General features: G+C 37.8%; 2 protein-coding genes across 2 annotated transcripts; one reads left to right on the forward strand and one right to left on the reverse strand.

Moving 5' to 3' along the window:
- Positions 1–17,727: 17,727 nt before the first annotated feature.
- LOC145992058 (uncharacterized) lies at positions 17,728–55,193 on the reverse strand. The gene is made up of 8 exons (XM_083128218.1): positions 54,441–55,193; positions 48,578–48,726; positions 46,974–47,118; positions 40,787–40,935; positions 38,200–38,311; positions 35,098–35,254; positions 27,973–28,454; positions 17,728–20,335 (listed from the first exon to the last, which is right to left on the reverse strand). The coding sequence occupies exons 1-8, from the start codon at positions 55,002–55,004 to the stop codon at positions 20,204–20,206; spliced, it is 1,890 nt and encodes a 629-aa protein (XP_082984344.1). The 5' UTR covers positions 55,005–55,193; the 3' UTR covers positions 17,728–20,203.
- Positions 55,194–60,467: 5,274 nt separating this feature from the next.
- Tsen54 (tRNA splicing endonuclease subunit 54) lies at positions 60,468–106,160 on the forward strand. The gene is made up of 6 exons (XM_083128219.1): positions 60,468–60,715; positions 87,768–87,923; positions 89,777–89,924; positions 95,889–98,151; positions 101,464–101,632; positions 105,440–106,160. Exons 1-6 carry the CDS (start codon positions 60,663–60,665, stop codon positions 105,597–105,599), a joined length of 2,949 nt encoding a protein of 982 aa, XP_082984345.1. The 5' UTR covers positions 60,468–60,662; the 3' UTR covers positions 105,600–106,160.
- The last annotated feature ends 2,018 nt before the right edge of the window (positions 106,161–108,178 follow it).

Genomic DNA, 108,178 nt, shown 5'->3' on the forward strand with positions numbered 1-108,178 from the left:
AACAACAGGCTTAGTAGGCTGTATTTAACGAAAACCAATGGAAGGTCAGTTTCATTGAAGAGCGTCAGAGACCTATAATGAGGCACGATCAGAAATGATTGGAAACATAGGTTAAGGTGAACTCTTCGATACAATTTCTAAATAATAATAATAATGAATTACTTATTTCCGTAGACCCATATCCAAGGATGTGGAAAACGTCATACAATACTAAATATTACAAATGGAGTAGGATTACAATGAAAAGAACAAATGCAAACACAAAAATACAAATAAATCATGTGGGTTTAACAGTTTTATAAGTGTCACATACTAATCTTGTAAAGGAGAAAATCCAAATATAAGAGACATACAATATCAAAGTAATTTAGATGCTTCAATTTACTAATCCAGTTTAACTATTGAAATGCATTGAGATTATATGGCAGCTGAAGTAAAAATAAAGTCATGTCACACAATAACAAGAAGAGGTTATTGTTTCTTCTGGATTGGATCTAGTCTATAGTAGGATCTGAACCAATGTGGCGAACCCAGGGTCCCTTAATTGGAAGGCGACAACGCTACCATTTCGGGAGAAAATATCCAATAAGATCTCAACCCAACCGTGCTATTTCATAATATCATAAGGGTTCTAGTTCCGACCTGGGCATGTGTGTTCCTTGTGCATCCCTAACAGCCCTTTCTCTTCCCTTTTTTGTTCCAAGTAAAAGAAGAGTCTTCACACGGGATGAGAAGGGAACTACTACCTCACGTTTCGAAGTGTTATGAACTGGAGAAACTCCAGTTGTACAAAAGTTGTGACTTATTGGTCTTATTCGTTTTATTTTACGTCGCTTTTCAGTTAGTTTTGGCTAATAGCGACTACGAGGTTGAAAGGTGGTTACATGAAAGTGATGAAGGAACAAGATACAAAACACAAACACCACAGAGAGTTGAGTGTGGTCCCATGCGACAGAGCCTTCTCGGGGTTCAAGAATTCAGTTTTCAGAGTAGAAGAGAGGTTGGCATTTAATGCCTTCCAACCGGTTTAGACGATATCATATTTCGTCTAAAATGGCAAGCAGCTATCAGATCTGATTGACAGATCCTGATAAACCATTAGGCGAATAGGGATGTGATCAAATGCCGTATGCGCCTTGTATTTTTTGCTTTTGAATGACAAAATATGATACACACAAGCTTAAACCCAATTCAAATTGATTTCACCAAGATATATTAAGGAAGAAAAAGAAAATGTTAGATGAACGAGAAAATTAGTTAAAAGGAAGATTTGAAGAGTGGAACAAGAGAGAGAGAGAGAGAGAGAGGGATGAAACACAAGCTGAGAAAGAACTATAGAGATAAATAAAAAAAGCATCAAATAATAAAGAGGAGAAGAAAAAAGAGGAGCAGAAAATCTGAAGTGAAAGGAGAGAGAGAGAGAGACAACTCATACAGTGTATACAGACTCTGCCCACCCGGTTGAAAATTTCTGGTGGGGGGTGGGAGGTGCACGCCTGCGTATGACTCGTACTGTCTCTCATTTGCATTTCTCTTCTATTTCCCTTTCTCTCTCTCTCTCTCTCTCTCCCTCCCTCCCCCCTCTCTCTCTCTCTCTCTCTCTCACTCTCTCTCTCTCTACCTCTCCCCTGTTTCTATATTCTCTTCCTCCCTCTCGTTCTTTATCACTTCTTTCATACTTTTCTTAATCTATCTCCTCAAAGTTCGTCTTCTTATTATGACATGTCAATGCCTCCCCGATGGTGCAGTGGTTGCGTCGTTGCCTTGTAATCAAGAGGTCCCGGGTTCGATTCCCGGTGGAGGCACATAGTCTTTCGGATCCCACTTTAAACTGTAGTTCCAGTCCCGATTAGCCTTAATGTGCATAAAGTGGACTTAAAACAACAATTCAATCATTCAATCAACTATGATATGTCAAGAACACAATTTTCGATTTCAAACATCCTTGGAAACTTTCTGCGGCTCCCATACTCTACAGATATCCAAACAATGTGAAGGTATTGTTACTCAATAGATTGCAAGTAGACAATGGTCCATATTATAGCGCAAAGTATTCAGGTATGCAAACTTGAGAATGGTTTAAGTATGTAATAGGAATTAGCAAATCAATCTAAGGGTATTTCCATGTATCTATGGTAGCCAATATCTTTTAAGGGTAAAGTCCAACAACCGGAAATGCAACATAAGTGTAGAAGTATAGAAAAACAAACCACAAAAATACATCTTAACCATGGATTTTGTGTATATCAGAATTTATCTTTAAGTACAGTGTAGGTCTAGAAGCTGAATAGTTTTATCTTTATTACATTTTAAGAATATAATTATATTTATTTTTCTAATGCTGAATGTCTTGGAAGATAAGCTTGAAACAACCCATGATTTCGTTTTAGTGAAACAAAAGCAGCATATCGTATTTTACGCCTGAAGTTCATACACTCTCAAGAGGTGGTGAGACTTAAAGTAGTTCGTGATGTTCTGGATATATTTAGTAAGTTATTGTATGTTATACTTTATATTTTGTAATGTTATAGTAATGATCGAGATTACAAGTGCATAGTGTATTGTGCGTAAAATGTTGACCATGAATTCATAAATGTATTGCACAAATGTCAATTATAGATTATACAGTCACGGACACTTCTGGGTTGTAATGATTCCATTGAAAAGCAAAGGGGTTGTTACAACCCAGAAGTGTCAGAGATTCTACGTGCAGATAATAGCACAATGTCTGTTATATAACCTCGTATATAAAAGTCTGAGCTTACAAGCAGCGGCGATAGTAAGTGACCTGCAAATACCAACGTGCAACGGGGTCTCAAGAAAAGTAGACACTTCAATGATTGATTGTCGATCTTGTTACTGAAAATCTAAAGGCTAGTTTTAAGGGCATGATGTAAATTCTAGGGTGAAAAATAAGTGACATGTAACAGTGTTTCTTTACAAATATTTCAGTAACAGTTAACACAAACTGAAAATATAATATTTTGTTAATGAAAATAGAAGCTATTCGTAATTTGTAGTCACTCACCAGTCGTTTGTCATCCTCCATGGATGAAATACATTTCTGTGTTTGGAATTCCTTATGGTTTGTCTGCCAGAACAAGAACATTCTTACAATTATTCTTGTGAACATGGTTCTTGATATCTAAATATAAAAAAAACAATGTTATGTGCAGACTAAATTCCTTGAAAGGTGGAATATTAAGTAAACTCTAGAAAGTGTTTTGTGCTATCACTTGCAGGTAACGTGAAAATTATGATACCATGTGAATGAGAAAGTGCTGTGTAATTTTTTATTTATTTTACACAAATTAATGTGTATGTAAGTTTATATTTGGCCTCACAATAAATTAATTATATATATCAGAACACAAACCTATCTATACTTTAGCATTCACTATGTTTGCCCAATGTGAAAACTAATGTTGGGCCAACGTTGCCCAATGGTGTGTTCTTATAATTGGCCAACCATCTTTAGTATGACTGGCCCAATGTTGGACTAACCACTTTTGTTTACTTGGAATACTTTTCCTTTAAATCATGCACCGTGTTGTATATCCTCTTACCTTGATAGGTTACACAATCTGTCCATGAAATACTACAAAAAATGCATTTTCCAAAAGGAAAGAAATAGATAGCGTACACCGTGTGCATACATACGTATAGCATAGGAAGAAGGCGGTTTTTTTAGTGTTCATAGCATAGATATGAGATACCAACAATCATGGGTGTATATATAGTTCACGTAAGGGGGGAATTGTTCAACTTTTGGTATGATTAGGGTTGCTAAATTTCAAAAGTGAAAATCCGGCATACAGCTGACCTGAAGTTTGTTGGGAAGCGAAGGGGGGAGAGGGGGGAAGGTGATGGACTCGACAAAGTTGAGTGTATGTACATATCCATTATCATATTCTTTGCACTTCTTAAAAAGAAACAGAAATCTATTTCGAAGTATATCATTGACATAGGTGTGCGCAGGCCCTCTGATTAGGGGGGGGGGATAAAAGCCGTGATGAAAGTTCAGTCTGGAAAGAAAAACTCACTTTATCTCACTCTTTTAGTTTTATTGCATTGAGGGTGTGTGTGTGTGTATATATATATATATATATAATATTATATTATACATATTATTTAAATACATTACATAATCAATTCATCCTCCCCATAACAAATCAACAGCAAAATTGATAAAAATTGTCTCTCAAATGTGCGCGCACCTTTACCTCCGAACAATTGATTGATTGATTTGTTTTATTTTACTTTGCTTTTTGTGCCACTTTTGGCTAATTTGCGAAGATGGGAATGAGTGACGATATGATGGAAAATTTGTGATCCAAATTATTGCAAACTGAAAACAATATTGATTTAATAGGGCAGAAAAAAATCGTGGGGTGCCATGGCATTCTCTTTACATCTTTTTCATTTAGATTGTTTGGCGCCGAGGGCCAACTCCCGATAAAATTTTAAATTGAGTGGGCAATTGCCCCTCTGTGCGCCACTGCAGGTTCTTTTGGCCGTCTGGAAGAAATAATGCAAGAAAGACGTAAAAACTAATTACATCTTGAGTGTTTTGTTCTGCTACTCTTAGATTCGGCTGTCCTTGCTTCCTTTTACTTAAATGTTTGCCCCCTCCCCCAGAATTGATTTCCGTCCACTGCACCCCCTTTCCCCGTAGTTGCTTTGACCTTTCATCAGCTTGAAAATATAATATCGTTTAATAACGATAATAAGATTCCTCTACACTAAATTTGTAGGTGAAAGTATAATACAAGGAAATGGACATCTGGAAGGGGGAGAAGGATGGGCACACTTCCCCTTTAGAAAACGAATGCCAATCTAAAAGTATATATTTCACACGTATAATATGATTTCAGTTACAGTAATTTACATTAATTATTATAATAGGGATGCGGGAATGCGATAATTTCAAATTCGAGGGGTGTTTTTTTTTAGGGAGAAACATTATTATCGGGGTAATATGCCCCATGGAGAGATACGTTACTAGTCCCTCCGTGAAAAAAATCTACGGATTTCCATGATTAGGGTGGGGGGCAATTTTTTTTTTAATATCTCGTTTAGAATTCTGACATGTTCACAGTACCCCTTTTGAGGTGCCCAACCTAATCTTGCACTGCATGAAAACAAATTTGTTAGAACAAGTGAAGATGTTTCAAACTCCCCACAGGTTACATAGTGAAGCTACTTAGTATTGATGCTTTTCTGTTCATCTTGTGTCAATCAACTTGAGAATGTTACGGTGCTTGCCTGGTTTTCTTGCACTGCGTTCTTAAAACCCAAATTCATTTAAGAAAACTCGAAGGAAAAAAATATAACTGATTTGACAGTTCCAATGCAGGAAATTGCAGACATTTGGTCTACAGTCCCATTTAGTGTGTGAAATTACGTAATTTTCTTCCCATCCGTATCCCGATCTATACGTCTCGAATTGAGGAGAATAAAATAAGTCAGAAGAAATTTTAATGAACAAGCGGACAAACAGGTAATTTGGTAATTTTATTGAACCATAAGGGGGGTTGGACCCCTTCAACCCCCCCCCCCCTGAAATATGGTCATGCCAACTATCAAAAGGTTAATCAGTTAATCAGAAACATTGATTGTCTTCAAGTCATTTACACACCATGAAAGTTTGTCTGTTTTGTACGGTGACACTGTATAATTTCTATTTTACTCAAAATATTTTAGAAATCTTTCTAATCGTCATACTAATTATCATTTTCAGTTTCATTAACAGGTCTGGTTGGACTATTTCTTGGAGCCAGTGTTCTTAGCGTAATTGAGCTTCTTCACTTTATGATAATAAAACCGATAATAATTCTGTGTAGAAAATGAAGAAAGTTATAATACGTGTACCTGATCAGAATAAATAATTACGTGTATAGTAAAAGTTTAGACGAACTAATGTATCTCATTAAACATACGCAATTGTATCTTTCTGATATGTTCAAGTACAAAACAGGGAAGAATTATTTTTCTGAAATTGTAGTTCATAATCCAGGTCTATATCATAATATTGTGTGAACATTATTGTCGTAATTTGGAGATATATTGTAGTTATCAGGGATCGTGATGAAACATCATAATTTAAACTGAAGGTTTGTTTTGTTTTTCTAACTAAATTTGTTCGAATTGTTTTGTTATTTTTGTTGTGTAACATTAGTAATGATATTCATCATGTTGTACATAGATGTAAACTCATTTTCCACTTTGAACTGTAGTTTCGGTCCAGATTAGCATATATGTGCAGAAAGTGGGCTTTATATAAACATTGCAACTCATTTTAATCAATTTCACGTGTTGTATTTGATAATGCACATATTTTAATGAATGTAAAATGTTTTCTCAGTAAAAATTTCAAAACAATTATTTGACATTCATATGTCATTGTATCATGTATAATCAATATCTCTTGCCAAAGTAACTAGAAAATTTTGGACCCAATTTTGAAAATAAGATAATTTTGTCTACAATCTGCATATATTTTTCTGCAAAATATTTTGTTTGGTATACATTGTATCTAAATATATATGTTTGGCGGTTACGCGGAGATAGGTAATTTACTCTGATAAGCTTACTTTTCATTTTTTCCGCAAAAATTTTCTTCGCAATCGATTTCGCCACCCATTTGGTGGCTTCGTCAGGCGTGTACTGTCTTGCTGCGGGCGACGTGCTTCCATCTTCTTCCGCTTGTGCTCGCGGCGGCGCTAGTTGACGCGTTCCTTTCAGGCCGTACTAAAGGCAATTTTGTGGTATTTTTTCGATAACAGGTGGCAGCATCGTTTGCCATGCTAACCGACGGCCATGTTGCCAGATCTCCGCGTAATCAAGGTAGATACATACAGGTTGGTCGATTAGGGTACTCCTTGATGGGATATGACGTCAGGTTGGTTAGCAGATTTTATTGAAAATCTAAGTAGATGTGGAGCAACGTAATTGTTTATTATGAGATTTTAGTTGTATGTTCTTATTGAAAAAAAAACAATTTATCAGCAATGGAAGATAGTAATAGTCGTAATAGTAATATAAAATCCCTTATATTTTATTATGTATTTCTTTTAATATTTCGAAAGCACAAGGGAACATACAAAGATAACTGTAGTTAATTCAAACACGAAATGCATATAGTAAGGAGAGTAATTGAAATAATTGATAACATTTTGCAATTACGTTTGAAGCGACTGCTGCGTTGACTGTAGAATTCACTTTATATGGCAGTATTTGAACACATTTATATCTTTTATCGGTGACGTTACCAGATTTTCTTCGTAAATTTGCAGAATTTCAGTGTACATTTTGTAAATATTTATAAATATTAGCGCTCTCTAACGATCCTCAATCCTTTATCCTTGATATGAATAAACATGGAATTCTGCACCATTATTTTTTACTGAGTTTTAATATCGCGATTTTGAAAGAAAAATGTCAGAAGAATCCTGGAGACACAATAGAAGACATATTTGTTATTTGTATAATAGTTAAATATTGAATGCAGTTTTGTAGCGCATCTAATTTATTTCCATGTCTTGTCACCACACAATGTCCTGTTTGATAGTTCTTTACGGATTTGATATATTCAGGTTTTCAGTTCTATAGCTGATGTAGAATCTTTGGAAGTATCAGTAACATTTTCAAGTAACAGTAACTGTAAACTACTTACGTTATGAAATTAGTAATTGTAACTGAGTTATTTTCCCACCTAATTAGTAAGTTGTACAATTACTTTACTGCATGGAAAGAAATAATATCTTGAACCAAATGTTCTCCTCAAAGAATGGGTAAATTGACGATTAAAGCCCGCCCCAGTGGCGGAGTGGTTAGCACATCGCGCTACGACGCCAGGGGTCCCGGGTTCGAATCCCGGCCAGGGCATGGATGTTTGTAAGTTTCCATTCATCAATTTCATCACATCATCACTCATCCCCATCTTCGTAAATTAGCCAAAAGTAGCACAAAAAGCGAAGTAAAAGAAAGCAATTCAATCAATTGATGATTATTAAAATCTTGAGAACAATTTCGTATTTTTTTCGTCAAGAGCCAGGATGTATTCCAAGTTTATTTGTATTGGAACACCTACCATATACCGTATTCTCGCGCCTATAAGCCGCACTTTTTTCCCCCGAAAAGAGGACCAAAAAATGGGGTGCGGCTTATACACACGAATGATAAGAAAAGCATGTGCGGCTTATACACAAGAATGAGAAAACATTTGCGGCTTATACACGCGAATGATAAGAAAAGCATATGCGGCTTATACACAGGAATGAGAAAACATTTGCGGCTTATACACGCGAATGAAAGAAAGTGCAGCTACTGCTAGGATACTAAAATACGTACGTTGATTTGTTATCTTTATCACATAACGGATTCATTAACAGCAAATCCAACAACAATGCATCTGTAGCAGGCTGTGCAACAGTATGATATTTTATCTTTAAACTTCTTTTTGCAACAATATGATAATAACTTATCTTTGAACACGAATCATCCTTACTGTCGTATTGATCTGGAAACCATTCAGTAAAGTGAAGTTGTTAAAGAAGGTTGTGGGCCTGAGGTCAAGGTTGGTACTATCAAAGGTACTATCAAAGGGAGGATGTCTGGCAGAAGAATCAGCTACGATGCTCATTTTAAACTTCAAGCGATACGATATGCTGAAGGAAACGGCAACAGATCTGCAGCACGATATTACGATGTGGACGAGTCTAACATTCGTCGATGGAGAAATCAGAAGCAACAAGTGGCAAGAGAAAGACATTTCGTGGAAAAGGAGCCAAATTTCCACAGGTAGAAGAAGTTTTGGCGTTTGTAAATGAGAGAAGAAGTGCTGGCTATGCTGTAACCGTAGACATGATACGTTTTCAAGCTCGAGAAGTAGCTTCAAAGTTAGACATCAGTCGTCAAGCTTTCCGAGCTAGTGCGGGATGGTGTTCACGTTTTATGCGTAGGAAAAGTTTATCGATTCGCCGTAGGACAACAATTGCGCAACGTTTCCCTGCAGACTTTGATCAGAAAATTGTTAAATTTCATAAATACGTCATTCGAATGCGAAAGTCTAATGATTACAGCTTGTCTCAGATCGGCAACGGGTATGAAACACCTATTTACTGGGACATGCCTATGTCCAGCACAGTTGCACCGAGAGGCTCGCACACCGTATCGATCAAGACTACGGGTGGAGAGAAACAACGATGCACTGTAATGTTGGGTGTTCTCGTGGATGGAAGGAAACTGCCACCGTATGTTGTGCTGAAGCGCAAGAATGTGCCGAAGTAGGCATTTCCGCCGGGCATTATCATACGTGCCCAGCAGAAAGGATGGATGGAAGAAGAACTGCTATTGGACTGGATAGACAAAGTGTGGAATAGAAGGTCTGGTGCATTGCTGAAGCAAAAGAGTTTGCTGGTGTGGGACAGCTCTCGTGGTCACCTAACAGACAGATACAGACAAAATTCCAACAGTTGAAAACGGATGTAGATGTGATTCCTGGGGGTCTAACGTCTGTACTGCAGCCCCTAGACGTTTGTGTAATTCGCTCGTTTAAAGCTGCGTTCCGGCGTCTGTGTAATGACTGGATTAGTGCAGGAAACCACGAGCTTACAGCAACAGGAAAGATCAAACGTCCGACTGTCAAGCAATTGTGTGAATGGATTCTGGCAGCATGGGAAAGTGTAAAGTCGGAGATAATTGTGAAGGGTTTTCTGAAGTGCGGCATATCCAATGCCCTAGATCAGTGTTCCGCAACCGGTGTGCCGTCACAAGGTAAAAGGTGTGACGCGAACTTTTACCTACTATTGTAATATTGTAAGAAATTAATTGTCGATTTTAAGTAAGAAGGTGCTTGTTTATTCTTGCTGATAACTGTTATATTTTCATAGAAATTAAATGTAATTTATTTACTCAATATTGTTATAGTTTGCTCATCTTATATGAATTCTCGCCTGTAATATTGAGCCGGTTTGGTGGGTTACAGGCGGCAAGTTTTGTGTTCACCGCAAAGAAAGCCGCGTAAGACTTTCAGCAAGCCTTTTATTATAGCGGCCCGCACCAATCATACAATAGAGCTATTCAAGCGAGTTCTTTGTTTGTAACGCTGCATCTTTTGTGTACGGCTGGCTGTTTTGTGCCTGTTTGTCGGGCCTTCTTAAACTTTATTGCTCTTTTCCTTCGCCGAAGGACTCGCACATTGTCAGACAACAATTACAGTATTTCAGTTCAGCTCTATCACAGCTGTGCTCTGCAGTAGTGCGAATATTGGATTGCTACACCAGTCTTACTATTTTCTTTTTTCGATATGGATAAGTTCCTTGTACGGAGTGGTCCGTCTTCGAGTGCAAGTTGTGAAACCATCGAGCCCGAAAAAAAGAAACAGAAAGTAGTTCACCGGCAATATAGTGATAACTATTTATCTTAAAGTTTTTTTTGGTGTGGTGACAAAACATGCCCAATCCCTGAGTGTGTTGTGTGTGGTGAAAAACTCAGTAATGCTGAGTTCCCAGTAAATTAAAACCACATTTGTCAACAAAACATTCCTCTCTGTTAAGTAAAGATGTGAATTATTTTCGTCGGTTGTTGGGAACAAAATAAAAAACAAGTGACGCGCATGACTACGTCGGTACGTGTTTCGCAAAAAGTACAGGAAGCTAGCCGAACTTATCGTAAAGGCAAAAAAAACACACACACAATAGCAGAAATTGTTGGCATTTATTAATGCCTGCGTGTAAAGAAATGGTAAAAATAGTCCTGGGTTCAGAAGCTGCTACCGAAATTTCAAAAATTCCTCTCTCTGCTGAGACAATCAGCCGCCGAGTTAGTGACATGTCCAGTGACATCGAAGACATTAATGAAGGAGAAAATAAAGAGCAGTCGAAAGTTCTCACTTCAGATCGACGAGTCCACCGATATTGGCGGTCACACACAACTTCTTTCCTACATAAGGTATGTTGATGGGGATGTAATTGAAAGTAATTTCTTTTTTTGCAAATAACTACCCGAGCGAGCAACCGGTGAAGAAATATTTCGTACGACTAATGAATATGTGGTCCGTAATGAATTAACATGGGAGGACTGCGTTAGTGTTTGTACAGACGGAGCCGCTCCTATGAAAGGATTCGTGGGTAAACTACGCGAAGTAAATCCTAACTTACGAACCGACCATTGTCTCATTCACCGCGAAGCCATTGTTGCTAAGTCTTTGCCATCTCCTCTGAAAATTGTGATGGACGAAGTAGTAAAAGTCGTGAACTTCATCAAATCGCGGCTCCTAAATATGCGGCTTTTTAACGTTTTGTGTCATGAAATGGGATCAGAGCACACTACACTTCTGCTACATACAGAAGTACGATGGTTATCTCGAGGTAAAGTGTTAACGCGAATGTTTGAACTTAAAGAGGAGGTACTTTCTTTTTTGACTATTGAGGGGCACGAGTATGCGGATTTATTTGCAGATGATGAATGGGTATCTAAGTTGGCATATCTTTCCGATATTTTCGTTCACTTGAATGAACTAAACAGAAAAACAAGGTAGAAACGAAAATATTGTGACTAGTATGGATAAGATTCAAGGATTTATTAATAAGTTGAACTTGTGGATACAGACAATTAAAAATGGACCGTGTGAGATTTTCCAAACTGTATGGCCCCTTGCTGACGATAACAAGCTGTTGATGGACTTAATTAAAGAACATTTAGTAGTCTTGCAGCAGACTTTCAAAAAATATTTTGGAGAGAGCGTTGAAGATTTTGACTGGGTTCGTGATCCATTCAGTATGGATTCGAAATATCTTCCGAAAAAATTACGCTTACAAGAGGAACTGGCAGATTTGAAAGCAGACAGAACATTGAAAATAAAATTTTTTAAGTGCCTTTGGATACATTTTGGTTGTCAATAAGCAGTGAATACCCGGCTATCTCCGAGATGGCAGTTAATATGTTATTACCATTTTCAATTACTTATTTGTGTGAACTGGGCTTCTCGACGTTGACTGCAATTAAAACATCAAAGACAGAGAGACTGAAATTCATCGATGAAGAAATGAAGCTTGCTTTGTCAACGATTCCGCCACGAATCAGCCGTCTGTGTGCAGCTAAGCAGGCTCAAGTATCACATTGAAGGTATGAGTATAGTTATTTACTTTAAAATTCGTATTAGAAATGTGTATTTTCTACAGTGAATTAAAGTTATTAAATTTTTAATAAATGCATAATTCTATTAATGTTTTATAATAATAATATTAACAACAACGATAAAAATAATAATTGATTACATAACGACGTAATATTTCGAAATTATATTAAGATTCATATGATTTTGGGGGGGACCGACATTTTGGTGTGCCTTGTTGAGTCTAGGCCCGTCTGGGGTGTGCCGTGAGTAAAAAAAGGTTGCGGAACACTGCCCTAGATGATACCCAGGATGAAATGCTGTGGGATGATGATGCTAGTGATGAAGATGACAATACCTCTTGTGCAGAAAATATTTCAACGACTAGCAGCAACGACAGTGAATATGGGCTTTGAGGACTCAAACTGAATGATGCGGTATTAATATGTAGATCATTGCGCTAAAATAAAGGTTAAAATACTTTTAAATACTTGCTTGAAATTGGCTACCTACGCAAAAAAAAAGTCAATCGTGCGGCTTAAACACGAGAAATTTTATTTTCCTGAAATTCATTCATTCATTGTTTTCTGCCTAATTGGCAGGTTTTTCACTGCAATCTCCAGCTTTCCCTGTTCTCTGCCTTACGCTTCGTAATAGCATACGACCCAGTTAATTTAATATCATCCATAAGCTGATATCTCTTTCTTCCACGGACTTTTCTTCCTTCTAAGGCCAAAACATGTTGTGCGGCTAATAGACCCGAGAATACGGTACCTAATAAGACTACACACATAACCTCCAACAATCCTCATGGACACACAGTAATTTTATAGTTCAACAAAAATTCTAAAAAAACATTTGGTTTGCTCAACAAAATAAAATGAGATGTTAATCGTCATTGATATGTAACAGAAGTTTACTGTGAATTTTATTGCCTCAACGTTAATACATGAAATGTAAGAAATAAGTTATAATTTCATGAAACTTAATGCTAAGCATTTTGTGGTCATCGGTGGTGAAAAGGACATCGCGCTTGCAACTCGTGTTCTGAACAACGTCTTACGAGATGAAACAAATCTAGAGTAAAGTAACTGTAATAATAACTATGTTAGGTACTTTCTAAAGAACAGAAATAACCAGTGGCGTCTCGTGGTCTCAAATTTGGCCGGGGCTTATTTTTTAAAGAATTTAAAATATAATGACAATTCACGTGAATTACAAAAAATAGGTATTTTTCTTCTAGACTACAAAACTGGACTTACTTTTTTGAAAGAATTTAAAATGTAATGACAAATTATATGAATTACAAAAAAACTGGTATTTATCTTCTAAACTACAAAACTGGACTTATTTTTTTAAAGAATTTAAAATATAATGACAATTCACACGATTACAAAAGAAACAGGTGTTGTTGTGAAACATACATTTCTACGAACGTTGACTCCTGTTCTTCTGCTCAGCAAATTTTCTTATTACTTTTTCGTTGAAGCCCTCCATGTATGAAATGTATTCTATCTCTATTGTAAGCAAGTGCCAAGGCATTTAGTCTGTCTTGTCCCATTGCATTTCTTAAGCAGGTTTTAATACGCTTCAATGTGCTGAAACATCGTTCAGATTCAGCTGTTGCCACTGGAGTTATTAAAACTATGTTTGTCATTTTTACTGTTTTTGAAAAGGTGCCCTCTAAATAATTTTATATAAAAAATGAATGCAATCTACTGATAGAGTTTATGTTTTTCAACTCTTCACTACAATAAAGAACACGAAGTTACCTCTTCTATGAAGGGATAATAAATCTGGGAAGATGCCTCTGTTTAAAGATTGTTCTCTTTCATTATGTCCTCGAAGAGCAAGTTCATGTCGACCACAGAATTTTAAGCAATCAATAATTCTATTTAATATATGCCTGTTCTTCCGGACACATTCATTGTGTCTTGTAATTGACAGCCTATGTCCTTCATCAATTTGTGTTCGAACATCAATCCTGCCAAACTCACTCAAACATAGCGAATGAAAGCCACCAAAACACTACAGAACAACACGCGAGATCGAACGCGACGCAACGGAAGTAGCCCCGAATCAGCACTCAAATCCATTGCACTCTCCCCTCCTCTCTCTGCTAGCATGTGACCTTCATTGTAGCGTAGGTGGGTATAAGTTACGCCTTCCTTTGCGACGTGCCCCGGAAAGCGATAATTGACATCAATGCCGCTAGGAGCGCTGTCGTATCCATTACAACAGACGATGAATTTACGTGGGTAAAAATCGCCTTTTAAAAGACTGTGTGATAGTTATGCGTTATGGTGATTGATAATTACGTGAATACGTCCGTTTTTCTTTAGGGGCTAAGCCCCGGAAGCCCCAAGGGACGAGACGCCATTGGAAATAACAGTAATTATATGTGAATTGCTTTCTCAAGTGATTAACTCTGAGTTACTTTTAAAGAGTAACTATTCAAACACTGCTGATATATCATCGAGTTCAGCAACATATTGCTACAAATTGCGAGGGAAGTTGAGCCTCCTCCTTTGCAAAGTGGTAACGTAATCGCCTTGTAATACAGGAGTTCCAGATACGATAGACGGTGGGTGTACAGTGATCGTCAATAAAAATGGGACAACTAGATCCTGAAATTCTACCTTCTCTGCAATGCGTCTTGTGTGTTGTCTAAATCTACGGCGATGACTGAATTGTAATAGCAAATTTTCAATGGCACGTTTTGTCACTGCCGTTGAGTTAGGTAACACACACAACACATTGAATGAAATGCGATGTATATTTCAGAATATAGCCGGTGACTGTATATAGTGTTTTGGATCCCACTTTAAACTGTAGGTCAAGTCCCAATTAGCCTTTCTGTGTATAAAGTAGACTTAAAAAACGTATTTCGAGGGAAGATACAATACAGTAATAAATACCATTAGAATAGAAGTCCAATAGCTTACAAATCATTGTTTACAGAGACTACTAAAACTAGATTTTCGGGATATATAAAATCATATTTACGTTGTTGTTTCAATGCATATTTATTATTTTTTCTTTATCATTTACTGAAAAACATTATTGTGTTTTCTGAGAGCAGTGTTGGCGATTGGGTTCCAAAACTAGGAGGGGGCAAGGCCACTTTAATTTCCCTTGGTAGATAAGGTTTTGTATAGTATTGGGGCAAAAGTGGGGGCCATCTGCCCCTCCCCCTAATTGCCACCACTGTCTGAGAGATATGTTTTTGCAAATCACGCTACACTTCTGTTATGCTTGTTTGTGTGTGTGTGTGTGTGTGGACTTACACGTGTTTTTGCTGGAAGGGTAGCATTAGATAGGCATAGAGGATGAACCTGATTGGTGGACTAATGTAATGGTCGGTGTATCTCCGTATTTATACCGAAGGTCCCGAGCTTCGATTGACAGAAGTGTTTGTTGTGCAGTCATTAACCTAACCTAACTTTTAAATTTGAGTAAATTGGTATGAAAATTGTATCTTGACTTGCTACATTTACTGTTCAAATTATATTTTTTCTTTAATCCTTAAGAGATTTACTATTTTATTTCTAATTTCTCTCTCTCTTCTTGTCTAAAGAAAAAAAACAGTTTTGCGCACAGACTTTAAAGCTATCAAAGTGGCAACGTTCGATTAAAATCTGTGAGCAAAACAGGTTAGAGAGATTTGTGCGCAATTCTGGATCTAAAGTGTGCGAAATTCAGTTGCGGCAGCAAATCATCATCGCATTCAGGAAGCAATGAATGTCCTAAAATTTTGGGAAAATACCTCTCAAAATTTCAACTTGCAAGAATATCAATGAATGCGTGCCAATGCTTGACAGACAAGACAAGTACGTCACACCCCTTGCATTGTTTTTTTTTTCCTGTTTCCCCTTGCTACGAGATATTATTAAGGCTTGAAACATCATTTCTTGAGCATATTTTGGACTCTTGATTTCTAGTAAATCATCACTATTCAATCAAGGGTCTACGCTAGCAAGCAAAAATGCAGTGCGGTGCTACGGAGGGTCACTACTCTTCGGCAGACTTTGGGTGGAACGACCCTTCTAACAGCCACCAACCCTGTCGGTTTTGATCAGCCTTTGCTGCTGCATCCGCTCCTTTGCCCAGGTCCACGCACTCCTTTCTTCCCTGGTTGAGCTTTTGGCCGTCGGTTTTCGAGATAGCCCTCCCTAAAAAGGAGGGGGTGAAATCTCTATCCTCGGTTACACTTGGACACATTTTTCTATTTTCCCGAAGGAACATCGGAGATTTCGGCTTTTTGGTCCTTAAAAGTTCCGTTTTGCCGTTGAGCGACGTGTGCTTTCTGCCCTAAGAAGGACATCCGGCACTTTAAGACAATTTCGATGGACAAATCGTTCTTTCGCTGAGTTTCTAGTTAATTTTGGTAATCCTGAAAAGGAAATACCTCCGTTACAGTGCCTAGAATAACGTAGTGTGGAAAACGGCATGGTTTTGCTCTCTCTCGCTGGTTCCACTCGAAAATGAAATCCGCTAGAGGCGCTGGTGTTGACACCGGGGTACAGCGCTCGACTGCTTATAATGGAAGTAAATGGGTTTTTTTAATGCAACGTCTGATTCTTTTCTTTGTAACATTTCTTTGCATCAGAAAATTGTTATGATATTTGGTACAGTAGTCGCGAAAATATTAAAGAATATTATGAACCGTCTATCATGACCTGTCATCGCCCAATGTATCACCAATATATCTCTCAAGGGTAATATGGGCAGGCATGGTTGAAATTTCGACCATCCGGCTCCAAGGTTAAATGTTTCTGTGCCTTGGATAGTCTGCCAGACTATGTGAGAAGGAATGGAAATGAAATCCATTTGAATTGATCACCTCTGTGGTGTGGGTGTCCAAATTGTGGTTCTGCTCTCGCTCATGTTGACAGCTGGTGCGCACTGTATTCATTATATAGTCCTAGCTTGGTGACCTGTGCCTTTTCATCTTGCAAGTCATATTTCCTGGAACTGTGTATAAATGATCTTCTACAAAAACCATACCCCAGATATTTGTAACAAAGACTAGATTTTGACTTCCATCATTCACTGAAATGTTACTTATTGGTAGGGAAAGGATTTTAAGGTGCCAAATTATGGTAGGGAAAGGAAAAAAAAAAGTGCTGATAAAATGCATTTATTCAATGCTCTTTTTCTGCTCCTTCAGTATATAATGCACATAGAGAACTGTGGTTCTGCCAAATAGGTTTTGTTGAAGTTTGTTTTCTCTCGTGGGTTTTGCTACATTATCTTGGGAACTATTTGGGCTGTAACGATTATATTAAACCATTTTGTAGCTCTCGTTGTGTTCTACAAAATGAGACCACAGGATCTTATACTGCTGCTCAAGAGTGAAAATTATTTATTTGACTGTCCAATTTTTTAACAAAACATGAAAGAAAAGGAAGGAAAAAGATGCTGAAGCATCATAGAGGGGTTAAAAGGGGATAAATGTGCTAATCTCAGTAAAAGATGCAACAAAATTTGTTCATTTTGCTTGATTTGATTAGAATGAAAACAGCTATATCTTTGGAAAGGTGCTACACCTTAAAATCCGTTCCATACTTATTAGAGTAGAAAATAACCGATACAGAAACAATGCAAGACAAGATTCCTTTATTGTTTTATATCGTACTGTGCAGAAACCAGCATTTACATACATACATTCGTACAGACACGTGCACACATGAAATAGATCTAAGTTTTCTTTGTTGGGTTTACATTCCATGTTTACAAATGTTTCAATGCAACACACAAAATTCACTGTAGCAGTTGCAAAACTTTACGGAATCATACGGAATTAACACTGTTGTTTCCACAGTGTCATCCTCGAATTAAACTAATTGCTTCCATGGAACAATATTGTTGTATGGGAGCTATCAAAGGTAATTATGAGAAATGTGTAGACACAGAAACAAGGATTCAGTTTATTAAATGTAATCACTATCATGTTTTGTTCTAGATGTACATTCAAATATCATCTGCATTTACCTCATAACATCAACTGACATGAATGTTGAAATGGGAAATAATATACATACCATTAAATATACACTGATTTAAAAAATACCTACACTTCACAACATTTATCACTTCCTCCTGTGATTCCATATGCAATAATGCTCATGCACTTGAAACTGCTATGCAGCAATTGCCAACAATGCTTGGCATCATTTAAATCTTGTGTTAAAAATACACTCAGGTACCATGAGCATTCTAAGGCAATCTTATTCATTCACAGGAAGCTCAAGAATGAAGAATTTGTGCTATTTGCTCTTTCTCCCATGCCAGCAACATGGAAGACTTAACTCAAAAAAATAGAGTTTGTAAATCCAAAGACAGTTAGTTATACATATGTATAAAATAAAAAAGTTGTTACTACTCTAGACTTTTTAATGAATTCGACAAATGCTGAAATAGAAAAATGGCAATATTTCCATTAGACTATGACTAGTAATACAAAATGTTTGTTACAAATAAATGATCCTCTTATTACATGAAAGTACACTGTTACACACTTTTGCTTTCATTGCATAAAGTGTTCCCTTTTGCCATATCATATTTCTACATCAATCACACTTAACCCCTTCCCTGTGTTCAGCGTAATATTATGCCCTTGGTCACTATAGCTTATTCTGTGTTGGGCATAATATTATGCCCGCGAACATCTCTGACTGAAGTAACCTGTGTTGAACGAAATAATACGTTTTTTGTTGTTGAAACATATGTTTTGCTATTGAAGAAACAACGACCTTTTATTTAGTCACGATTTTCAGTGCCGACGAAGAAGTAGTAGTAGTAGTTCAGATGATAGTAAACTAATTTTGTGTTATGCTGACGAACTGCAAACGTGAGTTCGTTTGTGTGCCACGTTTAGTCAGTTGCTATATGTACATAATTTTTGGTGTTGCGTTATTTGAATTGTTGACGATTTATTTTTGGTTTTTGAGTTCGTGAGTTTCTATTAGTATTGTATTGTCAAACAGGATTGCAAAATATTTTTTTCCCTCATACCTATTGAAGATATTGCAATGAAACTTGGCAGATGCATTACGTATAGACCATAGTATTTTTCAAGGTAGATTATAATCGGGTACCTATATCCAGCGGGCGGTCCAGAGGGCCCCAAAGTTACCAAAATTGATTTTTCGGAGGGAAATTTCCAGAATTATCCCCGATCATACAAGATGTACACATGTGCATGGTACCATTTGAAAGCCTGTTCTATTCTGAAGAGAAAGACGTGCTGAAGCAGTAGCTACTTAAAAATATTAATATGCAAACTCAGAAGAAAAAAATTACACAGAACGGGAAACCATATTGTCAGAAAATTTCAGAGGGAAGGGGTTAAGAAAACTGAACAACAATTCTTCTTTGAAATGCATTTACCACTAACAAAGTTATCTTGAAATGCATTTACCACTAACAAAGTTATCATATTTCTTCAGTACTTATTTATAGTTTGATATGTTAAAAATAATCTCATTAATCCATTAAAATATATTCTAAATATATTTCCAGTACATGTGTCTACTAGACTTTGACAAAAGGCAATTTTACTCCTATCTGCACAGAAATCAGCACATTAAATAAACTCTTTCCTCTTCCATATCATAACACTGCCATTAACAATTCCTCTATTTTTTTTTTGTTATGATTTACTATAATTTGTAACTGTGAAAAGTAATTAGGAAAATACAGTGGGATGCACCAAGTTCAATTTAACTACAGTTTGACCAACAGCTACAGTTTGACCTACAGTGTTGAAATACATTTAAATACATCTATTTGAAACATACTCATCTTCACAGTATAATATACTATCGTTTTCTTATATACAAAAAGAAAAAAGAAAGGCTTCATCTCACACCAACCCAAACAACTACTATTACAGTCTGCTTGCACAATGGCCATCTACACCAACACACAAATGCTTCAGTTCCGACTGTTTACAGATACAACTATTACATCCAGCATGCTGGTCTGCATTGCTTTCCTTGTCATTGCATAAAAAATTATGGCATAGTTTTTACCTTCTGTCCTGTGTTTCTTTCCTTTCTGAATCATCCCTCTTTGTTGTGATTACGTACCAGAAGGGGTCACTGACCATGATCCAGGAGTAGCAGATTTTCCTCCAGATTTGCCTTTGATATTTTCTTTTCCCCTCAACTTCTTTGTCTTGGTTCCACCACCTTTACTTGTTGATTTCCTTTTCTGGAGGGGGGAAAAACAATGATCCTAGTTACCAGACCAACAACTTTGTGGTACTAAATACAAATGTCAACATTTTATCAAAACTCAATATATTTGATGTTCATTCTTTAACCTTTTGGTGCCTGATTGTCTCGATCGAGATGCTCTTAGGTAACCCTCGGGTGCCCGATCATCTCGATCGAGATGCTTTGTTAAGGTCGTAGTCTTTACGTTATAACTTTGCTACTTTTGGCTACAATTCAGATTTTCTTTTTTCATAGTGGTGTTAACACATGTATCTAACAGAAATCATTGTTGCACGTTTCTTTACATGAAAATGACGGGGAAAAAGGAGACTTGTTTTCTTCATCTTTTTTCAAGGGAAAAGCTGGAAGGAAGGCTGGCTTTGTTGTTCTAAAGCAATGCGTTTCCCTCACCCCTGGAAACTGCATTCAAAGGAAGTTTGTTTATCGGTACCCGAGGTCAAAAGGAATGTTTTCCATGCGGGCAAAAGCGGGGGGGGGGAGGAGGGGGGGTAGGGGTTGTTGAAACTGCGTCGTAAGAATGGAAGTTCGAGGCACACTGAAGAAGAGCCTTTGTCCTTGAGCACGCATTGTCTAAATTTATGCCGAATGTGCATAATTTTATATCGTCTGAATCTGTGATTCATTCTGCGTACAACGGTATATCATTCATCTCTCTAGGGCAATTAGCATCTGAGCTATAGTCATTTCAAAGTAACCCTGCATTTAGCTGAAATCCGAAGCTTGAGACAGTGGCACGCAGGCCTTTCGTTTTGGAGGTACAACTTGCGTTACATTGGTCATATGATAATGATGCAAATATTTTTGTTTCTTACATGCCAGCGATAATTTCTATGTGCATGTTGACCTTTTCATGTCCTTTTTTTTTTTCAGGGGAGCATGGGGGGGGGGCAATGTTTTTATTATTTTTTTAAAAAAAATGATTTTGGGGGGGATTCCACCTCTCCCCTCAACATATACGCCGAATGTGCATACATTTTATATCATTTGAATCTGTGATTCATTCTGCGTATAACGGTATATCATTCGTCTCTCTACGGCAATTAGCCTCTGAGCTACAGTCATTTCAAAGTACCGCAGCATTTTCAAGCTTGAATCAGTGGTGGGCTGACCATTCCTTTTGGGGGTACAACTCGGGTTACATTGGTCATACGATAAAAATGCACATATTTTTGTGTTCCTTACATGCCCGCGATAATTTCCATGTGCATGTCGACACTGTCATGTACTTTTTCTTGGGGGAGGGGGGATCCTCATTTTTCCCCGAATTTTTGGAATTTTCGGGGTTCTCCCCTCCCCCCCTGCCACATATACACATAATTTCCATACATTTTATATAGTCTGAATCACTGGTTCATTCCGTATACAACAGTATATCATTCATCTCTCTAGGGCAATTAGCCTCAAATCTACACTCATTTAATTGAAACCCTGCATTTGGTTCAAAATCGGCTCTGGCACCAAGGGGGTGTGAAAATGTGAAAATGGCCTTGGGCTCCAAAAGGTTAAAAATAAGAATTTAGTGCCACTTATTACACAAAATAAATATTTGCACAATGACAAAATCATCTCTGACAGTCTTTCATCACATGAACACAGATAAAATGGGGAATTTATGGAGAAAAGGAAGAAAATTCTAGATGTGTAATAGCAAATAAATAAAACCTTGTTATTTAATGAGAAAATAAATCAAATACATTTTTTTATAGCTGAGGTGATAGTATAGATACCTATACAATGAATGATTTTAAAATTCTTATTACATGAAAACATTGACATTTCATTTTTTTTAAATTACTCTGAACAGTTATTAACCTTTAGTGGACAGGTGAGATATATATATATATATATATATATATATATATAGCATGTTCAGATATTATTCACCCCATAAATATTGTCCATAAAAAACTTTCTATGCGAGTGGAGTGGAGGTAGTTAGTATTAACCAGAACATCTCCAAAAACGTCTTCCATGTACTTGGCAACACTTGGTACCATCATGCATTGCAACAAAACATGAAAATGACAACAGTGCAGAAAAAGAAAATGTGTGTGTGTTGTGGTTATGAGAAACAAAATTTCCTGTCCAGTTACAGGAAAGAATACAAGGAGGATCAGCTCACGAAACAATCACTGGAGCATTGATTAGAACAATTCCAGGAAACTGGTAGCATGTTACACCAAAAGGGGACAAGTACGCCAAGTGTTTCGGATGTAAACGTTGAAAGAGTGCATTTTCAAAATTTCAAGTTTCAAAAATGTTGCATAATTTCAAATTTTTCTAAAAAAAAATTGTGGGATGGCCATTACTTATTCTCAACGAGTCAGTCTTTGTCGTGTTTCTCTGCAAATTTAGTTTGCCTAGCATCCACAGGGCCGATTCTAGAACCAAAATTCCAGAAATTGTTTCCATAAGCTGGAAACACTGCTTTTCTTATACATTGTTCTTATTTTTTCTCAAAAAGTATCAGTCTATTTTCAATGAAACTATGCAATGTTGTAGGAATGTGCAACTGCTACATACTACATTCTTTCATTCATTTTAGTCTATTCTGGTGGCCACAGGGGGCATGATGAAGACATCTTGAAAAAAAATATATTATTTTGCTTCTTTTTGCTTTAACTTTTAGTCGCTGGACCTCTCGTGCACATGTAACCTGTTTGAAGCCAGAGCCTTTTCAAGCGCATGCTTTTCAAACATGCCGCAAAGTGTCAAAAGAATCGTACCTGTACAGCTGATTGTCATAGACAGATGAAATTGGTTTTGTTTTCTTTAAAAAATACAGGGCTTTTAGAAGAGGTTAAATTTATCCCTCGTGCCTCCAAATAATTTATGATAAAGGAAGAAAAAGAAAGTTGAATTTTTAAAAAAAATTGACACTAGGCATGCCCCTGTGCCCTCAACAGACCGAAGTGAACAAAAAAATGTAGTATGTAGCGGTGGTACATTCCTACAGCTATACAAAGTTGAGTTGAAATCAGACTGTTACTTCTCAAGTAAAAAATAACGTTATTATATAAAGTTGCAGTGTTGCCAGCATCGGGATTATGTCCAGGATTTGGCTTCTAGCATCAGCTCGATGGATGCTGGATGGACCAAATTTAGAGGGAAGCAAGACAAAAAACCCTCTATGAGGATATGTAATGCACGTGCCACAACTTTGGAAAATCTCCCTGGATCCTTAATTGTCGGATGTTACTTAATACAGTCAACTCTCGATTCAACGACCTTTCACAGTTCCCGGGAAAAGGGTCGTTATTTCGAAGGGGTCGTTATTGGAATTTGCACCAATTTTCAGCTTAAAGGGAGCTCAAACGGACACAAAGATGCCTACGAGATGCTAACACCATTTATCCTGATAGTTATACAACCTGTTATGCACAGGATGCATGTTTTGAGAAGGAAAATAGAACATGAAAAAGTTTTCACAAAAGAGAATTTAAAATAATGTTACTTTGTTTCAATTGTGCACAGTCGTTGCTTTTCCAGGAAATTCTTACAATTCTAGTTCATGAGAAACCTGTTTCCACTGAGACCTATGGAAAGGAAAACAATCTCTCGCTTATTGCAAGCGAAACTCGAAGAATCTTGACACCAGTCAGACTGGTGCCAGCAAAAGTCAGGAGATAATCGGGCAGAATGAATGTTGGATTTTATATGGGTTTACTGGAGCACTGTCTGTTACAAGATTAACTGGTAAGATTAGATCTCTCGGGAGAAACAACACAACCTTTCTAGGCACCAGACACAAAAAAAAAAAAAGGCGGGGCTGTAATTTTCGTTCTGGTTTGGCTGTGTAAAATACATCGCGCAAAAAAAAAACGTTTTCTTTGCTTCAACCAACTTCATTCACCCTCCCCCCTTCCCCATTCAAGGGAGCAGTCCAAACTCCTTCCTTGACTTGCATTGTAATCCAGTGTGAAAAAGGAAATGCGCAACTTGCGATCTATTTTCACCCAATGCGTATTGTAGGACAGGTCATTAAACAACGTGGCAGTTAATAATCATTCGGGTTTGGAATTGAATTTCACTTTAAACTGTATATTTAGTCCCGATTAGCCCATCAGCATAAAATGAACTGAAAACAAGGTTTATGAAACTGCGCATTTTCACCATATCAAAATGGTAGATCGTTATTTACTCTTACCTTAATCGTGGATTTAATGTTGGATTTAGGAGTATTCTCGATGTCAAACACCCACCCCTCCAAACGTTTTCCCCTTGAATAATGTCTTTTTAATCAGTCTCAGCGACCATTCCTTCATTGAACACACTTTTTTTTCCCCTCCACATGAATGGTTCTGAAGAAAGGTAAATTAAATTTACAGTTGTGCTTATCAGAAACTTAACTCTTGTTTTGCTTTCTGGAGATCGAATTTCCTTATCGTCAAAATCAAAACATCCTTATCGTCAAAATCAAAACAGCTTTGCGAGATTCAAAACAATAACTTTTTCCTTCGTGCTGGATGAGTCATCGCTGTTATCGGCAGACACGCCAGCTGCATCGTAAAAACAATTAGACCAGCTGGAAGTTCGAGCAACAGGTGGCGGAAGAGAAAAGTCCCAGCATTTTAAAGATAACGCAAGAGGAACTTTTAACAGCAGTGTAAAGAAGAAAGAAATGACCCTTGCTTTACGTTTTACCACGCAACAGAAAATAATACGGGCAATATTTCCTATGCAGACAACAGCATTAAAAAAAATATATAAATAAATAAATTTAAAAAAAACAACTGAATTCTGCAATTATCAACATTGCTGTGCACACCAGTGGCGGAGAATGAGCTGGGGAAAGGAAGGGGGTCCCTTTTTGTTTTACTTGTTCTATGGTTTTTGTTCGTTTTCAAGAATATATCCAGAACTGGTTGCCCCATTTTAGACGTCAAAGGAAAGGAGAGGGATGGGTCCTTTTCCACCCTCGCCTGTAATCAGCCCGCATCAGCAAGAAAATCCTGGCTGAAACAATCTGCATCGCACCCCCCCCCCCCCCGGTTTCCTGACAGGAAAAGGGGGAGAAGTCAGTAAGCCAATGGAACACTTTTTTAGCAGATATTACGACATCGACACAATTAGGAAAACATATGAAGTGGGAAACGGGAGTTATGATGCACATAAGATCGAAGTAAACTTTTGTGGAAACCTGGATGACAACGCATTAAGCGGGTTGACGATCTTTAGTTCACCTATGTGGTTTTGATTATCTCTAACAGTTTCGCTTTTTTATGAAGTGTTGCAGGGAACAAAGAACACATTTTGAATTAAAGCGGTTACCGGAAGTTGTCGGCTACAAGGCCGAGAGTTGCTCACTCACGGGAACCTGCTGAACTGGACAGATAGGCCAGACTTCCAGGTGCCACACATCTGTATTTTCGAACATTCCTGCGATCTTATCTCTCAAGGTGGTGTATTTATTGATGAAAGAGTTTGACCTGCCATACACATTGGCAAAGATTGCAAGTCCAGCAGTCATTTCAGGCTGCTCCCACCCTTCCCCGCGAGTTTTCAGCAGCTCTTAGGACAAGGAAACAAAAGGTCGATTTAAAATAACATCCAAGCACATTCGATCTTCTCTTCTCGCGTATCCAAGAGAAAGTGTGGCAAAACAAGCCTGGCACGTTGGGTAGCGGCCGTCGGGTATGGGGTAACATTGGTGCACTTGAGGGAGGGGAGGGCAGAGGTCAAGTGCTATTGGATATCACTCAAGCATGGTGTGGTGGTGTCTATTTTTAGTTCAGACCCAATTGTGAGCGGTAGAGCGCTCGTGAAGGAAATGAGTGGGGGGAAAAAACAACGCATTTTTCGGCCGATTTCCTTCAATTTTTCAACTTTTTTTTTTCAAATTTTTCTAAATTTTTCACGGTTCCCGGAAAAAGGGTCGTTACTTCGAGAGGGTCGTTATACCCGGGGTCATAGAATCGAGAGTTGACTGTATGTTGCTTTTTACTCATTCTTATATTTAGAATTTAAATTGTTCAAAAAGATGCAGTGGTTGAGAAGTTACAGCCTTTTATCTTCAATTTAGCCCATAGTAACAAAAGAGAAAGAAAGGGCATTTCAAATGGCACTTGTTAATAATAGTAACAATGGATGTATTGTTTTGTAATTTGAGTATATAATAGCTTTAGACTTAAACTAATGAACAAAATAGACAGGACTGAAATATAGTGTATAGTATTCAAGAAATGGCAGGTTAATTACTGATGTGTGCTAAGGGGCAAATTTCGACAATTGGGCCTTTGCCCCAACTTCCCACTTCAATCATTAATTGTCGGGCATTGCTTAAAATGTTGCTTTCTACTCATTTTTGCTTGTAGAATTTAAATTTTTCAAGAAGATGCAGTAGTTTTGAAGTTATAGCCACTTTTATAAATCTATATCCCATAATAATATGGTGGTAATGAAGGCAAACAAAGGGAAAATAAGGACTTTTTCAAACTTCGCTTGTTTTGTAATTCGAATAAGCCATACCTTCATATGTATACTAAAGATTAAAAAAGACAGAACAGAAATGTCATGTGTAGTTTTCAAGAAATGGCACATTAATCGCTGCCACATGCTGCTGGTCGAAATATTGACCATCTGTCCATTGTTCGGAATACAATGGAACCTCAATTTTACATTTTTCAGGAGACTAAGGTGAATACCAGTTTAAAACATTAATATTCATTTATGAGAATCATCAGTGTCAGTGATTAAATTCAAACTAATACATTCAGATACTGATACCCTGCATCGGTATTAGCTCAGCTATACCAAAAATACAGTTGAGACTGTTTTATACATAATGCAGTTAGTTCTGCATAATTGTGTTTTACACGTAAATTACTGTAGGTCTCGGCAGAAAAGTGTTAAGTAAATCTTATTTGTATGTAATGCGTTTCTATATAATTCTGAGTTATACATACTACTAATTTTCATAAAATACAGTTCATTTGTATGTAACCACGCTACAAAAGTATACATTTCTTGTGGTTTCAAAAGCACAAGGTGAGTTTCGAATATGGAAAACAATAGGCGGGCATGGGAGCGTCGGTATCCATTTGCAAGATGGGGACAAGAAAGACGAGCACACAGAGAAGGCAAGGAGAGACAGCACGTGGTGTGAAATCAGAGGAGAAAGATTTGCCGCAGTTGTTCAGATCATGAGATGCATTTATTTTGTGCATAATCGCAATACGAACGTACACACGTTAAAAAGAGATGCCGATAACTGACGTTTGCAGTGTTCCATAATAAAAACAGAACAGCGCTTTCTTCAGTGAACGTTTTCAGTTGCTACTGCTCGGCTATGGAAAACAGACAAGAGGAAATGTTACAAGCTTCACCAGAAACTAAAATTTAAATGGGAAGTGGATGCTAATCTCCATAAAACCTAAGAATCTAACTTTAACTTTAGATTTGTTAATTTACCACTTTATGACAGAAGCAGCCTGTATTATCATCTTGTTCCTGAAAATAAATACAATTTCATTATTTTAATAATGATATGGCATGGAATCTAATTCTTATTAAGTAATTCTGAGTTATACGTATTATTTTCTCTTCACCTTGACATACCTATAACTCAGGTTCAACTGTAAACAAAAAAAAAAAAAAAATACATGTACCAACCTTTGCCTCCTGTCCAGAAGTCTTCCAGCCTCCACCTAAGAATTTCAAGTATGATTTCTCTGCTTTCTTCAGAATGTCCTCATCATCACTGTCAGAGTCACTATCCGATGTTCCTTCATTCATGCCATATGCATCTTCATCATCATTGCTGTTGGAAGGTTCTTGCTTAGCACCGTCAGTGAACATCGAATCAAACTTACTATCTGATGTGCTGTTGTCATTATCATCTGTTCTGTCCTCAGAATTTTCTGTTGTTTCAGGATCAACAGTATCGTTTTGAGCTGTTAGCATTTTACCGCCTGCCAACTGGGAGGCTGTGGCCCTTCTCGTCTTCTGTTGTTTTTCAGATTCTTTTGGAAGAACTTTCACAGTTCCATTTGGATACACGATGACTTTTCGATCATTTATTGTTGACAACTCTCCTTCCACTGGTGGTTGACGAGGTTTGAACAGTTTAGGCACTTCAACAGAATTGGCAGACTCTGCAAAAAACAACAATGCTAATAAAGCTTCAGGCTCAAAAGCAGAAATTGCATGGTGATACACAAGGTGAACTAAAATGAAGTTTTTCTGCAAACTAAATGAAATGATCCTGCAATATTTTAATCACAACATATTGTCCCCTAATGCAGAAAGTCTTATAACTTGATAATGAATAATATGAACTATGTGTTGATTTTAGTTGTTTACATTCGTCAGCAGGTAACATGGACTTTTTAGTGTATTTCAATACATATTAAACAATATCTATATTTTGATTCAAAACTATCTCCAAGTCCTTATTGGAAGTGAAAAATTTGCAAGTGATTCTATCCCTTATCTGACCTGAAAAGTATCTTGTAGCTACAATTCTAGCTCAATAGCACATAAAATTTGGTAACCGACTTAACGTTCATGAAATTTCAGAAAACCATAATACGCAATGAAATAGTGACCGAATACACTGGAACCTTCACTTTACGTTTTTCAGGGGACCAAGCTAAAAAAAACTTGAAATGCGCAAAAATTTAAAATCGAGGACAATTTCAATTTGGGACCATCAAGACTGAATGTATAATGTGGGTGAATAATCACATCAAAAGTGCTATATCAAATGACATTTTGGTTTTAAAATTGTGAATATAATCCTAAATCTGACTTAAAAACTGCACTTATTACACAAAATAAACTTATCCCTTCTAATAGCACATTTATGTAGTTACCAGAGTATTAAGTTGATTCCTGTGTAAAGCGGTCCATTTTTACTTCTCAAATATTTACAGCAGAATTTATCAATTTTCCATGAATTGCATAACTCACAGGATACTTCAGACTTCAGAAAGTGTCAGGTCGGTATATAAACGGTAAATTTCGTGTTTAAGAGTCAATTTCGCATTATTTCGTGACAAAACAGGGTAGAAAAATGCACCTCAGACCTTTCAAAAACATGAAAAATGAACATTACAGCATGTTATTTCATATTTCGTGTTTTCATCAAAAACGAAATGTGCATGCCTCTAATGGTCACACATTAGAAGAAAACATCATTAATATGGTATTGTATAATATAATAATAACTCGTGGAACAACAGGACTTGAGGGCCAAAGCCTACCTACGCCTGCCAGCCTCACTCCCACATGCCTCAGCAGAGGTAGGCAATCTTCCAACCAGTTACAGTGTGACATGTGGTCAGCACCGCAAACCCTTAATCATTGTTGTCGGTTTAGACGACCAGCTTACGTTACTCATCTGTAGCTCCCCAATTTCCTCACAACAGTGGATGGCCACCGATCACATACACTGGCCAAAATCTCAGGAGAAAAGCTGTTACATCCCCCCCCCCTTCCCTGCAAATATACATCCAATATCCATAGAGTTAACACTAGAAGCAATTTTCAACAAATCTGTTCCATAAGGTGACTCCACTGCTCTTCTTATATTACTTTGATCTTCCAAGAAGTATCAACTCATTTTCAACATGACTTTGCGAAGTTCAAGGAATATACGACTGATAAATATTACATTTTAAATTCATTTTGGTCTAGTGAAGTGGCCACGGGGGCATGCTGAATACAAAGTTATCTGTAAAATTTTGATATTCTTCCTCCTCTTGTAACTTTTGTTATTTGGAGATAAATTGTATAAATGTTATGCCCGCTAAGAGGCCATTCATTCAGAGAGAGGAAAAAAAAAGGTTTAATCTCTCTTCGACAATTAGTTCTCATGCTATGATTTCTTTGTACATCACGGAAAGATTGAAAAGTGCACACATGAAAAGTTCCCATCCACAGAGGCTCTAGTCCACTAAAGGTTAGCATATTTTATTGTGTTTCACCTTCCTCAAAACATGAAAAGTAGTATCTGAATAAGAAATTCATACTACACTGGTTGACAATTGCTAAGGAACAAACACATATTGACCCATATCTTTTTCATACACAAACTCCGTGTCAGTTTGTTGCCAGAAAGCCAGTAGGGGGCAGCAAGGAATCGTTGCACCCATTCAGAAAGGAATGTGTGCGCTGGGAGCATCATTATCAGGAAAAGACTGCAGTGCTGTGGCAGGAGGTGGTACCCACGGGAGACAGTCAAACACGGTAGAGGCCGTTGGCAGTGTAATACTGGTGTGCAACAGAAGAAGCATGTAGGAAGATATCGAGAAGAGTACATTTAAGTGAATACGAACGGGCAGAGTGGTTGGTCAGCTGGAGTCAGGGCGAAATGTCACTGAAGTGGCACGTGTTATGGAGGTATCGAAAAGTGGCATTTCCCGACTTCAGAAAGCTACTCGTACCAGAGGAACAGCTTTGCGTATGCATGATGGAGGTCGTGGAAGGTGTACAACTGCTCACCAGGATCGGTACATCGTCCAGGTGGCAAAAAGGTATTGATCTGCCACTCCAGTCCAAATTGCTCAAGACCTTGGTGGTGTTTCAGGTTGTCCGTGTGTCCGAGTTGTATGCCCGGAAGCCAGTTAAGTGTGTGCCATTAAAACCAGCTCACTGTCATGCCAGATTACACTGGTGTGTGCAGCATCGTAACTGGGACCAAGCCAGATGGGCAAATGTGATGTTCTATGATGAATCGCGGTACTGTCTGACAAGTGATTCTGGACATCAAATGGTGTGGAGATAACGTGGAACACGATATCATGCACAGCACATCTGTGAACGTTACAGGTATGGGGGACCCGGAGTCATGGTATGGGGGGAAAATGGGAAACACCACTGCACATCTTCGCCGCAGGATCCGTAACTGGAGCACGGTATTCTACCGAGATCCTGGAAGGTTATGATTGTTTTTTTCGGAGTGCAGTGGGCTCTGACATTCCTTACTTGGATGATATTACACGTCCATACAGAACTGTCCAACTGACAGAGACACTGGAAAGAGAAAACATCACCCACATGGACTGGCCTGTATATTCACCGGATCTCAATCCCATCAAACATGCGTGGGATGCTCTCGGAAGGCAGGTTGCACAAAGGAATCCCCCACCCCGGACCCTCCAGGAGCTGAAAACTGCACTTCAGGATGAATTGGACAATATACCCCTCGCGTTCACGAACGCTTTCATCGACAGCATGCCGAACAGGTGCGGAGTTTGCTGTGCAGTCCGTGGTGGCCACACGCCATACTGATTTCCTCTGGACTCACTCTACACATGCCAAATTTTGATTCATGTGCTTTCCTCACTTTGTTTTGCTTATTCTGGTTTTGCTTTATGATGTCCTGTTTCTTTGGTTGTTGGGGAATCCCCATCATCTTTTCTCAATAAATCTTGCACCCTGATCACGTAGTCAAAAGTTATTGGTCAAAACGTGTTTGTTCCTTAGCAATTGTCGACCAGTGTATATTTCTAATAACAGCATGCTTACGAAGAAATAATTTTTATCCAAATTTGTTCAGTTTGGATTGATTCACAAAATTTCACCTTAATAACTTTATTGCCTGGACAGGGTAATGTTAATCTTTGGTGGACAGATGAGATATATATATATATTCAGTGCTGTGCAAAAATTTACCAACATCACATTTTTTTAGAGCTAACTTTTTTTAAACTTCATGGATTCAAGTGAAATTTTTATGTAGGACAGCAAGGTGCATTCATGGCAACAGTTTGAACTATATACAGAATTATGAAAAATCTTTATAAGATTTTTCAACCTTGTACAAAACATGGCACTGAATTCTTATCACCATACTACATGAATCCTTTGAGGAACAACCAGCCAACTAGTCACTGGTGTCAGCACACACTAGTACTTGGTTAAAGACCTTAGTATTGATCACAGCCTGGCAACCGCATGGCATGGAGTCGATCAATGTGTCGGTGACTGACTGGGGAATCTTGCCCTATACTTCCTTCAGGTGTCCCTCAAGATAAATATAAATATAAATAAATCAAAGAAGGTAAAAGGAAACACTCACCAGACAGTAGAAAAATTCAAAACTTTTGCTAATTTCATAGCATCACCGCTCCATAGAATTCTATCTCAATAGCAGACCCAAACCTCACAACCCCAGCACCAACTTCCTGACCCACCTAGCCCACCTTGTCCTCACTTGTAACAACTTCACCTTTGAAAACCAAAATTTCCGAGGTACAGTCATGGGTACCAGAATGGGCCCATCCTATGCAGACCTCTTCATGGGCAAACTTGAGCAAGAGTTTTTGGCTACCCAACCCCTCCTCTGGCTCCGCTTCATTGACGACATCTTCATGCTCTGGACACATGGAGAACCATCCTTGTCAGCTTTCCTGAACCAACTTAACCACTTCCGTTCCCTAAAATTCACCTGGACGCACTCCCCAACCAGATCACCTTCCTGGATATGGACGTGCACATCGAGGACACCTGACTACCTCCATCCACATAAAATCCACCAACCACATGCAATACCTACACTTCTCCAGCTCCCACCCATTCAACACCAAAAAAGCCATTCCATTCTCTCTGGCCCTCAGGGGACAGTGCCTGAACACTTCACCCACCTCCCGCCAGAATTATAACCTCCGCCTACACCAGGCCCTGGTTAACCGTGGATATCCCTCCATCCTGGTCACGAAGCAAATATCGCAAGCTGCCTCACATACCACTACCACCAAGAAACCTGCTGCCACCAACCCACTTGCACTCATCACCCAATATCATCCCCACCTCAACAAAATCAGGCACACACTGCACTCTCTTCTCCCAATTCTCCACAGTGATCCTGAAACCAAGAACATATTTCCCGACAAACCCAGGGTGGTTTTCAAATGCCCCCCAACCTCCAAAACATCCTGGTCCACAACACTCCTTCACCACACATCCAACCCCCCCCGCCATAAATGCAACCTTCAAAGGTGCAAGACCTGCCCCATCCTAATCAATTCTCACACCCTCCAGGTGCACAGGGCCACTGGCAAATTTACCCTCCATCCCAAAGGGACCTGACATGCCTCAAACCTTATCTACATCCTCACCTGCAACATCTGTGGTGATTTTTACCTGGGGGAAACATCAACGGCCCTCAATCTCTGCATCAATAACCACCGCTCCTCCACCCACAACCTGGACTTCACTGTCGCCGTCCACACCAACCACCACAACATCAGTTTCAACGACTGCTTCCGGGTAGCGATTATCCATCTCCTACCCCAACCAGCCAACACCTCTGTTCGCAAAAGATGGGAGAGGGCCTATATATTGGTCATGAGTGCAACCACTCCACCTGGCTTGAACAAGGCCACCCAGTAATGCCCATCCCTCACCCACCATCCCTCCCAAGCCATCCCATCCTACATCCTACGACAAGCCTGGTGACGAAACAGTTTCTTTCGTCCTACGCACCGCTTCTTCTTCGATGGGGACCTGGCAACTCTGCAGTGCCCCCAACTTCCGGTTCCGTCTCTTTCTCCTCACACCGATGATGCTATGAAATTAGCGAAAGTTTTGAATTTTTCTACTGTCCGGTGAGTGTTTCCTTTTACCTTCTTTGATTTTTACTTAGCCCTTTTGGCCCTCCTTGCTTTTATCCATTATATATATATATATATATATATATATATCCTAAGTTTTTACTTCATGGCAAGCAAAAGAATGTGCATGAAAAGGTCCGATCCTCAGAGTTTAATGCAATGTTGAAGGCAAATTACAGCAGATAACTTCAGAAACATGCTTCACAAAGCCAAAAAAAGTAGTGTTTAAATCTTGAAACATTGTACATATTCATACTTCATTATATCAACAAATTAGAGATTCAAAAATGTTGTAAGGCTGCCGGTTGGCTGAGGCAACATGATGAACTATATTGAGAACATGGCCCAGTCCAAGCAACATGCAAGTGACAAGCAGCAGATTTATCTTCATGTGTCTCTTTACTTTGAAAGGTTCAATTGATTACTGAGGGTTCCTTGCCAAGTGACACATGTTGCTTGTAGCTTTGGTGTGAAATCTGACTGAAGGTTAAAAGACAATGGTTGTTGAGTGTTATGGGCAGCCAGGTTGAAGATAACCTATTCATGACATGGCGACAAAAACTGTGTGTTGCGCATTTCATTTGGTTTCAACCTACTAATTTCAATGACATACTCCCATTATTTGTTAGGGTGTTTCGAATGTGAGTTGTACAATGTTCGAGTTTTGCAATCATCTGGCAAGAGTTTGCATTCCTTACACTTGGTAGCGATGGTGGTTTCTACTGGGTTGCAACATCTGCACCCACAGGTGCTTATTTGTATAATTTTATCTGTCACTTTGAATAAATGTGACAATGAAGATAACTGACTGATGATTTGATGAAATTCATGAGGAAACACTCGCAACCATCCACAGAATTGTACTCAACCTAGAGCCTTGAGTGCATAGATCATTAGTTGATTCCTCATTATTCTTGGCCACAAAGATGGATATTTGTTGATTTAAAATTCATGTAATCTGTACCTATTCCAGTTAATAAATATAGTATCAAAGTCTGTGGATAGAAGTAGATAGTAAAAATCAATGAATAATAAAAAAGCAAATTTTGGGTAAAGGAAAATATATATTGAATTAAAAGTTTAAAAAGGTAACTATTTCTATTCATAAATCTACTTTCCAACCCTTTTAGTCATAACATTCTAGTACCTGACAATGATGATCATAAAAATTAAAACTTACTTAAATTCATGTAAATTGGAATTGATACAGATGCATCTGTTTTCAAAAGCAGGCTGCGGATATTTTCAAACCCTCCTGGGTAGTGTTTCTTCAGTCCTTCAATCACAGCTAAAATATTCTCCGCTATATTTTCTGGGGACTGTTTGGTATGTCCAACCTACACATGAAACAAGAAGGAAGGAATTTTCACACTACCTCTTACAAAATTAAGAAAAACCATTGCTCTACAAGTTCATCACTTATAAACAGCATATTGATAATTTTATATTGCACAACATTTCACAAATTGCACAGTCAGATCCAATGTCTTGTTAACCATCTTGGAACTGATGCAACAAACTGTGCTACAAAATACAATTATTTTTACTCCTTCTCCATTGAGTATGGCAATGTAAAGGAGACGTTGTTTAAACATTACCTCTTATAAAATAATTAACAAGCTGTTTATAAATATATAGTAAATAATAAATAATATATTTTCCAGCACAAGGCATTACGACTGTTTCTTCAGTCAAAATACATAAAATATATTTGATGAGGGAGATGGAAATTATATCATTATATTGTAATTCCAAGTACCTTTGAAAAAAAAAAAATTGGCGACTCATTGTCCCCTCACAAGCTATTTTAATAATTTTACAATAGACCTAATATAACGAAGTATATGACTTACTTTGACTATATTTGTGCATATTTCATAAAATTCCAAAGTTCATGTTTCCAGATGAATCAAGCTTTTGTAATGTAAAATATGCTGCACATTTAGACATTTAATTAAAAAGAAAAGCACATAATGGAAAATTATATGTTTATATCCATAAAAACTACAACAAAATGGCACAATATTGCATTTGTGAGTAGGGCCGCATAACGATAATGTCAAAACTCTTTGGGCCGCACATGTAAAACCCCAACCCCTTGAAGTCAAGAACTAAGTGGTTCGACCCTGCCGGGGGGGGGGGGGGATTCCAGTGATTATTATTATTACAGCATCGGTATGTAAATTATATGTAGACCTCACCCCCCACCATAAATTATCAACTGCAGGGTGATGCAAAAACCAGGAGGAATTTGCTTCATCTTCCCTCACATACCACCCTGTATCTGGATGATTACAAGATTACGTGTGTGTGTGTGTAATTCTTGTGAAAATCATTTTATTTAATACCCTTGCATGTTTTATTAAATAGGTTGCAATTGAGCAAACATTTTTACAAGAAACTGTTTGTAAGCAATTATAGTTTCATTTCCCATAGATTTGACACCACTTTTTTTTTTTTTAAAACTAGCTTCTCACAAGTCTGCAATACGTTTTCTGTGAGCATGAAACTCTTAATGCAGACAACAAATGTTTGTCAGTCATTGTTGATCGTTCCGATGTTTTATTAATCTTTATTATGGAAAACAACTTTTCACCATGGCAAGTGCAACCAACATTAATAAAATATCGGCAACAAAATAGCATATTCGAGGATACTGCTATGGGAGTTCTGGGAAAAATCAAGGAAAGCCCATCTCGCGATATTTATCTTTCAATACGAGTTGCACTGTAATTCAATAAGTTCTATTCGAAGGTCAGGACTTGTACAAGCATCATCAAAAGAAAAGGGAGCAGAGCAGTGAACAAGAATGTTGTCCTTCGCACCCTCTGAAACCTGTTTCCAAATTCATCACGTAGTATTTTTACTATGGACAAATATCCCTGAGAAGTTGGGAAGGACAAATTAAAACTTTATAAAAAAAGTTATAAGATAAAGGAAGACTGTTACTTTGCAAAATGGCCTCCAATTCCTTCAAAATATCAGCTCTTGTGCCACGGAGAGGAATCACTCAAGTAGTTTTACTGTCATATCAAGATGAGAATCGCATTCATGAATAAAGTTGTTTATTAGCGTCGCTTTGGCTACTGGTGACGATGAGGATGAATGATGATATGATGAAACTGATGAAGGGACACATACAAAGAACACCCATGCTCAGACCAGGATTCTAACATGCAACCTCTGGTCTCGTAACAGGCTGTGCTAACCACTCCACCACAGGGGTTGGCAAATTTATTTTGTGATAAAGAAATACTTCTGAATGAATGAACTTTATCAGGGTACAAGATTTCTACGCTTTTCACAACAAAAGTACGCATTTCACTTCAAAAATTCTAAATTCCTCTTGTATAGTCCTTTTCTTACTCCCACAAGGCTTGGGCAGCAATATGGTTCTCTGAAACTTTTCCGGAAACTGACTTTTCTTCAAGGTAAACCCTTCAAAATGAAGAAACAGACTCATAGGCGACAGAAAGTATGCATGCTGCCCTCCCCCAGCTGGCAAGATATTTTTGTACTTCAGGAGTAACCTGTCAATCAGCTTGCTTAGTTCACACACCACCTGCACTTTGATGGAATGTATACCTGAGCAGAGAAAATTGGTCAATGTGGTGAAGTTTGGATGAATCTGGTCTTGTTTCATGAAAAAAGGGAAAACGGGTTAACTCCAAATAGGCCAGTCAACAAGGGGTGATTTTGTGAAATTACTCGCTCCTCTAGCACCCTAACGGTGCTTCTTAGAACAAAAAAAAACCTTGTTTGTAGAGAATTTTATGTAGATTAGTTTCATCATAACCTCTTTTGTTGCAAAGTGCTTTCCAAGCGAGATATTTGCAAAAAAATGATTTTGGGCGCCATTTTTCAAAGATGGCGGCCAAATCCGGGGTGGTACAGGGGTGCAAAATTAATATGTTAAGAAGCCTTTTAGAAAAATAATAAAATTTGTTCCAGCTTTCCCCAATTTTCCTCATTATTGGAGCCCCTTATTGACTGGCCTAAAATGCATAGATAGAATTTCAAGCCTGAAGTGAAAGTGGGGGATGGTGGGGGCCACATGCAAACCGGCCGCGAGTTTGACATGGCTGCAATAGAGCACCGATTAATCTGTCCCATTCCTAATTTTTAGCATTTAGAACATTGAATAATTAGATAATTTTTCCCTAAATATATATATTTTTTAATTCCCTGAGATTTCAAGTTTCTCCAGGTTTGTGGGAACCGTGAACTATGTGCAACATGTAATGTAAAGTACAAATAACCAATTAAAAAACCAACAACTTACCTGAACATAGGAAGAGTCCCCCTTACTTTTCAGGCGGAGGAAAGTTTTGGACAAAGCTTTTCGCACTTCTCGCTTCAAATTCTGTTTTGCCAGATCAAGAATAAAAGGAACCCTGGAAAAAATGCAATTGTCTATGTGTGTGATCCAATACTTTCATGCAAAAATGTGTCTTTTAAGCATCACAGCAATTTACAAATATGCAGCCGTTTTCAAGATTAAAGATTGAGTGATTGATTGATTTGCTCTATTTTACTTCAGTTTTTGTGCCACTTTTGGCTAATTTGCGAAGATGGGGATGAATGACGACATTGATGAATGGACAGTGACAAACATCCTAGCCCAGACCGAATTCGAATATGGGACCCCTGGCATTGTAGCACAATGAATTAAGCACTCCGCCAAGGGGGGTGGCTCAAGGTTAGACACACTCCTCACATTGTATTTTCTTGGGCAGCTACACTAGGGGATTCCAAGTAAAATCTGACATAAAAGAATATATTTACCAAATTTTGAAGGTAATAAATAAAATACATACACAAGGGTTCATTATTTTAATAAAAAGTATATATCTTGAGAAAACCTTATGATGACTAAGCTAACTGCAAGGATCTATCTAACCTGTTATTTGTCTGTTGGTATTGGCAAATGATTTGAGATGAGTCAAAGCAATGTATAAAGGGCAGTTAATTGATCGATTTGGTGTTTTAAGTCCACTTTATGCACAGTAAGGCTAATTGGGACTGGACCTACAGTTTAAAGTGGAGTCTGAACCACTATGTGCCTCCACCGGGTATTGAATCTGGGACCCCTTGATTACATGGCGATGCTGCTACCACTGCGGCATCGGGGAGGCCCTAAATAGCAGTTAAACTTGACAAATTCTACTGTTTTTATAAAGCAAGTTAGTAGAAAGAATCCTTTTGTGACCTGTCATGAAAAAGAAGTTTCAGCATATTTCATATCTTATTTCCACATTGCAATTTTTTTTGAAAATTAATTTCCAAGAGCCACTGCCTTCCTTAAAAAAGGTTACAATATCTGGGATTGAGCCATCTGCTGGCAGTAGTTCCAGGTTCCATCATCTGCATTGGATGGTGGTGAATTGGAGGTTGAGGTGTCTGCCGCATTGTGCTGCTTAGCACGAAATGGTTTGCATTCCTTGGGCAAGTGATATAGGGTTGTACGGAAAGTCTGCTTTGGTTCTAGTTACCCAAGTTTTTTTTTAACTACAGTATGCCATGTCAGGTGTGCTTGTCCACCGTCAAGAGTTTAGCATCGATTTCTGCTGGATGAAGGTGTGTTTCCTTGATGATGTTCTCAGTGAGGGAGCCAGTTTGGTGAAGAAGTATGGATGTAGAAGAGATAGAATGGTTTGTGTAGAGACACCCCTGATCTTGGTGAATCTTCTTTATGCTGCATTTAATTGTTCTCCAATCCATTCTTGTACAGTATGTATGATCCTGTAGATGTAGTGGTTGTTGCATCGGTATGAAGTCTTGTAGACACTGGGGGATGAGAGGTTTTGCTAGGTAACATCTCTAAGTTGGTAACGCTCTTCTGAGCAAATACAGAAGTAATTATCACTTTCCACAGTAAATGGAGATCCCACATGATCAGTGATCAGATGCATAAATTGAACCCAATAGGCGGCAATTAGAAGCAATCATCCACGAAAGTGGGTCATGTTAAACTGCCACAGATTTTTACAGTATATCTAGCTTTCTTTTTTCTCCCTTAGGAACTCATAATCATACTTCTTCCAGTAGTTAATTTATTTTTGGTGAAAGTTGATTCTGCAGCTGTTTCTTACTACACTTGTGTTTCACCCCTCCCACTTTTTACATTCCCCGCATTTTAAATATTTTATTTAAGAGCTCCTGAAAAATGTAAAATCGGAGTTTCACTGCACATGTAGTTATTGCATATTCAATAGTCTTGTGAAAGTGGTTTCTTATGGTTAAAACTTAACACACTTATTCCTAGGAAAATATTCCAACTCTTTCCTGAATGAGTTCAATCAAAGAAATATTGCAAAAAAGAAGTTTCAGCAAGAAAAATTCACAAAGAATATGCTACAAATTAGAGACAAAAGGATAAAGTATCAATACAAAATTTACCAATACCAATAACTGATATTCTACCAATCATACACAAAATTCCAATTGGCCCTTCAAGAAACTGAATACTTTACTGCCTTAATAAATGTATGTTACAAGATGACTGCAGTGCAAAAGAAGCTGGATATTTGCACCTTTATTTTTTTAGAAATTAAAGCATTATGTAGTTACATTCATAGAAATTGTAACAAAATGGCATAATATTGCACAAAATTATAAGATATTTATAAATATATCAGATCAGTAAAATTATTGATAATTTTACTGATCCATCGATATGCCTGCATCAGCCGATGCCAATAGAGAACCAATTAATCCCTCAAGTATAAATGACATACATTTATATTTCTAACACTTGAAACTGTTTATAGAAACTTTAAACTTTCTAGTAATTCCAACAGAAAATAATGAAAAGTATCACAGTATAAAATCTAAAAGAATATAAAAATGTTCATCATTGCTGCACTTACTTTCTTCTAGTCCGAAATTCTTTTCCTAAAACTCCATATAATCTTGAAGCAATAAACTTATCAGCAAGAAACACATCAAATTGATTATACAGGTTCCTTTTAGCTTCGGGATGAGAATATTCAGTTTCCAACTGTCTCATAGGAATTATCTGCAAAGAAACAGCATATTCTTCATGAAAACCTAATAACGAGTAATCTGAGTTACACAATTAAACTCAGAATTGTACACACGTAAAATGTACAATTCCTGCATATTGTATCTACCAATTTGAGTTGGCAACCCTGCAAGAATGCATGTGCGTACGTGTGGAGTCAGGCAATTAGTATACCATGGAGCGTTGGCTGGTGCAGATTTGTAATAACAACAAGGTTAAAGAAATGCTACCTCTTGAAGACAGTTGATATTGCCTCTGTCCCTGAACCATGTGGTGACAATTTAACACAATTTCTTGAAAAACAGAGATAATTTATGAACATACAAAGGTGTGGTGGCATATTCAAATTTTAACACAATACAAGCATTGGAAGTTTTTAAAAGTGAGTTTTATTTTTGATTGGCTAAGAATTTTAATTCGGTGTATCTTTAAAACATTTCCATGCATTTGGAAAGTCAGAGCTTTAAAATTATTTAAAAATGGGCAATGAAAGATATAAAATAATTTGCCTACCTTACAACTTATAAGTCATGGGAGAACTGATCACTTTTTGAAGCATTGTCCGCACCACAATTCAAAGATACAAGCAAATCTGGAATACCCCATTATGCTTGAAAGGTCAAGCACCCGAAAATATAAATTTGTGTCTGATGTTTTAAAATTTCTTTAAAAGAATTGCCATGATGATAAAAATGGACGTTGGTTATTTGCAGTAACAATATTAAAGATGATGGAAATATCCTAAGCCTACTTTTCCTAAGCCTATTTGAGATTGATTGCCTCATATTGGGTTATTTTAAGTCCCCTTTCTGTTAATTTTTACTAATCATGGCAAAGAGGGTGAGTGATGATATGAAATCGATGAAGTGACACTCACAGAGAACAATCAATCATCCCCAAACCGGATTTCGAACCTGGGACCCCTGGCATCGTGGATAGCTGTGGTAACCACTCCATCACGAAGGTCCACTCTTAGGCCTACCTGAATTGAAATTATTTTATTCTGGGAATCTTAAGTTATGTGTAACAAGAAAGTTATGTTTTACTTGGTACAATAATACAGAATCGTCTACAAACATACTCTTATTGCAATATAGACCGTGGCGTGCATAAAGGGGGGGTAGGGTGGTGGTGATAATAACCCCCCTTTGGCCCAGTAAAAAGAATGTCAAAGACAGGAAAACATGACAAATAGATGGCTGCCTACTAAAAAATGTATAGCTCCTCCCCCTCTTTCGAAAGTCCTTGGTACAAAACTGTGTGTATATAGCTTTCTTTTTAAGTCCACTTTATTCTAACGAAGCTAATCGGGACTGGAGACTTGCAGTTTAAAGTGGGATCCGAACAACTTGTACCTCAACCTTGCATCAAACCCGGGACCCCTTGATTACAAGGATGCGATGTTACCACTATGCTATCCATCAAAGAAAGAAAAACAAAAACTGTCCCACAACTTGTCAAGACATGGGTTATTCCATTTGGAACAATGAAAAGTAGGAGAAAGATCTGTTCCAATTTCTGATAGGGGAGGAAGTGTGATAACTTACATTGACATTTCCTAATATTTTAAAAATTATTTTCTCGAAAATGGGAGGAGGCCCCGAAGTTTTTTTATTTCCTGGTGTTAGTACATATATTAACCTACAAGTTGGCATACTTAGTGTATTTTTACCTTGATGCTGTTTTGAGATAGGCCTAATTCTAAAGATGCGGATTTCCAAAATTTTGAGTATTCAAAGGGTTATATCTGATAACAGCATCGATATTTAAGCAATGTACTATATCAGGTAGCTTGTCCTAATAGTGAGCTTCAATGCCCAGTTAACAAATCTTTGGGGTACTGTTGGTTAACCAAGATATTAGGGGCTGAAAACAGGAAAAAACTGCATTTTGGACCCTCTTTGTTGCTGTATAACAATGGAAAGCAACAATGCCCCATCAAAACAATTGAATATATATAAGCAACCAGTCTTATAAAGGGTGATCCATAAAGAACGCCGGATTTGAAAAGGACGCCATATTTTTTTTTGTTTGGTTGGCAGCATTGCTGGTGCGATTGTTGTTATTAGTTATCATTAAGGTTTTGTGTTGAGAAGCGTTTCACTTGTTCTACTGTTTGTGTGTGTTGCCATCGCCATGGAAAGGTACAGTAAGAAACAGCGAGTTTTGATTGACAAAACGCACTGCAAGAATGGTGAAAGTTTCGCGGTGACTGTTCGGAAACTCCGTATGATACTTGGTCATCTTCATGCACCGAACGAATCAACTGTTCGTAGGTTGATCGAAATTTGAAGAAACTGGATCAACAGAAGACATCAAAAGCCCTGGATGCCCTCGAAGTCGCCGGAGTGAAGCAAACGTTGCTGTTGTGCGTGATTCTGTTGCTGTGAGTCCTGCATAATCGTATCGCCGTCGTGCTCAAGAACTGCACTTGCACACGTACAAAGAGCAGTTAACGCAGGAACTGAAACCAGCGGATCATGGAAAACGACGGCAATTTGTTGACTGGATCCTTGAAAGGGAACGAGAGAACGAAGGTTTCGCAAAGCGCATCATTCTCAGCGATCAAGCTCATTTCCATTTAAACGGGTTCGTAAACAAGCAGGATTGCCGAATATGGGGATCTGAGAACCCAAGAGTGATTCAGGAAAAGAAAATGCATCCTCAGAGAGTTACGGTTTGGTGTGGCATTTGGAGTGGGGGTTTGGTAGGTCCTTACTTTCTTGAAGACGAAGAAGGAAATGCTCTGACAGTGAATGGAATTCGTTACCGTGCAATGGTAACTGATTTTCTTTGGCTTCATTTGGATCAAATGAACATCGAAAATGTATGGTTCCAACAAGACGGTGCAACTTGCCACACTTCACAAGAAACATTCAATCTGCTGCGTGAAAGTTCCCTGACAGAATAATCTCGTTGCGAGGAGACCAAACCTTCCCACCTCGATCTTGTGACTTGACACCATGTGACTTTTTCTTGTGGGGGTACACCAAGTCACAATTTTACCAGAACAAACCCCGAAATTTGTTTGAACTTAAGCAAGAAATTCGACGTGTCCTCAACACACTTGATGGGGAAATGTGTGATCGGCTCATGGTGAATTTCATGGACCAAGTGATTGTATGTAGGGCTAGTAGAGGGGTCATATGCCTGATATTGTTTTCCATGTTTAAACCTTAATATCTCCTGAAGAGAATGGTATGTGTTTTGTGCTTTTTTTCCAAAAATTAATTTCATTTATAGCAACTTCAAATCCGGCGTTCTTTATGGATCACCCTTTATTAACAGTATATCAAAACAAAAGTTTGGGATGTTGTTGATTTCCAAACATACAGCACTCCGAACTTACCCATGTTTCACTTTTCATGAAAAATGGGCAGTCTGACCTTGAACTTTTGACATATTCTACAGGGGAGGGAAAAGTTTTTCAACATCTCAAAATTGTACAAAATTCATTACTCATGACCTACGTACTTCAACATATAAAAAATGAAGCCAATTAAAAAATACAACTGTCTTACTTTGTTCGAATTTCAAAATAATGGGTCTTAAACATTTTGTGTTTTCGTCAAAAACGAAATATGCATGCCTCTAACCCAGAGGCGTGGCGTGCATGTAACCGCTGTTACCGCAGGTAACACCAAAATATAAAGAATTGAAGAACCAGTCTTAAAATATTATTACGTACATAAACTGGTAATATTGTCGTAAAGTAAACATTGCAGACTGACATTTTTTCTGTCACCGGCAAAAGCGAAGAGGAGGACTGATCCGGTACTCTCCACAGGCAACTTGAGGAAAGGGCCCTGAGCCCACCCAAGGAAGACTTTCCGTCGCAGAAAAGACTGTTTCGGCAGGAGGAGGAGGCGGGTTAATGGCATGACTGTTTAGCCGCCGCAGTTGCCGGTGATACTTACCGGAAACATACCAGTGTTGCCATATCCAATTGACAGAAAAGAGCTAAGTCGCCTAATCGGGTCTATCTCATTCTGAAGGTGTCCAGTCACACTGGGGAACGATGGCGCAGTGGTAGCGTCGCCGCCTTATAATCAAGGGATTCCGGGTTCGATACCCGGTGGAGGCACAAGTGGTTCGGATCCAACTTTAAACTGTCCCGATTAGCATTACTGTTCATGAAGTGGACTTAAATCGCCAAATCAAAATTTAAAAAAATCAAATCACACGCAAAAGCAAACTACCAAGTGATATTTTGTATTTACACTAAATATCAGCCATTATGAAAGTCCTCTTTGTCCTTCTTCGACATCATGGGCGAGAAGGAGAGTAGAGGGATGGGGATGGTCAAGGGGTGAGCTGTCCTTTTAAAAATATCAACCTAAAATTCTATATTTCACACATATAATATTATTTCGGTTACAGGAATTTGTGATAATTGTTGATAATACTGATTGAGATTGACATACGTTGTCGCAGGAATGCAATAATTTCGGATTGAAGCAATGTTTCTGAGGTGGTAGAACTGTTTTTGTGTGAAAACAATACTTACAAGCATAATTTCCCGATTGTTATCTTAGCACGCTCTGAAGTGTCAGGTGTCGCAGGTTCGAATCCTCAGCAAGAAATGGTTATTTCAGTGGTCGTTGTTATTATTTTACTTACGTAATTATAAAAAATAATAATTACATACACAAAGAAATAATAATTTTATTTCAATAATTCACCATTCATCCTCATCGTCACGATTATCCTATAAAGCGAAAGCCTTAAAGGTAGCAAAGGACGTAAAATATACGAAATAGTAGTGGTGTCAGAAATGAGATTTCAGTGGATTTAGCGAAACATGGGAGTGGGAGTAGTTAGGAAACAGATGAAGACTACATCTACTCTACATACATCTTATTTGAAACGAAAAGTTTCGTGATTTGGGCAAATCTGGTTTCAAAAGAACTAAGATGGCAACATTAGTAGAACTGGACTTCTTGCAGGTTCCGAAGGAAATATTGGGGAAGGGCCGATGCTGAGAGGGGAGGGGCAAGGAGGGTGCTTCACATGTTACAAAAGTAAACAACGGTTTGTGGGAGGGACTGTGCAGTGGGAGTTTTGTGACTGGTGTCTTTCGTCTTTATGTTGTTTTCGGGCATTGTCAATTAATTAATGAAGCTTGCTCCGAGTTCCGAGGCGGCGGGTTCATCCTATCTGGACAGTGTGTGTAATCATGCGATAGAAGATATTTTGAAGCAATCTTTTGGTTCGTTATTTTGCAGAAAAAATCGAAATTGTGGCGAAAGGGAGGCCAAAGCCTATTTTGAACGATTTAAAAACCAAGTCGTCTGCTGGATATGACCGACATTTCAATGTTTCGTGGTATAACGACTATCCGTGGTTATGTGGATGTGTGCAGTTGTCGAAACTCTTTTGTTGGCCATGTAGTCTATTTTCGGGTTTAAAAAAAAAACGTGTCGAATTCAGATGTGGATAACATGGACCATGACCATGACGCACCCAAAAATTCAAATTCAAATGAAAAACTTCTCTTTATGACAGCATCATAGAAGTTTTTTGATTTGATTTGATTGATTTTGCTTCGCTTGTGCCGCTTTTGGCTAATTTGCGAAGATGGGGATGAGTGATGATATGATTAAATTGATGAATAGACATCACAAACGCCCATGCCCAAGCTAGGTTTCGAACCTGGGATCCCAGCATCATATAACTATTTTCAAAGTCGGATTGATCTGCTCTATAAGTAGCCTTCAATGTTTCTGTAACTATCAAATTACGTATTATTGTGTCAACAACCAATGTTTGCGATTTCACTTTAGTCCTTATGTCAACATTTTTTTTCCTGATTAATAACTTTATCAAAATCTAGTATTGAATTTCATACGTACCAGATTAATATTATATGAACTACTTGGAAGACATGGGGGGGGGGCATGAGGTGGGGAGGCGCCCAAGTCTCCCTTAAATGTCCTACTGATAACCGGTAACACTTTTAAAAATCCACGCCACGCCACTGCTCTAACCATATGTCTGCAGAATCAAACCACATTTTACAGAAATATATTTACCCGGGTAACTGCAGTAACTCCTCTTCTGCACAAAAGATTTTCGTAATACTGGATAGTTGGTCCAACTTTTCTCCTTCTCCTTGGCAGATCCTTCACAAAAAGGCATACATCACTGGTATCAGACACCAATCTATGAGGAATTTTTCTGGAATGTATGGAAAGAAATTAAAGGATCAAAAATTAATCCAAGAGCTATGCATTGGTATAAAAAAAAAAAAAGAGGATGAGGAGTTTGTCTGGGAAATGGATTGGTCTGATGAAGCTGGTTTGAATTGACGTAATCCACTAAATCCACAAGCTCATGTGGAAAAAGAAATCAATTTACCGGGCCTCAACATCTCGTGTGGACTCTTCTTCATTCAGTGGATGTAATAATCTTGGGATGAAAACTTTCCATTTTGCTTTAAGAATGTATCATATGATTGTTGTGCTAACTTCTATCTCAGGTGCACTTTGCATGGTAGACTTCTGTGGCGAGCATGTAAACTGTTCCAACACCATAGCAGAAGCAGGACATATTGCTGTGCGAATTCCCTTGAGCAAATCACACAGTAGTACCATGCGTCACAAACATATCACGAATGCATGCATATTGCTTAGTGTGTTGAGGAGGTTCTGTTGCATACTCACTCACTCGAATTGCAAATAACACTTCAAAATGGTCTTGCTCTCCTCGAATGATGACCGTGCTTCTGACATTTTGTTCAACTGTCCTGCCTGTCAGATGGTGAAGCTAGCATTCATTTCATAAATGCCAACTTTTGAGCAAACATCATGCTACACACTACTACTATAATTCAATTTAACTTCGAAAAGTAATACATGGATCTTAATGTGTGAATATATTTTGGTAGCCTTGACCCTCTGTACCCCCTGGAGAATGTGAAATACCTTGCATGGTTTATGAAGATTTTGTTGTTCATGAATGTTTTCAGTTGATTTTAGCTCTTCGAAATGTGTTCTTGTGAAGTAAAGTATGTCTGTTACCTTAGCATGTTACTTTACAGCATAGCAGAACAGCCCGAAGGCTTCGTGCAAGTGAATATAGCACCCAAAATGACTTTCCACAACAGCAGCTATAATTTTACGTAGTTAGGTTAGGATTATTAGGTTTGGTACATATAGTTATTTTCGACATGTTCTTTCGCTATTTTAGTGTGCATACAAACAGTTTTTACTAACAAAAAGCATCAAAAATACCCTGAAATTGCAGGTTTTAACTTATGTGGGCCATTCTTTGGGATCAAATATCTACGTTATTTGTGCTTTCTTAAAAGGTGAAACCACTTTTACATTACATAAAACATTGAAATCTGTCGATTAAAAGAAAATTTGATGTAGTTCTCGAGGGTGTACAGTAGATAAACTGCCCCCATTTTTTAAGCACCCTCTGCATATTTTTGGTACTCTCAACTTACTTGAAGAAAAATTAACCTTTCTATTCATCTGGCTGAATCTAATTCAGTGTGGCTGCACAGATATATGCAAACAACTATACAGGGATGTGCACAAACCCAAAACACTTATCATTTTATTGGATTTTTAGTGAGTTAAACTGGTTTGATTGCAAAACCACTATTAAAAAAAATAATAATACTACTTACGTTCGTAAAATAGTCTGTCTTCCCACTGGGATTTTGATGCACACAACCTGCATGGACACAGGCTGTTCTTCATCATCATCAAATATCTCAGACTTCTCATCAATTTCCTTCTTATGAACTTGCAGGAGAGCACACACAGCCTCTTTCACCTGGAAGACAAAGAACACAGTTACAATTAATGATTAGCAATTAACATGCCATGCTTCTTTAATTTATCCTGTCCATATGCATTTCTTGCTGTTGAAAAGACTACGTATGTTGCCTGTTAGGAATATTACTAGGAGAAGAATCAAGTGAAACCCTTGATTAGTATATTTTCTTCTTAATCAAATTACCTTAATATTTTGTGTAATATACGAGGGCAAATCTGAGAGTAAAGGCAGTTTTTAATTTGCACATAACCAGAAGGTGGACACACGGATGAATGTGCTACATGTGCGCAAATGATTGATGGGTAATGAGACAAGTAGTAGCCATGAGAACAGAAACATGACACTACATTGCAGGATTCCGCCATAAAAGAACAATGTGTTCTGGTATGATTTCTTTGGGCAGAGAGAAAAAACCCACAGACATTTACCATTGGATGTTGGCTCAGGCCAGATGTGCAAGAATCGTTACTCAACAAAATGTGCACAAGTGAGAAAAAAAAAGTTTAAAGCAGAAAGAACAAGCATAACATCCATCCTGGTATCCATGAAGGTTTTTGAGGAATCAGTGCATCAGCTGATGGAAGTGTCAGAGACAGAAGGAGTTAGCTGGTGCAGAAAACGTACAAACATGTAATGACTGCAAACGTGGAATTGGAAATTGAAAACAATTCATGGCATTCTTAAAGGTGAAATATCCTTTTCTTGCTTATATGAATCTCGTTACAATAGCCTGTTTCATGATTGGTACAATTACTTGTCAAAGTAGAGAAATAATTGTTTTCTGTTATGAAAATACAAATGGTTATGTGCAATCAAGACAACAAAGGAAAGTAAAAATGTAATTTCCATGTAGATTTTAACTTTTGAATGGAATTATAGATTTCTGTGACTTGGAATTTGATACTTTTTTCGGTTTAGTGTGTCTATTTTCCACATTATAAATGCCTTTTTGTGTGCCTATTTTACCAAAAGTAAATGCCTGAACTTCCAGGCTCATCATACTAGTTTTTTTTTTTTTTTAATTTGTTTTTTTCCCATCGAATCCGATCATAATGGATATTTTATTCCTATCATATGTCTAGAATATTACATTTCATGTATGAATGTTACATACGTAATGCTGGAATGCCCCATGTACTCATATGAACACTATGTCCTTGTTGATGCTCAGACTCTCTGATATTTCATTCCCTCTTGGTAAGTTGTGATGAGGGGAAGAGGGAGATACATGAAGATGTGATATAGTGACATAATGTGTAGTTTTATGAGGCACTATTGGATGTTGAAAGCATTTAAGGAAATGATTGTAATGCTAAGTGTTCCTAAATCTGACCTTCCTAACCTAATCACTCAAGTATTTAGAGACATTATTTGAATACTATAGAGGAGTTACCATAGTAACCGTGTGCAATCACGGGGCAGATAGGTTATTTTGACAAAATCCTGTTTTCCTAATGGCTGCTTTGGGAGAGGGAATTTTACCAGTCAGTTCTTGACCAAGCAGTGGGCGTAATTGGCTGTTTGACTGTGAGTTCCTTTGCAGAAAAGATGGGGATGAGTGATATGATGAAATTAATGAATGGACACTCACAAACATCCATGCCCAGACCAGGATTTGAAACCGGGACCCCTGGTATCGTAGCACGATGTGCTAACCACTCTGCCACAAGGGCCAGCACACAGTAAACAAGCTGATTCAGAAAATCTCATCACACCTCCACACATGTGACCTATACTGTCCTGGTTTTCCATGGAGCAAGGTCACACATAGCTGCAGAGAAGGGGGGAGGGGGGAATTTATTGGGCAGAACAAAGAAGTACAAGCTGCTGTGAAGGCTAGTAACTGCAGTCGCTTCACCCCTACATGCAATCCCATAACCTCTCACATGTTCATTGGTGGAGCAGTCTTGTGTCAGGACTTGCGCAGAGACTTGTTTTCGTTCACTTCTTCCAGAGATAGCTGGGACAGAGTGTAGTAAATGAATGGCTGGTTGCAAGAAAAGTATTATATAGGCGTATACGTGCAGTAATGTAATCATTAAAACTCTAAAAGGATGTGTTAACAGACATAACTAGAAATCGAACCGTGCAAAAAATATGTGCGAAGCATAATGAAATCGCAATTAAACAAAAGGAAATTGAGCCAATTAGCACCCTACTGTTGTCAGCACCTGGTGAAAGTAGGTGTTTACACTATTCCCACGTGAAAGCCGTTGTACCTTTGTATTTCATTTTGAATTGTTGGGCACTTTTTGGTCTACTGATAAATTTTCAATAAATAAATCTCTCCTGGCTGTTTCTACTCATTTAGTATCCTGCACAGATATCTTCTTGGGGATAATATAGACCAGTAAAGGAAGGAACCGAAAATGGAGATATCTTGGTAGATCATCACGCATCGTGCTTGTGTTTTATTGATGTTCATTGGGATGTAGTGTTGCAACCTTCTGTGTTTCCAACCAAAAATTCAAACATGACGTGTCGTGGATGCATGGTGAAATACTGTTGCCCCACAAACCATTCACGAATAGCCCCAGGACCCATTTCCGGCAAGGTTAAGTTAGACAAGCATAGTAAAAATATGTTGTTCGTAAAACAATGCGAAAAAGTTAAGAAAAAATTATAATAATTCAACTTAGTATTTTTTTCGGTTACGAAGGTTGAAACACTGCATAGCAAATGAAAATCGAAAAAACACAAGCACGACGAGGCACGAAGGTGTACGCGTCATATTGTGTTTTCCGCAAGCGAAAAATACAAGAAACAAGAACTCGTAATGTGAAAAATTGTAATTACTTTCATCAAAAAAATGTGAATACACCTTAAACAATGTTCCACGAAGCAGATAGGTAAGTATGAATGTTAAAAATTAAGAAGTTAGGTGTTCGGGGAATAGTAAATTTTGGTATAATTTAACAATACAGGGAATTTCTCCAATTTGTTTGAATTTTCGGTTACTTACTAATTTGGGTCTCCTAATCACGAATCTGCACTTAAAATTTGGCGCTCACGTATAAATTTGGCGCTTATTTGGGGGCAGGTGAATCCGGCCACTTTCTAACATGCCCTTAACAGGGAGTCTATAGATATAGGCGGGAAGCCGGAGCGGAGCGAAGCGGAGCGGAGGCGGGGCCACGATAGCGGTTGGGGGCGGTAGGTCGATTACCCCAGGGGCGGAGCCCGGAACCGGCGGGAAATTCGGAAATCGAGGGTGTGGAAATAAGAACTTAATTTCGATTATTTTGCTATTTCCACGTGTGAGCGCCAAATTTTGACTGCAGATTCGTGATTAGGGGGTCAAAATTAGTGAGTATGCCGAATTTCAAACAAAATGGAGAAATTCCCTGTATTGTAAAATCGCTCCTAAATTTTTACCAAAATTCAAACTATGCTTGCCTAACCTTAACCATTGACGTTAGCCCCCAATGGTTCGTGAGGCTAATGAGGTATCAGCATAATTTCTAATCCGGCCACGAAATTAGGTATTTTTCAGTGACGGAGGTTGGAAACACTGCACACACACTCCAAATCGACAAAACACTGCCACAACGCACGATGAACCAGTACACTATCACCACATTGTGTGTTACATAACCACAAAAAGGAAAAACAGTGAGTACTCATAAATTTAAAAAACATACATTATTTTCGTTAGAAATTCATTATTACAGCTAAAGAAATGTTCTGCAATGTAGAATTGTATGTTAGCAATGTAAAAAAGTGTGAAAGAAATTATTTCTAGGTGTTTCCACTATACGTTAAGAGTCTAGTTTACGTCCTTTTCCTAAGGAATACGTGTCCTATATCGTTGGAAAGGTTATTGTATAAGGAATTCAACAAACTAAATCCCAAGGTGAGGAAAAGTTTCCTGGAGGAGAAAATCGAGAAAAACCGATGTTGTCTGGATATGCATGATTGAACGTACTGAGGACATTTTTGATATGAAGCACATATTTATGGGGTGAAATTAGATTAAAATTTCGGTAACCACCAAACGTCTCTAATTCTCTTATTTTCGTATTTTTCACATTGATACTTACATATTCTGCATTCGTAAGGATTCTTCTATTTCGCGTTTCTTTTTTGCAGGCAAATAATCTCAATTTTCGAAATATCGAGTATTTTTATTTTGTTCGCTTTTGCTTGCATTACACGCAATATGGCGGAGAAATCTTGACTAGCGTAGTCCATGATCAGTGGTTATGCAGTGTTGCACCCTTCTTCATAGAAAAATACCTACTTTCGTGTTACCGATTTTGTATTTTTTCCAGGTTAGAAAACTCCACAAGCCATGCACGGATAGACCCACGAACTATTCATAAATAGCCCCACGAACCATGCACGGCAAGGTTAGGTTAGGAAACATAGTTAAATTTGTTTTTCAAAATTAGAAATTTTTTTTCGGGTTCGAAAACCCCACGAACCATTCATAAATAGCCCCACGAACCATTCACAGATAGCCCCACGAACCATTCATAAATAACCCCATGAACCATTCATGAATAGCCCCACGAACCATCCATAAATAGCCCCACGAACCATTCATAAATAGCCTTAGAGATACTGGGTGAAAGGGGGGGGGGGTTATAACCCCCATCAACCTCACATTGAGCACGCCACTGATCCTGTGCACGTCATGTTGTCGCAAGTTCGTAATCAGAAATGATGAACAGTAACTCACATTTATTTACGTTCTAGAACTGTTACACAGTTACAAAACCGCGTATTTGGAAACACTGACCGGTTGTTACGTCATGAAACGCTCGCAAATATTTGGTTCACGTAGTAGACGGGAACTTTTCTAACGGTGGAAGCGGCCCCGGCACCCACCCAGCATCGAATAACATGGGTACCTGGGGGAAACCCTGGGGGGTAAAGGCGGTCAGGGGCGTGATGCTGATCACATCACCCCCACTCACGACCGGATCAAGAAAGTGTGGGGCATTAACCCCACACCCCCTATACGCCTTCATGGCATGGTGCTATGCTCAGGGGAAGACTTTACTTTTTACTTTACTTTTTAGTAGACGGACATCAAGGGAACAGCTTTCGTGCATCGGAGTGACATTAATGTCGAAAATTACATGATTTACCGGCAAAAAAATTTCAACGAGGTGAAAACAAACTTCCAAGACCTTCCTAAAGTATAAATAAAGCCATTCCGGTAAGTACTTTCTCCTGTAAAATTGAAGAAATACATTTTGGGGATACGAAAATTTTACCGAAATGAGTGCTAATGGAACCTAACCTAACCTCATAGGCATATCTCGTTCCCGTGAATGGTTAGTGACAGAAAGTGTAAAAACAAAAACTTACTTACCCTACGGATGCCGGCTGTCTGCTAGCATGGTTTTGTAAACGGGCAAGAAGGAATGCGCAAGAAGGAGTGGTCAAGAAGGACGTAAACTAGACTCTAGCCCACTATACGGAAGTAGTACCAAAAGCAACAGTGTAACTGATTGCGAAAGTCAATTGTTCATATGAACAAACATGGTTCCCATGATTGCAAAAATTGTGAAGCTTATTTTACAACTTCTAGACGTTACCTCCAGATGTTAACCTCAGATAATTCATTGGGAATACGTATTTCGTGAGAACTAGGATAGAAATTACAGAAGGGTCCGGTATTGTAAATTCTTACCGTCATTTTCTCTATTCTGATCCCTAACCATCAACCACATATATACACATAAATGCATGTAGTCACCTACCTGATCGAGATTTATTTGAGCTTTATTTGATCCTTTCACTATATTCAATCCTTTTTTGTCTTCCTTCGCTAGCTTCTCAAGTGAGGGAAGATTCATTGTTTTAAGTTCAATTTCCTTATTGACATTTGTATCGATTCTTCTCATTTCTAATCCCTTCTGTCTAACGTTAGTTCTTTTACCACCCTTACGCTTTACTCGTCCCGGTTTCTCACCGGACTCGACTGTTTTCTTGTTAAGCTTGCTTTCATTTGTATGCTTTCCTTTCAGGCTTTTCATCATGTTTGTTGTCAGGCGCAGTGAACTTTCATTCGTTCGCGACTTATTACCGGCTTTGGTATCATTGTTTTTACGGGGTGACCTCTTTACATCAGCTGTGAGTCTCCTGTTCCCTGCACCTTTCTTGCCTTTTCCTTTCTTTAATATAGATGGTAAAGCACGAGTTATTTCGACCGTACACAAGTCTTCGTCATCCCTAATATCTGTTATTTTAGGTGCCTTCAATGCATCGCTTATGGTTCTTCGAACACGAAACTTTTTTCCTTCCATAGTGTCTTCATTAAGCATAATACACGATCACTTTATACAACTAAATGTATTTTGAAACACAACTTATCTGAAAATCACTACGAAGGTAAATATAATTAGCTAATGAGAAGTAAACTTATGTTATACACAATCACACGTGCACCTGCGACAAAAGCATCCACGATCAACCATGCAGCAGCGTTGCCAGCATCGAGTTTTCTTCTTTTTCTTCTTCTTCTCTACCTTCAGTACCACAGCGCCTCCAGGATCGCTCAACATGGTAGCAAATGTTGACCTACTACGTCACACAGTTTTATGGCCTTTCCTGGATGCAGAGTTGAAAAGTAGCGACGTTCCAGCCGATGACAATCGAAAATCGCATTGCGTTGCCTTGTGGCGTCTGCAGCGAAAATGGCAGGACGTATTGGGCTGTTGAATACAGTGCCACTATTCACGGATTATGAATGGATGATGACATATATATCGGATGCTATTTTCCCAATGAACGTGTGTGGTTAATCTCGAAGTAAAGCATGAGTAGATCTAGCTCTGTGACTAGAGATACAATTGGGGGGAAATTTGATATTCCTGATTTGAGAACTTTGGTTAGCTACAACAGATTCTACAATTTTCTTTCTCCGACCAAAATAATACGTAATGGCCATGGAGGAGTGACATTGAGTGTAGAAAGGTTGTGGCCAATTTTATTTAAGGATATATAAGTATGTTTAAATTAAAGATTATTTTCGTATAGGAGCGCAAGTTCGACACAATACTCTGCTTTTTTGTGTGCGTGTGACCTTATTGGTTGTAAACCTTTGTTAAAATACTTATAACATACGCTACACTATAAGTGAAATAAAGATTAATTTCGAGAATGTGCTTTGAAATAAGATCATTATTCCTTAAATAGTTTCATACCATTGTTAATAGGGCCCCGTGGTGGGCATGAATGTTTGTGAGTGTCCTTTCATCAATTTCATCATATCATCACTCATTCCCATCTTTGCAAATTAACCAAAACTGGCACGAAAGCGAAGTAAAATAAAACAAATCAATCAATCTGCCATTGTTAATAGGACAATAATAAATATGATTTAAGAACAGTAATTTTGTTTTTTATCGTCGCTTTTCTGCCACTTTTGGCTAATCGCGAAGATGAGGACGAGTGATGATATGATGAAATTGATGAAAGGACACTCACAAAGAAAGCCCAGGCTGGGATTGAAACCTGTGACCCTGCCGTGGTAGCCACGGAGGGCGGCTTACGAACAGAAATGTTAAACAGTGAGTATAAGTTGCAAAATGTGTGCAAAATTGTATAACGATGTTGTGTCCATAAGAAATCACGTTGTTTTCACGCAATAATGTTTGATATAGTTTAAATTATGAATTACTGATTATGCTTTCGTAGCTGCAAAAGAAAATGTAAATTAAATCAATATAAATAAACAGGTACGAACTAGCGTTTATACATGAATATGCCACAATATGTTTAGTTGTCTTGGTGATTAACTTTGCATGATCATCGTTTAAGTCATTGTAATACCACCCTCCTTCCAATGGATTTTCAAATATCACACTTCCTAAACGATGCATTTTTTGAATCACGCTTCCTTAAAAAGTATATATTTCACATAGGAAATAGCCTCGATACTTGTTGCCAATTTTTCTTGCAAAAAGAAGCTGGACACGTACTCGACATTCACAAATAACATCCCGGAGTGATTAACACATCGCACTACGACGCCAGGGGTCCGATTCGAATCCCGGCCTGGGCATGCTGTTCCTTGTGAGTGTTCCTTCACCATATCATCACTCATCCTCATCTTCGCGATTAGCCAAAAGTGGCAAAAATGCAAAGTAAAATGAATTAAATCAATCAAATAACATCCATGTTTATACCCAGGGTTGGCAAAATTTGTGTTTTTTTTTAAAAAGAACAAAACAAACTGTTTTTTTTGTTTTAAACAGGAGTTTAAAAAAACATGTTTTAAACATGTTTTAAACACGTTTTAAACAAAAGAAAGTCAACCTTTTCCCAGTAAATTATAGTTAAAGTCGTTAAAGATAAAATACTCATTTTTATGAGTACAGTGGCGGCAAGGACAGTTTATTTCCCTTTGGAGATAAGGTTTACCATACTGCGGGGCAGAATTTTTTGGGTCGGGGCGGGAAATTCTTTAAATCCCGACATTCGGGACGGGGAAAATTCTCAATTTCACGACAAAGTCGGAACGGGATATGTTCGAAATTTCCCAACGCTCTTGAAATCTCGAATTCTACACGTAATTTCCATCTTTAGTGCTTGTTTTTGCACTTCTGGTACAAATACTAACAATTTCCGATAAGTTCCAGACATTTACAATCCAGAAAACATCGAGAATTGACGACTTTTTAAAATGACCATTCGCATTTCTCCGACTGCTTGGGATCCCGAAAAATCGGGAAGTCATTTTTTTTCCGATCCCGACTTTTCGAGATCCCGCACACCTCTACTGCAGGGACAAAAGTTGTGGGTAATAGCCCCCCTTTTTTCCGCCACTGCTGAAGTAGGTTAGGATTCATATTCATCTAAATTTCAAGAAACTAAATATTATAGAATTACTATCCTCGTCCTGGAAAAATCAGAGTGAAATATTTCTCTCTGCCTGAACAGTTTATATAGCAGAAAACAACCTGCAATGTGATAATAGATTCTCCAGATCAATTTATCTTTCCAAGTACAAAATTATGTTACCAAAAGTAAGCATCTGCGCTTCATTCAGTTATACAAACCAATGAATCGTATCCCAAGAGAAAAAAATTCACGTCATGATCAAAATCACGCATTGTGTATTCAGATATTAGTTTCCAGCTTCCACTAGTCTCAAATTTATAGGACGTTACGAAACAAAGAACTGAGAAGTTTCGAATTCTACAGTAAAGCACGGGTCTTTCTTGTCGCGCAACAGTTTTGCTACCTTGTGCATACATAGCTAGCCTGCCTAACCTAGGGTTACCAGACTTCCGGTTTTTCCCGGACATATCCTACATTGTAGCCTTATGTCCGGTGTCCGGGAGGAATTTGAAAAATATCATAAATGTCCTACATTTTGAGCATCATATAATATTAATTAAATTAGGGAAATACATAACAAAAAAAAAACATGCAAGTTACAAGTCTATGGACTGCGCTTCCAAACTCATTAGTGAAATTTATTTTGATTCAGTCATTGCCCAAAAAGAAAATAAAAGTTTGTCCTGCTAGAAAACAAACGATAAAATGGAAGCAATTAATGAACAAAGTTTTCGGACCACTTTTTGATGATGTTACTATTCAATGCCTAAGCGGAATTTCTTGTCTTTGGGTATATACTGATGAAATAAGGTGCTTCCCATTCTTATTCAATATTTTGATTGTAAAGCAGGGGTATAGAGAACAAAGTTATTCAGGGTGCCTGCCAGTCAAGAGAGTAATGGAAGTCAAGAAAAAGTAAAGAAATCAATAAAACGGCAATAAATTATTCTTGTGGTGAAGAATTTTATCACAATGACTGATTTAGTTTATTTTACTTCACTTTTTCTACCCCTTTGGTTAATCGCGAAGATGAGGATGAACGGTGTTAAGATAAGATGGATGAAGGGACAGTCACAAACATATAGGGACAACAGACACAAACCCCACATAAGATTATACCCGGTGGAGAATCATAATGGTTCGGATCCCACTTGAAACTGTAGGTCCAGTCCCGATTAGCCTTACTGTGCACAAAGTGGACTTAAAACACCAACTCGATCAATCAATCCAGATGCCAAAGCATCGCTAGTCTGCCAAAAACAGTCCAGGATGCATTTATAGATAAAGCAGATCTAATTCTCTTCTTAAATAGTTACAGCTTCAGTTTTCATCTAGGGGGTTTCATTAAATCAATATTTATTTTCTTAATTACGAATTTCCAACTTTACCTAAGTAGGGGTCGAATAAATAAATGTTAAGAAAAACGGGAAAAGTCTAGAAAAGTCCAGAAAATGTCAAGAATTCTGGATGTGTTATTTTGGTAGACACCCTGTTATTGAACTAAAAACTATCCAAGATGAAACTTTTGGAACCATTTCAAATTACGGTAATTGGATGAATATTTTTTGCCATTACAGGTCATAGTGCAAATGTTGAGAGTGTGCTTTCATTACCATCAGCACAACAGACTCACAAGAGAAATGCTTTCTTTCATAAAGTCTGTAAAATGTTTGGTACTGGTCTCTATAATTTCAAGAGTTTGACTGTCCACTCTAACCTAAATATATTTTGACCATGATTTTGACTAAACCTGAAATTTTGAGAAAAATTGGCTCCTCTGAGAAGTATTATTTAAATCTTGTAGTAAGAGGTGCATTGTTTAGTATGATTGCAAGTTTTGAAAATTTGCTTTTAAGAATTCATTTTTTAAAACTGAAGTGTCATTTTTCAATTATTTTCTAACATGTTCTATAGATATATGTATTATTTATTGAAAATATTTTGTGTCACATTTTGGGACAGCATGTCCTACATTTCCCTTATAGCGATCTCCTGCGACGTCAGAACGTAAGGTTGCTCAAGTGTTGTGCGATAAGTGAAACCCGTAAAGCACGGTTTAATTGACACAGATTCAATGAAAATACAGGGTTGCCAAACAAAAAAATTAACACAGACTATGAAATATCAAGTACCAAAATGTGTTTTAAACACTTCTGAATAAAACATGTTTAAAACACATTGTTTTAAACGTTTAAAACAATTGTAAAAAAACAAAGCCCTGTGTTTTAAACGTTTAAAACAAAGTGTTTTAAACACTTTTGTTTTAAACATGCCAACCCTGTTTATACCGGAACTCGAATCCTGAACTTAGGTAGCGATATAAAAGGTGCTCTCGACTTCAAGCTGGACACGTGTTTGCAAGAGCATGCTCACCCGTTTTGCCAAAGAAACTTAATGTTCATTACTTGGTTCATTACTTTTTTTTAACTGCGTTATTCGGTTGGAATTTTTTTAAAATATACCTCAGGTGAAGCCTGTGCATAATTATCCGTTGACAGATGACTCATTCTCCGAGAATATAGTGGCGAAATAGTTATTACTATTTAAATCTATCGATGCGCGACCTAGAGGTGCACTTGGGCTACATAATCAAACTTGCAAGTATATACTTTTCACTCCACGCATCTTGTTCCGCCGCGCCATGTTACAAAGCAGACTACCACCATAGAGGAGTTATGCTACCTCTATGCTACCACAGACTTGCAGACGACAGTTGACCGCAGGCAGCGAGAGAATTTTATGTTGAGTGAAGCCGCGGTCGCTCCTTCTCAACAACCAGGTAGCAAGCGCCTCCAGGGTTCTTGCTACTCAACAATGTTGGGTTGCTGAGTGATCCTGGAGGCGTCCATTGTTACCAAAGATTGATTACTTCTTCTTTGTTCACTCGATTCATCGTTTTGGACTCGAGGGACAGACATGCATAACTGCGCATCAATGATGTAGATATTTATTGCTGCGCATGCACAATCTGTGGGCGCCAGTCTGTGCGCAAGCGCTTTTTATACGGATGCGTGAACACAACCGTGTTTTTTTTTTTGCACCAACTGTATTATACAATGTGTGAAATAAATGCATCGTAAAAGCAGAATATAATATACGTACTAGACATATTTGGAAACGAAGTAAAATTTTTGCTAATGACGGTGGATTCCTCGAGTAAGATGACGACGAAAGTATCGAGGATATTATCGTAAGTTACGTAATACAATATATATGTTTTAAAACTATTGTATGTAATAAAGCTACCGATCGCCGATCACAGTGGGTTCACAATTCTCTTCAAATCTTAAAGTACCTCACTTAAAAATTGTTTGCAAATGGAATGAAAAACTCCATTTTCTGTGGGGAAACTGTTCCGAATGTTTAATGACTTTCTCAAGTTCTATGGGAGTATTGGGAAGTATTTTAGGATGCTCAAAACAATTGTGAATTGAAGGTTGAAGCTTGGCGAAAATGACTAGCACAGTTCAATGCTTAAGCAGTATGGTCCCAACACCTCTCACTCGTTTCTTTCGTCATTTTTAACATTCGTACTTACCTATTCTGGGTACCAGTGCGATTTCCACCGAACACCTCTCACTCGTTTATTTCGTCGTTTCTAACATTCGAACTTACCTATTCTGGGCAAGAATGTAGTTTATGTCCTTTTCCTTAGGAATCCGTGTCATATCTCGTTGGAAAAGTTATTTTATAAGGAATTCAACAAAGTAAATCCCAAGGCGAGGAAAAATTTCCTGGAGGAGAAAATCGAGAAAAACCGATGTTGTCCGGATATGCGTGATTGAACGTACTGAGGACATTTTTCGATGATGAAGCACATATTTAAGGGTGAAATGAGTGCTAATGGAACCTAACCTCGTAGGCATACCTCGTTCCCGTGAATGGTTAGTGACAGAAAGTGTAAAAAGAAAAACTTACTCACCCTACGGATGCCGGAGTGCCGGCTGTCTGCTAGCACGGTTTTGTAAACGGGCAACAGAGACGTAAATGGGCAAGAAGGACGTAAACTAGAATCTAGCCCTATTCTGCATTGTGAAATATTCGGTAAAATTTTCGTTTCCGAAAAACGTATTTCTTCAATTTTACAGGAGAAAGTACTTACCGAAATGAGTTTATTTATACTTTAGGAAGGTCTTGGAAGTGTGTTTTCCCGTCACTTAAATTTTTGGTAACATTATGGTGTGAGGGAAACGGATTCCTTCAAATTTACAGGGGAAAGTACTTACGGAAATCATTTTCTTTAGCGTTGTGGAAGTTCCTGAATGTAGATTTGATCCATTTTAATGTGAATGCATGTTGTTTTCTGCGAAAATCTCTGTCCGACATGCTGTTTCTGCTCCCGCCATTTGCTTTCTGCACAAGAGTGCAATGTTCCGTGTGTTAAGATGATGCAACCCCGTAGCCAGTGTTTCAGCTTCGCCGTGTTTTGACTAGAACATGACGTGTCGAGTATTTTTTTTTTAACTATGCTTGCCTAACCTAACCTAACCTTACGGAAAATGGTTTTTGGGGCTAACGTGAATGGTTTTTGGGGCTAATGTCGATGGTTTGTGGGGCTAACGTCAATGGTTTGTGGGGCTAACGTCAATGGTGTGTGAGGCTAACGTCAATGGTTTGTGACGTATTAGCATAATTTCAAATCCGGGCACGAAAGTAGATATTTTCCGGTGAACGAGGTTGCAACACTGCATAAATCGACAAAACAATCTCAGAACGCCCCCTAAACCAATACGCTATCATGGCCATAATGTGTTACAGATTCGAAACAACAAGTAACAGTAAGTACTCGTAAATCTAAGAAATAGACATTGATATGCATTATTTCACTTTAGGAAATGTTCCACTTTCGAAAATAACACGTTAGCAATGTAAAGAAGTCCGAAATATGTGATTCGTAGGCGTTTCCCTTATACGATAGTAGTACCAAATTTTTTTGCCGGTAAATCATGTAATTTTCTACATTAATTTCACTCCGATGTACGAAAGCTGTTCCCTTGATGCCTGGCTACTACTTGAACCAAATTTTTTTGTGCGTTTAATGACGTAACAACCGGTCAGTGTATCCAAATACGCGGTTTTGTAACTGTGTAACAGTTGTAGAACGTATATAAACGTGCATTACTGTTTCATCATTTCTGATTACGAACTTGCGACAACATGACATTCACAGGATGCATGGTGAAATTGCACCGCGTTGAAGATCCACTAGAATTTGTAATTCACCATGGAATTGTGAAGGAATTGGAATGTCCCATAAAAGGATCTTCAATTTTTCTAATTTTAAAAAAACAATTTGAACTATGTTTGCCTAACCTAACAGTACCTAACCTAAGTTTGCCATGCATAGTTCGTGAGGCTATTTATGAATGGTTTGTGGGGCTATTTATGAATGAATCGTGGCACTATCTGTGCATGGTTCGTGGGGTTTTCGAACCCGAAAAAAATATTTTTCTAATTTAAAAAACAAATTTAACTATGTTTGCCTAATCTAACAGAACCTAACCTAACCTTGCCATGCATGGTTTGTGAGGCTATTTATGAATGGTTCGTGGTGCTATTCATGCATGGTTCGTGGGGTTTTCGAACCAGAAATATATATTTTTTTAATATCAAAAAAAACAATTTTACTATATTTGCCTAACCTAACAGAACCTAACCTAACCTAACTTTGCCGTGCATGGTTTGTGAGGCTATCTGTTCATGGTTCGTGCGTTTTTCGAACCTGGAAAGAAATACAAAATCAGTAACACGAAAGTAGGTATTTTTCTATGAAGAAGGTTGCAACACTGCATAACCACTGATCATGGACAACACTAGTCAAGATTTCTCCGCCATATCCCGTGTAACGCAAGCGAAAGCGAACAAAAAAAAAAAAATACTCTATATGTCTAAAATTAAGATGATTTCCGTGGAAAAAAACGAAATGCCACCTTCAAGAATCCTTAGGAATGCAGAATACATAAGTATCAATGTGAAAAGTAAGGGAATTAGAGACTTTTGTTGGTTACTGAAATTTTACCAAAGATTTTTTAAGGTGGCCTTTTTTCTTTTTTCCCACGAAAATAATTCCAATTTTTCACATTAACAGTAATTGTTGTTCTTAGTTTTTTGCTTCCGTAACACACAATATGGCGGGTACAGCTTGAGTCGCGTCGTGCATTATGTGGGTATGCAGTGTTTCCAACCTTCGTAACCAAAAAATACCTGAATACCCCCACAAAGCATTGACACATAGCACCAAAAATTATTCACACATAGCCCCAAAAACCATTGATGGAACGACTTAAGATGACCGGACCCCTTTCCGGTTTTCCTCATATTTGGCATACTCACTAATTGAGGCCTCCTAATCTGGGTAACACTTTTGTATAGCGGAAATGGATTTTTTACTTTTTACATAAGAAAGTACTTACGCGAATCATTTTCTTTAGGGTTGTTGAAGTTTGGGAATGTAGTTTTGATCCATTTTAATGCAAAATCATGTGTATTTATCTGCAAAAATATCTCTCCGACGCATTATTGCCGCTGCCGCCATTTGCTTTCTGCACTTGAGCACAATGTTCCATGCGTTACATGACATAACCCCCAGTAAGTGTTTTAAACCTCACTGTCTTTTGACTATAACATTACGTGTAGAGTATTTTTAATTTTTGTTTAAAAAAAATTAAACCATGCTTGCCTAACCTAACCTTACAGGAAATGGTTTGTAGGGCTAACGTCAATGGTTTGTGAGGTATTAGCATAATTTCAAATCCGAGCACGAAAGTAGGTATTTTTCTGTGAACAAGGTTGCAACACTGCATAAATTGACAAAAAACACTCACAACATGCGATAAACCATGAACCAGTACCTATCGCCATAGTGTTTGTTACAGAATCGAAATAACTAAGAACAGTAAGTACTTGTAAATGTAAGAAATAGACATTATTTTCATTAGAAATTCATTATTACACATAAAGAAATGTTCAGCAATGCAGAATAGTACGTTAAAAAGTGTGAAATAAATGATTTCTAGGTGTTTCACCTATACGAAAGTAGTACCATCCCTATTCTGTATTACGAAAGATTCTTCAAGGTGGTATTTTTCTTTTTTCACGAAAATAATTTCACTTTGTGTCATGAGGAGTAATTATTGTTGTTCCTTATTCAGCTTCCGTAAGACACAATATAGCGAGACAGCTTGACTAGCGTGGTACATCATCATTGGGTATGTAGTGTTTCCAATCTTGCCAACCGAAAAATTCCCATGAACCATTCACGGATAGCCCCAATTCATGAATAGCCACACGAACCATTCACGGATAGCTCCAATTCATGAATAGCCCCACGAACCATGCACGGATAGCCCCAATTCATGAGTAGCCCCAGAAACCAAAAAATCCCCACGAATCATGCAAACTTAGCCCCACAAACCATTCACGGATATCCCCACGAACCATGCACGGATACCCCCACAAACCATGCATGGCAAGGTTGGGTTTGGTTTGGTTACGTTAGGCAAACATAGTAAAAATTGCATCTTAAAAAAATGGTCTGGTTGAAAACATGACAGGTAGTTATTTCATCAAACATTCACAACATTTGGTTCATGTAGTGCAAGGAAATGAAAGGAACAACAATTGTGCGTCGGAGAGATGTTTCTGTTAAAAAATACATGATTTCCCGGTGAAAGAGATTCCATGATGAAAGAAAATACCTCCACGAACTTCTAAACAGAAACTCATTTCCGTAAGTAGTTTCTTGTGTAAAAATGAAGAATTCCGTTGGGACCGTATCAAATTTTTACCGAAATGATTGTCGAATTTAATGATATACGATTTGACGTCAGCGGCACAGAACATGATGGGAAATCTGGCCAAAACCTCATGTTCCAGCACTCAGTCCGGCAATCCATAGCAAGCGTGAAGCTAAGCAAATGTTACGTGCATGAATATGACCCGATGTTTAACATTTTTAATTGTATTATTGTATATTTTCAAATGAAGCTTCCTTTTGGTAAATTTATGCATTGTTTATGTGTGTGTATTGTGTGTGTGACATTGTTTATGTATTAATTATGAGAGAACACCATACCTTCATACAGTTTCTTCAGTGGTTAAGATGGCGTGATTTCTCCAATGTGGGGTGAAATATGAATCATATTTGAAGGGCAAGTACTGTGTTAAGGGTAGTGTTATATGAGTTTTGTGTTGCTCTTTACATCCACATGCTTTGCATCGCGTGTGGTTGCTGTACCGTCTCTAATAATGTTCACAGAAAATTTGAAATACTGCTTATCAGTCAGCAGATGTGTTGGCACTATGCATATATTTGTATACACTTTTCAGCATATCTTATATGCCTGTCTCAATACACATAAGAAAAGTGACAGTGATATGTTACAGCCTTTAAAAACACAGTACACAATTTTGTTCTTTGGAACATTTCTCTAAATTATCATTTTTACAAGACAAAGTTTGTTTTTAATTCCCTTTTGGCAAGAATTTACAATACTGGACCCTTCTGTAATTTCTATGCTACTGCTTATACTCACGAAATAGTTAATAGTCACTATGGTTTATCTGAGGTTAACATGTTCGGGTGAGGTGTAGAAATTGTTTATTAATGTGTAGAATAAACTTTTATATTCTCCCAATGATTCTCTGTTTACATGTATGGCAGGGCGCGAAATTTCCGGTCGCCAGGTCGCCATTGGCGACCAAAACTTTGGGGCTGGCGACTAAAATTTTGTTGTTTCAAATGTGTGTCAAACATGCCCGAACATCTCATTCCAACGTTCGTACATGGTTTTGGAAAGCGAGCCGATTGAAAACCCCGTGTCCACTCAACGCCGACCCCATCTCACAAATTTATTTAATGTAGCATACTATGTAGCTAAACATGAGAAGCCATTTAAAGACTTTGCAGATCTGCTGTGTTTGGGAGGAAAATTAAGTGTGAGTGTTCTACCTAAGTATGGCAATAAAAAGCAATGCAGAGAATTTATTCATTTCATAGCTGAAACTTTGAAGTTAGATCTAGTGGAGAAAATAAAGAAAAGTACGTACATCAGCCTTCTGATTGATGGATCCACAGATAGATAGTCAGTCGAGCATGCAAATGTGTATGTTCGATACGTGGATGCAATTGATGGTCACATCAAAGAGGACATTTTAGGAGTAATAGAGCTCCCAAACGCTACTTCTGCTGGTCACTTCACAGCCATAACTGATTATTTAGTATTTAGATTGGGCAATAGGTTCAAATAAATACAGAAACAAGTATTACATTGTAGGCTTGGGTACTGATGGTCCAGCAAATATGGTCGGGCACAAATCAGGATTGGGTGTGCAAATGAAAGATATTTGTAATAAAATTATAAATTTTCACTGCCTTGCACACCGTTTGCAGTTAGCTGTGTTGGAGTTAAATATCTTAAGAGCATTTGATTCCGTGATTAGGAATATTTTTCAGTTTTATCATGGCTCTGCTAAAGACTTCACCTCTTGAGAGAAACAGCAGAAGTTATAGGAGAAGAAATTCTAAAACTGAGTGATATCCACACTATTAGGTGGTTAGCCAGCAAAGAAAGTGCTGTAAGAGATCTCTTGCAATCATGAGGCTGTTGTGACCCATGGAAAAGACAATGAAAGTACTAAACCTAAGGGTTTGCTGAAAAGTTTGAAGCAATTTAAATTTGTTAAGTTTGTTTGTTTTGGATTTTTAGAGGAAACTGAACCCTTTAAGCGTGGCACTACAAAATAAGAGTCTTTTGATTTCATCTCTGAAAATAAGAATTGAACACTGTATTTCAGTTTTGGCTGACCTGGAATCTAATGTTGGACCAAGCGAACAAGATTTCTTGGACCATGTATTCATTTCAGGAAAGATCAGGGATGTGCAGCTCACAAACATTCAAAATAGAGAGCAAGAGTTTCAGACTGTTAGAGGAAACTTAATTAACAATGAGAAGGTGTACATCACAGAAAGATTGCAATCTATATCAACAGATGTGATTGCATCTTTGCATGTTTTCGACACCTTGGGTTGGCCTCCCAAAGAAAATATTCTTCAGTTTGGGATAGAAGACATAAAGAAGCTCTACATGTACTTGAACCCGAGTCTTTATAATGAGAAAATGGATGTTCTCTTAGCAGAGTGGACATAATACAAACTTTTGTTTCCTTCTCTGACTTTGAATCAGATGCTGGAGAAGATTCACAGTGAAGAGTGTTCAGCAAGATTCCCCAATTTGCTCCAGATTTTGACATTTTGTGCTGTTTACCAGTGAGCACAGCTTCATGTGTGAGAGGTTTCAGCTGTTACAACAGACTCAAGACTATTTACAGGAACTCTCTAAAGACTGAGACACTGGATGATTTGATCAGAGTTTCCGTAAATGAACCACCCTGTCAGTGTTTGACCCAGCAGTTGCGATTGTTAAGTGGTACTTCAGTGCAGAACGACAGCGCTACATAAACATTAATTCCTAAGGTATGTTCTTTTTAATAATTGCTCATATTTTTATTATTTCTCAATAAAAAATAGTGGCGACCAAATATTTTAGTCCGGCGACTGACTTCAAACTAGAAATTTCATGCCCTGATGTATGGGAACCATATTTGTTGATATGAACAATTGACGTTTGCAATTAGTTACGCTCTCTACAGCATTGCCACACTGTTCATTTCATACTAGGAGAGCATGGATCGTGTAAGAATGGCGGAAGAGAACAGTAAAAAAGTTGTTGATTACAGGAAAGTTTGGCAACAATGCATCGATCGTAAAATTGCAGGATACGAAAATGGCGTCTTCGATGAAGAACGTTTGCTGTTAAAGTGCTACGAAAATAAATTTTTTTATCGGTTCGTTATCACAATCACGGATAGCCCCACTGACCATTCTCGGTAAGGTTATTTAAACATATTTAAGAATTGGGGTCATAAAACCATGCACAGGTAGCCCCATAAACCATTGACGGATAGCCCCACGAACCATTCACTGTAAGGTTAGGTTATGTTAGGTTAGGCAAGCATAGTAAAAATTTGGGGTCGTAGTAATGTCAGGAATGTATATTTTGTTTTTTAAGTATTAGAAACACAAAATCTTCTGGTAAATAATGAGCAATCGTGCATATCTGTTCTGAATCAATTTTGCTTATTTTGCAATTTCTACACATGACCCCCAAATTTTAACTTCAAATTCATTATTAGGAGGCCTCAATTAGTGAGTATGTGAAATATTACAAAAATCGGGGAGGGGTCCGGTATTGTAAATTCGCTCCTCACTTTTTATAAAAATATTTAATTGAAGTAGGCCTATTGATTACTTGCAGAAGCTTGTGTGTGTTTTCATTTGTTTTGTCCAACATTAATACTATATGAAGTTGTGTGTTATTGATTGTGATTTGAAATGCTTCAGGCAATGCAAAGAAACGTGAGTAAATCTGTACATTGCTTGTAAGAAATATAAGTGATTATAAAAGTTTGTCTTACTTTGAAAATCAGGTGTTTTTTCTTTACACAGCTAGCCCTGATGAGTTACAATGAGTCTCATGTTCCCGACACAAGGAGCAGCAGACTAACTTTGTGACTGGTGTCCAACTGGGGAATGTTGCATAGTTATTTGGGTGCACAATTGTGGGAGCTCGAGTGCAAAATTATTTTGGCAAATCAAACATAATGCCTGATTTAGTGAAAGTGTTTGTCCACATAATTCACGAAGGTGATAGTGAAGTGAAGGTATTTACTGAAAAACCATAGATGGTGTATCAGAATGAAGAAAGACACGATGGGAATGAACCTGCAAAGCAGAGGAAGGGTAACAATGTCCACCGAATCCAAGTTTGGATGCTGTGAGAATCTTGGCGATGACAGAAATTTTTTCCAGTGTTGCCAATGTTTGCAGAGTTTTCATTGTAGTTGTGAAGAGCAGGAAGTAATCTCGGCATCAAATATAGTGATGAGATGCACATCATGTTTATCAGCACCAGAACCAGAATCGAGTCTTCCTACCCAGTCCTTGTCAGATCATTGATTACTTGATTGGCTAAAGAAAGATAAAGCAGAAGGAAGACAGAAAGAAAAGGAGGATAAGATACAGAGTAAGATAGAGAGAGCTCGAAGAAAAGAGGAAGAGGAGGAAAACAGAAAAGAAGAATTATGTATTTTCCGTTCTTTGATTGAAAACCAGGAAGAATGGAGACTACAGGAAGATATATAACTAAGGTCAGAGTTACAGGCTCTATTCTCTCAGCACAAACTTGAACATGTAGAGAGTATCCAAGGAGAAATAGAAAAGCTTAGTATTAAAATCACTGAAAAGGTAAAGGACATTGTCCAAGAGTAGCTAGAGTTCTTAACAGTTCAGCAAGGACGGATAGAGAAGGAACAGGAACAATTAAAGAGGAATATGGAAACCTGTCTTGAACTTGTCCAGTCTGGAAGATAATCTGAATCTGACCCTCCAGAGTGAGTTCAAGAATTAAAGATTTCTGTGGAATCTATTAATGGAGCAGTGAAAACCTTAGGTGAACAAACTGAACTCATGGAAAATATGGTGCAAGAACAGAAAGTCGAAATAAAGGCAGTAGGAGAAAAGGTTAATTTTCTCCATGAGAAGGTTAAAAAGATGGAAGTATCTCTTCGCCAAGAAATTCAGGAACAGATAGGCACAATTATGAATGAGCTGCAGGAAAAGATCCATCATTTACAGATTTGACCAGAAACCTCTTTCAGAATTTTACCTGATTCAATTGAGTGGGGAGGAGAACTGAACCCAGAGACCTATGAACCTCCTATGGTACTTCCAAACCCCTTCTTCCCAGGTAAGACCACAACTGCTGATAGATGCAAGAGACCTAGGGAAATGGATAGTAATGACGTTTTTTTTCTCCTCGATGCAGAAAAGAGTTTAAGATGCCCAGAATGGCTGATATCGCAAACATTCCAAAGTTCAAAGGCGATATCAAAGCCCAATGAGCGGAAAGATATCTGCTTGAGTTAAATGTAAGTTTTGACCTAATGCAAGTGCCTGAGCACTATAGATTGGAATTGTTACCTAGGGTTTTCACCTGCAAGGCTGAGCATTGGTTAGCTGGTAATATGGACAGCTTTGTAAATTATGCTGATTTTTTGCACCCACTTTAAGGAGGAATTTGCCTCTGAAAAGGTGAAACAAGGACAAGTAGCGCGGCTGTGAGGAACCGGAGGTACGTCAGTGTTTCGCCTGGAGTATCTATGCATCGTACAGAAACCTAGCTGACGATTTTAATGAGAATGAAGCTCTCAATTTAATCATTCGACAGTTACCGTATCGCATTCGGAACCTCTGTCTAGCACACGCTCCGCGAAATGTGGAGGAGTTGACACATTTTTTAAAGGACTTCGATATTTATGTTGACCCTGCTGCCTGGAAGAATAACAAGACCCCAGAAATAAAAAGGCTGCAGGCAATATAAGTTTTAAGATTCGGAATATCCAGACGAATTCAGAAGGTCGAGGAAGAAATTACTCACGTCCTCTGGGATTATATAGGAGTAGGCAGGAGAAGTTTCAACCAAGATCAAAACCAAAGACAGAGGAATTTCTACAGGACTTGTCCAGAACAAGGACAAAGTTCTCCAGACATATGGCGTTATCAAGAAAAACTTAGACCTAGACCGCCAAGATGGTACTCTCCACAACGTAGAGGCGACAATTGTGGTTCTCTCTCACCAAGACATGATGTTCCGTCAGAGGAGGAAGAAGGAGTGGAGACTACTAGAAAGTTTCTACACAACCAGCAATCCCAATCGTGTCAAACAAACTTTGGCCTATTCTAAGTGCCTCTTTGTTTAGGCAAGTGAACTCGAAGGAACGTAAAATACAAGAATTAGAATTGAATTTTCTCCTGACTGAAAAGTCGTTTTCATGAATTCAAATGCAAAATTTTCCAAATAGAAAAATTATTAGGTTTTCCTGGAAGCCATAAGAAGAGAGTGATAGGTAGTAGACATTGTTACGTACCCGCACATGTAAACCATATGGCCAATGATTGAAATAAGGAATCATATATGGCAGCACACGGAAGAAATATTAGGATCGCAGATTATAGTAACAATGCGCACGCGAATAGAATGAAAGTGTTGGGTGAACTGAAATTAATTGTGCTTACATAAATTTATGAACTGAGATAAACAATGGAGATGGATAAAGGCAAGATAAAGAAATAATCGACACGTGCAGCATATGTGATTGTATGTAAAGATTAATGAAGTTAAAAAGCGATTACAATTTTATATCTTTCTACCGTCTTAGTGGGAAGGAGTTTTCCCACTAGACCTTTTTGGATGTTTCCCCTGGTGTGGCGCCAACTAAGTGGCGGCCCCCCAAGCACTTCCGTTGCGGCGCATCTATTTCTGACCCGGATCGAGATCGATCGTGGGACAGGCGGTGCCCTTCGATTAACCCCTTTTTTCTGCTTATATTAGGCTATTGCGCAACAAAATATTGATTCATTATTGTTGTATCTTTGACAAAAAGAAGGAAATATAGTAGGGAAGATACGGAAATCAGTCCAATGAAGAAATTTGGATATAGGTGCCTTGGTAAATAAGAGATATATTTACTAGAAGAATAAATATATGAAAGGAACATGATCTCATCGATAGAAGAAGTAGTATATTAAATAGAAGAAGAAGTTGATAGAAGAATAAGTATATAAAAGAAGAAGTCTACTAACGAATAGAAGAATATGTATATTGATTAGTAGAAGAAGAAGACTATCAATTAGTATAAGAAGAAGTCTATTAACCAATAGAAATTTTTATATATCAACTAATAGAAAAAGAAGTCTAGTAATTAATGTGAGACTAAATATATTGAAGAAGTATAAGAAGAATTCTATTAATTAATAGAAGAAGAAGCCTATTGACGAAGTAGTTGAGAATAAGTATATTGATCAATAGAAGAAGTAGTTTATAGAAGAATAAGTATATTGATTAATAGAAGAAGAAGTCTACTAACAAATGGAAGAAGAAGTCTATTAACCAATCGATAGAAGAAGAAGTCTATTAACCAATTGATAGAGGAAGAAGCCTCTTAACCAATAGATGAATCAGCGGATTAATTGATAGAAGAAGAGGAAGTATTTCACGTATTCAGAAAGAAGAAGAAGAAGCCTTTCAGGAGATGAAATATGTTTAATAGAGATATATTTGACCAAGAAACAAAGATACAGCTTTAAATACAATCCTGTATATAAATTTAATGTAATATGAAAATTAAGAATATATGGTGCATCATACCTTCCGTAGTAGGTTAAACAAGTTGTTTTCTTTGTTTTTCCTTCCTTCTATAATAAGTTATCAATCAGTTTTAGTTGCCCTGAGAATCTCATGTTTTACCCTGGCCTAAGCCAGACTGGTGTCACCCTGTCAGGGACGTAACATGTAGAACTTGATATTGGTGGCATGAATTTTAGTACCAAAATATTCATTGTAAAAGGTTCTGGTTCTGGCCTTCTTTGACGTACGCCTTTTCTAAAACTGCACCAGGCAGAAATAAGTTTTAGGAAGAATGCAGTTACTGTATTATTTGGTAACACTCCTGATCAAGTGAAAAGAATCCTCTAGATATATAATTAGTGCGGTACATCCGAAAGGTCCAGGATGAGGATAGAGTCGGGATGTATAAAACTGCAGACTTCACAGAGAAGGATGATATAGTAATAAATATTTTGATTGATTCCTACAAGCAGGAGTTATTACATTGCTGGTGTGGAATTTAAAGCCTTTCTTGTAGAAGTTCAGAAGCAAGAAGAGTGTTGAGTTTAAAGTGCTATAGATAAGAACTGATTGAGTTCACCGCTATATCCTACACCGCATAGAATTTCCTAGGAAAAATGTCATATTTTCTAGTAAATATAATCATTTTCATATGTACCTGGAAATTAATGTTAATGAAAGTTTCAACATGTCAATAAAAATGTTTGTTCAAAGTGTATAAACAGAGCATATAATTTGTGTGAAAACAGAAAATCAATCTGTTTCATGCAACATTGTTATTCGTACAGGCAAGAGTTTCAATCTTCCTCGCATACAGCGCCACCGCTATTCGGGCGATTTCGTGCATTTTGCAACTTTGTTACTAGTTTCAACATGCAGTTCTAATACTTTCAGTCTTCCTGAACCTGAACTAAAATGGCAGGGGCAAGTTTCTGTCTCGCGTAAGTGAGCACGGAGTTTTGGTTCAATTTCGGTACGGAGTACCGAAATGTTCAGGTTCAGCTTATAGTTTCAGTCTTCGTGTAATTAAACACTTAAACACAGCACATTTAGTTTGGGTTTTATTGGTGTGCAATGGAATGTAAACCAGTTCAAGAAATCAGTTTTCATGCGTGACAAGGTTGACCGTTTTCATACCTCCCACAAGATCGCTGTTTTGTTTCATGATCTCTGGTTTGTATGTTACTGACGTCATTGCTATCGGCTAGCGGAGTGGTGGTGTGCTGCTTGCAAAAGGGAAGGTGTAGGAAACGGCAGTGGTATGTCTGACAACCGGAAGCAAGGTTCGCTGCGTGGCAATGTGTATTATACTCTATCATGATCTCTCATCTGCACAGGAAAATTGTTGCATTTTCAATCAGATCCAGTGTTGCCAATTGTATTCGAATTATGGTATATCCACTGTGGCTAGGGTATTCATTTTTAAACTTATGCTTGCTGTTCCATTCTTTCTGTCATAACAAGAATACTTTTAAAAAGATGTGTTCTCTTACAGAGATATATCCGTATTGTGCATGTCTGTGCATGAGCTGTGACATATGACAGGGTGGTGACAGACCTGGAAAACCGGGAAAAGTCAAGGAATTTCAGAGGGAAAAAAATGTCAGGGAATTTTGTCTTTATCGACAAATGTTACTTTGAACTGTAGATGCGATGCATTGAACCTTCCAGGCAGGACTGGCACATTTAATGAATCTCTAATTATCACTTTTAAAAATGTACTGAATTATCATTTTCTCTTGTTTGTATGGGAGTAATGAGGTAGTGTAGTTGTCAACCAGAGAAGTTTGGGGGGTGGGAGGTGCACCAACTAAGGCCCCATCCGACAAATGTCCAACTCCAAAGTATGGCATTTTGTCAAACATTCTGAAGGAACATGGAAACCAATGAAGGCTTGTAATGCAACCTATTTTTTCAGATTTCGTGGTACGACATTTTCTCAGGTGAACATTATTAGGCTCCATTGATCGACGCAATTTTTGTCGGATATTGCCATCCAATTAATGTTGAATTGCCACAAAATGTCTCACTATGACATCCAACAGAAAATGAATGCATGGCGCTCCCCTGCATCCGATTTTTTGTTTTGTGTGATATGATATTTTATCGGGCAAACTTTAGGCTCTGTTTATGTGTGCGAATTTTGTTGGACATACCTGTCAACATAAGAAATTGACAACTCGTTTTCTGCTACACTCACTTTGCAAATCACCCTCCTCTTCCCCTCAGGATAGATGTTTTTTAATCTACTAGTGGGGGTAGTTTATGTCCAATGTTATGGAATAAAGTAATAATAAATAGCTAAACAATTTTAATATACTAAAAATCACTTTAATCATTCAATCACTTTCCTCAATAATCAATGTTCCTCTGCAGCTCTACTTGAGTTTCATTTTTTATCTATTTTGATTGAATTTACTAGGCTCGAACTTTATATAAGGGACATTCAGAGAGTAGCCATAAATTAAAACAAGAACATTGGTAGTAATTGACATTTATTTGTATTAGTTATAGCAACCCATAACTTACTTTTTGACTTATTCATCACTGTTGCTCAGGTATTTCTTGTAGCGTGCCACTAAATTTTGTATGCCCATGTCATATTTCTGCCTCCAGAAAGTGGAACCTTCTGTACAACAGTATCACTGTCATAAGTCATAATGTATCTCCTGCCAGAAATCACTTTAGCTGAAGGAAGAGATGGAAGTCGTTACTTGTGAGGTTGGACCTCCCACTTGAAATAATGCAAAAGAGTGCATGTGCACTCAGCTGTGGTCATACATGGTGTGTCAGCCTTTCCATCTAACCATCGTCTTACCATACTCTCTCTTATGAAGTCCAGTCCTTAACAGTTGAGCTGAAAAGTTCGTAGGCTGACTCATAGATGGCGTTACTAGAATTAAATCCATGTGATTTTTACTTAGTACTAACCTTCAAAAGATACGTGTATAAATTTAACAGCTGCCGGATAATTAGTTCGTGAGATATAGCATTGTGAGTGAAGCAGCTTTTGTTATTGTGAAAAAATCGATAAAAAAGAATTTCGTGTGTTAATAAAGCATTGCTTTTTGGCGAAAAAAAATACTGTTGAAGCCAAGGCTTGGCTTGATAAACATTATTCGGACTCTGCACCAGGAAAATCAACCGTTGAGAAGTGGTTTGCTAAATTTAAACGAGGCGAAATGAGCATCGAAGACGATGCACGCAGTGGACGCCCCAAAGAGGCTGTTACCGACGAAAACATCAAAAAAGTCCACAAAATAATTTTAAATGATCGTAAAGTGAAATTGATCGAGATAGCTGAGCCTTTAAAAATATCAAAGGAACGTGTTGGACATATTGTGCATGAATATTTGAACATGCGAAAGCTGTGTGCAAAATGGGTGCCGCGCGTGCTCACAATCGATCAAAAGCAACAACGTTTCGATGATTCGGAGCAATGTTTAGCGATATTCAACCGTAATAAAATTGCTTCCCCATCCACCATATTCTCCAGATCTGGCCCCTAGTGACTTTTTCCTGTTTGCAGACCTTTAAAGAATGCTCGCTGGAAAGAAATTTAGCACTGATGAAGAGGTAATCGCCGAAACTGAGGCCTATTTTGAGGCTAAAGAGAAATCGTACTATAAAAATGGCATCGAAAAATTGTATGACCGCTATAATCGTTGTATCGCCCTCGAAGGCAACTATATTGAATAATAAAATCGAATTTTGTCAAAAAAATATTTTTTACTATGTTAGCCTACGAACTTTTCAGCCCTACTGTTACACCTCACAGGATTGTCGGATGGCCCGTAGCTAGAACTGATCTCCAGGGGGGGCTCACGGGTTATCAGGGGACTTTGTAAAGTCCATTTTTTAAAAATTGAACAGGATTTAATGAAGGTAAATTATGTGTGGGGGGAGTCATTGTTATACAAAATGTATAAATATCATACAATACTAATTCTCCTACGTCTTTTAAAACATCTCTTGAAGTGTTAATTGACTGATCCTGAAATCATCCCTTACACACTCTTACTACTTTAGATGATGCAGACATTTATATCACACAAAAAATGCACAATATTCAATCACAGTACCTACAGTACATTCCACCCCCGGCCAAAGCAATGAAACTCCCTTACGTTCCCAAAACTTGGGAGCTTGATAACATCAAAGTCACAGATTTCTGTCTAAATGGAGGCCACAACAGGGGCAAAGAAGGTACAGATAAAGAAGCTCCCCTACTTACAAAGTCTAGATAATCTTCTAAATACTTGCAGCTACTTAGACTTAAGCTCATAAATAAGATGAGCGAATGTAATAGTAATAGCTGCTGTTCATGTTCTGTGGATTTATCCTTAAAGTTGTGAGCTGTCTACATTTTCACTCTTCACTGCAAACAAATTATACAAAATAGTTTCGCTTAATCAGGGTGGCGACAGACCTGGAAAACCGGGAAAAGTCAGGGAATTTGAGGTGTCAAAAAAGTCAGGGAAATGTCAGGGAATTTCGTCTTTTTTAAATTTTTTTAAAATTTTTTTAATTTTTTTTATCGTTATGGAACTCTGCACGGGAACAGGAAATCTCGTTCTTAAGTTTGAGCCTCAACTTTTAGGCCTCTTTTATGCACACCACGGCGCCAGAAACCAGTGATGGCAGGAGGATAGAGAGAGTGAGAGAGAGATAGATAGATAGATTTCTCACGCCCAGGCTTCTCGGCGGGAATTTTAAATTCAAACACTCTTTGAAGGAAAATTGTTATAACTCGGGCACTATGGGAGCAATCTACTTCGGATAACTTTTGTTTTTCAGCTAAAACATCAGAGCATGCAACCGTGTACAATTCAGAACGCCGAACCGAGGAAGGGGGGTTTGGGGGCGCGATCCCCGAATTTCAATGAAAAAAAACCATAAAAGTCTGGAGTTTCCCCCTCTTCTCCCACTATTTTGGGGAGTAGGCGCGAACTTTAGTATTCTTTTCAAAGAATGGAAATTTCTCAAGAGAGTGAAACATGTTTCATGTTCTTGGGTGCCATACAAGTTGAATAATAAGCCACATTGCCATAATGTTTTTTTTTGTTGTTTTTTTTACGAAAAATAGGTAATTTGCATTTTTGGAGGAAAATTGTTATGGGAGCAATCTACTTCGGATAAATTTTGTTTTGAAGCTAAAACATCATAGCATGCTACCGTGTAAAATTCAGAACGCCGGACCGAGGAAGCAGGTGGGGGGGGCACGACCCCCGAATTTCAATGGATAAAACATAAAACTTTGGAGTTTGCCCCTTCTTCCTGTGCTATTTGGGGGGGGGGCATGAACTTTAGTATTCTTTTCAAAGAATGGACATTTCTCAAGAGAACGTAACATGTTTCATGTTCTTGGGTGCCATACAAGTTGAATAATAAGCCAAAATGTGATTTTGTTTTTACGAAAAATAGGTAATTTGCATTTTTGGAGGTAAATTGTTAAAAATCGGGCACTATGGGAGCAATCTACTTCGGATAAGTTTTGTTTGTCAGATAGAACATCAGAACATGCAACCGTGTATAATTCAGAATGCTGAACCGAGGAAGGGGGTTTGGGGGCCCGACCCCCGAATTTCAATGAAAAAACTATAAAAATCTGGAGTTTGCCCCTTCTTCTCCCGCTATTTGGTGGAGAAGACGCAAACCATAGTATTTCCTTCAAAGAATGAACGTTTCCAAAAAGATTGAAACATTTCATGTTCCTGGGTGCCATAAAAGTTGAATAATGAGCCAAAATGTGATACTCTGTTCGGAAATGTGGCATGGATATGTTGCGGGGAGAGGGGGGAGGTTGGTCATCAGTATGAATTTCCCAGGCTTGCTCCAGACCTGTGTCAGAGTTTCCACCCAAACGTAAGAGTATGAAGTTCGAAAAGCATATTTATTTCGTAATCAGCACCATGATACCATATGGTATCATCGGGCCAGTACGACCTTACTCTGATGATACCATATGGTATCATCGGGGGAGTAAAGGTTAAGCCTCTAAATATTACATGGAAAATGCATTGAATTATCATTTTTTTCTTGTCCGTATAGGAGTAGTAAGGGAACTTGTCAACAGAGCGGGTGGCTCCGTCCGATAGTTGTCGGACGTCGTAGTAAGGCATTTTCTTGGGCAAACTGAAGGAACATTGAAACAAATACGTTCCATTGATACATACGATTTTTGTCGAATATCGCCACCCGACAAAGTATCTCACTACAACATGCGACAGAAACTGCATTGACTGCAACATCCAACAAAATTTGCTTTGACTGCAACATCCAACAAAAATTTCATGCATAAACAAGAAGAGCTTTAGACTGCAAATATGCTGCTGGAATTTATTACTCTTCTGGCTCACTTCACCTTCTTTAATGTAGCAGTGCTTACAAAGGTCTTCTTTCATCATCCTGACGTATTACTGGTTTCGCACAAGTTAACATACGTTTACAATGACATTGCACTATTCTTAGATATCAAGAAGAATTGAATACTATCACGAAAAAGTGAACCATAAATCTGCATTGGTGAACATTATAAAAATTGGCAAGTGCATGCTCCCAACCTCAAATTTACTGCAACACTAGTATTGCAATGAAATTAACGCCACTCTCTGTCCTGTCTGTTAGTAGGGACATTGATTTTTCGCAAACGCCAAAACCGTGAAAAATGGTAATTGCTGTGAAGTTATGTTTAGGAATGTGCAGTGATGTCTGGACACATTTTTCGCCCGTTAGAAATATCGAAATAATGCGTATTTGGCATAAAATGCGAATTGTTGGCGTTTTTAGCGATTTTTTTAAAAGAAATGTCCTAAAACAATGAAAAATTCCATGAAATCCAACATGCTTGTCTTTTCTAGGCCATGTTTGTGTACATAGAACATGCAAGTTTTCCAACATTTTATTCAAGAGTAAACTATAGAGTTATATGTACATGGAATAATTCCGACAGCCACATTAAATCATGTAAAAGTGGCAGGGTTCTAACAGGAGATCGAGTGCGTATCTACCGTCACACTTCAGTATCTGTCGCACGAGATATGTTTTGAATTACCAAGCTAAGTGTGCACCATTGGCATTTGTCGAGCGAGTAATAATGGAGCTCGGTCGTTAGGGCGTCTGACTACTATGCGAGAGACCCGGGGTCGATCCCCTGCCAGGGAGAACCGGGATGTTTTCCACCTATTCAAACTGCTCCGGCACCACCCAGAATCATGTGAAGCTGGTACCTTGAGGAAACTTTGAGGGATAAAGGTAGCCAGGAGCGTGGTGCTGATCACATCACCCCCACCTTCGGCCGTGATCAAGAAAGTGTGGGGCCCTAACTCCAAACCCCTATACACCTTCATGGAAAAGTGATGGGGAGCTATTTACTTTTACTTCCTCAAAAATCTGTTCCAACATATCAAACTGTCTCGAAAATACGTAGACCATGTGACCTACAATTTAAAATAATAGTTTAAAAGCACAATGGAGTATTAAGTTTCAATATATTTGGCAGATAAATGTTCTAAAACAAAAACGCGAATTTTGGGAAACGTAACACTTAACAAGTCAAAAAAATACAATGCCAATTTTTTGGGGCCATAATATATCGGTATTGGTCACATGAGATTGATTGATTTTAATTTTTTGGGTGCGTCGCCACTTATGGTCATTATGCACCCTTTAGTATATACGGGGAAATTTCCATTATCTAAAATCCATACCTTAAAATTAAAAAAATGGATATGGAAAATAACATTCCCAAAATAACTTTCAAGATATCAAACTCTCACGAAGAGGCGTAAGCCATGTGACTTACAATTTGAAACAGTAGTTTTAAAACACCATGAAGGTATAATTTGAGATATTTGCCAGAAAATGTGCTAAAATGAAAATGTTACACATTATACTAAAAAAAAAATACACCAATTTGAAAAAAAAGTAACAAAATTTCAAGGTCCCTACCGATTAGGTATAAATAAAACAAGTTGTAATTTAATGCATTAGTAACAGTGATTCCTAACCTAATTTTCTGCATAATCACCACAGTTGTTTTGGCATTTGTCGTAGCATGGCACTAAATTTTGTATGCCCATGGTATATGCGTCTGACAGCAAAGACTGGAACTATCTCTACCGCAGTGTACCTGTGAAATCCTTGCCCTGCCAGAGACCTCTTCAGTTAAACAAAGAGATGAAAGTCGGCACATTCAAGGCTAGGGCTGTACAGGAAGGGGTCCAAAATCTCTCACCTGAGGTGATGGAACACCCGCGTGTACTCAGCTGTATGGGGTTGTGCACATTCGATTGGCCTTCGTGAATTGTCTGCACCAACGTCTGACCATGCTATCATTCACGACATCTGGTCTGCACACATCACACGATTGCTGGTGGCTCTGTGCCAAATTCTGAGCGTGCAAAAATCTGATTACTGCACGTAGGCTACATCGCAGTCTGTGGGAGACTGTATGAGAGCTGCAATATTTAACCTAGAACTTTCCTAAAACGGCTGCATTGCAACTGTACCAGATTACAGCTACATGCCACTTCTTCCTGCCTGCATATGTGTGTGTCGCTCTCCGACCACTAGTGCTGCGTATAGGGACCATTAGACCTTTTTTCAGGATGCCCCTCGTATATGAACTTTCAGAAGCTTTTATTATTAGAGTGTTCCTGTTTTAATGTGTGGTTAGCTAAGTCAGGTACCTATACAATGAAATTCTATAAATTGCTTGCGTTAAATTTCTAATACCTACATACCCTTTTTGTCAGCATTAATGGTATAACTGCATGTTGTCAGTTTCACAGTACTTCACTTGGAAATACTGTACTGAAGCAGAAATCCCATTGATAATGTAAGGAAATAAGACACTTTATTTTGTTCGATTCAATTGTTTCACTTATATGCAAGAGTTAAGTTGTTTGCTTTACAGAGAAGAGAGAAGTAGCTTTATGCATTGAAAAATGAGTCAGCACTCATAGTTCTTGCAAGTAGAGGGTTCCAAACCTCAGTGGAAATATCAACATATAATCCCGAGAATGTATAAGGAGACTGATAAATTACAAATTGTATTTTTTAATCAATCACTCTTCACTCTTATCTCATTTAGTCGTAACTTTAAAAATAATCAAGTATTTTATTTTAAACTTACTGCGTATGACAACATTCCGTAATCCTTCCCTAGCTTGTGAATTGTAATAGTTTTCCAAATTCACTATTTTGCAGTTTGAATTCAAATCATAGAGAATAGAGAAATGAAGTCAATTTCATAGAAGATAATATTGGTACTTAACAAAACCATACGTGGATCTGTATGACTTTATTATTTCCATTTGCAAAAACATCGATTTAGTTTAGTTTGTAATTGTCAGGGAAAAATTTAAATTTTGTCCTGGAAAACCTGGAAAAGTCAGGGAATTTCATTTCTGCTTGTTTGTAGCCACCCTGTTAATGTAAAGGGGGGGGGGGGGGGGCTGAGATTGTGCTACGGGCCTGATTGTCGGTGGAGCTCTGCCGGCATCTGCTTCTGAGCATGCAGACATCTGATTCCGGCACTTACTTCAGTAGGCAGGAGACTGTATGAGGGCTGCCATCTTTCTCCTAGCGCTGTTATAAATCTATTCCATTTACAGCACTGCGACTGCACCCGATTACAGCCACCACCTCTTCATATCTGTATACGTGTGTTGTGCACCAACCACTAAGGCCAGCAGAACTTACTTTCTGGATGCCTCTCGTATATAAACCAGCGAATGCTGTGATATCCACAAATTTCTGTTTTAATAAGCTAAATCAGATGCCTGTACGATGCAGTAGACTATAAATTGCTTGCGTTATTATTATTATTATTATTTTGCCATTAATTAATGCTAACTGCATGTTGTCAGTTACACAGTACTCGGATATTGTGAATGTTTGTACTGAAGAAGTTCCATTGAAAATGTAAGGAAATATGGCTTTGTTTTGCATGGTTCCATTCCTTCACTTTCAGAACATATACATAGTTCCGAGAAGCCGTTTTATGCAGGACATTTAAAACGCATGACTTTGTTCTTTTTACAGATGTTCAAAGCATTGAAAGCACAATGTTTTAACATTTTTAAAACTTGTTAAAACTTGATATTTGATAGTCTGTGGTTATTTGCATGTTTTGTGACTTAGTTTTTTTATTCAGCCCGTAGGCCTATAGGCCTATACATATCAACATATGTATAAAAACGTGAAAGGCTAAGAAGAATTCAAAATAACTTCCATAAAAATAACTAATTCACTCTAGTCTCATTTAGTCATTAGTCTCATTTAGTCATAAGTCAAAAAATAATCAAATATATTATTTAAACCAGTTTCCATGTGATAAAATCTCTCCTCAGATTATGAATTACAATAAAAATATATTAATAACTTACGTTTTGCGATTATCTATGTTGCTTCTACGATGTTTCGGGATGCAACTGCTCCCATCTTCAGGCTGTTCACTTTTAGGTTATACACAATTCATAACCACGTCGACCTCTTATTAGGTATAGGATATGGGATTGGTTAAGTGTGTGTGGTTAAAAACATTAAAAACATAACACCCATAACAGGTGCACGTCATATTACCATGCTGTTTTCCTGATTAGAAACTGCTCCTTGAAACGTTAAAACTTTAAAACTAAATAGCCACGGCCTGTGTGTGCTACAATTGCAATACTCCAAGGTTTCCTCATAGAGCGTGAGGTCGGGTGCCTCCCCTCTCCTTCCCCTCTATTTCCCCTCCAGTCTTTCCCCCCACACTTCCTCCTTTCTAATTCACGTGAAGTCAAGTGAGAATTCCTCTTCTATTCCGGGTTTATGTTAAAACCTATTTTTACGTATTCCTTCCCATCCCATTTCTTGAACATCTTCCCCCACATCTCGTCGATATTCCCATCGTCTCTGTTTAATTTATTCTCTCTTCCCTTACATATATACAACCCTTCATATACATTCCTTCTTATAGGTTTTCCCTCTTCCCTAAGCACTTTTCGTTTGGCGATAACATGGCCGTCGTCAAGGATATGTTCGGAGAGCCCTGTCTTGGAAACCCCCTGCTTTATATCTTTGTCATGCTCTCCCCACCGAACATTCATGCTTCTTCCTGTTTGACCCACATATTCCTTGCCACATTGGCACACTATTCCATACACCCCCTTCATCCCTCCCTCATTTATTTCTTCCTCTTTTCCATCTTTCTTATACTCGGTGAAATGCTTTTCTAAAGTTTTTGGAGCTCGCATCCCACACCTTACACCATACCCTCTTACAAGTCTTTCAATTTTCTCCAATATTCCGGGAAAGTATGGAATCCCTATATATTTATATTCCCCCTCCTCGTCTCTAACTTCTTATTCTTTTCCTTTTCTGTCTTTCTTCCTTTTATTCCTTTCTAAGCTATGTGACCTTAGCTTTACCTAAATTCCCCTTTAACTCCTCTTCTCTGTATCCGTTCCTATTTTCATTACCCATTCAATCTCTTTACGCAAATCTGCTTGGTTGTTACATAATCTGTGAGCCCGCAAGAAGAAGTTTTGAAATAGGTTATTATTTGTTCTGTTGGCATGGGCCAATTCTTTGTTGATGTATAGATCTCCCGATAATGCCTTATGATGAACCCCTGTATGAATTTTCTTTCCCTCTAAATGAATTGCCAGGTCTAAGAAACTAATTTTACGGTCATCCATCTCCTCTTTAGTAAATTTTATTCTTTCCTCTTGCTCCCCTAAGGTTACGAATAGTTTCTCTACTTCCTCCTCCTCACCAATAACAAGGATATCGTCTACGTATCTGCGATAAAACTTAATTCCCCTGTTTATGAGGCTAAGTGCTGTCTTTTCGATAAAATGCATAAATATACTGGAGACGATTCCTGAGACTGGGTTCCCCATTGCTAGCCCTTCTTTTTGAATGTACATCTTCCCGTTTCCCCAAAAATAGTTAAACCCCGTACACAGGTTAAACCATCTAACATATTCCCATGCCTCGACGACATATATACCCCTACTCATCAACCATCTTTGCAATGCGTCAGCAGCTTTTTCTCTAGGAACACTGGGGCATAAATTTACGACGTCAAAGCTCACCACACGATCAGCGTTATTAATTTCTAGTTTTTCGATCTCTTCTTTGACGTCCATGGAGTTCCTAATACTAAATTCTGTTTTTTACCCCCACTCTTTTAATTCTTTTAACTAGGTTTAAGCAAGCCCATAACCTGGGTGGGTAATTTTTCAAGTTGTTTGTGATGACAAATATTAGTTTTTCATCCTTTTTTAAATGTTAGTGCGATAATAACTGCGTTAAGAGCGAAAATTTTAAGTACTTTCAAATATTATAGTCATGAACACAATGCATCTAGAATGCATACAAAATACATGAATGAAAAAATTCACACTGATCAAGATGTGCGAAGACACTATCAGTGAATAGCACTGAAAATTTGATTTAAATATATTCTCTAGATTGAAAAATATAGAAATTTGTTTCACATAACCTGAAAACACTAAAGCTGAGTGATTTGAATACTGCTTGAGGTTCAGCAGGCAGGAGATTTAAATCCCAGGCAGAGAGGTTAAAGAAAAAAATTACCCCTGCACATTGCAACATGTCATGAAAAAAAATGGGGTGGGGGGATGGCCTCACACAGTTACAGCTTCGGCCTAATGTACCTTCAAGTATCCATTTATGAGAGATTGGGTGAACTCCAGAGCCTGATTCATGCCGGCTCTTTGCTGGGAAATGTTCTATCTGAAGCAGCCTGTTCAGGAATGTATGTGATGAAAATTAATTGGAACCTCCCTCAGGATTCAAATTCCAACCCTTGGACTTTTTGTACTACAGTGAAAACTGCATATCCCGGAACCTCTATAAGAAGGATACCTGTAAATACAGAAAAAGTCCCCAGAACGGACCGATTTTATACCTGAAAAGGACCTTATTAAGGTGGAAACCTCCTTAACGGAACACCATTTAAAGACCAACGAGATGTTTTTATTCTCAGTAAGATGGAAATTTCTTCTTTATTTTTTTCGCTCGCAAGAAAACAATGCAATACTGTAAGTGGAACATGCCTCTGTTGCCACTCGCTTATCGGTAACATTGTCGATATGAAAGAATGCGCTACAATACTCATAGCTGTTACGATTCCGTTTCTTTCTTTCATCTCTTACCCTCTTTCTCCACCTTTCTTTGTCTATTTCTCCTCTGTTCTTTCGTCATCTTTCTATTTTTCTTGTTATCTCTCTTTGTTTCTTTCTTTTTTCTTCACTTTTATCTTAAGCTTTCTTCACCTCTCTTATTCCATCTTTCAATCTTTCTCTTTACCTCTATGCACATCGCTCTACGATGCCAGGGGTCCTGGGTTCGAAAAGATACATAAGTACATACTGTATGTTCTTACACTACTGTAAAAAGTGTACCAACATGTTGTGTAGTTACATAATTGTAATCTCTGCTATGCTTATTGCGACTGTATCACATTTTTATCCATGTACGTACATGCATTAGTACTTTACATTATAAGTAATGGAAATGTGAATCTGTCTTTCCATTATTTCCTGCAGCGCTCTATACTGTATTTAAAGTCAACCCTGTATAAGAAGGAAAACTGTTAAGATGGAAAATTTTGCTCGGAACCATCATGTTCTGGGATAGGCAGGTTTTACTGTATAACATTAGTAGATTTTAGATTTTTGTACCAATTCCGATTTTTTAATTCCTAATTAATCATGTAGTGTAAAAGGTGAGTGGAGTGACCCCTTCATTCTGCATAGTACGCTCTGGGTTGCATTCTTGCCTGGCATCTGGGTCCATAGCCTGTACAATCTTCTGTGGGGCTTCTTTTGTGTCATCCATATATGTTTGTGATTTTTCCTTCATAACTTTCATGTTATCACCATTCATTCTCATCTTTGCGATTAGCCAGAAGTGGCAGAAATGTGAAGTAAAATAAGCAATTCAATAAAAACCAAACTAATCATGGTACACTTATTTTTTTTTTTTTTTTACACGGTCTGATTTTGATTTGTGTTTGTTACACATACTTCAGAGGCATACAGATTTCTAAAGTGCTGATTTTTACCTATTTCCCGTTTTTATTCCTTTTTATGAAGACTTAGGCTTTTAATGTTTTAAGTTTGTTTCATGGTGTTTCTAGTCTGAATATACATTTTTATAGCGTCTATGATGCCTATTTTGCTTATTTGCACTCTGTGGTGGCTCCTGGAGAGCCGATAGATATTCTGTCAACGAGTAACAGACCAAATCACCTAGATTTAATTTTAAACTGTAGGTCCAGTTCTGTCTGGCCTATCTGAGCATAAAATAGGCTTAAAAGTTTACATGCCAGAAATCCGAATAAACAGTTACAATAGGGTAGAATCGGGGTGTAAGGGGCGGTCTTCCACGTAGTACGCCCAATTGTCAACCTCACTTCCACATAAAACATCCTGGTTGCATCTTGCAGACGAACAAGTCTCTGGCGACTGGCCCTGGAAAGTATAATTCTGTGTGTCGTCCTGTGTCTTGTCCTTATGTGTGCTGAGTGCCTCCTTACAGCCTCAGCTTTTAACCAAAGTCAGAATATTTTAGTTACGACACGACATTAGTTATGTTTATTTTAGTTCTGTTAACCTACGTCAGAATATTTTAGTCTTGCAACGTTACATATATGTTATTTTTTACATTTTAGTTCAGGTAAGGGGCTGGACCCCGTATAAAGTGATGGGTGCAAAATACAGCTGATGCACCCAAAATTTTAATTTCAAAATGAAAATAGGGTGGAATCATTTGTTGAACTTCAGAATTCCTGTAGTGTCACACAAATCTCAAAATTTTTGTTTCCTTTTCCTCCGAAATTCATTTTAACTAAAATACCCCTACCCCTCCATACTCAGTAAATACATGGCTTTTGTGATATGATTTCATTTAATTTTTAAATGTTTGTCTTGTGATGTGGCGGCAATTACTTTAGGATTATATTTAAAATTTTTGCAGGGCAAATGAATTGGTGCAGTATAGAGAAAACAAAACCCTCCCGGTGAAGGGATCGAAGGACTTCAAACCGACCAACTCCTGGTTGGAGAAAAAGCAGATTCAAAATGCTTTGGATGAGAGAAAGTCACTACTAGATGAAGAGAGAGTGGAAAAGTGGTAAGTCGAACTGTAATGAATAAATATATGCAAGAATGAAAAGGTGATAACTTACACATTGTTGAAGTTAAGAAAATAAAACCAACTCAGTAATGAAACATCCTGAAACTTCCGTGTTTCATTGGTTTTTCTACATTTTCAGGAACTGGTAGAAACATTTATACAGAGCATTCCCTGACATTCACTACGAGACTCGGCGGCAAGCGGCCCGGCTTCAGCGCTTGTCTTTCCCGGCAAACGGGGTCTGCGACAGTCATTAGGGTGGGCTATTAAAATTACAGTTTTCATATTGTGTACTAACCTTGACTACAGAAGGTGTTGAAAATGATGTCTCATAGCGAATGTCAGGGAATGTTCTGTATGTTTCTGTCAAGTTCAGAAGATATTAATAAGCTGATAGATCACGGGTCTTTCAATTTCCTTTATTACTGGGTTAGAGTTTATTCCCTTTAACAATGTGAATGTCAGATGATGTAGTGCATTTGTTTCTTATTCTATAAACGATCTTTTTCTTGTATGTAACCTCCAAGAAAACAAGCAGTTACTTCAGTACCTAATCCAACACATCTCCTAGTAGTTTTCCAACATAAATCAAGTTCTTAACTAGTGAATTGTCATGTAGTTAAAACACTACATGCCTTTTTCTGTTTGTTTATAATCACAAATTTTTATGTGCTCTGCTTGTTACATTCACAAGATCAATGAAAAATAGCAGCTTCTGTGATATTTAAAAATCTAATAGAAATATTATTTTCGTGTTGGTTCTACTAAACTGACAGGCATAATGAACTGTACCAAATTGTGTCAGTCCAAATGTTTGTGCAAAATATGTGTATGATGCCAGTTATTTAAATAACATACCCCTGTTGTTATTAATATTTTTTTCCACGAATGGTTCCAATTAGGGATGGACGATATTGGTAATTTGATATCGCGATATATCAAGAAAATATCATCACAGACGATACAATATTTTTTGCCGTATCGTGATCTTGGTGATATATTGTCTCCATGATATATATCGCCAAATATCTTGACGGTATATCGCAGACACGATATATATTGCCAAAATATGATGACTATATATCACCGGCACAATATATATCACCAAAATATTGTGACAATATATTGCCGACATGATATATATCGCCAAAATATCATGACTATGTATTGCCAACACGAAATATACTGGGTGTCCAAATTGAAATGCCCTAATTTTAGTACATTTCTACATGTGCTCCACAAGTCTCATGGAGGATGTCCAGCCGATACTCGATTTCCCAGCAGGTTGCCTGTAGCATGTTGGTTGTCCCATGTAATCCTATCACGAAGCAGTACCAGAGTTGTCTCTTTGGTTGAATACACCATGTCCTTGACATGCCCCCACAGGAAAAAAATTGAGTGGGGTAATGTCAGGTGCATGCAGAAATGTACTAAAATCTACCAAATGTTCTAATGTACTAATGTACTAATTACGACTTTGCTCACAGAAACTTAAGGACTATGTATATTAATTAATGCATAATTCATTTGGATGCATAAAATACATGTGGAGTTACAGACATTTGAAATTAGGGCGTTTCAATTTGGACACCCTGTATATTTGATATTGCCTGGACCATATATCACGCAACACTAGTTGCAATTGTGGCTGAGCGTATTGAATTGTCAACTCAAGATCTGTCCATCACAGATTCTGGGTTGAAGTCCTGACTTGTGCATGGATATTGTTTGTAAGCATCCCTTCATTAATTTTCATTGTTTCAATAAAGCAGTATAAAACACGAACCATACAAATAGAAGATAATTATGTAAATGATAGTGTGTAAATTCCAAATGTAACATTTTTGCAGGAATGCTTTGGCTGGTGCTGAGTGGAATCCTCAGAACAAGGTGGCGGAGGTTACTCGCAGAGTAGGTAACCACTGGGAGACTATGGGACGAGAAAAAGCTGGAAAGCTAGTGTTGCTGCCAGAAGAGGCGATGTACTTGTTAGAAATAGTAAGTAAGAATTCTTGTCTCCATCAATATTAATTCTAGGGTGGTCTGCAAAAGGCACATAAGTCAAACTGCAATTTTCTGTTGCTTTTGTTTATGTCCCATGGAATCAATTAAAGAATATATTATCAGTATAATTTTATACTGGGTATGTGTAAAGATTCTAAACAGTCATGATCCAACATGTATATTATATCTGTGATGTTCGCTATTAAAAGAATAAACATAACTGTCTGCTGGAGAACTGCATTTTTTGACTTAAGTACTTTCTCCCGAATAGCCTAGTTCAGTTGAGCTGGTGTTTTAAGTCCACTTTAAGCACAGATAGACTAATCGGGACTGGACCTATGGTTTAAAGTGGAATCCCAAGCACTATGTGCCTCCACCGGGTATCCATCGCTGGACTCCTTGATTACAAGGTGACAACGCTACCACTGCATCATCGGGGAAGCGTGCCAAACAGCCTAGAATTAAGCCTTGACTTTGAGGGATTTGAGGGCAACAAGTGACAATGCACGTTCACTCCAAAGTGACAAGTGACACTGGCTCCTTTAGTCCATAACAAGCATTCATCACGCATGCGAGAACAACTGACTGAGGCAGCACAATGCTTGCAATTGAGCTAATGGCCCAATCTAAGTGACATGTGTTGTTTGTCACTTGTGTGTTACTTGTCACTTCGGTCTGAAAGCTCCCTTGGAGAGGTTTGTTATTGTCAAAATTTCGCCATGTTCTTACACACTGGATTAAAGCACCAATCTGTGCACCCTGAATCTACACCACTTATACTGTAACTCAATGTGGGAGGGGCAGTGCCCCTGAGAAGTCTAGTGCCTAACACTGTTCTTTGTAATCATAGGGCTGTGTCTGATTACTAGTTGCTGTGCTGTCACTCATATCTCATTTTAAACTAGGTGCTATCCTGATTGCCCTGTCTGAGCACAGCTGATCTCCATGGTGAAGTGTTTATCACAGCATGCTATGATGCCAGAAGTCCTGGGTTCGAATCCCGGTCTGGGCATGGATGTTCTTTGTGAGTGTCCCTTCATCATATCACTCCCCTCATCTTCACAATTGGCCAAATGTGATAGATAACCGAAGTACAATAAACCAATCAATACAAGCACAAAGTGGACTTAGAAAAATATTAGGTCTTATCTTTAAATATTACGAGGGTAAGTCAATATATGTCACAAAATGGAATAGAAAGAAAAGTTGAAATAGTTACCTAGTGAAATGCATTCTTATTTTACAACGTAATCTCCATGAACCTTTAGGCACTTGTCCCAGCGTTTCACGAGTCCCTCAAAGCCAGCTGCGAAGAATGTTTGTGTTTGGTGTCGTAGCCAGCTGGTAACCTCCCGATGGACCTCCTCCACCCATGTGATTCTTCAGTGGGCCAAAGAGATGAAAGTCGGATGTTGCCAAATCTGGACTGTAGGCTGGATGTTCCAGTCGTTCCAAACCTAGGGACCGTCTGTGAGCTAGTGTGGTATTGGCACTGTATGGACGAACGGTGTCATTCAACAGAAGAACTCGATCTCTCAAAGCACCTGGACGTTTCCTGCGAATGGCTGACCGTAACTTTGTCAGGGTTCTGCAATACGTGACTGCAGTGACAGTGTGATCCTGGGGCAGAAATTCCACGAGTAGGATGCCTTTACTGCCACAAAACACGGTGACACCACCTTCCGTGCTGACTGGGTGACCTTGAATGTCCCGTTGCTCACCATGCGTACACTTTGCTAACACACCTGTCATCTTACCCACTTGGCAATCAAATCATTCACCACTGCACGAGAACGTGACTACTAGCACCGTATACGATACACGGTGGTGCTGCCACCTCCAATGACACTTGCGAAAAGGATCAGTGCAACAACTGATATTCATAAAACAATTTCACATTGCAGCAATTCGAAGATATTTCATTTTGCGACTTATATATTGACTTTCCCTCGTACATAATAGATTATGCAAAGTTGACCCTCCTAGATGGAAAAAATAATAAAACAAGTAAATGTAAATCTTAAGAAGTAGCTCCAAGTTTAATTTCTGGTGGGAACTATATTTTTGGTGTTGACTCAAGACGGTTGCATAGCTCTTGGGTAATAAAATGTAGTGATCAGTCTTCTAAAAAGATATGTAGTTCACTTAAAACTTGCTGCTTATCTTTAAAAATAAAAATAATAATAAGAGATAAAAGCACGAGATGAAACAAGTGTGAAATCTTTGAAATACCTGAATTAGTACAAACTAAATTTTGTGGAAAAATATTCAATCTTACAATAATTGATTCCATCCTGTTTTTTCTTCTTTTAAGTTCAGAGTTATATACTATACTGTGATAATTTAACAGAAGTGTTTGGCCACAGGGGTGCCCACAGGGGGGTTTCATGATGCGCCTGCATCATGGGAATTTTTTGGGGGGGACAAAATTTTATACCAATTATATATATCTTCACTCAAAAATGGGGGGATCGTTTGTTTGATTGACTTGTTTTTTATTTTTAGTTTGTTATGTTTAGTTTTTCTACCTACCTGAGGGTTGAAATGAAACGCCACCTTTTATGCCTTTAGAATCGGTTTGGATGGAGGAGGGGGGGTGGGGGGCATGGTAATCGCATTAATACAAGGTTAGTCACGCAGACAAACTGTGAAGAATAAGGTCCAGTGCACTAACAATGGTAGTGAGCCTGAGCAGTTTTGTACGTTTTATGATAGCAAACATGAAAGTGAGTCCAAAGTATCTAATGTAAACATATATTAACTAAATAAATATGTGTATTATACAGTGGCGCAACCACAGGAGGCAGAGGATCATTGCCCCCCAACCCCCCACCAAACTTCGACGGAAGTCAATTCTAGGGGCAGGGGGACAAACATTGACGGCCAAGGGCACCTGCAGGCAGCCGCAAAGAAGCAATTACCCCTTCGATTTCAAATTTTATGCAAATAAAAATACATTTGTAAAGTTTTCTTGCTCGCTTCGCTCGCAATGTCTCCTTTTCTCATTTTCGTCAAGTTCAGAGCTGTAGCTAGGGTGGGGGTGGGAGGTCAGCCATAGGCACCGGATGATCTAAATGAAAAAAGTTGTGAAACAAAGAATGCCATGGTGCCCCGTGATATTATTTGCAAACTTTGACGGGCAAAGGCACCTCCAAGGGTGCACAGAGGAGTAATTATCCCAATCGATTTCAAATTTTATGCAAATAAAAATACATTTGTAATTTTTCTTTCTCACTTCACTCGCAATGTCTGCTTTTTCATTTTCGTCAAGATCAGAGGGGGTGGTGGGAGTCAGCCATGGGTGCCGGATAATCTAAATGAAAGAAAAAGTTGTAAAAGAGAGAATGGCGCCCAGTGAAATTATTTGCACCCTATTAAATCAATGTTGTTTTCAATTGCAAAAATTCGATCTAAAAATTTTCTTGCTCACTTCGCTTGCAATATATTTGTTTTCTGTATTGTATTTAAATAATATGTGTTGTATATTTCTATTGAAGAAGCTTTGAATACGTACACAATTTAGTGTTAGCTTGTTATATTTTCTTATTTTATGTCGCTACATGTTGCATATGTGTAAAACAAATGTTGTACATGAAAGTTACACATGTATCTTCGGAATGCATTTACGAGTATCATTCATTTCCTGCCATTCAAAAATACAGTTTATGTGCTTCTTTTACATTATTAGCTAATGTGAAATTGAGGGTGTTGAAAAAATATTTGAAATCGTTTGCTCCAAACAAATGCTTTAGCACAGACTTCTACCCCCTATTTGCGTAATTTATGAGGAAAATAACGTCTTTGATACTGCTACTACTACTAGTAGTAGTAGTACTAGTAATAATAATAATAATAATAAAGCCATTATTAATGTTGTTATTATTATTATTACCTATTATTGGTACGTTTATAATCCTGGTACTGCCTCTCCCCCCCCCCCCCCACCGTAGACAAAAATTCGTGGTTGCACCTCTGGTATATTGTTCCGCAAACTTTGTCTGACCGAAATAATTTGAATGTTCTACCTTTTTGGAGAGGAGTGCATCATGGGTCTTGTGGGGGATGGGCGCCCCTGTTCGGCCACACAATTATTTAACATATTTATAAAGATCTGAAGAAAGGAGCATGCGTATTGGAAATGTTAATAAATATGCATAGCATTATGGGTAATATACTGTACTAATAATAGATAATTCACTGATTTAATGTGAAATGGTAAACTTTATGCAGAACTAGAATCATCTGTTCACCTTCTTGATTAGTGTACATGATCAAGAGAGTAATAGATTTAAATTGAAACTGCAAATTATGATTTTATTTGAAATACAGTGTACAATTGTGGAAACCTTTAGAACAATTGAATGTCTAAGGTTAAGTTAGCACGAGTCTTTTTTTTTTTTAAATAATCTCCTACTTCATTAGAAAGAATTCCAATTATAATGCCAAAAAACCATATTGAAGTATCGATCGGCCACAATATTCTACATGGCAAAAAAGTGTGCCGCTGTCCAAAAACTGTTTAATAACCTATGTTGTAGAGCATTCAAGTGAATCTAGGAGTTTGCTGCAGTATAGATATCTGTGATAGGAAATAGGCTTATGGTACCACAAAACTAAAACAACTCCCAAGATAACAGTGAAAACAAACCCCACAAAGATCCACTTGCATGTTCTAGAACAGATATTGCCAAACTCCTAAAACTAAGAAGCCACTTCCCACATTTTAACACATTCCGGCCAGCTCTTGGAAGTGCATTTAAACAGCCAGCCCAGGCAGTAGTTGCTGCCATCTTGAATTCTCAAGATTTTTTCAAAATAGCACCCTGGTGGCTACAAATGGCAATTTTTTTGTTTACTTTTTCACCCCAGCGAATAGGAGCCTCACCTCTTCGAGGGTCCTCCAAGGATCCGAACGTGTTGACCCTCTGGAGCCCTCGGTAATTTGGTGCCCCAGACATGCTCTCAGGTACCATATCAGACCTTCCTCCAATGTCACATGGTGCACCCCTTTTCGTTCGCCAATGAACGTAGGAGAGAAAATACCCAAAAGACCTAGAAACAATGAACACCGCAGCTAAACGATCTTAGTTGTTTACGGACAAGTACAAGCACTGGTCGTTTACGGGTAGGAATGTGTTACGGTGCATGGCGAGCTACCAAAGTTGAGTGAAACTTTTTAAGAACACTTTCTGAGTTCATTAAAACTTTAAGATTAAATGAAATTCTTTAATTTTAATAGAAAGTCAAATGAATGGATAAAAAATGCCACACTAAACTTATGTTTGCAAGATCTTTAACTTAGTAAATTTCAGATCTTCGCATTTACTAATTTCTGAAAGATCAACAAGTTTCTTTAGATTGGTGGTTGTATCTTGTGACCAGGCAGGTCAATCGGGTTAATTTATGTCACCTTGAGCTACCATCAGTAGCTCTATCTGTGCACCAAAATTTATATTTACAGCTCTGGTAGTTTCTCAAATACTGACATTTTGCATACACAAGTCTGGTACCTAATGTACCCTTTTTTTAAATTTGTTGATTAGTGTCCTTACACTTTATTTTTATTGGTATGAAAGTGATGGCCAATGTCAAGTTTTAATTGTGCATGAGACACAGAAGTGTAGTGCAGGATTATAATTGTTATGTTTCTCAAAATTTTGCCTATAGTAGGGGTCCAGTCAGTTTCTAAAATTGAATCGTTATCACAGAATGTCTAAATCTGATCATAACTCATCAACAAAACCTAGCAGGTGACAATAAATAATTAATAATAATTATTATTGACATCATCTCATTAAAATGTTTTAATGTTATTAAAGTGTCAAGAAAATAGAGAGAGATACCACAGAGCACCTTTAGTTGATACGTACATTTCAATATTCATGAATGTGCTTTTTGTTTATAGAACTGAAAGTCCACTTAATCATTTATTCTACATTTCCTTGTAATTATTTTCAGAATGCTCTTGAGTTGATGTTCGGAGGAGTTGCCATGAGCATACAGCAGGGATACAATGTTCTTCTGGGTCCGGAAACAGGCTGCTCCCTTAACGAATATCGGACATACGCTCATCTCATGCGGCAAGGCTACCGTGTTATTCGACACCAGGGTTCACTTAATGTCACACAGTATGAGCGGCAGATCCGTTTACACCAGCATACCCTTGGACACAAACCAAGGAAGTGGCGAGGCAATCAGAATGTTGATACTAGTTCAGTCACAGAAACAACAACCAGCTCAGTCACAGAAGCAACAACCAGTTCAGTCACAGAAGCAACAACCAGTTCAGTCACAGTAGCAACAACCAGTTCAGTCACAGAAGCAACAACCAGTTCAGTCACGGAGACAAAGCCTATTGTCACTGAAGGAGCAGCTAATGAACCAATTTCACCAATTACTAAAGTGGATGAGAAAAAGGTAGACGAGGATCAGAAGAAAAGTGAGAATGACAAGGACACAGTGGAAATTGTTGATCTTGATGATAAAAGTGAATTAAAAAAACTGACAAAATCGTCGGACAATGATATTCAGATAGTGTTCGAACACAAAGCTACTGAAATCATTGAAATCCTGGACGATGTGAAGCCAGTTAAGAAAGAAAAAAATGAAATGGACAAAGAACTTAAAAGATTCTATGATGAAATTGAAATCATAGATCTTGCAGATGAAGATGATAATAGCAAAGCCATCAGTTTGAAGAGTGACACAAAGAGGAAACTGATTCTCGATTCCATTGTGAGTGCACATGGAACAAAAGTGGTTACGGTGGTTATACCATCTTTTGACCTTTTACCTTTGAATGTTCGCCCCTGTAAAAGTGTGTATCATTTAGACTTGATGAAGCTTCATGCTGTGGGTTGTGGCGGAAAGAATAGTGAAAGCTACGAACCTGCAAACAAAAGGCTTAAAAGGATGCAGAATCGTGGTCGTGCGAAGTGGAGATCCAGTGGGCAAAGATCACCGTGGCAACAAAGAAACAACAGGTGGGGGGATAGATTTACTCAGAGAAACAATGACAGAAATGAACATAATGTACAGTGGAACAATTTCCCTAGAAAGCAGCACTATTCATTTGGTTCGTGGCAAAACAGGATGACGAACTTTGTTCATCACCAAAGACAGAGAATGTCACCCTGGGAGTACCAGAACGTTGTACAGCAAAATCCCGCACCTCCCCTTCCTTTTGTTTCTAATCCTCCTTTTGGGCTGTGGCCCAATGGACCTACCAATGGCAACTTTCATAGCCAAGATTTTTGGGGTCCTGTTAACAGGCCACAATTTTTTCCACCAGAAAACAGGATTCCGCAATTTCAAAACAATTTTGCTCCAGTGAATCAATACAGACCGGGACCATCACAAATGATGTCCCCAAATCCATCAGACAATATCAGACTTGAAAGGGAAGGTTTTAGGCCAGCACCTTTAGAGCAAAATATTGAAATTATGCGGAACTGGGGAAAACCAAACCTTTTCAATCAAGATCTAGGGGAATCCCCATGGAACAGCTCAGACAACAGGTGGGGGAATTCACCGAACGTGAGGCTAGAGTCGCCTAATGCAAACTATGGTCCAGGTGAACATATTAGGCCAGTTTTTCCCTTCAGTGGACCAAGTGAGTGTGACAGTAGGCCATTACCACCAGACAGAAATTACGGACATGGTGAAGCTATTCAACAAAATCCGTACCAGTCATTTTCAAATAATCGTGGTCCTGCCTCGAACACGCCTAAGCGACCAGATCGCAATTTCATTCCAGTTCCTAGGTTCGATGAAGATAGGGATACTGCATATCGTAGGTGGGACAGTGTTGGGAAAGTTCCTAAGCGTGAAATGTATTCCTCCCAGGGACAGGGTGGTGCAGTGAAAAATAGAGAAGACAATAATGAATTACTGCCCAATATTAAAACTGACGTGCCAAATATTAAAACTGAAGTGCCAAATACTCCAGGCAAACGTCGCAATCAGAAAAAAAAGAAACAAAAGAAAAAAAAATTACCAAAAAATAGAGGAAGGTATTTTAATTCAAAAAAAATGATGGCTGTTTGGAAAGCTCAAGATGAAGAGATGAAAAGATGTAATAGCTCAATCCCTAAAGTTCCCATTTGCGCAAGAACATGGGATGAATTCAAGTCTAAATTGCAGGTACTTGAAAACCCTCTGATTTCCATTTGGTCAGATGAGGTGACACCCTTGCTAAAGCCTAAAGATAGCACTTATGTTGGTAAGTAAATAGTTATTTCATATATGAAATTTGGTTGCTTAAGTTTTCCCAATACTTTACACAAACACTTCTGTACACAGTAGGTTTGGCATGATATGAAATTTTTACAAATAGTTCAAGGGAGAGTCAAATGACAAAAATTACAGGACAGACTGTAAACAGCTCAAATTTACATGAGGTATCGACTGTTATTTACAAAATGACATCAAGGCTGCAACACTGATCAAGTGAGATTCACAAAACCATTTTTGTTATTTTAAAGATGGCACCTCCTGCATACACATGCACCAGCAAAGAGCAGTGGTTTCTTGCCTCTGGAAGCCTAAAACGTATAGACTTTCTGTGGTAAATGAGAATTCAATGCCTCTATGCATGCTTACCATGCCAGCAAATTTACAAATAGAGGAGGAAGTTCGACAATGGCCTCAGTCTGCATGCAGATGGGTGGAAAGTCTTTGCAGTGGCTCATAAGTGTCTGCACATAGATGCTTCTTGAGGTATACAGGCACTAGCTCAGTCTTGAATTTATATGTGGATCAGCAATGGGTGTATCCTAAATTGCAGCAAAGTTTTGGTACCCTACATGGAGGAATGTATTAGTTAAAAAAAAATATATTGAGGTTTTCATTTGATTGATGTGATAAATGAAATTTACTAACACTGACAAGCTACAACTCCAATATAAATCTGCAGACTCTTTCTGATCCTTCACTTTAATTCATATATAATAGCAAGAATGGTTGCAGTAGACTTGTATTAGCAAAAATTGTCGTTTCAGACATTTACTTTAATGAAGAGGGTATGAATTACAGCCTGTTAATCATAAAAATAATAATTACAATTTTGCAAAATACAGGTTATTAATGGAAATATTTTATTCATAAAATTATTGACAGTTTTACTGATTGTTTGTATCGGCTGATTCTGATAGATTACTGATTAACCTGACACATCCAAAATGAGGGGATGGTTTAGGAAAATTTATGCAAAGCATTCCGCTGTTCACAAGAGTAGACCCCCCTGCACCTAGCAATGTCACTTCAAGGGCTGTTCCCATCTGTAATATATCATTGCAGCAATGCCAAAACAGCAAATGTGAAATTTTTGTTTTTACTTTTTCACCTAATGCAGTTTCTAACTACATTTTGTTGATGGATTCATATGCTAACTTATGGCATAAGATGCAGTAGGTACATATTTTTCTGGTGACAACATTTATCCAAATGTGAAACTGGTTTTTTCCATGATCTTGAATATTAAAAAGCTTTTACCTCAAAAGTAATATTAGCACATTTGTGGTTTTTGGGATTGTTGTGATGATATTGTGAATTAATAGTGTAGAGATTATGTAAATACAGTGCACAGTATCCATAGCCGTTAACGTTAAGAACAACCATTGCTCCTCCTGTAGCTGTCTTCTCCCATCATTTGGCTACACTGCAGCACTCCCCACCATTTTTTTCATCCGATAACAGGGTTGCAAAATATAAACATTTGTGGTTTTGTGTGGTAAGTGTTCACTGTTTCCTTCTATTTATTTAATTATGTGCTCTTCTGGTTCTTTTCCTGTCTTTTATCATGCACCATTTTATACAATGCTTTCATTTAGTTACTGTGCCCATGTAGTTGGTGGAAGCATGCCACTTGTTGGTGAAATCAGATATACATATCCCCCGAACTCAAGCCCATAGATTTATTTTAATGAAAATATTTCACAATTACAAGCAATGTTACCTTTCCTGCAATTGTTGTAATCATTTTGATCTGATTTCGAGCCTTTTAGTGCAATCACATGTTTTTGTCACAGATGGTGTTGAAATGTTGTTCTTCTGCTGACACTTTTTTGGTATCTTTTGAGAAAGTTTGCCTTTCACACATATTAGTTCTTCTTCTGAGATAACTTATCAAATTATTACTTATCACTAGAGGCACATATTTTTGGTAAATAAAAAAAAGCAAAATTTCGGTACAAAACAGTCAATTTCGGATTCACAAGTAGTAAATAAAATAAAATTTTGGTGTTATAGCGGTGAAAAATTGGATCAAAAGCAGTATATAAAATTACATTTTGGTTTTAAAATTGTGAATATAATCCTAAATTTGATTTTAAAACTGCACTTATTACACAAAATAAACATATCCCTTCTAATAGCACATTTATGTAGTTACCAGAGTATTATGTTTATTCCTGTATAAAGGTGTCCATTTTTGCTTCTCAAATATTTACAGCTAAATTAATCAATTTTCTGTGAATTGCATAACTGACAGGATAATTCAAACTTCAGAAAGTGTCGCGTGGGTAAATAAAGTCTAAATTTCATGTTTGTCTATTTCGCAGTTCATTTTACATCATTTTGTGACAAAACAGGGTACGAAAATGCACCTCACATCTTTGAGAAACGTGAAAAATGAAGATTACAGCATGTTATTTCACATGTCCTGTTTTCGTGAAAAACTAAAGATTAGGGATGGGACCGATTAATCGGTACTCTATCGGTATTGGCCGATATAGGCATATCGGTTTATCGGTAAAATTACCGATTATTTTACCAATCCAATATATTGATAAATATCTAATAATTTAGTGCAAAATTCTGCCATTTTGTTGTAATTTTTATGGATAATCTAAATGCCATACTTTCTAAAAAAGTAAATGTCTAAATATGCAATTTCTTTTTCACTGCAGTCACCTTGAAACACACATTTATTAAGGAGGTCAATGAACCTTTCAGGTTCTTCAAGGACCATTTCTAATTTTATATCGGTTATCGGCATCGGTAAATTTTATATCGGTACTTTATCGGTATCGGCCAAAATTCCATATCGGCCCATCCCTACCAAATATGCATGCCTCTACTTATCACTTTAGAAAACTACACAAGTGAATATAAAGTCCTTCACTCCCACCCATATGAAAGCAAATACTGATATTGACGGCAGTCAGGTGCCATATTCCGATGGTATGGGACAGGACTATTCTCAATAACATATTGGTCAGCCATGAAAATTGGAAGTGAAAATTCGTTGAGGTGAGCACTGAATTTAAAGACCTGCTTCTTTTGTTTTCTGTCTGTGAACTCTATTGCAGTGTTCAGCAAAGTGCAAACCAAAGAGAAATTTGACGAAACTTCAGCTTGGAAATCTGCCAAATGCACTTTGTTGAGCTGATATAAGATTTTGCTGGCAAACAGCATGTTTCCAGCTGCTGCATGAGTCACATTTGAACGGCACAATACTAAGCGAACGCACTGCATATATGTATGTTTTATGTGTATAAGAGTGTATGAATATATATTTGCTTATTTATTGCAGGAAATATTCTTTCAAAGCTGAAAATTATTAAACCAGCAGAATTTGAACCTTTTGCCTTTTATGGTGAGAACCAACGGAATCTGAAAATTTCCTTTGATCTCTACCTCCCACATGTGCCATTCAGAAAATCAGCTCCAACCCTTCCAAACTACAGGATAACAGTATTTTGGTAAGTTCTTGTACATAGTTGCATCATTTCAATAAGTTTATATGTTTTTCATAACGATATCCTTATTTTTGTCTTAAAATATTTTTTGGGTGGGGGGCATGGGGTAGGAGTAGTTTTACAGTGTTTTGTCACACAACAACGATAAACATTAACAGAAAATGTGAAAAACATGAATACAAACAACTTAGTTTTGCATGTTTTGATGGTTCGAATTCTCCTGTATGTTCTTAGACACATGTAGCATCTTCCCAATGACAGTAATAACGTCGTCATTTTGAAATCAGTTAGATCTCTGGTGCAGACACATTGCATAGTGGTTTGGATCACACTTTAACACTAGAATGGCAGAAGTTCCGATATCCCTAGAACAGCGGAAAGGGGTAATTTTGACCCCTCATAAAAAATACATTTAAAAATTCCAAATTAATTTCAAATGGGAACTTTATTTTATGTTATTTTCTGTGTTTTATGTAATATAACAAAAGTGTTTAAGTTGTTTGTGACAAATTTTTATTAAAAATTCGAATCATCAACAACTGAACACTAGATATGCAACATTTCATTACGAGAAACTGCTACTTGACGTGGCATGTTCGGAGGCGTCCATCCTTGTCCAAAAACGTTACCTAAGTGGCGACTTGCATGTAAACTGTGACAAGTGGGAACATGCTCAAGACAGGATGATACAGAAACTGTAACCTGACACTGATATTGCAGCACGTATAAATGAAACTTTACAGGGGTCAAATTGACCCCTCCCGCTGTTCTAGGGGTATAACATGAAATTTCACAGAGAGAATTTATATGTTGTAGATTTAAATATACCATCTTAAAAAGGACAAAGAATTATGGAGTCACAAAAGTTTAAGGAAAATATAAGAAGAACTGTATAGATATTTAAAAAACAGTGATGGTAGCGGTCATTTTGACCCCTCCTGCCATTCTAGTGTAAAATTGTACCTATCTGATAATAAAGTGGACTTAAACAAAAGTTGCCAAAGTTGTCAAACACCTGCACCTCAGTTACCTTGGGAGGCATTAAACCCTCCATAAAGGTACACAGGAGATAGGATGCCAGAGATTCTTGTTATTTTTATGTGCAGATGCAATTGTTCATACTATGCAGATGTTAAAATTATTTGGTCTCTCAATCTTGAACATAGTGGAAATGATGTGACCAGTAACCCCCTGGTGGAGTGTTTAGCACATCGTGCTATGATGCCAGGGGTCCTATGTTCGAATCCTGGCCAGGGCATGGATGTTTGTGAGTGTCCATTCATCAATTTTATCATATCATCAATCATCCCCATCTTTGCAAATTAGCCAAAAGTGGCACAAAAAGCGAAGCAAAATCATGCAAATCAATCAATCAGTAACCCTGAGAGTAAAGGCAGTCAAAGCAAGCTCCAAAATAGCCAATATCGTTGAATGCCTTACCCTGAACATCTCCCTATATTTTTCTCATGGCATAGTGCAAAGTAAGCTTTAACTTACCTTGTTGCTGACAGTGAATAGGGGCAGCTTTTTGTGATGACATCTGACCTTGTCATGTTGAATGTTGCAAGTTGTGATGCTTCACATTAGGAAGGCCACGTGCATGTAAGTCGAAGATTATGATCAGTTTTGGTACACTGAAAGAAATTTGCACTGTAATACAAATACTACTAAACAAAAACTTATTCTAATGCTTCAATATTAATGCAAGTATAATGTAGATTTTTCTCCGTTGATAAAAATGAAAAAGTACGAGGGATAGTCATTCAGGCACTTATCGTACCACTTCACAAGTTTCAGGAAACCCTGTTCGTAAAACTGCATGTCCTGTTTACGGATGAAGTTGTGCATGATAGCTTCCACTTCTGCTATTGTGAAACACTTCCTTGAATCAGCTCAGCAACTCATCTCATGTTGCCCTCTCTTGTGGCTGTGGACATCTGCCTAGGTCTCGCATCATTCATCACACTTTCCTGCCTGTTGCAAAATTGCTGACACCATCGCCGCACCATTTACTTTGACATTACGTGAGGCCTATACTCTTCCACCATTTGACGAATTTCTATACCGGAAGTCCCACGTGCCTGTTCGTAGCAAACAACAGCTTGCACTTCCTTTGTGCACGATTGCAACACAGCAGTACACTATCGCCCTCTGCAGTTGTGTGTCAGTCAACAAAAGAAGGATGATGCTGCTCGTATAACCACAACATGTTGCCAACCCAAAATCTCCATGCTTTCTGGAAATACACGTACGGAAATTTTTTTTTTCCGACTATCCCTTGTATGTACATGTAAACACATTAGAATTTACGATAAAATAATAATTTTCCTTTTCTGGCAAGTGAATTTTAAAATTCTCCACCCCATAAAGAAAAGATAAAGAAATAGATTAAATTCTAAACAAAACTTCCAATTTGCTGCAATTTCTCAAAGTTCTGAATCATACAACAGTTCACTGTAGAAAAAGAGATGCATTATTCAGTATTAAAATGTCCATACAATTTCTTCTAATTGAGAAGTAGACTTGGTATTTGCATTTCATGGGTAAATATTGCAGAGGTAGGTGTGTGTGTGTGACTGGTGTAAACCATCTTTCCCAACATGTCTTAAGCAGGGTACAAACAGAACCAGGCCTGAGTTTAGAATTACCACTTTTTTTTCCTCAAAAAATTCCAACAAGATGTGGTCTTTTGTGATACATTCAAATACCTTGCTTACATAATCTTGTTGCTAGTACCAAGGCTTGAAAAATATATTTCAATACTGTTTTTCTTCTGAATATTATGATTGTAATTTTTACAATGAAGTATTGAACGATTGTAGGTACAAAACCATGCTACATCTTGGAATAAGTTCTATGTTCTGTTTACTTTGGTTTATTGTGGAAACCACAATGGTTTGTAGCAAAGAATTTTTTTTTTTTGTGTAAAATTATCTTTTCTAACTGTGCTTCCCACTTCGTTTGGAATCCTGGGTGGTCCTGTTAAAAATAAAACTAACTACGGTTCTACTACAGATAGTTCTGTTTTTTTCCCTTTGATTTTTTAACAACGCAGAGCGCTGACAAACATACAATCCTGATAATGTAATTTAAGTGTCTCATTTTGCCTTATACATTTAAATGGCTGGGATTGCTACTTCATGTTATAGGTATCTTTTTATTTCTATTTATAATTCTATTCCATGTCTAAAAGCTCTTGTCAGTGCATTGCAGAATCACACAACTTGCCTGGTTAGTAAATTATAAATGAAGATACTTCATTTGCAAATTATCTGAAAGCAATGAAGTCTTCAGTGATCCAAGATTGCATAAAGGTTTTTTGTATTATATTCATTAATAAAGATGGTATACATGAGCCAACATAATCAAGAAAAAGCAAGTTGGAAAAAGATAAAATTTGTATGCATTTTGCAACTTATATTTTTTATAATTAGGTTGGTAGCAGGTAGTGATGTGGGTTATATACCGCCATTACTATTCAAGTAGAGCCATGGTAGCTCAGCCATTAGGTCATCTGACTACTATGCAAGAGACCCGGGTTCGATCACCAACAGGAAAGAACTGGGGTATTTTCCACCTGTTCAAGCAGCTTCATCATATAAAGTGGGTATGTCGAGGAAACTGCCACTTTCGGCTGTGATCAAGAAAGTGTGTAGCCCTAACTCCACAGCTCCTATACACCTTCATGGCATGGTGCAAAGCACAGGGGAGCACTTTACTCAAACTTTACTATTCAAGTAATCAGTTGTGGTAATATTACTTCTCCAATAGTAAACTCATGTTTTGCACATATGGTTTATTTTACTTTAGGTATGAAGACCCATTGCCAAATCCAGGGGAAATAGCTCTTCTTGGAAAAGGACTTGAAGATGATGTTCCATTTCTGTTTGCAGTTGTGTTACCAGATTCGATAAGTTTTTTTAATCTTGCAACCATTCATCTGCCGAAAGATGACTTCACGGAAGACTAATCAAAAACATGAGCTTCTATTGCAAAACAGCTGTGAATTGCTAGTCACATAAGTGCATCCAGCGATAAATAAGAACATACGATTTCAGTCATGGTTTGAGAATATTTTTCTTCTACTTTATGCACAAGGATTTGTTTGGAATTGTTTAAGTGATCACGTTCTGCAATTGATTTGTGTTTACCACAGTGGGTATTCATTTGCTTTGAAAGGAAAAGTTGTGGAATTCTGGTATTATATCATCAGTGGGGGAAGCAGCTAAAATAACATCATGGCTTAAAGACTGGTTATATGGCTTAAGTTACAGAGTGCACAACTGAACATCTGAAGTTTCATCTGCATTTGTCTGTTCCTGATATTTCAGTTTGTACATTTTGTGGATAAGATGATAATGTTAGCGCATGGTTCTATACAAGATTGTTAATTGTTACAGAAGAAATGTCGTATGCTAGTCTCATTCTCCACAGATTCAGTGATGTTTTTCAATAAAAAATGTAATTTTGTGTTGTAATAAGATTGTAGAACAGTATTTACTATTTCTGAATAAAAGAACAAGGTTTTTCATTTGTTTATCTTCTTTTTTTCCCCAACAGTAAAAAGTATTAAGATTTATCAAGTACAATGGAAGTAATATTCTGTATTCTGTAATAGGTGGTTGATGGCACACACACAGTTTGTGAGTTAGCTAAAAAAACACGTATATCATGAAAATTATATTATCTGATGTATCGGGTTTACACCAGTTGACAAAGCTGCATTCCTCTAATTGGTGCCACATGCTAAAAAGCATTTGGCAATATTATGAAAATTATGTTTTCTGGTGTATCCGATGTACATCAATTGCATTCTTTTAATTAATAGTTTACTTGCCTGCTACTTTTAGTATTTCTTTGCCAGCTATTTTTATCAGCCCACTCCTACCAACCAATACTAATAGATAACTGATTAATTTATCCCATCCTTTGTTCAATAAATAAATCCATAAATGTATGTTATTTCATTGTCTTTGGTAGATCAGAGCTGGCCTGTCATGCCTATCCCAATGGTAGGGTAGGGGTGCCACACTAGTCTTTCTTCTCCCTCCCTAGATCCTAGGCATCTGCTGACCAATGACAAGTGCAGTACTCCATCCACATTTGGAGTTGCAGTTTCGTGACCATCATTTTTTTATTTGATGGGGGGTCAGAGTTGGATGTATCGTCATTAAAACTGGCAACGAATGGCTCTTCATAAAACCTCCAGAACAAAGAAACTTCAAACATCTGCTAAGCATTGTTCTTATCTACACCAAGTGGATCTGGAGTTACATAGCTTGAATTAAAATGATACATAGTTTAGACCTAAATCTTATCGGTATAGAAAAGTTTGTAGAGGATCTGTTCGCCAGTGGGACAACTGATCCCAAGGTGACATTCGGCATGACCACTTGAACCATCTCACCCAACCAACAGGAAAAGGAAACAGTGCCATGGAAATAATTAGGGATGTGCCGAAGCCGATTACAGATGTATGAAAATTGGCAGAAATTAACATATCGGCATGGGTATCGGCTTCGGCAAAAATCCGATATTTAAACAGATACAGATTATACTATAGTTTTACCTTCTAATAAGTTTTATATTTTAGTTTTGTAAGATATTTTGAAAATTAGGTTATGATTATTCATCACTGTAGAGATTTTGTAATAAAATTATTGCAAACTATCATTCAGAGGATCAACCTAACTCAAAATCAGAAATAAAACAGTACATTGCTGAACCAACTAGTCCACGTGACCAGGATCTGCCGTTGTATTGAAAATTCAAAAATGAGTATTCAAACCTGAAGCAAGTGCTGAAAAAATACTTGGGCCTACCTGCCGCAACAGTATTCAGTGATTGATTGTTCAGTGTTGCTGAACAGATTTGCAATAAGAGAAGAAGTAAGTTACTTCCAGAAGTGCTTCCAAAACTCGTGTTTCTGAAGTTGGATCTGGCAGCAGTAAATTTCCAACTTTGAGAACAGGAATTCATTTTGCATTTCAAAGAACTGCTTGTGTACTAATGTTAAATCTCTTGAGAATGTATGTTCTTCTTAAAGGTTCACATAACCACTTTTTGTAGATGCAAATGTACATTCGCATCTCTTGAGAATATACCGCATTCTCGCGTCTTATTAGCCGCACGCGTGTATAAGCTGCACCCCGTTTTTGGCCTTAGATTTCAGGAAAATAAAGTTTCTCGTGTATAAGCCGCACCTCGTGTAAAGGGTTTTCCAATAAGGGCGGGTCGATGTTGAAATGGAATAAAACAAGCTGTGTGTGAGGTATGAACGAAATTCTTTTTTTATTTGAAAGGCCCATGTATGCCATTATGTATGGAATATAACATCGTTCAAATGTCCGCCGCGGCTTCTCACGGTGGCACTTATCCGAGTGGTCCAATTTTCAATGACACTGCCGCATAGATCCGGCTGAATTTGAGCGATGGCCTTGGTGATGTCGACTTTAAGGGCATCGGTCGATTGCGGCGTATTGGCATAGACCTGCGACTTCAGGAAACCCCACAAGAAAAAGTCTAGCGGGGTCAAATCGCAAGATCTTG

The sequence above is a fragment of the Lepisma saccharinum genome, chromosome 9 (assembly GCF_977018435.1).
Source record: "Lepisma saccharinum chromosome 9, izLepSacc3.1, whole genome shotgun sequence".
In the NCBI taxonomy this organism is placed as follows: domain Eukaryota; kingdom Metazoa; phylum Arthropoda; class Insecta; order Zygentoma; family Lepismatidae; genus Lepisma; species Lepisma saccharinum.

Coding starts and splice junctions, on each gene's coding strand:
- LOC145992058 (XM_083128218.1), bottom strand. CDS start 55,004: ATGCTTAATGAAGACACTATGGAAGGAAAAAAGTTTCGTGTTCGAAGA. Junction 47,119..48,577: donor AGACAGACTATTTTACGAAC/GTAAGTAGTATT, acceptor CATACATTCCAG/AAAAATTCCTCATAGATTGG. Junction 35,255..38,199: donor GGGACTCTTCCTATGTTCAG/GTAAGTTGTTGG, acceptor TTTCATGTGTAG/GTTGGACATACCAAACAGTC.
- Tsen54 (XM_083128219.1), top strand. CDS start 60,663: ATGACGGTGGATTCCTCGAGTAAGATGACGACGAAAGTATCGAGGATA. Junction 60,716..87,767: donor AAAGTATCGAGGATATTATC/GTAAGTTACGTA, acceptor AAATTTTTGCAG/GGCAAATGAATTGGTGCAGT. Junction 87,924..89,776: donor GAAGAGAGAGTGGAAAAGTG/GTAAGTCGAACT, acceptor ACATTTTTGCAG/GAATGCTTTGGCTGGTGCTG.